We start from the raw sequence: 130,893 nt of genomic DNA on the forward strand, positions 1-130,893 counted from the left end.
TGGGTGTCTTTGAGGTGAGCCCCAGCTGATGCTGCAGTTCCTTGCATGCTGCAGTGAAACGACAGAGAAATTTCTCTATGTTGAGAGGGGCACCCAGGAAAAAGCAGACCTAAGACTTAAGAAGCCAATAGCGGATAATATTAAGAAGGTGAAAATATTTCAGCCCGACTTCAAAGGACAATCGGTCAGTTAAGCAACAAGGTTGCTGTGGATGATAAAGAGGGAAGAAATCACAATACTGTAAGGAAAGAACAAGCGAGAAAGCACACATTATGTATTTCTGGGTTGGCTGGACAAGATTAAATATAGACAAGAGTTGGAAGCTGAGAAAAGTCTTCGCTAACCTGGGGAGGATGGAAAATGCACAGGAGAAATGCAGAAGGTTTGTCTTAAGATGGAGACTGAAGATCAGGAGAGAATTATGTGGTGTTGGGCTCTGGGAAAACAGCAGAACAAGCAGTTAAACACATTGTTTGTCAGCACCTAAAAAAGAAGACCAAAGCAAATGAGTAACAGGCAACACTAATTTGGCAAGAGCTAACCATCCCAAGCTCAGATAATTTACTTCTACAATGATGTTATGAGTGCTGCGCTCCAAGAAGAGGCAGTAAATACAATTTTATGGCTTTTGACACTGTTCCACATGGTACACGAGCAAGCTAAAGAAACACATTTCAGATAAAATCACTCCAGAGTGGCGACGAGCCCTGTTTGGAGGAGATCTTTCTGTGTTTTCTCCTTGCAAACTGGAAGGCTAAAAGCAACGTGAGTTTTAAGAGCAGGCTAAAGAAATGGGTTGGGAATGATGCAGCTGATCCTTTTTCATTTCGTTTAGAGATGTTTCTCTCTCGCCTCTACTGCTGAAGGTTTCTGCAGATAGGTTGGAAAAGACCAAAATTTTAAAGAAAAATTTTAAAGACTGTCATTTTCATTGCCATGAAACTCAAAAGTGACTTGAGGTGGAGGCTGTGGTTTTTTTTTTCAAGCAGGAAACTAAAATACAACTTGAAACAAGAAGCTGACAGCAACTTTAACTAATTAAAGATAACAAATATGTAGTGAAAAAAGAAAGAAAAAAGAAAGAAAAATGTTGTTTCTAAGTGCATTAATTTGTGAAGAACTCTCCTCTCCTGAACAGGGGTGGGACCTGGATATTTCTGCAAATAGATCTCCACCACAAGGTTCCTGAAAAATCCCAGTTTCTCCAAATACTGTGGGTGTTTTTGGACTGTTTACTGCCTTGCTGAGAAGGATTTTACCCTTGGCCCAAGTCACAAATGAGGCTGCATGACACAGTGTCTTGGGCGAATAAAACTGGGTTGGATGACCCCCTGAACCTCTCAGGTTTGTTTTCGTGGGCTTTAACTTGGAATTCAACAACTCTTGTCCTAACTTTCATCTAACCGAACAAGAAGAAGGGAAGAATAAAAATATACAGTGCCTTGTAGAAAAAGAAAAACTATTGCTCCCCAATTCTGACTCTTCCCGAACAGGTTTCAGGAAACCACATGATGGAGGTGAAATTGTTTTATATAAACTATAATTTCTACTCAGTGAGACGACGGCTCCCAGCTTGCTTCCCTGAAGCTGAAGGAGGTTGTTTCTGCCCTTGCCAAACCTGGTGGCCTAATTCTGCATCCCTGCATGTAATGTCTCACCCCAACAGTGGGTTTTCCTTCGGCTTTCACCTGCTCAAAGCAACATCTCCTGGCTGCCTCGCTTCTCCTTCAGCTGCTGCTTCAGGGACTTCAAATATATGTCAAATTTAGATGAAGCAGAAAGGTGAGGTGCCCGTGTTGTCTGCAGCAGCTTTGTAGCCCACGTCTGGGCAGAGAGCTTGGTGCAACCACAGCGGATGCTGGCTTCTGTGCCTAGCGCTTGGCCAAAGTCTTTTGGCACGCAGCACCCAGGTGGCCCACAAAGATTTTCTCATCTCGTGCTGTTTTCTTTCAGTTCAAAGTATCTGAAGTGCTGAGCGGGCTGTCGGCACCTTCCAGGGCACTTTATTTTTAGCACAGCATCAAGAGGCGGGCTGTGCGCCTTAGGTGATGCGAAGACACTTGAAAACATAAAGCTCCCCTTTTCAACGCAGGCGAGCTCTTAAACCTGCCCGGCCTTTCTAGTGGCTAAACTGCGTGTTTGTGTTGTATTTCACTCGGTGGGATTTTATTTGATGTTTCCTTTTTGAGGCGTTGTTGCCCATGTGAGCATTCCCAGTCTGCCCCCAAGTCCCTGCAGCCCCTCTGAAGCGCGGAGCTGCCCTAGGATCTGGAGGAGCCTCGTGGTGCTCAGATGATCCCAGCAGCAACTTTGGCCTCGTGGCCTCCGAGACCATGAAATGAGAACCCCTGATTATTTTCGCAGACTTGTTACTGAGAAGCAGTCTCACAACAGCTCGCGGCATCTGAGCCCCTTGCTTATGAAACTCTCCGCGTGTGCAGGCGGGAGGCGTTTCATCCGGAGCTGGAACACATCAGCCAAGCAGAATTTCCTTTGAGCTGCAGATAAGCAGATGCTGGCGATAGAGAGGCCCTGCTCAAACAGACACCGTGCTTCCAGCCTTCAGAGCAGCCTCCAGCGCCAAAGGGGAAGGAAGTATTTAATATTGAGAACACAGGGACATATAGCAAAAAACAATGCTTTGAGACGCATCACCCTGAACGCCGCACGCCCCGGGCTGTTAACCCGCTGCTGTCGGGGTGAGAGTGCCCGAGGTGGCCTCAGAGCATGGGGTGAGGCTGAAGGGTTCAGAGCCTGGGCGGTATTTGGTAAGGATTCCTTGGGAATGGGCAACAAGGAGGTGGCACATCGTGGGGGAAAGCAGGACCAGCCGTGGAGAAAGCTGATTGTGGACATGGGTGTGCTGAAAAACCACATTGTGATATGCTACCTGAATGGTCAGATTAAAGAAGAAAGTAAAAAAAAAAAATAAAATAAAATGTCAACCCCACATCAACAAGAACAAAATCAAAAACCCAAGCACAAAATCCACCAAGCAACAAAATGATGCCAGGCTCATTGCTGAGCCCTGCGGAGCATGGGAGGCATCGCTTCGGTTCTTTTCACCGTCAGCAGAAATTGTAAATATAATGGTCTCTGCTTGCTGAGAGCAAGCAGAAGCAGCACACTGCACAGCCCAACTGCTATCAAAAAAACAGAGTGGGATAATAAAGATGTGGTCAAAAGCAGATGGAGGTTTAGGCAGAATCTTAGGCAGAGTAGTTCTTGAATGGAAGCCTTAGAAAAAAATAAAAAATAAGCCCAGTAATAAGAAGCTAAATATTTCTGGAGAAGAAAGGGAGCAGCATTTGCTAATTTTGGGTAGCTCCACCTGTGCTCCAATGACAATTGGAATAATGAAGAGCAGGGAAAAATATGCAAGAAGTTGCCCCATGGTCACAGATGGTATGAATATACAGATAAGAGACAGTAAGGGAACAAAAGGCAATTCACAGTGGCTGGGGCAATGGGAGCCCTTCAGCCTGGGTCCGGCTGCTCCCCGATGATGTACACATCACCCAAGCGATGCTCGCAGGGGGACACCCCCATCTCCATCCCCCCGAGCCCACAGGAGGATGCTACAAGATGCTCTGCCCACTGCTTCCAGAGACTGCCTCAAGATGGTGCTCCAGCCAATTTGCTGTATTTATTTATTTTTAAAGAATTTGCATGCGTTACAGATGGCTTTTCTGTGTGTGTCTTTACTTATTAGTAACAAACGAGGGTGGAAGGGGCTCACTGCTTGCAGGGAGCCTTCGGCTGCCTCTGCCAAGCCCCTTTGCAAGGCCCAGCGCTTCCAGCTCCTGCGCTGGAAGCCCCCGAGCGCCTGCCGGGAATGAGTCACAAACAAGGTCCACATAGGAAAGGAGAACTATGGGTTCTTAACCTTGACCATTCTGGGTAGGAAAAGTTTATTTGTCCAGCTTGCTTTATAAATAACCCAGAACGCAGCAGCCTTGTTTTCATAATCTCCGACTGGACGTGCGGAGGAGCCTCAGCACAGAGCCTGTCCAAACGCTGGCAATCCCGGCCGGAGGCTGGCCCCCGGGTCTTGCTTTAATGCATCCTCCATCTGTGCTTTGCTCTGCAGCACGACGGAGAGGAACGCCAGCAGCCTCCCCGCGAGCTCTGCGGCATTGCCCGGTCGCCTCGTGGGGGAGAAAAAGGGTTAAAAAGGAGCTGGAGCATTTTTATTGGGAACAGGAAGAGTTCAGGTCAAAGAGCGAGGTGTTAATGGAGGGATGCATGCGAGGAGCGGGGGCTCAGCTCTCACCACACAGGTAGCTTCAAGGAGAAGCTGGAAGCCCGAAAATTAACCCTGTGCAAACGAGGTTAACCCTCGCCTCGTGGCAGGAGGGCTCGGCATCCACCTCGTGGTTTTTGGCAGCCCCGTCCTGCTGGAACCGCACCTGCTCGCGGGAGGGAGGATGGGGAAACATCCAGCGCTCGGTGCAACGCAGGCAGGCAGGACAACTTGCTGTGTAGCCTCGAGGAATAATAAGGGCAGCAAAGGAGAAATGGCCAGCAAGGCCAAATGCAAAAACCTGAGAGATCGGATGGGGAGCAGCCCTGCAGGGAAGGGCCTGACCGTCCTGCGTGGTCACCTCCAGCAGGAGCCAGCAGCCTGTAACGCACCCTAAAACAGCCTTTTTGTCCCAGAAAGCAACAAAGCTCCTTTCTATCAGAAGGCAAATACTATTGCAAGGTGCAGCAGAAAATTGGTGGGTCGTTAATAGACCCCAGGAGCATTTCCTCTGCTTTATCAAAGGATCAGAGCAGGTGCTGGAAAGGGGCAAGTGCCCTTTTACACCAGCCCAGGGAGCTGGGAACTCCTAGGGCCCCACTGGTTGGTAAAGGCAACCAAGAGCCAAGCACCTGAGCCCAGCATCACTTAACAGGAGATTTCCAGAGCCTGAAAGTGGATGGCTAATGAGCACCAAAATCCTACGAGCTTCAGGACAAGCATCGGATACAGAGAACCCTGCAAAATGTGTGGAAACAGAGAAAAAGTGTCAGGCAACAAGACCCCAGCATTTCATTGATGTTTAGGCTGTTTCATCCCATTGCAAGCAGTTCCCAGGCAGCTTCGCCTCCTCCAAGCCTGCTCTGCAGCATAGTAAGGAATCAAACAAATCCTTAAAACTAGATACTTCCCTTGCCCAGCCCACTCTTCCTCCAGCCCTTATCTGCCCTTACCTGTCTCCACTAGGTCGCTTTAAATGTCCCAGACACTTCCTTCCTTTGTTTGTCTTGGCGAGAAAGGGAAATGTCTTGTGTGTCAAAGGTTTAGTGCAAATTCCTGGCCAAGCTCTTTCATACCCCTGGCCCCAGTAAATCAAACTTCTCCTGGCTAGGGCTTTGCACAATCAATCAGAAGCTCGTGCCGTGTTCCCCCTCTCCTGCTTGCCCACAGGATTGAGATGGAAGCGACAAAACAACGATGGGGAAAGTACGAGCTATCGATGGTCAGATTTTAATCTGTGAATGATCAAAATCAGGGCCTTTCTGGGACCATTGGGGCCACCAGGAGCTCCTGGAGACCTCTGCTGAGAGGCTGCCCTCTCCCTTCTTCTCTCGTGTCCCCATTTCTGCTACCACTCAGGCTTTGTCCTGCATTTGCTGCATCCCACTAGATGCCTGTGCCCATGTGGCAGCTCTCGGGACTCAGAGAAAGCTGGAAAAAAGTCCATTATTGGAGCAGGCAGAAGGTGTAGAGACATTTTAATGCCTGGTGCATGAAGGCAGAGGGGTGCATGGTGCAGGACTTGATGTTTCCAAAGAGAATCGTCCCATTACCAAGGTATCTGGAGACCCTGCAGGCATCAGGCTTCCCCTGTGGGTGATGAAGGTGCTCAGAGGAGCCCCCGTTCTGGTTTCACAAGAGGAATTAGTCATTTTTGGGGCAGGATTTTAAGGTGGGATTGGCACAATGGTTCGGAGAGAGCAGGGTTGCTGGTGAAAGAAAGCCGGGGGAGCTTCGTTCGCGGGTTTGTTGGACTGAGCAGCTCTGATGGGATGCTGTGCTTGTCCTAAAACTGGCACAATAAAGCCAGGGGCAAAAGTGAGTAGGGAAGGGGTAATTTTTAGGAATTCCTGGCAGCTTTCATGCCTGAACTAACTGCTCTGTGGGTTGTTTTCAAATGAACCTCTCCGTGCCGTGCTGGAGCAGCATGTTAAGTGGGGGTGGAGTGAACAGGACGAAGAGTGAAACATCCTTGCCTGTGCTGGGTGACTTTTCTGAGTGCTCTGCTCACCCCGTCCCCTTTGGGATGATGATCTGGACTTGGGGACTCAGGGCAGGACCCTGGGCTGGGTGTGGGAGGAGGTGCAGGTGAAAACCGTGCCAAACCTGAGACCCATCCAAAGAGAAACCCCGGCCTCCTCCCCTTCGCATCCCAGACCTTTGCCTGGGTTTCACTGAAAACAAACAAAAAAAAATAAAAGAGAAAAGGGACCCCCTCCACCGGGTGAGCAGCTCAGCGGCAGCAGGTGCAGAACAAGAGCCTGAGGTCGAGTTTGAAGCTCTCCGAGGCTCGGCAGGGAGGGGTGAGCTCGCTAGCCACAAGCCTCCCGCGCAGGCAGCCCTTCGGTTGGGAGCTCCTTCCTTCGCAGGCGAGCACCTTGATCTCGGCTCCCCCCTTCTTCTCCTTCTCACCGCTTCAGCCCCGTGCGGTCTCTCGAGAGCAGCACACCTGGCTGCGGGGTGCCTGGTGCCACCAGCTGCCGAAACCACAGCCCGAGCGCCGCCAGCCTTGCCTCTCCCTCGCTCGAGAGGAGGCTGTGCTGCATGAAAACAAGCCCCAGCCGGGCTGTTCTCACTCGAAGCTCTCCTGGCAAACAGGAAGCTACGAGCAGGGGTGGAAGAGCACGTTTAGGGCTCCTGGGTGACACCGGGGACGTACCCCAGCCACCACCTGCAGGGAAGCGAAAGGAATGCTTTCCAGGTAAACACACATCTGGCTTTTACCTGGCCAGCTGATACACTGACATCTGTATCCAAAAAGGGGGACGAGCTGAGCTCGTGCATGCCTCTCTCTGAGCTTTGTGTGCAGCAGAAACGTTAAACTGATGCACCATCTGCCCGAGCAGCAGCTCAGGTGCGGGTGGCTGTTGCTGTCGTTGCAGCCAGGGGGAAAAAAATGATGCAGAGCCACGAGGTTAGTGGTCAGCAGCGAGTTTCCCCTGTGCCAATACCGCTGTGGCTGGTACCAGGTCTCCGTGGAGGGTATTCCCCTTTGGGGACTGAGGGTCTGTCCTCCCCTGTGCTGCTCCTTCCACCTCGGATCTCCTCCAGGAACGTGGATTAAGCCCAGGTGGCTCTCCATCCTAACGCCCTCGGCACGATTTGCTGTCACAGCAGACTGCTAACTCTACACCCATGGGAAGGGGACAGGAGCAAGCACGTGCCCAGGGAGATCCAAGTCAGACAAAAGCAGTTTTGCAGTGAGAGAGCTCAGCTGTGGAGCTATCTGCTCAGGGAAGGGCTAGAGGGGAAAACAATCAGTTTAAATAAATTGATGTTAAATAGCCCGCATGCCTCAGGAAACACGCGCCCAGCAAAGGCCAGGTAGGTTATACCTGTGTAAAAATGCCAGCGCTGATTTAAGAGCAGGAGCCACCCAGATTAACTGCAGCTACAGCTCCTGCTGCTTGTGCACGCTCAGGAGCAACTTTCCTCTGCCTGGCACCAAGAGGTCAGAGCCCTGGATGCTACCAAAACCATTTCTCTTTAATCATGACGTGGCTTTCAGGCTGATGCATGGGCAAAAGGGAAGCTTTCATGAGCAGACTGCTAATGTGGCATCATCTTGCCTGTTAGCTCCAAAGTGAGCCATGCCGAGGACCAGGAGATGCCACCGCTGGACAGTGCTCTCAGCAGGACACCTCCACCTTTCCCCAGCTCTACTTTTTCACACCAGTCCTCTCCTTCCCTCCCTTGGCACCCAGATTGCACGTTTTGGTGTTCATTCATCCATTTTCCACCACTATGGTCCAAGCTTTTCATGAGCAGGTATGCACAGAGACCATGCAAAGGGATCTCTTTGCTCAGCACCTGCTCGTTCCTGGTGTTTCATCTATCTGAAGTGATTGGAATCTGTCACAAAGGCTCTCCAAGGGATCGGTGATGGTGATAGCAGAGCAAGCAGCCATTTGTGTGGGTCTTCTTGCCGAGTCCACCCCGGAGATGCTCCTACCTCTGGCACACCGAGGTTGGGGCCACCATGGGACACGGGGTGGGATGATGGATTAGGAAAGAGGCTGGGAAATTTCTCATACATTTCCTGCAAGTTTTGAAGTCAGGCCCCCCTGTACGACATCCCATCCCTCCTCTTCACAGCTGCTTCTCATTTCCCAGCCATAGTCTTCCTGTTTTGCTGGAACTTTTTTATTATTATTTTATTTTTTTTTTGGAAAGGTGGGGAGGAGGGGGGCTGCACTAAACAGCTGCACACAATTCTCCCCTGGCCATGCCTGCTCCCATCACTATATATAGCCTCAGACAGGCCAAACAAATGGAGCAGGGCTGGGGTTAATAATCACAAAATGGAGTTCAGCTGTCTCTGAACTGTGATTTACTGGGACCAAGGCCAGGCAAGTTCCTCCTCACGCCCTGGCTGTGGAGTTGTCCACAAGGGACCAGCCTTTTCAAAATGGGAAAAATTATTTGAAATGCCTTTTTTTTTTTTTTTTTCTTTCTTTTTTTTTTTCTCTTCTAGTTGAAACTTGAGAAGATGTGAAATGATTCAGGCAGGTCTGCTGCTGGATGAGGTCTCCGGGGAGGTGCTGGTGTGATGCGGAGGGGCACCGTGTGTGCTGGCCCACACCTTCTCCACCCTGAGGAGCTTAGAGCCAGGAGAATGAGTGAGTTCATCCCATCTCTTGTTCTTCACCAGGCCTTTCAGTGCCTGAGAAGTCACTGGTGGTAGCAGCCCAGAAGGCACTCAGTTGGAAATTTTGCTGTGCAGAGGCGCTGGTCCCGCCATGACCTGCCTGCTGGGTTCAGATCTCCGTTCCCTGTGGTCACACAGCTGCTGTGATAAACCTGCAGAGTGTATCTGGGTCTGCTTTGTGTGCTAATTATTCACAAACAGGATGTGCCAGGGTGCTGTGTTTGCTCTGGAGTCTAGAATGAGAGCCTAAGTGTGAGGAAACAACTAGGTTTTGGGGTCTCAGGCACCCCAATTCTGCCCATTGTGTGTGATGAGCACCCCATAGATCATGGTTCTCTGAACCAGGAGTATTTTTTCAGCTGCTGTGACTTGCAGAATCAATTCTTCTTCCCCTGAAGAAACAAACCTGTTCCTCTCCTGCCTTCTATGGCAAGATGTGGCTGCAGGCAGCTCTCCTGCCCCTGTGCCCACGCTGCTGCTCCTCCAGCTTTGAGGCCACCGATCTCCTGCTTAGTGTCCAAGGGAAGAAATATCCAAGCAGTGCCCCCAGAGGAGGCATCCTGGGCTTTGCTGGGACCAATACACATCCATCACCCTCAAAATAAAAGAGGGATAGCACAGAACAAGGCCAAAGCAGCCCACCCAGAGCTTTTTCATTCCTGGACCTAAAACAATCTGCTGTGCAGGTTGCAAGCTTGCAGAAAGCTTGTAGGCTGCATGTGTGTATGCACAGCATCTTCTGGGAGTGTCCTGGTACATCAGTCCCACACGGAGCCAGTGTTCTCCGTGTATGGCTTTACATTCCTCTTTGCTATCCTACAGTTTGCCAGGAAATTTCCAGAAACTTTGGAATTCTTCTCCATGTGCATCCTTAAATACAGCGGGGCACCCATGGGGCAGCTGTGTGAGGGGTAAGCATTTGCAGACCATGTGAAGATTTCCCTTTGAGAGCATTGTGTACATAGCTAGGGATTTCACGACCCCTCTGGAATGCGTAGAGGCTCGCTCTTTTCATGATAAAGCCTTGAAGAAGTGCTCTTGGAAAATGCCAGCACAGATTAGAGCGCTGGGGCTTAGCGTTTGCACAACTGCAGAGGATTTCAAAGCAGCAAGGCGTATGCTTTCCCTCAAAAGATGGGTCACAGCACGGTTTCTGAAAGCCCTGCTTGTTGCTTGCTCCATCCCTGGGTCCTTCCAGGTCTGCTGGATGCTACTTCCCAGCTCCTGGCACAGCACAAACCCATCACCATGCTCACAGTGCGGGGTCTGTGTGTGCTCAGAGCCCCGTGAGTACACACGTATCACACCTAGCCTACCCCAAAAGCTCTGCCTGGCCACCTTCCTGCTCCCCTTGGCTGCCCATGCTCTTATTTCAAGGCAATTTTGCCTCTGCCAGGAGATTCCAGCTGCTCTGTGCTGAAGAAGCCATCAGGTCCCCAGCCAAGGGGGACACCAGCAGCAGTGGGAGATCCTCCTCCTGCTGGGGTGTGAATGAGCACAAAAATCCTTCTCTCTTATCCAGCAGACTCTCTGCCTGTCCTTTAAGATGGAGGCAGGACTTCTTAGGGACACATCTTATTTTGGGTGGCCATCCTGCACCTTCAGAAACCACCGTGGATCCTCCACCGTGACCATTTCCAGCACTCAGGATGCCACAGCACATCTTTGGGGTTCTCCAGTTGGTAGAACAGGAGCTCTCCGGGCTGGTCTCCTCTGAAATATGAGGATTTTAATCTTTCACTGTCTGCCTTCCTCCTAGGAGACTTCCATCAGCCTTCCTAATTAGACAGAATTGCCTCACTTCCTTAGATATGGAAATGTCTCTTTGTTAAATAAGGCAGGATCCCTTATCTCTGCCCGGCCTTTGCACAGCTCTGCTGCTGGCAATTTGCTGGGTGAAAGGAGTCTGCACACCTAACTCCGCGTGGTGCAAATATCCAAGTAGGTAAAAGTTTGTAGCTCGTTACCGAAACGTGGCTCTGAGCTGGGCAGGAGTGACCCTGTCTGGGGACACTCGATCCTGCGTGGCTGATGGCCAAACTCTCTCCACAACATGTTGTTACCCTGGCTGCCTCCTTTTCCCTTGTGTCTTTCCCCATTATTATTATTTTTTTTTCCTTCACGATATCAGGTTCTTTTAACCATTGAATACATTGAAAAAAATGTTGAATATGAAAGCCGATGGAATATGAATATAAAAACTGTCGAATATGAATTTCACTGTTGCCACTTTGAGGATAAATAAGCAATTTTCCTTGGGCAAATCCTTGGGGTCAATCCAAAAATCTTTGGGACAGCCAAACTGAGCCTCTGCTGTTGTGATGTCGCCTGTTTCCAGTCTCACACCTACCTGCTAGACCAGGACGTGGCTGTAGGGGTGGGCAGAGGTCCACCCTGCTCCCTCTTTGCCACCGACATCGTTCCAGTTGGCATCAAAGAATGAAACGTGGCTCTCCTGGCTGCTGGGATTTTCCTTCCCTCAGAGGCAAAGCTCGAAGCCGGGTGTCCTCCTTTGGGCCAAATGTCACTGTGGGGGACATGGGGTGGCAGGCAGAGCGCTGGCCTCTTCCTCCCTGTGCCACGGGGTCCTTCAAGAGGGGTGAAGGCTGCAAGCCCTTGGGATGCAGCTGGGAATCCCAGGTGGAAGGAGCCACCTCCTGGAAGGACCCAGGCTTGCAAGCACCCAGGAGGGACCGTCCCTTGGCTTTTCCCCAGCATCACACGGGCACTTAGCACCTTAGAGTGTGTCTGACTCGATTTTCCCCAACTAATTCTCTATTTAATCCACAGGTTGCACATTTTTTTCCCTAACAGCAGCTGTCTTCAGGTTTGAAACTCGTGTGGCTTTTGGTAGGCAGGTCCCTGAAAGCAGGGATGGCTTCGGACAGGGCTGGGATCCATTCGCTGGCTTACAGCAGGTGTTGAAGGAGCTGAGTCTGCTCACAGCAAAACCCAGCGGCCTCCCAAGCCGATGATCTGCTCTATGGTTAGTGGCCCTGGAAAATTCTGGGTTTGAAAGGGATAAAATGCATTGCAATAATTGATTTCTAGGAGTGAAAGCCAAGCACGAGCAAACAAGAAAAGCGGTGTTGCTTTTGGAAGTTACTTTAACATTGTAAAATAGCGTTCCTTGTTGGCTGCTGAGCTACCGAGGAAAAAACTGGCACAGTTTGAGGCTGGAAGTTCAGCTCTTGGGACAAACCTGAGGGTTGTTAGGTGAGGAAATAGTGCTTTTTGACCCCAAAAGCTGGCAGCATAGGTCTAAGAAGCGAGCTTAGGTCTGGGCCCATCCTGAGCCGTGCTGCAGGATGTCTGCACGGCTGAATTTCTCTCTGGCCCTCCGTTTCCCACCTGCTGTATCAGATTCACCGTTTCCCTTGGTTTCTCACTCAATGGAGCCGTTTTCCTTTCCATTTGGGATGGGGAGCCCTGCGGCGATGCCACGCACACCGGGAGCAGCCCGGCGCAGCGAGCGGAGCCTGGCCGGACAGCACCTGGAGGGGAGGAAACAAAAGGAAGAAGAGCCGAAATCTCTGCCGGTGACACTTTCTCCCAGCCAACAAACAAAAGTTTTATTAGCTAAACCCTCTCAGATGCTGCATTCCAGCTTGGTAACATTTCGGTAACACATTGCAAACGTTTGACTCATAGAAACTTGGAAGGCTGGAGCCGGGGGAGGGGGAAGAGCGTCACATTCCCATTCCCGGGCAGGGTTTGGTGGTTGGATTTTTTTTTATTTTTTTTTTTAAAGAACTGAAACTTCTCTCTGTTTAATGGAAAAAAAAAAAAGTGTTTGAGCCTGACGGCTTTCGCCGGCTCGCATTGTGTTTTCGGCGAGGGGCTGGGGGAGGAGGGCTCGCGCTGCCAAGGGAGGAACCCGGGGCAGCTGAACTCTTTTCTTCTGCAAGTTTTTTTTTTCTCCCTCTGTGTTCCCAGGACAGGGTTGGCTTTCTAGGTTTGATAAAGCATTTCCTTCCATTGTCATTCTATACGGCCTCTGGGCCCTTCGCTCAGTCCCTCCCCTTTCGCCTTCCCCTCTCTTTCTCTCTCTCTCTTCCTGAACTTTAGTGAATCTTGAGATATAAAGAAAGCAGCTGCCTCCCCTAAGCACATCTTGAACAATGAGACCTCATCTCCAAGGGCTTTAACTCCTCTGGATGCAAGGACAAAGCCAGGGTGAGTAGCCTGCCGGTGGCTCTGCCGGTCCCGCGGGGCTCCGGTGGGCGCTCGCGTCCGTCCCCGCTGTGCCGGGGTCTCTCCTGACCTTGAAGGCAAAGAAAAAACAAATCTGATGCCACCAAGAGTGGCCGGGAGCGGGTCTGGTGTCGGGGCTGAAAACCAGCCGATGGGAAGGTGCCAGGGGGAGTCACATCCCCGGGCTGGGGCACTCGGTTTTAGACGCTCGGGCTGCGCGGCGTGGATGCTGTGGACCTTCCTGCAGCTGCCTGCGTCGCTTCTGCTCTCTGCTGTTTGCAAGCTGCTGGGATTTTTCCTCTTTTAAATGGTGAAGCAGGAGATGGGCTGGAGCACTGGGGAGCTGCTCCGTGTGGGGGACCGGTGATGTGCGGCCACGGGTTGGAGCTGCAGCAGGGCTGGCTGCAGCCTGGTTTTGCCCGAGCGATCTCTTTAGGTTGTTCCCTGCACAAAAAGCAGAGGACGTCTCAGAAGCGCCGTGGTTTACGTTTGTTAAGGGAATTCAGGGCAAGGGATGGGGCTGCTGTCTAGTTTGTAATACGGGTCCCGGTCTCACCCTCTCAGGAAACTGTAGCTGATGCACGGGGGAGATGATGACAGACACCGAGGCCTATTCCAGATAAATCTTTAAGAGCATCCAAGGGATAGCACAGTGAAAAAAAAAAAAAAAAAAAAAAAAAGCACATGGAAATCCTGCCATCTCCTCCTCTGGAGCAGCAGCCTGGGCTCCCCAGGACACTCGCTCTGTTCGATGTGCACCAGCACAGCTCTGTGCTCCTGGTGCTTATCCCTGCTCCCTCTGGCAAAGAGCTAAAATATGTTCATCTCATGAGGCTTGCCCTTCAAGGTGCTTGCTCTCTGGGCTCTAATGTGCACCGATGTGCTCTGTGCTTGCTGCTCGTGCAGCCCCCTCCTTGCTTCTGCCATTATGCAAACTTTTCATCCGCTGTTTTGCTTTCAGTGCCTAGGTGACAATGAGAACAAAGGAGCAGGGTCTGTAACTCCAAAGGATGTCTGAGGTCAAAGCGGCCCCTGTCTCATTTGTATTGGCTCCTCTGTTTGCTGAATAACTCGCCATGCATTCCTTACCTTTATGCACTCAGGGAATTGGGGGGAAATGCAATGTGCAGAATAAACACAGGTGATGCACGTGGGCTGCAGAGCAGCGTGGGATCTCGCAGTGCAATATGGGCTAAGGACAGCAGTGCTGTGTGTGCTGCAGCACATGGGAAATTGTGCACGCTTCAGAGAAGTGTTGCTGTGTTATGGCAAATTTCTTACAGAGGTAACCCTTGGAGCTCGAAAATGCAGAGAGGGAAAATGGGAGCGATGCAGCAGCAGCTGTTTTGGGGAGGGAAGGTGCTGCCAGAGTTCTGCTGCTTTTCCCTGAAGCCCTCCACTCCTGTTGTGGAATCTGTGTGATCGCAGCAGGGTTAAATGGGGCCCTAAGGGCTTGTTTCTAACTTTAGTCACCCGGTGGCAGCTCCGTGATCTGGGTAACAAAGCGATGCTGCAGTGAGAGCGGTGCTGCTGCTGAGAGGGACCGGGAGCTGCAGCACCAGTGGCCTTGGTGGGAAGTCCTTAGGGCCTTGCTATCAAAGACCCCATAAAAAGGGGAATGACCACCAGCTTGAGGAGAACAGAGCTTGCAACTAAATCCAGCCCAGATGCTGTTATCTGTGTCTGAGCACCCCCGCATGGAGTTTTTTTTCCCCTTCGTCTCCATCTGTCTCCAGTATCTGCTGTCTGCGCTGAAATATGATTCATAGGAAATAGGATCTTAATCTGGGAAATGCCACTGGGCACCCGAGGTGCTTGGGACCGGGCATGGAAAAGATCAGTCCCTGAAAATCCACGGCGAGCCCCATGCCAAAAGGCCTGAGCCTCAGATACTAAAGCTCCGAGGAGCCTCTTGCAGGTGAGTTTTCCAAATTGCTGCCTGCTGCCCTGGAACAAGGAATGAATGTCTGGGATAAGTGCGATTAGGACGGTTTCCAGTGGCTTTCTTGGCCTCCTTCATCCCCTGTACGGGCTCGTCAGGAGGAATCCATCCAAGCGAAGGTGGAGCAGCCCAGCTGGGCGGCTCAGCCTTGGCCGCCTCCGCAGGAGCAGGAGAGGAGGAGGCTCCTCTGGCGACCGCTCAGCCCGGCTGGAAGGGGATATTTGATGCGTGCTCCTAATCTGGAGAAGTTGAATCCTCCTGGTAGGGGCTTTAGAAGCTGCTGATGACTTACACATGGAAGAGAGGGAGAGCAGGGGAGAGACAGCTGATGGAGGGAAAGGGAGATTAACAGGGTAAACCTGGGCATGTGCAAACAGCGTGATTTTAAGTTAGAAAACACTGGAAGGCTGCAGCTGAGACCAGGGAAAGTAGGTCAGATGCTGACTGCTGTATCTATTCTAGGAAACCAGCTCTGGCCAGGATTTGGCCACCGTCCTGGGCAGGCAGGAGGACGTGCCCCACTCCTCCCATGGGACCCAACCTGGTTCCTAGGCAGATAACAGCTCTGACCTCTCAGTGGGTTTTAGGCTCATGGGAGTTGAGTTATTTGGAAAACAGGAATGCTATTGCCACTTGGTGTTGATGCAGGGCATATTTGCAGTGGGGGGCTGTGTTTTAGGAAGCAGTGCCTGGAACAGGCAATAGAAACCTCCTGGTACCATTCATGGTAGTTGAGAAAAACAGGCGTGATTTTGGGTCTAATGATCAAGGAATGATCGAACAAGGTATGAAAGAACACCTTTATTTCTCATTAAAACAGTATATTTGGGGACTCAGTATCCAGTTCAGGTAGCTGTTGAAGTATGGCATGTTCTGATGCTGCAAGCAAGCTGGAGGTTGTCCCGTATGCATATAAACTGTTCAAAACCTGTCTGGAAGTATTCTAGGAGACCTGCAGAAATTGTGGCTTGTGCAAAAATTATCTAGGGAGCCTGTCTAGTGTGTTGTGCAGCAAGTCAGAGTAGGCTAGGTACCTCTTGAGCTTTGCTCTCCTTAAAATTCACATTTCTGGTCCAGTGCAACACCAGATGTTTTCCCTGCATCCCAGAGCAGCTGTGTTTGTGGTGTTTGCTCTTAGATTTTTGCTAAATCCAGCAACTTTGGGCAGCTCTCTGGTGTCTCTGAAAATGGGCTAGGAGCTGTAGGTAGAAATGGCTCAGGAACTGATGCTAGGTCAGATGGTCACAGGCAGGATTGCTTCATTTCAGGGAGGATTAGGGCCCATCAATAAAAGGGGAACTGTCACGCTCACCTTAAATCCCATTGATAAAGAGTGAGGCAAAATTGGGCTTTAAAGCAGAAAAAAAGGAGATGAAAGGAGCATCCCCAGACTTGAACGTGAGCAGATCTCAGGTCTGCAGCTGGAGGAAACCTCCAGAGCTGTCGTTCAACTGCCTGGGACAGGCATTTTTCCAGCAGGAGCTGACATGTGTTAACACAGATGTAGACAAAACCTTCAGATTTAATGGAGCTTGTCAGAGGCACGATTACGTTCCCTTGATTTTTCAGGAGGAGATAAGAACTTTACTGCCACTTCTGCCACCAAAAGTCTTCCCCAGCTCTGTGCCCACAGTCCCCTCCATAGCAGCCTCCAGGAGCTCCTCTGTGTTCTTGGCACTTGCACAATGAGGAAATTGGCCAGCATTTCCATATTAGCAATCAACTTTCCAGGGATGTTGCATGTATTTTCCAGCCAGGGATGGAACAGCATCAGCAACCCTTTTGTCCGCCAGGCCGAGGCTGCAGTTCTGCATTAGGAAGGACCAGACATTGTTTAAAAGGCTCCGACGAGAGCTTTTGGTGCAAGCACCCAGCGAGGCCGTTCCTGCAGCACAGGAGCTCTGTATTCAGACCACGTCCTGCCTCTTGGCTCTTACACCTTGGCACTGGGGCTGCCACCAGTGTTACACCAGCAGGCAACTGGGCACGGGATGGGGGAACCGGTGGGGTGCTGGGGCTGCACCCAGGTGTCCTGCTTGATGAAGCATCTTGGTGTGCTATGGGGAATTGTGGCAAGTTACCCTCCCCCTCCTGCATTAATGGCACTGTTGTATGGCCATGTGTTTTTTGGCCACCTCCATGGTGCACTCTTATCAAAATTTCCTTTGGTGTAACTTTGTGCCCGTCACCACTCTCCTCGACCAGCACCCAGCCGCAGCGTCGTCTCCAGCAGCCCCTCGCCCTTTGTGTCTCTCCTGGACAGACCCAGCCTTGCATTGTGTTGGTGTCGTCAGGAGGATGCACATTAAATACAAATTAACTGGGCGCGGCTGCTTTGTTAGGAAGTCTTCTCCCCAGCACAAATAGAATTAGCGAGCAGGAAACAGGTAAATTTTATATATATATATATTTTTTCTAACAAACCAGGTGGATGAAGCAAAAAGTCTTGCCTGAGATGCAAGCGTCTAGCAAATTTGTGATGGCTGCACCTGGTGGTTTTAATATCACCAGACAAACTGCTAAACAATAGGTTTGTGTGGTGGCCACACAGGAAGACCCCTGTGGCTGCACGCATTTCCCCCCCCCCCCCTCCTTGAAATTTGCTGCCCTTTGCGGGGCCGGCGGTGGCTCTGGAATTGTTATTCCATCAGCCTGTAGTCGGATCCAGTTTGCTGCTGCCTTGGCATCTTCGGAGTGCAAAATGCACCGAGGAAAAACCCTCTGCGTCCTGCTCTGTGCCGTGTCTGGCAGAGACAAGGGGCTGCAAAACCCATCCCGAGCTTTGCAGCAGAGCGAGTGCGTCGGGAGGAGGTGGTGGAGGGCAGCAGCGTGAAGGAGATGGAGACTGGAAATCCACCAGGTCCTCGTGGTGTTGCTGTGAGCCTGGACCCCTGTCCCCGTGTCCCCCTCTGGTCCCCAGCACGCTCAGATGACGCCGTGGCTCCCCCCGGTCACTGCTCGCCCTCCTTTGTTCCCGAACCATATTTCTCCCCACGTCACCGAAGCGCCGTGGAAAAGCTCTGCCTTTTAGACACGACGTCCTGCGGCAGCCCCGGCCTCTTTGTTTCTTTTCTTGTGCGCTCGGTTTCATGCTGGGCGAGCGGTTTTCTTTTTCCAGCCAGGCCGGCTTTGGAGCATCGGACATGTGCAGAATGAGAAATGCTGGAGCCTCAGGGCTCAGCCGGGGCTGGACGGACGGACACCAGGCTGGACAGATGGATGCAGGGCTGGAGGCCGTGTGAGCAAGTATTTGGCCTCACAGGGGAGGAAAGGGCTCGTCTGGGGGAAGGAGCACAAGCCAGAGCACCGCTCAGAAGGGAGCAGAGGCTTTCCAGAGATGGATTTTGACTTGGAAACATCCTGAGGCTTTGGGTTTGAAGCGAAACTATTTCCTCCACCTCTCCGTGCCCGTGCTTGAAATCTGGGAAACGGCACGTGTTCAGCCTTGGTCATTCATTCGGCGAGACCCCAAACCCATAACTCAGTCGCTAAATACCACGGCAGACTCTGCTCCCCCGGCCCAGCCGCTGCCTGAGCGCTGGCGATGCGCGCAGGGACAGGCAGGACCTGGCTGCTGAATCCTGCTGACTTCTCAGATCAGTCTCCTGGCGGTGATTTGTCCAGACAAAAGGTTTTCATCAAGCTGGAAAAACACTGCAAGATCCCTGGGCACTTCACAGCACTCGGCATCCTCCGGCCCCTTTGCTGGAGGTGAAAGCCTGAAATGATGAGAGGCTCAAGATCATATTGCTCTGCAACTCCCAGGAATGATTTATAGACCAGGGATTACAAATCCTGCTCTGTTCAGATGTTATAAGAAAGGATCTCTATTCCCATATCCTGAATTAATTATATTTAAGACAAGCAATTTTGCATTAGAACAAAAAAAATCTCTGCAGCAATTGGGGAGGGAAATATTCCTGTATAAGAAACTAAATCTCAAAACAAAATTGAGACAAGCAGACACCAGATGTAGAGACCAAACACAGGCAGCTGGCTGAAAGCCACCCAAAGTCTCAGGAGCTGGCTCCTGGGCAGGGTGAAGGTGCCCAAATTTCCACCCCTCTCCTGGCTTTGTGGTTCCAGCAGCCCCCAGTGCCCACAGAAGGCACAGAGCTACTGCTGCTGTTCTTGTGCAAGCACCTCTCCAGCTTGTCTTCAGAGAAATGAAGGCAAAGCAGGTTTATTTTTATTATTATTATTATTTTTTAGAGAAGTTGGGATCCTGCCTCAGCCGCAGCACCGGACGCTGCGGATGCGCGGGGCTGGGACCAGGCACAGCTTCACCAAACCCCAGCACCGGGGACGTCACCGGAGGTCACCTCTGTCCCTTCCCTGCTCCTGGGATGGCCGCAGCCACCCGGGGCCATGGCCGGGAGGTCACCAAACCCCTGCTGCCTCCTGCACACGCAGCGCCGGGAGCGTCACCGCGCGGGGCAGAGGATGAGGGCCTTTTTCAAGGTTACAAGCTTCTTATTTTTGGACGCTTTCCCCCCCCACCCCTGGAGCTGACCCAGGCTGCGAGCTGCTGAAGTTTTTTAGGCCCTTTGTTTGTTTAATTGAAGCGCTGTTTGTTTTTGATCACAGGCATTAGATAGGCACTTCCTCTGCAGGCAGGAAGCAGTGATTTCCTGTTAATTCGCCGGCCAACTCTCACTGCGCAGGAAACCTCGCTCTGCTGAGTGTTCACTTTTCGTGCAGCGTTTTTGGAAGGGCTCTCGTGTTGTTGTTTTGTTTTCTCTTCCCCCTCGCCCCCGTCCACGAGCGGGGCCGGTGCTGTTGGGTCTCCGTAGGAAGGATGTGCGGAGCCAGCCCTGAGCCAACGCGCCCGGGGCTGCGCGCGCCGGGTGGTGCCGTTTGCCCGAGGTGTTCCCATTTTGGCTGCTGCAAGGTCCAAAATGCAGGAAAGACGGTGTCACAGCACTACCTTCACGCCCCAGCCGAGCCTCCTGCTGCTTGCCCTGCTTGGTTTTGAGGGTATTTGATGACAGCTTTGTGCTCCTATGGACAGCACGAGCCGGCCTCCCCCTGCCTTTTGGCCCCACTCGGTGTCCGAGCACCCGGTTCCCCTCCGAGTGCTGTTTTGTCCGTGTGCCTCGTGTGGCGTGGGTTTTTCAGGATGCTATTTGCTATGGAGGAGGGTGTGTTTGTACCAAAACCACTGGCTGTCATGTGAAGAGTTAAAACAGAGAGCTGGATTGAACCCGGGGAGGTTTGCAGGCTCCTTTGCTTGCTGGGCTAAAGGGATTTTTACGCAGGGCAGTGCTCAGAAGATGAAGCAGGTGAATTTTATTACCAAGTGCCAGTTAAATCAGTGGGAGAGAGCTGCTCTTGGTGTCTCCACCGTGATGTGTGCTCCTCAGCAGCTTTGTGAGCATCAGCTCATTGCTCATTCCCTCCTTGGCTACAGCTGCGTGCCCAGCTCAGTCCCACAGAGTGTCGGGGCTGGGGTTAGAGCTGATGCTTTGCACCTAGAGAAGTGTTTTTTGAGGGAGAAAAGAGGTTATTAGGCTTTTCTGCTCTACCAGGAACAGGTGGAGCAGGGGTTCCTTGGCAGCTTAGCGCACAGGGAGGTGTTTTTACCCCATGTCTTTGTCCTGGTGGCATCTATCGGGGCGCTAACCCAGCCAGAAAAGCTGGAAAAAAAGCCCTGGAGGGGGAAGCAACCTGGAGCTTTTAAGCTGGTGCCCAGGGTGAAGGCAGAAAGCTTGCCCGAGGCTCCAAGCAAAGTAGAGGCGGATGTTTTCCACCACTAAACCCAAGGAAAAAGTGGCTCCAAGGGGTTCCTGTGGAGTCGAGGGTGATCAAATGCCTCCCAGCTGAGCTTCTGTTGCCTTTGGAGGGGCTGGGACGTGCAGCGAGAAGAGCAAAAGAGCTTCAGGCATGCTGGCCCCAGAAGCCAGCCAGCAGTTTTCCTAAAGCCATTAAAAACCATCCTGGAATCAACAATTACCAAAGGCCTCGCAGACGGTGTGGGGGCTTTGGAAAGGAAACATCAGGTGTTGTCCTGCGGTGGGGATGGGATGCCGCTGGTAAAGGCAGCCTTTGTTCAGGCAGGAATTACAACCAGACTCTTCTCTCCCACACCGTGCAGGAGAGGAGGTGTTTCCCTGAGGGAAAGCTGCGAGCTTTACCCTGGGATCCTCCAAAACCAGGCTGGAGAAAGCACACCGTGTCCTGCCCCGGCCACAGGGACAGCCCGGATGCGCTCCCCCCATGGCGCTGAGCGTGCAATGCTCCTCTGGAGACCCGAAGCTGCCAGCAGCTTTGCCAGCTCCAGCTTCCCTGCCTGCTTCATGTGGCCTGATTGTGGTGTCCCTGCTGTAGTGCAAACCCATCTCCACCCCAAGAGTTTTTTTTCCCATTTGTTTGGCCCCGTGCACGCTGCCCAGCCCCGCAGCAAGCGGCGGCGGCGAGCAGGTTCAGCAGCACACTCATCTGGGGATGTGCTGGAAAATAAAAAAAAAAAAAAAATTGGAGCCTTTTGGTTTTGCATACCCCATCCGGGGGCACGGGCATGGAAAGTGCCGGCGTGACACATCAGCGCTCTTGTTTTGGTCGCACTTTGCTCGATAACTTGCCAATGCCACAGTCAAATCACCCCGGTAAACAAGAGCACGAGCCAGCTCAGACCCAGAGCCGCGGCTGGCGCCGACACCTTCCCGAGCCCCGGGGGAGCTGCAGGCTCCCTCCTTGCAGTGGGTGTCGGAGGGTTAAAAATAGCTTCCAGATTTCGGTTAGTAAATGCGGAGGCAGGGAGCAGAGCGCTGTTTATCAATGCCAGGGTTTCCCCTGAGACGCTGAAATGAGTCAGATAAGAGATGGGCACAGCCGTGCACCCGCCGGGTCCTGGGGAGCTCTGTGCCGAGGCGCCTGCGAAGCCGAGGTCCCTGGGGACGTGTGGTTTGGCTCGGGCTCCCAGCAGATCGGGGGGCTTTGCAGCATCCTGCCCTTGGACCCTTTGGAAAACCTTGAGCTCTGCCATCAATCTGCCAAGCCTCGGCTGCAGCAGAGTGATTTGCTAACCTGGCACGATTCCTAGCTGGGTTTTGAGCTCACGCAGAGGGGTGGCAGGGCAGGGACGAGTATTTGGGATGGCACGGGTGTCCCAAAGGGACCCACAGATGGCTGCCAGGTGCCAGCCTCTGCTGAAATTTCTGGCGCTGGTGAGGCTGGGTGAAGACCGACCTCGTGGGACACATCTGCAGGCGTTGCTCCAACCTTTTCAGTGCGGGCAATAAAATTGCTTCTGCTGTGGAGGTCGTGCAAGCCGAGCCCTGTAGTGCCAGGATCTTAGAGAAGCCCAGGGGAGGATCTCACTGTCCGTGATGTTGCATTGCTGACGCTCGAGACCTTTCCAGCAGCTGCAGTGAGGAGAGCTCCATCCCTGGGAGCAGCACGGTGCCATCGCTGCTGCTTGCTGGAAGGGAAACAGAGGGTTGGGGGCATGGTGTGGTGGGGAGGGCTGCCCAGCGAGGCTGCTGCGGCTCCTCTTTGGCCCCGCTGAAAATTAGGACAGGCATTTCGGTGCCTTCCTGCCCTGCCCGTGTGCTGCAATAACCGTGGTGGTGGTGGCACGGCAGGTCCTGCTGGGGTGGGCACGACCCAGGGGGGTCTGCGGAGCTTGGGGTTGGTGCGTGGCTGCGAGCAGAGGCAGCTCCTGCCCCTGTGCATCACCCAGCGATGCCCCAACAGGCCGTGCCTTTACACCCAGTGCCAACACAACCATCTCTTGACAGCAATCCAGGCACCAGACCGTGTTTTTAGGGGGTTACAGGCTCATCTTGGCCACAGCCCCCCGCTTCTGTCACCCTCTGCCTGGTGCCAGCCTCCCTGGGGCGATGCAGACCCTGTGGGACACGCGTTTGGGGTCAGCTCGGGCTGGGTGTTGTGCACAGGGGCAGCAGCACCAAAGTGGCGAATCGCTCTGTTGTAGGGTTTCTGAGGTTGCCTTGGCAGATGCCTCGGCTCAGCCCCACAGGGAGGGAGGATGGGGCTGAAACCATCCCCCATTTCCAGCCTGTCCCCTCTTACGCCCCACATCCCCCCCAGCATCCCATCCCTGCACACCCCCAGTAATACATCTGCACATGAGGATGCTGCCGGGACTCGGGAACCCTTTTCCCACGATGAAAGCATTTTGGAGGAGGGACGGAGCCGGACCCTGTGCCAGCAGCCCCCCAGGGTGCAGGATCTGGGCCGTGCCCGGGCTGGGCTGGGGGCTGAGTTAATCGAGGGCATTTTTTCACAGCCGATGCCTTGCTCGTGGAAGCGGCGGCGGCTTCCTGTTTGACTCACACCTGACAGCCCTGCTGAATAAGTCGGGGCCTCTCGCGCTTGCAGCAACTGAATGGGGCTGTTTACAATTAGAGAACATGGGATTCCCAGAAAGAGGCTCAGACCGGACATCCTGAAGCGAAATACCCCAGGCGTCACCGGCTAAAAATAACCGTAGCAGAACAGTCACCAAACAACCAGCGTGCTAGCACCGGCCCTGGAGCAGGGCTCTCACGTATCCCATGGCACTGGGGGGGGGCACCGAAACCTTTCCTGTCCTCCCCTCTTGGTTTTTCTGGTGTAACGTGGTGCTCCTGAGTGGCTGCGGTGATTTCTCTTTGTTTGTGGATGGAGGGATATAAATACGGCACGGTTTGGCCAGCAGGGGCTGGTGGGAAGCAGCTCAGCGCGCCGATGAGCTGGGGGAGCGCACAGGACCCCCCATTTTCGGATGCAGGGATGCTGCTCCGTGTTCCCAAGCTGGGTCCTGCCGTGCTCTCCCACTTACACCCCCCGAGAAAACCAGTGCCCCACCATTTCCAGTCCTTCTCCAGGTCAGGAAGGTGCTGAGGGAGGGGGTCCCCAAACGGGGACACGGCGCTGGTGGCACCAACCTCACCGCGAGCACCAAGAGGAGCCCGAGGGCTCAGCCCACCAGCCGGGCAGTCCGGTCAGCCTCTCCCTAACAGAGATTTCAGAAGAGACAAGCTCCGTTAAAAGGCACTTACGCAACCGGTTGCTATTAGAGGAAGTTTCTCTGTAACCCCAGGCAGTTAGTGGTTGATTTATGTCCTACAGCTTTAGATTTTACAAGTTGCAGGGGAGTTGCATAAGAAGAAAATTTGACCTTATACTTCTTACAAGCTTTTTTTTTTTTTTTTTTTTTTTTTTTTTTTTTTTTTTCTCTTCTCTGCTCGGGGACATCTTTCATCCGCCTCTCACGTGCCTGATATTTTGGCGAGGAGAGAGGAGGAAAATTGTACAGCTCAGCTCATCCTATGTGCCTGTGGACGTGTCTGTGCCAGCCGCGTGCTGGCGGTGCCGGTGGCAGACGGGGGTCCGGAGCTCGTCCTCCCAGGGCAGCTGGCTCTTGGACTTGTGGCTTTCACTATTTTGATGTCAAAGAGCGAATCCCCAAGTTCTGGGGGACTGGATTTGGCTCTTCCTGAGCTTTATCCAATGGATCCTATTGTGACTTTTCTTGGCTAATCGTATCCCCCCCAAAATCCCGGAGGCTGCGTTGTGTGGCGGTGCAGCAGGGCGGACAGCAGAGCTGGAGCTTGGGGGGGATCAGGACCGCAGCTTGGACACTTTGCAGCTTTTTTGATCCCATCCTACAGGATCAGGGGGAATCCCACGGGGTCGGGGCTCCTGGTGGCTGGGGGAAGCTGGAGGCTTTCACTGCAGCCGATTCATTGGGTTTGCTGCCCTAAAGGGAGCGTAAATTGGGGCCGTTTCCTGCTTTTTCTGCAGCAGGAAAATAACCCTTTCCCCCCTTAATGTTTAGCTCAATTCCTGAGTTATTCATGCCTTTCCTTCAAGCATTACGGAGACGTGGCAGGGCATTAAACATCTCTGCAGGGTCTGGGAGCTCTCTGGCACCCAGAACAGGTAAATTGGATGCTACCCACGGTGGCTGGAGGGAATTCCCCTCGGTCAGGCTGGACACAGCCCTTGGGGATTTCCTTGTGGGGTGCAGCACGGTCCCCTCTGGCATTTCCCCTGCAGCAGGCACGGTGGATGCCGTGCGTGCCCTCGATTGCTTCTGCTCCTGACGTGCAGCAGCAGGGAACACGCCGTGTGGGGGTTGCTGAGGACGATTTGGGACTTTTTAACTCCACGGAGATGGGGTAGATGGATCCCCAGGGATCGTTTCCAGTCCCATGGCCCGTCCCAGGTGACTGCTGTCACTTCATGGGGCTGAATTCGTGTCAAGGCAGCGGAGGCAGGCAGAAGTCTTCTGCCTCATGGAAACTTCACTCGGGCTCTCTCCTCATTTGCCATTTGCCTGTCTCCTAAAATAGCAGTTGCTTAAACGAAAAGCACACATTAGTGACTTGTGAACAGAAGGACAATTACAGGGAGGAAAAACTAATTTCCCCCAGCGTCGTGGGGGAAAGACACTGCTGCATTGTCTGAGTCCTTCCCAGCAGAATAACCGGTCCAGGTTCTCTGCCCCCGGCTATTTTTGATGGCGAGAGTTTGTGAACTCTCTTGTTCTCGGCCTCCTCGGAGTCCCACCGCGGGCTGCCTCCCTGCCGAAACCTCCCGGCCTCCCCATCGACATGCAAAAAGCTTCGTTTGCTCGGGGGCCGACCCGGCTCCTCCATCTGCTCTCGAGCAGCGCAGGAGCGGAGCCGCGCGCTGGCAGGGGCGCCGGTGGAAGCAGCCAGCTCTGAGTAAATATTGCTGGAGGGACAGGCTGCCAAGCACGGGGAAGACAATATCGGTGCTCCGAGATGCTGAGCGAGGAGCTGGGGCCATTCCTGCTTTTGTTGCAGACTCCCCGGGTGCTCCCTGTGCTCGGGCAGCAGCTCGCCCTGCTTGCAGAAGCGGCGGCTCCTTCGCTTTTCTCTGCCCCGGGAATTGGGACCGGCCCTTCGTTCGCGTGGGTGTCCGCTGCCATTTGGAAATCTCAGCTTTGGGTTGGTAATTCTCAAAGGGAGGGACTTTTCCCTTCCTGGGCGAGTGTGGGTGGCTCCAAAGCTGCTCCGATTTTAGTCCTTCTGCACCACCCGGCAGCTATAAAACCGGGCATCCTGCTGCATCTGCTCCCGGGATATTCACCGCCCGGGAATCCCCGGGTGACCAATTATGCCAGTGGGAACGTTCATGGAAACAGGCCATTTTCAGCGAGGGCTCAAAGCATTTTCAAAAGGTTGGTAGAGTCCCAAGAGCTCCTGGCAGCTTCACTTTATTTTGAAACCGGTTGGCCCCCAGCTGGGTGTGAGAGTAAAATGAAAGGATGCGAGATAAACCCACTTGTGCGAGAGAGTGAGCCTCTGCCCGAGGCAGCGCAGCATCAGAGGTCGTCATTCTGAAACCGAGCATGGAAACTGCACTGAGAAGAAAGCTAGAGAGCAGGGCTCGGGCTCCTCGCCACACACGGTGCAGACCACACTAAAGAGCTGCTCTGCTTGGGGACTGTCACATGCACTGGGGTGAAAGAGAGACAAACCCAAAGGGCAGCAGGCAGCTCTCCGCTCGGGCCGGGCAGATGAGCGCCAACAACAAAGGTACTCTCGTCCAACCCATCTTCTCTGCTTAAACGCGTCTCCGGGCTTTCTTTATCCTCTGCTCTTTGCTGAACGTCTCCCGTGTTCCTCTGGCTGCCGTCATCGCTGCGAGCGGGGTTTCAGCCGTGCCCCGACCTAGGGAGGAGGCGTGGAGGTGGAGGGCAAAGGATGGTGAGGCACGGAGAAGAGGAGGCTCCAGGCGGTTTTTAAAGCCTGTGTTTGTGCTGTGCTTACTGCCGAGCAAGCTGCCAGCATGCCCAAGAGCTTGGGGAGAGTTTATCGGGAAACAGGGTCGGTCTGTGCCCCGCTGTAGCTCCGGCACTGGGTGACCTGCACCCTACCCGTTCCTTCGCCCTGCTCCTGCACATCCTCCCCAGGAACACGCAGGGAATGAGGGATTTCTTGTCCAGCCGACCCGTTTTGGTGTAGTGCGTGCTGTGCTATGACCACCCTCGCTCAGATGTCCCCAGGTCCCCTCCATCGCCGCTGTCGGTGCTGTGAGCAGCCGGGGGATGCTCTGGCAGGCGAGCTGTAGCAGGGTGCTTCACCCAGAGGATTTCCTGGGTCCCTGCAGGCAGGAGGGGAGTGCAGGCAGAGCAGGCAGCTCTTGCTCACGTTCAGCGTATGCATGGCAGTTTCTCACCGTGTAACCCCATAAAATCTCCTAGCAGGTGGGGGACGACTCCCTTCTTTTACGCAGCAAAGGCTGCACTGCTTTGGGTTTGAGCTTTTCCCTTTGCCTCGTATCCTAGCGAGGTAAAACGGAGCGCGGGCTCTCGCGGGACACCAGCGCTCCCCACTTTCCAGGCCAGATGCTCACTTTCAGGTCGTCACCTCCAAAGCACGAAGCTCTCCTTGCTGCTCCTCGAGACCCCCTTGTCTGCGCAGCACCGTGGTGCTGTGCGACCCACGGCACGGGTGGCTTTATCCGACGTGGGCTCTCCGGACAATATCTTTGTGCTGTTAAACCATCAGGATACCCAACGTCCACAGCATTTCCTTACATCACATCTGCCTCCACCTCGCAGAGCCCTGGACCAAGGGGCTGGAGCCAGGAGGTGGGGAGCATCCCCTCTTTTTTCTCCATCCCAAGGCAGCGCAGCTCCCCTTTCTTCTCACGCCACCCCCCCCTGCCCTCTTTTTTGTGAAAAGTTTGGGAAATCACATCAAGATAGAAAAGCACATGTCATGACACCATGGTTAGAAGGAGGGAAGCTGTGATGGAAGAACTTCTTGAGGTTCGTCCTACCTCAAAAGTGCTGAAACTGGTGTAACGTTCCCACAGCCCAGCCTGGGAATTTCCAACTAAAAACAACTTGTTTGATTTCCCTGGGCTGTTGAAAGCTCTGAGCACATGCTCAGGGTGCTCTAGAGGTTTCAAGAAGCACAGCACAAGTTGGGAGAAGTGCTACTTTTAAAGTATCGTGACCCTTAAAGCTAAATCTCATGATCTAAGTGCATCTGATGTGGCTTTTGGATGGTTGGCCTTAGCACAGCAGGGGTGTTTCAAGCGCCACATCTCTTGGTTTTGTTGGGGATAGTGAGGAGGGAAGGAGAGGGAGAGGATCCGTCAGCAGGGAAAACGGAGCCCTACATGTGATGGGAGGTCTTTGGGAAGCAGGGAAGAAAGCGAAGGAACATTGGAGACATCATAAAGAAGGAGAGTTTTCAGTCCCAGGTTCCTACAGCTCCTCCCAAGCCAAGGAAACTCCTTCAGGGCCATTCTCTGCAGCTGGTCGTGTTTGTGCAAATTGGAGTTGATTAGAGTCACTTGGCCAGGAGCTGATGAAATAGCTGCAGCAGGTCCTCTCCTCTCAGATGTGCTCCTTCCTCTGCTAATTTTCTCTTGCTTTGTTAATGCTTCACCGAGAACGGGCTCTGGTTTGGGGCTGGTTTTTCTCCCTGCATACAGCAGCGAGGCCAAGTGAGGAGAGCAGTAGAGATGCTCGTGAGCAGGTGCTGCCCCGATCCAAGAAGACTGCAGGTTTTAAGGAAAGCTGCAAGAAAAAATGAGTGGAAGGTAACTGCTTAAAAGCCTGAGCATCAGTGATGCTGCCCTCAGAGGGAGGAAAACTGCAAAAAAAGCAGAATTTACATACTCCTCGTGCTGAAGAGGTTTAATGTGCAGAGGCACAGCAATGTGTGGAGGCTGGGCTGTTGTTTTTAATGTTATTTAGGCCGTTTTGCTCGTAAAAGCAGAGCGAGGAAGCAAAGCGGCTAAAATTTATGCTGCACAAACTGGGTTGTTTTTATCACGGGTGCTTGTGAGCTCTGTACTGAAAACCTGGGAGATTTCTACTGCTGGGGTGAAAAGAAGGGAAGGGCTGGATGCTTCTTGATGGGCTGAAACCCCTGTGGGGCAGAGAAAGCTGCTCTGGGGCTGAGAATTGACTTAGAGCTGGTGTTAGGCAAAAAAAAGAAAACATGAAAAGGCACAGATGTGAGAAATGTGAGCTCCTCTGGTGGCAGTTTTGGAACTTTATGCACAGCCTGTGTTCACCTCGTCTTCCTCTGCGTTTCCTGGGAAATAATGACACGATGCTGGGGGGTGAATTGTGCTGCCTGCCCAGAAAAAGCATCCAGCTCCTCGCCCTGCTGTCGCAGGCAGAGCCAAACCTCTGTAGCAATGACAGAGGATGAGCCACGTCTTGTTAGGAGTCAGGGGGTGCTTTTTATACCCAAACAGGATGGCTCCCAACAGATTACTTTGAATCTGAAGTGTGAGTAATCGCGCAGTCATGGGGATGGTGAGGTTACAATTGTTAAGAGGAAGCCTTGAAAATTGTCAAGTGTCGCGTTCAAAGCTCACACGAGGGCAGAACCCATGTAACAGGGACCACAATGTGCTGAAACGTTGCTCAATGAAACCTCAAACGAGACTGCTTCATTGTATGAGCCCTGGTTTTTAAAAATAGCTCTGCTGAAAGCGTTCGAGTCCATGGCGAGCGACTGCAGCAGAGGAAGGTGGGAGAGAAAACCCGTGCAGAGCATTTTGGATGGGGCAGGGTCTTCTCCTTCTTGCTTTTGGGAGAGGTGAAAGAAACCTTCAGCTCTCGGCGAGAGGAGGTGGAGGGGAAAGGGACCCTGAGTCAAAGCTGAAGAGGCCACCGAGGGCTGGCAGCGGGCTGCGACCCGGCACCGCTGCCCAGGTTGGGACCTTCTGGTGCCCTTCCACCATCGTGATGTCCCATAAGGGAACAACAGCCATGGAAAGGGCTCGTGTGAATGCTGAGGAGCTTTTTTAGGGGATCCAGCTGATGTCTGTCCCCAGGAGAACTCGTAGCCATCTGCCTGTGACGCCTCTCCCGCAGCATCCTTCCTCTGAACTTACCCCCCCCTCCCTCGTTAGATAAAACCCATCGGAGTTATTCGCTCCATCTCAAAGATGCCATCAACCGCAATCAAAGCCACGGCTTAGCCAGCAAAGCGTTAAAGTCTCTCCCGGAAACTCTCCGAGAGAGGAAGGGAGCTGGCCAGAGGCAGCCTTGGGCCCCTGCCAGCCGCTGCCGCGCAGCCTGGGCCGTCCCCTGGCCACCTCCCTGCCAGCCCCAGCCGGGGACATGCACGTCATGGGTTGTCCCCTCGCTTTTTTGGGGCATAAATGGTGCTGGGGGGCTCGTTTGGATGTCCCCTGCTGGCATCTGTCTCTGTCCTACCCCTGTCCTCCGGGGGTTTTTGGCAGCGCCCGTGGAGCACTTGGTGTCGCCGCATCCAGTGGTCACAGCGGGGCCTTGGGGGGGGGTCTGGGGGGGACATTGCTGGGAAGAGCAACCACCAGAAGCACTCCGTGGGGTGGTGGATGTGGGCAGTGGTGTGGGGAAGTCTGAAAATGCTGCCTGTGGCACAGAGCAGTGGGTATTTCCCTCTCATCTCCTCCAAACCCCAGAGATGAGCCTGCCACAGGTCAGTGCCCAGGCTCCCCGAGGTTGCCTCCCCTCTCCGACCAAGGCTGGCCCATGGCACGGTCCAGGAGGAAGCCCAGGCTGTGGGAGATGTCCCCATGCTCAGGGGTTTTGCATTTGCACCGCTTTCTGCTGATTCTAGAAGCTGCTTGGAGCTGGGGATGGGCTCAGTGGGTGCTGGGGAGCTCATTGGCAATGAGACGGATGCAGGAGCATCATTTGGGGGGGCTGAAGATGCTGAAAAAGCAGATACCCCCCCCCTGCCATCCAGGTCAGCACATCAGGGATGCCCTCCTGGTGCTGCTCATCCCAGGAGCAAGGTGACAGCGTCACCCTGGGGATGTGGATGGGAGGAGAACAGAGGATGGAGAAGCACCGAGGAGCAGCCTCTGTGGACCAGAGGTGCTGGATTTGAGCCTGGGGGGGGGTCCAGGTACGTGGTGGGTCCCCTGCTGCTGGGGGCTGCTTTCCTCTGGCCATCTCCATCGCAAGGGTGAGTTAAACTCACCCAGCCTTTGGGTGAGTTACGAGCAGAAGCCACCAGGACTGGCCTCTTCCTGAGGATGGCCTGATTGTGGGTAGGATGTGGCTGCTCGGCAGCCTTTGGGTGCATCCTTGCCCAGGGGTTTTAGGCAGCTGCGTCCCCACAACTCTTTTGTATTCGCCTTTTTGGTCGTCTTCTGCTCTTCGAGTGTCGCGCAGTTGTCGGAGGCCAGCTTGGGTTCCTCTGCGGCTTTCAGAAGCGCTGAAACCCCACACCTCCTGTTTGGGGAACGGTGCTGAGCTCAAAGAGCGAGCAGTGACCCCAAAAACACAGCGCTCGCCTCAGTGGCCGTGTTCAGAAATGCGAGTCCAGCAGCTCTGTCGGACTTGTCCGTGACACATTTTGCTGTCAGACCTTTGGGGACAGCAGAGGGGGAGAAGAGGAGGGGGGAGCTGGTGCCCAAAGCGACCTACCTTGGGTGAAACAACCACTGGGGTACCCGGGTGTCAGGAGCCCCTGGGTTTTTTGCCTCCATGGATTGCCCTGGATCAGATTCTTTTCTTCTTCTTCTCTGCCATGAGCACTGGATATTTCTGAGCCGTCTGCAGGGATGGCTGCACATGTGTCTGGGTCCACCTGGTGGCACTGTGTCTGCCCCAAGTGCTGCAGGTGAGGCCTGACCTGCTTTGGGAAGACGCTTTGGGATCCTCAGAGGAGGTTGGTGCAGGTGCCAGTGATGCCCTGAGTCCCTGCACTGCACGGCTGATCCCATAGCTGGCTTTGTCTCAAGCAGGAGGCCCCTAGCTGCTGCTTCCATCCCAAATTTTTTGGTGATCCCTCAACAACCCTTTGGTTGTCCATCTCCCATGTGACAGGAGACCTTCCACCCTCCACCTCTCCACGGCACTTGCCTCTCATGCAGGATACCCATGCCCTGTTCTCCTTTTCTCTCACCTGGGGACTCATCGGGGTGCTGAGCTCCTCGCATTCTCAGCAAGCTCCAGGCATGACCTAACCCTTTCCACGTCGCCCGTCTGCGCTGCCGACACGTTCGCCGGTGAATCGGCACCAAGGAGCCGAGCGTCGCCTCCAGCCTCAGCCGGCGGGCTGGGAGCTGAGATCATAGCTTGCTGGGTGGAAAGATTTACTAGCACGGTCATTCCTGGTGTGTTTTCTGAGCCTTTTTGAAAGGGGAAGAAAAAAAAATCCACCTTCCCCTGCAGACCCGCCTCGTCTGGTGCTGTGGCTGCTTTGCTGAGTCTGGGGATGGCTCAGTGGCCGTCCAGGTAGACCATGGCCAGGGTTGAGGACACGGTGGTTGCCATCACAAAGCTCCAAAACAGATCGGCCTTTCCAGTCCGAAGAACCCCCCGGTGTTCCCTGTATCAAGGCGGGGTGAGCTTTGTGCTGTTATTAATAGGAGAACAGGAATTCGGGAATTGATTCCAGCTGTCGAACTGATGGAGAAAGGACCGTGCCCCTGGATGGGTTGTGCCGTCCCTTAAATGCTCCTTGTATCTTATTGAGCTGAGCTCATCCCCGTTTGAATCTTGCCCTGCTGTTGTTGCACAAAGACCCTTCTGCACGGAGAACCTTCCCCTGGGGGCACGCTGCGCTCTTCAGCCTCTCAAAGCACAGCAGGACATACAGACACCGCACCTTTACCGAGCTGTGGGATGTTTCACCACCCTGTAGGGCTGTGCTGCATCTCCAAACAGGAGATGTAGGGTTTTGGTATTTTTAGGAGCCCCCAAACCTCGCGTGCTGCAGGATCACCGCCCTGCTCTGCTCCGGAGCCAGAATTAAACATGGGCGCATGCTGCCGGTTGCAGTTGGCTGGTGTAAAAGGGAGAAAACCTCTACCTGGCTTCTTTTGCTCTTGGTTTCCCAGCCATAAGAGCAGCCCAAAGCCTGCTTTGCTTGCAGCACTTTCCCCTGTGTGTTACGGACACCGGGGGCTGTCCTGGTGCTTTCAGAGCTGTGCCAGGCTTTGGAGGAGCCATGCACGCAGATCTGACGGTGGGACTTTCCTGAGGGCATGAATTCATCTCACCTACCTTTAGATACCTTCACCTGAGTGGCACGTCAAAACCAACGGAGAGAAAGAGCTTTTCTAGGGCGTGAGTCACGCGGGCTCTTTCGGAGCTGTGCCGTACCTGCTCTGCCCAGGGATTTCACAGGTGGTTTTTTCGCTTGCGGTGCCACGTGAAGTTGTGCGCCTGGATCCCCTCAGTTGTGTTTTCTATCAGCTCACCCATGGCAAGCTGCTAGCTTGAAATCAGTATTTCCTTTCCCTAACGAGCTTGGTGAGAAAATCCCAACTGCCTGGGTCGAGGCGGGTTAAGGAACGGTGGCTGCCAAGCTGAAGTGAAGCCGGGTGGCTGTACCCAGGCAGGCTCTGGGGATGAGGTGGAGCTCTCATTTTGCACCCTGTAGTCAAAGATTTGGTTCATATGTCTGAAGGTTTTGGCCCCGAAACCCACCCTGAGGGCAGAAAAGCCACTTTTTTGCTTTAAATGCACGAGGGGCCAGCAGTGGGGACCCAAATCTGGGTGCTGGACCCCGATGTGGGGCTGCAGCTTGTGATGCCAACGTGCCCAGCAGCTCCGAGCACTGCCAGACGCTTTTGTTCATTCTCCTGGTGTTTAGGAAAACACGGTTTTGCCGGCTATTATTTCTTTATCTGGATACAACCCCTCTGGGCATTTGGAAGGGAAATAAACAATTTCCAGCTACTCAGGTGGTGACATTTGTAAACCATGCCGCAACCTCACATGGCCCCTTTCTGGGAGACGGTTTGGGTTGAGCTTCTCTAATGGAAAAAACAAGGAACAACAGGTAGAGGCTGATGTATACATGCAGGGGGATTATGTATGGTTGCCACGTTAGGCTTGCTTTAAGGGTATATTAAGAGGAAAAAGAGAAAGGGGGATTGGGCAGTGCCTTGCTTTGCAGGGAGCGTGCGGTGAGGCGCCCGCTGGGGTGCCTGGGTGCGTGCACAACCCCGGGGTGAGGAGCCGTGGTGAGGAAGGGGCTTGAAATGGGAGGTGAGGATTTATTTGGCAGGCGGCTGCGGGGCAGAGAGCAAAGCCAACAATTCTTGCATTTGCTGCCGGAGTCAGGAGAGGGCGTGCGGCGCAGGGCTGCGGCTGTTTGCTACAGAAATATTTAGTCAACTCACAGCGCTGTTTCGAAAGCTAAATTGAGAGCTGCTCCGGCTCCTTCCCCAGCCCATTGTTGTGGTTTTACAATCACATTTTCCTGTTTTTAAAACAAATGTTTTTCTCTCCCCCGGGGCTGTACGAAAGACCCACGAGAGCAGCAGGGGAAGCTGGCGGCCGGGCTGCCCGCGGGGCCGGGCTGAGGACGCATCGCCCCTCTCCTCTAATTGCCCCTGGCTTTGCGCAACGCCACCAAAAACGGGAGGGCAGAAGCGTGGCTGTTTTCAGGCGATGGTTCCTCTTTGCCGTGCTGCGGTTTCATGCTCAGCAGAAGGACAGCCGAAGGTATTTTTGTAGGTTTTATTCAAGGAGTGTCTATTTAAAACCAACCTCCGGGCTGCCAAGCGGGTGTCATTCCTCAGTTAAAAGAGCAGGCGGAACACGGGGCTGGTGGGGACGTGGTGTGGCTGAGCAAAGCCCCGCAGGGCTGCGGGGGGTTTGGGTGGCTGGGGGACCCCCGAGGGTCCTCAGATCCCAAGCCCTGGCTGAGATGGTGTAGGGGATTTGGACCCTGTAGCATCTGTAACGGTGCTGCCAGGCAAGGGTCTGTGGAGGAGAAAAATGATTTATTGTACGGGCACCTAGTTCCTGTATGCACCCAGTCTGTGTTTTGCATTTAAACGTGAATACTTTGACATTCACTAAATGGAAGTAGAGGGGTTTAATTCTGAGCAGGAGCAGGGTCACCGTCACCTGCGCTGGGGATTTTATCAGCCAGGGCGCAACTGGGGACAAAACTGCACCACCAGAGGGCTGACGCTGGGCTAACTGGCCTGCTCAGCCCCTGCTCTGGCCCTGCTGCCTTCACTCGTACACGCTGAGACCCTGAGATACAAAGCACAAAGGTGTTCAGCACCTGGGCTGCATCCTGACCACACCATTGCTGTAGCCTGGTTTACCCAAGGCGCCGCTCGGAGCCTCCTCTCCTGCCCAGCCGAGCGTTGCCCAATTTGGGGTGTGAGTTGCTGCTGCTGTATCATACATCAGCAAAGGAAAAGGCATCGAGCCCTCTTGTGCCCAAGTCAGCAACTCATCTGCCACCCACCTGGGTCAGCCTGTGGCTGGCAGGCTCAGCAGGTTGGCCTCGAACTGTCCCCAGCCTCCCAAATTCTGTCATGGGCAGAGGAATAAGTGAGGGGGGGAAAAAAGGCAGAAGGTTTGGGATGGAGAGGTTGGGCTGGGAGGTGTGTTTTAATCCCTGCTCATGCACCAAGGAGACACGTGCAGGCTCCTTGCTGCGTTTGCAGGCTGCAGGCCTCTCTGGTGGTGTTGGCATCACTCCGGCAGGTAGTGATGTCCCTGCTTGGATTTGTAGGGGGAAGATAAAAGCATGCTTGGAGCAGACGGCGTGTGCTGGAGCATCAGCAGATCTGCAGCTCCTGAGCGGGAGCAGGCAGTGATTTTTAGCATTTTACACTGTGGCTACAGCAGCCTTCTGCCAGATCGCGAGCTCCTGCTACACCCCAGAGAGGCCAAAATATCCCCAAACCAAGCACAGCCCCATTTTCTCCTGTTAAGCAGGAGAAACCTTCGTTTTTTCTCATTTTCTCACCCCAGCCACGGGGATTCAACCGGTCCCTGGTGGGTGCTGGTGGCGGGTGCCCCAGATAGCACCAGATTAGCAAGCGATCCCCAGCTTGCACGCGGCCCTGCCGGTGCCAGCAGCAGCCAGGCGTTTGCCTGGTCTCTCCACACCCCACGGAAACACAGGGGTGCTGCTGGTTCCCAGGGCTCTGCCGAGGAGAGCCTTGTGCCAGCAGAAAGCTGGCCGCAGCCCAGGTTCCCAGCCCAGCACCGTAAAATGGGGTGGGTCGGGGCGCCGGGCGCACGTCACAGGACGCTGTGCTCCAGCGAGTGTTCTCTCGGCTGATCCAAAGCCCTCGTCATCGGCTCGCTGCAGCCACCACCTCCTGATTTTGGAGGCGTCCCTGTTCTCAGCGGGGCACGGAGGCTGAAAGTGTGGGAAGGGGAGCAGTCCATCCCCTGCAGCCCTCTGGGACACCCCCTGGATGAAAGCTGGGCTGCCCGTGGTCCCGATGCTGATCCTCAGTGCAATTCTGCACCCCTTGGTTTCCCCACCTCTGCTCCCCTGTGCACGGCTCCGAGTGCTCATCCCCACAGCTCCTGCTGCGCCCCCAGCCCTGGGGACGTCCCCAGCTTTATCCTCGCCTTTTCCAGCGTGCTGAGCCCGGTCGCATCCAGCTGCCCAGCTCAGTGGGGAGCCACCACCGCTGCCCACCCTCCTCCAGGACCTTCTTTGGGCTCTGGGTGCTGCAGGTGAAGAGCTGGGGCGAGCCCAGGCAGCGGCTTCGGCTCCTTTGTTGGCGGGTGGAGGGTTGCACAACGCGTGGGGTGAAGCGTGTTCATCTCCTCTGATGAAAATAGCTCGGTTCTTTCACAACTGGCAGCGGGTCCTGCACAGGTCCCCCCTTCCCCGGCCACAGCAGAGAGCCCCGGCCTCTCTGGCAGTGGTCTCCAAGGGAGGAGAGATGTAAGAAGGGGAAGTGGTGCCTGCTTTCCAGGCTAAAAATACCGCCCGTGCTTCCAAAATAATCTTGGTTGAGCGATTGCCTTTAACCCCGTGCTCCAGGGCTGCCAGCTGGGTGGGTTCTCCAGTGATTTTGGGTGGGAGGAGGTCTTGGTGGGACCCTCCTGCTGCTGGAGGTGGGTTGTGCTCCTCGGCCGCGGGTAATTTCTGCACGAGGTGGGACCAGGAGAAGGCAGGCTTGGATGTGGGAAGGGGACGGGAGTCCCAATTGCTCCTCACTGCCCTCCTCTGCTCGCTGAAGCACCTGGAGGAGACGCAGGGCTGAGAGCTGGGGGAGCCGTTTGCTCAGAGACCCTAGGAGCAGCTTCAGCCCTTTGCATTTCCAAAATGCAAAAATGAAAAAATTAAATCGCAAATTTCAAAGCCAAATTCAAAGACCTCTAAAACTCCTGATTTTTTTTTTTTTTTTTTTTCCCAGCCCACCCCAAACCTGACCTTTTTGTTTGGGCTGATCTGGAAGAGAAAAGCATCAACTCCTGAGCCTTTGGGAAGGATGAATTTAGGAGAATTTGGGGCACTGCACAGCAAAAAGGGCTAGAAAGGGAGAATGAAACCCTTTTTCCTGCTGCTGCTGAACTTAAATCCTAAAGAAAGGTCCCAATCAATCGCACTTCTGATTGGCTTCACTGAGCGATATGCAAATTTATGCAGAGTGGGGCTTGCTGGGACTTCCATCGTGAAGTTATTGCGCGTTCTCAGAATGAGCTGGTAGTCATAAAAACGTTGCAGTGGCAATTTTGGTGTCATTTGGGGCTCGGGGGGTGTGTTACCATGCTCCGCAGGCTGCGTGGGGTGAGCCCAGGCTGGACCCGAAATGCAGAGCACCCGGTTTAGCAGCTGGGTGCTGTCTGAGGGTCACGCATCTCCTCCGAGGGATTTTCCCAAGCGTTTCCAAGGTAAAACTGTAAAGAAATAAACTTTCAAAAGTTTGGAAATGACCGGGAAGGACAAGGCAAGCGAGAAGAAACCCAGCATCAATGAGAGGGGAAAGGGAAAGCCCCAGAGGTGAGATTCACGGCGAGCAGCTGCAGCTTGAGCCTCCCAGCTTCAGAGCGCACCGAAAATAACTGCTTGCTAACCGGGGCTTACAACTGGGTGCCAGCCTGCATGCACGCATGCATGCTTGATATGTAACTTCCCATATTCTGTTCTGGTATCGTGAAAGCGAGCAAAATAGCTCGGCAAAAAACACAGCCACTGCCCACCCGTGTTTCGGTGTTTACCTCGCCGCATCTGCACCGCTTGACCTCTGGAGGTGCGGAGCTGTGCAGCCGAGCCGTGAGCTCCTCCAGGTCTCCTTGTTCTGGGATGAGGCAGGGTTTTGCTGAGCATCTGAAGAGATTTCTTCTGTGGAAAAGAGAAGTGTAATTCAGTGGTCAGAGAATCCCCCCCCCTTGCTTCGGATTTCCTGGAAATGCAGCTGTCCTCTCGCCAAGGAGCCACGCCAAATAACCGCCATCGCGGGCTGCTCCCCGGGGCGATGCCTTTGGAGGGGACTTGAAGCCCCTGAGCAGCACCTCCTTGGGTCTGAATGTGGATTTTTTTCCTTTCCTTGAGACCCTGGGGTCCCACCTGGTGCTGCGTGGGGATTGTCCAGCTGCCCTGCCCTCTGCTCATCCCACTCTTGCCCCGCTGGGTTTGGGAACGGGTACGGCAGAGCGAGGCGAAGGAACGGCACCGCCAGTCCTTAGGAAATGCTCAGAAAAAGGTGTGTCTTCAGCCTGCAATTTGGTGCAATTTGGGAGTTTTACTCGGGGCTATGCAGAAGCTCCTATCTCCATTAGGGTTTGCAATCATCTTCCCAGGTTGGGGCCTCCTGCCAGCACGTCTGCAGTCCCTTTTCTCGGTGGCTTGGGTGTTCCCCAAGGATGGAAGGGACTCTGGATCAGCTTTGACCTCTAGCCCCAAGGCTTTGAATCATATTCCCTCCTGCGTTGTGTCTTTCCTACCAGTTGGCTGAGGGGTTGCTGGAGCAAGCTGCTTGCGTTCCCTCCTGTTGAAGCAGGTCTGCCTATATAAAATAATAACGTATTTATCATCTATGAGATAATGCAGCTCCCTCCTCCTGGGCCAGAAGGAGCTCTCCGTGCTCCCGGGGGTGGGCAGCCTGGATTTTTCTCTGGTTATTGCAATTCCAGTGGAGCTGCTGAGATGGTCAGGGTTGAGCACAGGGCCTACGAGAAGAGGTGAGGGGATGTTGAGCATCCACATATTTATAGACGTGGAGTTTTAGAGCACCTGAGAACACTGCTCTGAAAAGAAGGATCTGGCTCGACTTCAAGCAAAGAGCTGCTGTGCTGGTTGAATTTATGGCGGACTGCAATCTGCATAATATTCCGGATTAATATCATTCCGTTTTCAAAGAGAAAATGCTTAAGACAGGGATATAAATAGCAGGAGAAAAGGCTGGCAAGCTTCATGGCTTTTTGCTGCTCGCACATCCCGTGTCTTTCTGGAGCCACCCTTACTTGACCAGGGGCTGCGTCAAACCCAGTCAGTGCGGGTGCTCAAAGGGAGGCGTCGCTGCTGACCGAGTCCTGAGGGATGTGGGCAGGAAACGGCACCACACAGCTCTCCCCTGCAGACTTTGATGGATTTCAGATTTTGCAAGGAAATCTGTGGCGAGGAGCCTTTTTCCAAAAGTAATTAAGTGAGTCGGGCTCAGGGTCCAGCTGCAAGAGGTTTTAGATGTGCAATAACTAGTTTTTCCTCCTTAAATGTGACTGTGGATTGTACCGGGCTCTCTCTAGCAAAGAACAGCATCCTGCAGGATTGGGAAGCAAGATAAAAAGCTGCAGTTACAGCAAAGCTTCTTAACGCAGAGCTCTTGCTGCAAGAGGCGACTTTCTTAAGCCTCTGCCTTTAACCAACCTGACCTTTAAATTTTCCGTATCTGGGATTTAGAAGCTGTTGTGAAGGTGCTATCGATTCTTGCTGATTTTAGGGGGATCTGCCTGGTAGGAATAAAGGTATTATGGCTGGTGGGGGGGAGCTGCTGAACCCATGGAGGTTAAATTTGGCGAGCATCCCTCTGCTGCCTTGTCCGGGATGTTGAAAAAAGACGAGGGGTATTCAGAGGGCTCCGTTTGGAGCTGGCACACAAACCTCGGCACCACATCTTGGCACCTGTAAAGGATTTTAAGCGTTTTGGTGTCAGGGCTGTGGTGGGAGCCCTCCGTCGCCCTTCCTCGGGGTGTGGATGATGCTTTTTGTTCTGTTTGTCCCCCACTGGCTTGTTCCCCCTTGCCTTGAGCATCGGGTGCCGAGGAGGGGCAGTGGGTGCTACAGGGGGGCTGCGGCCCCAAAGGGCTTTTGGGGACGAGGGCTGGGGGTGACATGGGGCACAGGATGAGGGCAAAGCCATTGGGGTCCCCAAAACCCATTTGTGCAGCAGGTGCTGGCTGGGGGGGGGGCTTTGCACGTAAACCCCAGCTTGTTCTGAAGTGCACAAACCCCATTTTGCCTTGAACTGACCCTAAAAACCACAACCCCTCGTGGTACACCCCTTTTTATCCCCACTCCCCCCTTACTCGGACCCTGCTTCCAGGGAGCACGGAGCCCACTTTCTCCCCACTCAGGACCCCCGGGGGGGGGACGGGGACAGACCCGAGACCTCGAGACCCCCACGGGGGGAACCTAAGGCCTCGGAACAAGACCCCACAACCACCCCCGGACCCCCTGAGGGAAGGTTTGAGGCCTCGGGGCCCGGCTCGGCCCGGCCCTGCGGGCGGCGCCATTAAACGCAGCGCGGCCGCGGGGCGGCGCCGCCCGCAGACAAAGCGGCGGGGGCCGGGCTGAGGCGAGCCGGGCCGGGCCGGGCCAGGTCCCGGTCCCTCAGAGCTCCGAGAACCGAGCCATGGCTCTCCGGCTCGGATGGGCTCGGACAGCCCGGGCTCGGCTTTGTCCCCGCATGGCCCCGCCTGAGGTAAGGCAGCGGTGGTGGTGGTGGTGGAGGGGGGGGACCGGGATGGAGCCGCCGCCGCCGCCGGTCAGGGTCTGGGGGAGGGAGCGGCTGCGGTTTTGGGGAGCCCCCTGGGGTGCTGGGGGTCGTGTCGGGTGCTGGGAGTCCCCCCCCTATTGCTGGGAGTTGCCTTGTGTTGCTAGGAGTTGGTCCCGGGGGTGCTGGGGTCCCCCCTCGTTTTGATGGGGGTCCCCTCGGATTGCTAGGGCTTGGTGCCGGGGGTGTTGGGGTCCCTCCCCCGTATTGCTGGGGGTCCCCCTGTATTGCTAGGACTGGTCCTGGGGTGTTGGGGTCCCCCCCGTATTGCTGGGGGTCCCCCTGTACTCTAGGGACTGGCCCGAGGGTGTTGGGGTCCCCTGTATTGCTGAACCTGGGGGTCCCCTATATTGCTTTGGGTCCCCCAGTATTGCTGAGGACTGGCCCTAGGGTTGCTGGGCTCCCCTGTTTTACTGAACCTGGGGGTCCCCTATATTGCTGGGGGTCCCCCCGTATTGCTTGGGGTCCCCCCGTATTGCTGAGGACTGGCCCTGAGGGTTCTGGGGTCCCCTGTATTGCTGGGAGTCCCCCCAAATTTCTGGGGTTTCCCCCATAGCGCTAGGCATTAGCTCTGGGGGTCCCCTCTTATTGCTTGGGGTCCCCCAGTATTGCTGAGGACTGGCCCTAGGGGTGCTGGGCTCCCCTGTTTTACTGAACCTGGGGGTCCCCTATATTGCTGGGGGTCCCCTCGTATTGCTTGGGGTCCCCCTGTATTGCTGGAGACGGGGTGAACGTCTGCGTGGGCAGCTCTGTGGGGCCGGGCTGTGGGTGACAGCAGCTCCTCGGGCAGAACGGGGTCCCCAGGGACACGGGAGAGAGCGTGCTTGGCTGTGGTGAACTGGCTGCGGGGAGGGTTTTGTTCGGATCCCGATGCTTTTCCCTGCTGCAGGGCAGCTGGTGCTTCCAGGCAGCGAGGTTTTAAGGGACTGGGGTCACTCTGCTGGATTGCATCCTTATTGGGTTTATTTAACGAAGTGATATCTCTCTTTCCTGTCTCAATACCTTGATCAGAAAGGATGGGAGCAGTCGCCCTGGAAAAAAGAGTTGTTGATAGCCTGAGTAGCCCAGCTTCATCCTGAGCCAGCACAGCCCACAGACCTGCAAGTCGTCCAGTGTTTGCTCTCAGCTGGCAGTCCCCACGCTCCAAAAAAGCAGAGCTTCCCACACCTTTTTCCATGGTGAAGGTATTATCAGGGGGTTGGGCACGTTAGGAGGCTCTGCTGAGTAATGGGATGGTTGGAGGCTCCTGCAGAGGTGGTGGTGAGATGCACGCTCAGGCTTGGCTGGCTCAGCAGCGTGCGTGCAGGAGGGAAGAGCTGTCACTCCTGGGGGAGGACAGGGAACAAACAGCCTCAGGACTTTCCCTGTGTTTAGTCCAGGAGACGGTCCCAGCTCCTGGCAGAGCTGTGTTTTATTTCGGGAGGGTGACTTCTGCTCTGTGAGGGTCTGGTCGGACACCTCTGAGCAGGTGTCTGCAGAGCATTTCAGCCCGGACGTGGCAGCGGGAGATCTCTGGCGCTTCCTGGTTTGCACCGAGGATTTCAGCACCTCCTACTTAGCTGCCTGATGCGAGCAGGAAGTAGGAGCGTGAAAATGGCAGCAAAAGGGCTTGCAGCAAGGCTGGAAGCTCCAAAGGTGCAGATGTGAGAGGGTGATGAGGTTAGAGCTGTCCTGACCTAAGCCTTTCTGATGTGTAATTTGGGGACAGACACGTCAAAATGTTAGGGCTGGGCTATGTAGGCATGTGGTCTTATCCTAAGGCAGCGTGGCACGAGGGTGGAGGTGCTGTGCAGGTGCACGTGAGGGTGATTATTCCTGCAGTTCATCAAACTGCCTAGCTGCATCCTTCTGGGATGCAGGATGGTGTCCAGCTCAGGGTCTGTGTTGTGTTTTGAGGCAGGTGACTCCAGGGGTGTGAGCGACAGCACCCATGGCAGAAACAGTTCGTGGGAGGCTGAAAGCCAATGCTGCAAAGCCTGCACCATTTAGAAACGGTTCTAAGAAAAATAATGTCTGAAAATGCTAGTGGTAAGGAGGCTTTGTGTTGGGAGTCTCTGCAATCAGGCTTTTAGGGTTTTTTCTTGTTCAAGTAGTGGATGAAATGGTGGAGCACTGCAGGAGGTCCTGCAATCATGTATTTAACAGCTGGGACCTTGGTAAGGGGAAGAAAAACAAACAATTGCGTTGTCAGTGCTCTGAAATCAGGCAGCTCCTGCATCGTCACCTGGCTCTGGCGGGGCTTTGTACGAATCTCTTTGCTTTGCCTCGAGCCTGAGCCAGGTTTCTTGAAGGTTCAGGCTTCGAGACCTTAGTTTCCCTCTTGATTTTCATCCAGGCCCCTGCTTCGTCCCCTGCCCTGGCCGTGGGGGACAGGGAGAGGACGGGTAGGTGACTCAGTCCTGCGAGCTGTTGCATCGAGTCCGTCCCGAGGTCTGTGTCTCATTATCTTGCTATGCTCCCCGAAGGCAAGAATGCATCCTTCCCCGATTCAGGCTTTGCCGGCTTCCCACGAGCCGCTTCTCTGCTGACTTTTTGTGTCCTTAGCAAAATGGGGCTGATGACTGATGGCCAAGGAAGCGTGTCCTGGCCCTGCTGAGCCTGGCTGCAGCTGGGTGGGCTCGTGTCAAACTTGAGCAGCGCTCTGTGACCGAGGCTTTGAGAGCCCTGCCTCGGTCCAGCTCCCGCCTGCTCTCTGCCACGCTGCCCTAAAAATACTGCAGAAAGCCCTGCAGCTTGCAGCCCCGCTGAGCTGCTGCGATGTTTTTCTACCCCCGTGGGTGCCTGCAGTGAGCGTGGCTTGCGCCTGGCCACCCCACTCCTGCCTCTTCACGGCTGCTTTATCAAATCGCCTTCCCCTGACCAGCAGGGCTGGGTGCTTGGGGTGTCAGGGGCAATTTTCTTGCTTAAAGAAGCTCCGAGTTAGTGCGTGTGCTGTCTGATGTGGCGCGGGGCTTTCGAGTGGATGGGCAGCATTTTGGAGACGTGCAGGGCTGGCAGCACTCGTTGCTAATGCCCCGAATGGAAACTTTTATCAGAAAACCACGGCCCTCGTTACGCCGAGCCGAGGATGTTTAGGAGAGCAGCTCCGATCCTGCAGAATGTATGCAAAGGATTTGTTTTCTTTCAGTGCCTCGAGGAGCCTCGTCTTCCTTTCGAAACCGTCTTCCAGATATAGCAGCTGCTGCCAGCGCTGAATGAGCCCGGGCTGCGTTTCGGCAGCCTCTGCGTGCCGCGCGGGGTTCGATCGCTGGCGTTTGAGTTTAGCCAGAGCAAACGAAGCTGGTATGCTTGGGTGGCTTCGTCCCAGTTGTCAAACTATAAATAGTAAACGGAGCCCGAGCGCTTGCCGGCCTGGCTTTGGAAACTTCCCAGGCTCACCTTGGAGGAGGAATTCATGCCGGGGCACATCGGCCCTTGGCAGAGAGGGGCTGGAGGCGGCGGACGCACGGCGGGAGGCACCAGCGCCCGTCAGCGAGCTGATGAGGTGGCAGAGTCAGTCCGAGTGCCATGCGTCCCTGTCACTGGGTCCCTCTTGGGCAATATTTGAGGATGTTGAGGAAAGAGCCTCGAGGCAGTGCCAGAGAGCTCTTCGGCAGGAAAGGGAGCGTCTGAGCGAGGGTGGCCGTGGAGCTTCTGCTCCTGTGGACGTGCTGGAGCGGGACAGCAGCTCACCCGTCACATCTACCTGCTCGTCCTCCTAAAAATTCACTCTGTCTGTGCTCAAAGCTTCGTGCCGTGGACGGTGCTTTCAGTTTCTTGGTGCTGTGATAATCTCCGGGATCACAGAGGTGTCTCCGAGGTCACAGCCTTGGTGGCTGGCTGGCTTTCCGCACCGTCCCGCGGCGACAATCCCCGTGGCTCTCTGGTGGCTACGTGAAGCTTCATCCCACGAGCTATTTGTATCTGGCACATGCCAGCGAGGGAATTAGCTCTTCCACAGGGCTGCTGTGCACAATTGGACCGAAATACTGCTCACAGCAGCACAAAATAAACTCTGCTGCTGCTCTGGCACGTCGCCGCGCTCGCCCCGTGGCCTCTCTGTGCTGCCGGAGGTGACAGCGGGTGCTGCAGGGTGCTGGGATGGGGCTGGGGGTGCTGGCGGGGGGAATGGGATGTGGGAAGCAGCACCTCAAAAGCGAGAGCCAAACCTTTGCTTGTTTTAGGAATGACTCAGAGGATGCCATCGGGAGTTAAACGAGCAGGTAGGGCTTCCCGGAGCGCTTGGGCTTCCTGACAAGATTGCTTTTACTCGTTCTTTGGGTCGTGTTAGGTGGTTGTGGCCTTTTCATCTGCTTTGCCTCTCTCATTCCTTTTCTCCACCATCCCTTCTAGCCAAGCACGTGCTGTTCTCCCACAGCTGCCCCTTGGAAAGGAAAACTTTCATCCCGATCCTGTTTGCATTCGAGCCCTGTGGCTGGGAAGGTGCCTGCGGAGCACCCTGGGGCCCTGCGGGTGCTGCAGGGCTCAGCTCAGGCTCCTGCAAGGAGCTGGGTTGAGGTGCTGGGAGCCCTTCAGGGGGATATTCCCGAGCCTCCACAGGAGGGGAAATCTCTTAGGCAAGGCAGGGGAAGGCAGAGTTGGTGCTGAGGCTGCTTTTTCAAGAGCCGCTCTTGCGTAAGAGCGAAGCCTTGGGCAGCACAGAAAACGTGGAGAACGTCACTTCCTCGCCAGGGCTGGAGACAGGAGCAGCCCTTTCTGAACTTCTTCCTTCATGTGGATCCAAAACTTGCAAGGCTTATGCAAATCCCGCAGGTTCACCGGCAGTTTGATGCTCTTAGGTTGCAGAGGATGTTTCCGTGCATAGCCCGGGGGTGCAGCTGCCGAGCAAAGAGCCTCCTCTCTTCCTGCCATCGACTCCTTTCTAGATCTGACTGCCTTAAGCAACACTTAAGAGGCACAGGCTTCTCAGTAGCGTCTTCGGGGCGAGAATATTCACAGCAGAGAGGTCGTGGGGAGGTGTCTCTGCTCCCCGGGCAGCCCAGGGTGGATGGGGAGCAGCATTCAGCTTGCCCGCAGGCTTTGCTGTGTCCTTTCTGCTGCCTTCGTGGGCTCACCCTGCCTCCTCTGGCCTTGCTGCCCTTGTCCTGGTGGCTCCTTGCTGTCCCGGGGCTGTTGGGGATGGAGGATCAGCTATAAGAAGCAGCTGCTGGCTGGCCGAGGGCTGGAATCAGAGCTGTGCGCTCCCGGTGCCCCGCGGAGGGTTTGGAGGATGCTTTTACAACACGCAAAACCAGCAGGTTTGAGGAATTCACTTATTTAGCACCGCAGGCTCTGTCAGTCCCGGCTTGCGACTTCTTCCCCTCCGAAAACCAGGAGAAAATATTTCGGGGGGTCGAGATGAGCCAGCAGAACCTTGTGCCGTGCCAGCGAAGGCTCCTCGTGCGCCGGCGAGGTGGCAGAGCGCCGCTGCGGGGACCGGTTTCAGGTGGCAGAGTTTGGTTTCCAGAAAGCATAGCTCGTATGTTTGTTTTCCTGGTACCTACGGCTTGAAATCAAACACCCTCGGAGCGCTGCCATTTAAATTTCCCTGCATGAATCTTAATGGTGGTTGCTAACCGAGACCAGATCTTTTCCGAAGCACATCTGGCGACCGGGCGCGATCGCAAACTCTCCCTTCGAAGCGCGGCGAGAGCCGCAAGGCTCAGTTTGGGGTTAGAAAGCACCAAAAAGGGGGCTGAGCCGCTCCTGGGGGTACCCCGAGCATCGCCGAGGTGCAGGTACCACCCCCAGACCCTCTTTTGGCTGCACGGGCTGGCGTGGAGGTGGCCGGGGTGCCTCAAAAGCACGCGCGGCGGCTCTGCCTCGGCTTACCCGAATTTTTCTCGGTGAGGTGAGAGTTGTTGTGCAGTTTCCTCTTTATATCCTCTTATGTCACGCCGCCCCGCCGGCTGAGCGCGCTGAAAATAGCTGCCAATCCCCGGCGGTTTCACTTCAAGGTCTCTATTCTTAGCTTGCTGGTTAGCTGAGCAAGCCGCCTTCCTCAGTAGTCATGAGTTCAAGGACCGAAGGGTGACGGAGAGCCATGCGGGAGCTTTCTTGGCGTTTCAGGGCAGCTCGGGCAGAGCCCTCCCCGGCGGCCGCAGCCCCGTGCGCTGGAAGAAGAGAGCCACGCGTCCAGGAGCGGGGAAGACAAGCCCTGAAGTGAGCAGGAGTTTCTCGAGGAGGGGTATCGCAGCCGGGCGAGCTCTTATCGGACCCCGTCTCGCTGCTGCCCCGATGACCAGATCCGTGCGTGGCAGGAGCGAAGCAGAAGTGAATGTGGGATGCGGAGCGGCGGCTTCCCGGGAGCGGAACTAGCTGGATGTTCTCAGAGTAAGAGCCGGGCGCTGAGGCTGAGGATATCTGCCCTGCTGGGGATGTTCAGCCCGTCCTGTGAGTGCCTTTCCCATCCCTGGGGGGATTTTTTTTTTTTTAATTCTTTTCTTCCTTTCGTGGCTCTGAATCCTGAGCCGGGGTGGGCTGGCTGACGGCACGCCCTGGAGCATCCTGCGGTGTGGTACACGGGGGCTGAGCTGAAGCTCGGATCCCGCTGGGTCCCCGCGGGAGGTTTCTGGGTGCTGGGGCAGCAAAAAGGCTGCTTTGACCCCAGGATCCCAGCCTGGGGCCTACGTGGGAGCTTTCCACAGCCCTGTGGCTGCAGGAGGGGATGGTGTCGGCCCCGGTTGCACCAGCAAGCACTGGGCAGGCTCCTCTTATCTCCTCTTATCTCCTCTTATCTCCTCTGCCGTGCCTGGCTGCTTGGTTGGCACCTCACCCAGGAGCTCTTGCTTCAATCTGAAGGTGCTGCCTAAACGGGTGCAGAGCCCGAGGGACCCCCCGCTCATCCTCCAGCAGGGCTTGCCTGTTTTAGAGACCTCATTTTGGGACAGATCTCGTTTCCCAAGCTCCGTTTAAATCCCTTAAACCCTCCCAAGCTGCTGCGGAGGCTGCCCTAGAGGGGCAGGAGCAGCATCCTGCCCCCGGGGCATCGATGGCACGGGAGGAAGGCGCCTACACGGGGCCAAATCTGCCAGCCTGGCTTTCTCCACGCACCCCGAGCTCGCCCAGCTCCATCCTCGGGGCTGCTTTGTGCCGAGCTCGCATCCTGCCTCGGCTGCGGGTGACGGTCACGTGCAGGCAAAGCCTTTGTCCTGTGCCTGGCAGCTTTTTTGAAAAACTTATTTTTAGGTGCTTTACTGGCTTCCTCTTCCTCCTGCGCTGCGCCGCGCTCCCTCCTTCTAGCTCCCTCTTCTAGGATTGCTTTTTCTGAACGCTCGGTTCCTCCTTAAGGCCGTTTTTTTTTTGCAGGCCCTTTTGTCTGGGCTTGGGAGCTGTCCCAGTTTAGCATTAGCAGCTGCCGGCTCCTTCTGGGTAAGCAAGAACAAATAAAGGTTTCGAGTGAATGAATCATTTGAGCCTTATCTGTCTCGGGAAGCCGGCACAGCTGTGCAACTGCTGCAGGAGCCTGCCTGCAGGGCACGGAGGCTCCTCATTGAGGAACTTCTCCTCCAGTGGCCGGTGCTTAACGGGCTCGCCCCGCTGCCCTGGGCCTCGGTGGATTCCCCTGCACGCCCCTGAGCTTTCCCCTGTGCTTGGTTATGAAGCACGGCTCTGGCTAAAATCCCTTTCCACGCTGGTTTTCCTACAGTTCCCAGGGAAATCCAGCCCCAAGGATGCTTCGGGTGGTTAAATCCCGCGTGGAAGCGTGGTGCTGGGCCCTGCAGGGATGCTCCTGGAGGACGGGCAGCTGTCCTCGGGGCTCCCCGGCCGAGTGGCAGCGCTGTGGGATCTGTGGCGTGGCTGTGCCGGTTCAAAAGGCAGCATTCGGAGATAAGCAGTGTTGGTTTAATCCCAGAAATGTGGGAGAAGGGAGGGGAGCAGCAGATAAGCCTTGGGCTCGTGCCGGCAAAATTTTCCTCTGGCCCTCCGGTGGGGACTTGTGCCGGGGCTGGTGTTTTGCTGAGCTCAATGGGACGGGGTTTTCTCGCCTTCCTCCCACTGGCCCTGTCTTCTGGCATGAAGATTAGGCTGGATTTGTCCTCCTGCCCTGCCTGATGGTCACGAAGGGTTTGCCAACAGCACTGGAGCTGCTGGGATGACCCAGCGGGCTTCGATACACAACCGCAGCGCACAACCGCAGTGGTGGCTCCTCGGAGCTTCTTGAAATTTCCCTTTTTTTAAGCAAAAAACCCTCTGGGATGTTGCATCCCACGCCCGGTGCCGTGTCTTGGGACAGAGGAACGGGGTGCCTTGGTGCTTGGGTCCTGCAGGACTTCTTGGTGCTCCCCAGAGCTGGCTTTGCCCTCGAGCGCCGATGGCCACGGCTCTGGGAGGAGGCTCGTGCTCCTGCTGCCCCGGCGCAGGGAAAGCAAACAGGGCTTGTACAACCCTCACAGAGCCAGGGCTAGAACCTGCTTTTCTTGTAGGACAGACCAGGGCTCAGCTGCTTGGCCTCCTTGGAGCGAGTGTACTCAGGCAGGGCTTGGCTTCTCTGCCTATACCCAATCTTTGAGCCGGTGGGTGGATGGGGCGCAAGTCCCCGCTGGATTTGTCCCTGTGAAGCTGGTGGCTGTGCTGCGAGGAGCCGTGCCTGGCTGGATGTGACCTCGTCCTCGTCAGCTGGATGCTCCCGGATTGAATCTTGGTCATAATTCACCTGGAATCACTCCCACCTCGTCCTTCTTCCATCTTTAAGGCTCTGTCGTTGCGGAGAGCTCACTGCGGGAGGTGAGTGCAGGCACCACGATCCTGCCGAGCCCCGGCGTCCACAACTGGCTAAATCCCACCTGAAAAGCCCGAGGATGGAAGCAGTGGGTTTGGGTTTGGCTTGGCCACGAGGATCAGTGGGGTCGAGCCACGTTTTGGCCACAGGGCTGAAGAGCAGAGCTGGCCCTCGGGACAGGGCTGGGGGCAAGGGGATGGCACGGGGGCTGTCGTAGATGAGCTGTCACGCAACACTTTTGGAGATGCAGCATCCTAGCTGTGATTTCTGGCTTTGAAGCACCGTGGTTGCCCCCGTGCCCTGCTCTCCAAAGGGCAGCCTCCATCCCCGCTCTGAGAGATGCTCCTCGCGGGGCCCGACTCTTCTGGAAAGCTCTGTGCCGTTTGGAGGGAGATAAGGGTAGGGTTTAATGCAAAAAAAAGTAAAAAATTAAGAGAATTTCCTGCCGCTGGAGATGGAGGCTGGATAACGCTGATTTAGAGCTTCGGCTCCCATCTGCAGCCTCCCCGCGCTCCCGGGGGAAGCTGCCCTGCTTCCCAGCCTCGTGCCCGCTGGCAGGGTCAGTGCCTCGCTGGCTCCACAGCAGATTTGTGCAAAAAGATCCACGGCTCTCAATCCTTTTCCTGCATTTAGGGCTCACGGGTTACGTGCTGCCGCCGAGCTGCCTCATCCTCCCGCGGCAGGACGGGGCCCGGCGGCCCCCAGACACCCCTCCGGCGTGGCCAGGCTCAGCGGTGAGACGCTGGTATGCGAGATGTAAACTCAACACCAAAGTTTAGATTACAGCCCTGCGAAAAACATCAGCTCCCCTAAATGGAGCCCAGATGGTGGCGGAAGCCGCGCGGAAAGCGGCGAGCTGGTGGAGGAGGAATGGCAGGGACCGAGCGAGCCGAGGGATGAGGCTGAATTGGGGGGGGGGGGGAGGGAAGAGGTAGGGTTACAGCCCCCACCGCCTGCTGCGAGGTCAGTTTAGAGCCTGGGCTGCTTAATTTCCCCTTCTCCCCCTTACCAGCAGCTCCGGACGAGGAATTTCTCAGGGTCGCATCCGCGGCCGTGCAGCGTTTCCAAAGCTGAGGTTTCCCACAGCCCGTGACAGTTGAACTTGTGGGCACGAGAGGCCGAGGGCTCTCGGGTAAATTAGAGGGGAGCGGGGAGATCTGAGGGTGGCCACTGCCCAAACTGCTCGCCCGGGAGCTCTGCCAGGAGAGGAGGCTTGGAGCAAACCTGCCCGGGGTTTTGGGGAGGAGAGGAGCAATGGGGAAGCACCCGGGCGATGGGGGATCACAGGGCACAGCCCAAAAGTGGGTGCTGCTGAGCCGAGCAGTGCCAGCACGTGTGGGGACAGGAGTGGGAGCCTTCGATTTATGCTGCGGGGATGGGACAGCAAATTTGGCCCTTCCTAAAAGACAGGGCAGGGGGTGGCTTGGGGTGGCTGCAGGGAGAGCCCCTCGCTGCGCTGGGACGGGTCCAGGGGTGGGGATGTGCTGGGTGGTGTGGAGCAGGGTCCCCATCTTCAGGGTGTTTGAGCAGCGTTAGGAATGGCCGAGTTATTTGTCCCCTCTGTGAACCGGAGTGCTGGGGTGGTGATGAGAGAGGAGACATTTACAGGAGAAAAATAAATGGGGTTTTTAGGGGTTATTCTGTCAACAGCTGTGGGGAGACCCTGAACGTATCCAGATGGGATCGGCGCTCGTCAGTTAGGATCCTGCCATCCCTTTCTCATTGCTCCGTCCTTCCCACACCTCCCTCCCTTGTTGCAGCCGCTGTATTTTTCCTTTGCCACGCATTTTGGTGGCAGAAGAGGGCTGGGGAGGAGCAGGAACCCCAGCAGCGGCGCCCGCAGCGGCGCTGACACCGAGCCGCGGGGCGCGCACGCGGCGTTTGCCTTGGAGGAAGCCCACATCCCTCGAGATAACAGCCCGTGCAGGAGAAACACACCCCTCCTCTCGGAGATAAGCTTGTGTGCAGACACAGCCCGAAGATAAACACCCAGGAAGGCAAACATCCAAGTCCTACACCTGTATGGGCGCGGAGCACCTGTACGCACCCGCTGCGCGCAGCCTCCTGGGTGCACCCGAGCTGGGTTTCGGCACTTGCCAAGCCTGCTTTTGCCCTAAAAAACACTTATAGGACCGTGCCGTGCCCCAAAAGCTGGAGATGCTCAAGGAGAGACCTGGCTGAGGTTTGTTCTCGCTGGGTCCAGCTGGCTGCAGCTTTTAAAGATGCTTGGAGCAACGTGGGCACGCCAGGGCTGGAGCGCATCCCGGGCTGGGAACCGGCTTCTGGGGGTGCCCTTGGCTCCTCCTGTTGTGTTTTGAGGATTTGGGGCTTTGAGCTGGAATCCTGCAGAGGAAAGATCTCTGCACACACGTCAGTTTGTGCTGAAGCATGCTGGTGGGCGAGCGGTGCCTCGTGTCCTCCCAGCAGGCAGGCTCTGCATGGCTTTAAGATGCTGTCTGTCATCTTCAGGCTGTGGGTTCACTTTTCTGGTAGCTTTTGGGTACCTTCAGCGCGCAGCTCGGAGTCTTCGAGCTCCCGTGAGTGGCAGGAAGGGCTTTCGGTGAGCTCCTCGTTTGTCAGCAGTTGTGAAATTGGCACCGATGAAACCGTCGCCAGCGCGGCCTCGCCGCAGCGCGAAGGCTTTGTGGGGGATTTCGACACGAGCGTTGTTGTTAGGATGACCGTGATGGGGTTGGTGCTGCTGAAATGTCGGCGCTGGCAGATGCATCCCCAGCCGGTGGGTTTGGATCTTCCCCTGCCCTCAGGCTCTGGGGTTTTTATTTTTCAGGGCTGAGTTGGAAGCAGCGCGGGTGCTGTCACACAGGTCAAACAAGGGGGCTGAGGGATTCTGGTGGTGGCCAGCCCCTCGTGTGCATCTCAGGGGCTGTTTCTGCATTTTTTCTGATTTTTTTTCAGTGGAATTCAAGAGGCAGAATGGCAGCTGAGGCTGGGAAAAACTCCGGATTGCTGCGAGCTGCCCTGCTGTGGGAGCAGGGGAACGGGGGGGCCGAACGGTGGCCCAGCTGCAGCTTGTGGGACACCCTGAAGGACAAGGTGGCAGGTGCCAAACCCCTCTGCCCCTCTCCAGGAGGGTTAAGAGATGCAGAGATCCTAACCATTTGCAGGGAAAGGTACTCCAAAAGGAGCCCCTTGGCCCCCCAGCCTGCAAAGGTGATCGCAGGGGGCTGGAGACGGGGACTTTGGCACCCCGGTCCCACCTCCGTGCGCTTGCTCTGCTTTAAAATAATCCCCGACAGCGGGTTGGAACCACGCAGGGGTGGTGGTTCTGCCTCTCGTCTGTCACCAAGAGGGCTTGCTGCAATGCAACCTCAGCTGGGAGGCGAGCAGCAACCTGAGGGAGCCCTGTACGGACAGGTAGGAGCCTTGCTTCTCGTTAGCTTTGTGAAGACCGCGGCCGGGTCCTTCCTCGGGAGCACAGACTACACCAGGAGCTCCGTGCCGGTGGTTTGTGGCTGTGAAATGCTCCTGAGGTGGATGCTGCGGAGCGGAAAAGATGTGCCTGCAGCTTAGCTCTGCCGTGCCTGCTCTGCAGGACCGTGTGTGCGCTTCCCTGCTGGGTTAGGAGCTGTGGATCAACGGCATCCACACCCCTGAGCACGAGCTGAGATGGCAGGAAAGGGCCGAGGCTTGTTGGGAGAGCCTCACGCCAACAAAAATGGAATATTTGCTTGGAAGGAAGGGTCGGTGCTGCAGCTTGGAGTCAAAAGGAGCCTCAAGGTATCCAAACAAAGGGGCCGAAGCGGTGGGGACAGAGGCTGGCACCCAATTTGGGTGCTGGCCCTGTCCATCTGCAGTGAACCATCCTAGCAGCCCCACGTCTGCTCTCTCCTTGTGTCAAATCACAGCAAAAAGGAGGCTCTGGAGGATGGCCTGGAGCCTGGAGAGCTCCAAATCTCCCCGTGGTTCCCATCTCTTTTCCTGGCTGCCTTTTTGATTTGTGCCTTGAGGTGTGGGTTTGGCACGGCGATGGCGACGAGCCCTTGGAAGATCCATCAAGCTCAAGGAACCGGAAGGCTTTTTATTTTATTTATTTTTTCATCTTGGTGGCACTCTGCTGGACGTCTCGTTGGGTCTAGCTTGCTCCCGAGTCGCTTTGCTGCCCGGCTGGAGGCTCGCTCCCTCCTCCAGGAGCCCAGCCTGGGTGATGATGGCCTGCGACGGCGATGGGAAGGAGTGATAGGGTTTGGCTGCTTCCCTGCTGGAGAGGCCGGGGGTGCTGGCACGCCGGGGCCGTTTCACACCAGGCAGACGTGTCTGGGACAATTCGCCGAGCGAGCCAAGAAGGTGGAGGGCGTGTGCGCCGAGAAGCCTGGGAGGGGACGCGGGGTGTAGGATGGGGTGCTGGCACATCTGGAGGTGGGACAGAGGAGCTTGCAGAAGGATTTGTGGGCTGGGGCCGGTCTGAGCTTGGGCGTGTGCTGGATCTGCAGAGATCTGCATGTCCTCCCTCTCGCTGCCTTATCTGCTGGCTCGCCGGGGGAGGCCTCCCAGCGCTGCTGCCTGCCCGAGGACATCCTTGCAACACCCAGCGGCTCTCCCCTCCGTCTTCCTCTCTGCTCAGCACCTCCTGGGCATCGCCGACCATGGGAGCGAGAGCTGAGGCTTCGCCGGAGCTGCCCCCGCTGCTGCTGAGAGCCCAGGTTAGAGGAGAGGTGACCGGTTGCGTGTTCAGCATTAGGGCGCAGATGTTCTGGCTGGAAATTGAGGGGTGTCCCAAATGCAGATCTCACAGCGGGCTCTGGAACGAGCGAAGCTCCACGAGTGGTATCTCATTACCAAACCCGGTGGTTTCGTTTTGTCAGGATATCTAAATGAATTGCAGAAAAGCTACGGCTTGCGTGGCGTCGATGCAAGGGTTTGGTCGCGGGTGGATAGTTTCCAGCAGATTTGTGCCTTGCGTTGGCATTTGACACGTTTTCAAGAGGATGAATTGGGTTTAGGGCTGGGGGCAGTGGATTTAAGCCTGGACCTGGGTTGGGGGCTTCAGGAAGGGGTTGTGAAGCCCTGGGCTGTCCGTGCAGCAGCGGGATGCGGAGAAACCGCGGTGTCCGCGGTGCTTTTGGGTCCGGCTCCAGCCCTGGCAGGCTTTGCCGAAGAGGGAGGCCAAACAGCTGGTGGAGGAGGAGAAGCCAGCAGAAATGGGACCTGCAGGAGCTGAGCTCTGTGGGAAGGTTAAAACGCTTTTTATCCAGCTTGACCTCCCGTCCTCCTTCCAGGCTGGGCTCGCTCGCTCCGGGTCCCTGCTGCTGCTCCGCCTGGGACTTTCTCCTGCTGCGCCCCTGCCAAAGCAGGAATTCACCCAGGCCTTGCTCCACGTCTCTCTGCAGCAGTCGGGGGGGGATCAGCAAAGCATCTGCAGCACCTCCCGTCCCTCTTTCCCACTTGGGTGCTTGCTAACTGCGTGTGCAGGCTCGCAGGAGCGAGCTGGCAGCTCCCCGAGCCCGTCCCGGGGCTCTCGGCGCGCAGTTTCTTCTCCAGGAGCAGCCTCGTGCCCTTTTCCACAGCCCACACAGTTTTTTTTCTTGGGTTGCAGGAGCCCTGGCAGCGAGGTATCGGGGCTGCCTTCCCTGCCAGGGCTCTGCGGGTGCACAGACCAGCTTTTCCTCTTCCCTTATCACCTTCAGCTTCAGGAGAAGCCGCTGCACAGCTGCTGAGCCGTGGAGGAGCTCTTTGGTTTTGGCAGCCAAGGGCGAGCAGGAGTTCAAGAGCTGCCACGGCTGCGGAGGGAGGGACCACCTGAGAGAGCACGGGAGGTTGGCAGGGAGCAGCGTTGAGCAAAAAGGGCTGGCAAAACCGATGGCCACGCTCCTGGAAGGGGGAGAGCAGCTGCTGTAGAGGGGGAGAAACGAGAGGGGAGCACGGGAATGGCTTGCCACTAGATGGAGCGAATGGTCCCGTGGGGATTTATTTGCAGCCTCTGGCACATTCAGCCCAGGACCTTCCCTGTGGGAATAGGTCCCTTTCTCCTTGAGCTGCTTCTGGGCTTGGCTTTGGAGACCTGAGCTGGCAGCTTGGGGACCCTAATTTGGGCAGAATGTCCTTTTTGGGGGGGGAGAGTTTCCGTGTGTGAGTGTGGTGGACGTGGTGGAGCAGGTCCTGCTGGGCCTTTGGGTTGGGAAAGTGGCCTTTTGGGAAGCCACCCGGGCAGGAGCTGGAAGCATTCATTGCCCCGGGGATGCTCACGGAGCCTCAGGAGGATTCTGCTCGCCCTGCGGCCACCCTCGGCGACCTGGGACCCGCAGCAGGAACCCCGGCACCTCGTTTTCTCCCCCCTTGTTGGTAGAGAGAGCTGCAGACCGCGACAGGAACAACACGCTGCTGCAAGAGGAGAGAAGAGACGTGGGCAAACCTCGGCTGTCCCTCTCCGGAGCTGGCTGGGAGCATCAGGAATCCCTGCAGCAGCAGCTCCTGGCGATGCGAGTGCCTGCGCAGCCTCCCCAGCGGGGCACGGTGCTGCTCCCTTCCCACCGCCCGCACGCCAGGGGAGGGGTGAGCTACAGCAACAAAAATGCGCCCTTCCACTTGGGTGACTGCTCCCAGTTCGAGATGAAAACATTTGTTCCTGAAATTGGAGTCATTCCTGGGATTGCAACACCCGGGCTGTGTTTCCAATTAATCTGCTCAAGTCGTCATGCGTTTCCAAGCGCGTTGGCTCAGCGGAGAGAAATCTGGCGCTGGCTCCGCGCTGAAATGCCAGCTGAGATGTGCACGGTACGAAACGAGGAGAAAGCAGCCCCAGCACACAGCAACCTACCGGCAGCTGGCACGGGATCGGGGTGGGGGGCACGGGGCAGCTCCGGGACGGCTGGAGGGGACATGGTGGGAGTCAGACCGGCTCCCTCCTGGGAGAGGGGAGGCTTGAAATAGTTGTCGAATGACCGCCGGGTTTTTCCTGCCTGGTTTCCTCCTGTTTTTGGGTGTGTGTTTTGTTTTGGGGAGAAGGGGAGGGGGAGGGGGGGGTGAAGGGAGTCATGCTCGGTCTGTTCGCCGCATCTGCACGAGTCTGTTGGCGGCCTCGCTGCTGCAGCGAGGAGCGGGAGGTGTTTTTGGGGTGGGTGGTGGTGGTGTCTGAACCCCGATGCCTTCAGCCTCCTGCTGCCAGGCTGCTGCTGCCCCTGGCGAGGTGGGCACGGGCTGCATCCAGCAGGTCCCTGGGGGCTTTGCTGTGCCTCTCCAGGTACCTCTTGGAGGTCCTGACCTCTCAAAAGCACTGCTCACCCAGTTCTCCATCCCTCTGCGGAGATGCTGTGATCCTGGTGATGCATCTCCACGGGGAGCTGCTGGAAGGACATCCCCAGCCCGTGGCTCCCCTCTCCTAAGGCTGCCTTTGCAGAAGAACCCTGGGGCTGGAGGTGACCTGATGCATTCCTCATTTCCCGTGTGATTTTTGTCGAAAAAAAAAAAAAAAAAAAACGAAATTGGATCTCGCAGCCCGGTCCCAGCTGGGTGGGAGCGGTGCGGCGCGTTCGCACAAACACTCATGGAAAAGCCGAGCTTGCGTAGAAATCTTCCCTTTCCAAGAATGAGGCTCGGGCTGAGGCCCCCTCCCTCCTGAGTCAGCAGGGGTGATGGATGGGGAAGCTCGGCCGCCCTCCTGCCGCTGGGGTCACCGGCGGTGGCTTCTCCCTTCGGGGCTTTGTGAGGAGCCTGCAAACAAACGGCTTTCACCCTTCGGCAGCTGGAGCAGGGACGGAGCACCCGAATACCTCCTCTCCCCACGCCGCAGGGACGTTGCTGCCGCCTGCCCTGCAGCAGCTGGAGCTGGAAAGCGTTAAGGGAGGCCGGTGACAAGTCCACTCCCAGCTTGGATCACGCTGGCTTTCCCAGCTGCGAGGGCAGCACCGGGGCAGCGCGTTCTTCTGCGGGAGTGCCGTGCGAGCCTGCTCACCCTGCTCGGAGGCCAGCGCAAGCAAGGCGGCCCGTGGCGGACGCATAAAAGCCTGAAAAAAAAAATAAAAAAAGAAAAAACAACCAAAAAGCAACCAACAAAACAAAACAGGGAAGCGAGAGGAGGGGGAAGGCAAGTTTACCCCTGGCACTGAACGCTGCAGTGCGTCACTGTAACGTATGCTACTCTTAAGGACGTTGTGCTGATTTCCCGAGTTACGTGCTCCGGAATAGCCTCCGCCGCATAGATTTTTTAGCAGCGAGGATGTCAACTTTTCTATATTGGCTTGCAGGACGATAACGCCGCTGCCTTTCTATTTTTGACATGGCAGCGGGGCAGAAATGCTCTTGGGAACCTTCGGGGAGCGGAGCAGCCGGGCTCGCGGCGCTCCCTGCGCGGCCGGGCTTCGGGCGCGACGCCAGCGGCTCGGCGAGCAGCGCCTGCTGTAGGAGTGCCCGTTCCCCCCTCACTGCAGGTACGGGGAGCTCGGGCTGGGCAGAGGCAGCAGGGATGCACAGCGCTCGTCTTCCTTTCTCACCCGTTGGAGCTGCGGGCAGGATGGGTTTATGTTGGGCTTTGTTGCTGGCAGGGTTTTCCAGCTGGCACCGTGCGTGCTGCATGGGGATGGATGTGTCCATCCTTTGGAGCAGAAAGCTTGGATTTTGCGTGGAACCTGCTTTCTAGAGGGCTTGTTCTTTCCTCTGGACTGGATGCGAGGAAAGGAGAGCTTCTGTCTTAGCTTTTTTTGTTGTGCAACACAAAATCCCACCAGCCTGAGGAGTGGGGTTTATCCCAGCGCTGGCCGCTGCGCACGGGGTCTGAGTGCGGGCAGGGCTGTGGGTTTGTGCTTTGGGGCGGTTCTGGCCGTGTGTCTCACCTTCCTTCTGCCCCTAAATCGCAGTGGAGATGACTTTGGCCTCGAGGGTCCCATTTTTGTTGTTCCAGGCCGGGTGCAGCTGCGCGGGGCTTGGCCACGGCCGGGACAATGGCAGGAAACCGTCGGCCGCGCGCGGTCCTCGCCGCTGGCCAGGCACCGGAGCCTCGCGGAGCCGCCGCTGCCTCCGCCGCTCCTCCTGTGCTATTTCCATCGCATTGTCCGGAGGAGAGGAAGGATGTTTCCAGCCTTCTTCCTTTTTGCCTCAAAGGGACGCGGGGAGGGGAGAGGATTTTGCTGGCTGCTGCTTGTGCAATAGGCACAACCGCTGCGCTTGGACGCGCCGACCCGCTCCGCCCAGGTCGAGGGGCTGCTGAGTCCTGGTGCTGCAGGAGATGCTGCTGCCTCCGTGTCCTTCATTCCCAGCTCTCATTTGAGGCTGTTGGGATGTTGTTGGCTCTCAGCGGAAGGTATCTGGGGAGGGCAAAGTGGGATCCTAATGTTAGAAATTCCCCCAGCGCCGCGCTTTGCTGTGGATGTGCGCGTGGAGGTGTTGGGGCAGGGGTGGGAGGATAACCCGTGTGCAGTCAGTGCCTCTAAACCACGGTGTGCACTGGCAATGGGAAGGTCACCTCGTTGAGATGAAGAAATATGGCCTTTGAAAGGGGTTCTGTTTATTTTGGGGCTGTTTTAAGTTCTTTTTCTTGTGGACAAGGCTCTGGTGGTGGCGAAGAACTGCTGCAAAACCCCTCCTGTGTTTTTTTTTTTTTTGCACCGCTCTGGCTGCTGTGGGCACGCAGAGTCAAGGCTTGCTGTGCCGGAGGAGGCTGGGCTCCCACGTGCCAGGAAGTGAAAGCAGAATTAAGATGGGAAATGATCTATATTTGCTGCAGCTCGGTCCTCCGAACACCAGTAAACCCCAAACGTTTGAAGCAAAGATCTTCGTCAGAGCGCGGCCACACCTCTGCCGCTGTCCGGACGTGGAGGCATCGCCCGTGACGCATCCAAGGGTTTGGCTGCACGGGAGAGCTTTGCCAGTTTTACCAGGGTGGTTATCACTTCCCAGTAGCAGCCAAACTGGGAAAAGCCTTGCTCTTACTGGAGCACGTGTGCTCAGCTGGGATCACCCCAGGACAGCCAGGAGAGTCCGAATTCAGCCCCTTGCGCGTGCTCACGTCACATCTGTGCCGGGACAGCCCCAGCACGGAGCAGGACGGCTGTTTTTTCACGTGGTGGAGCAGAAAGCTTTGAGGATCCCTCTGGGCTCTCCGCTTGTCCCGTGGGGAACGGGGACGCAGCGCAGCGGCCGCGTCCTCTGGGCACGGCCCCCGCCACGTGCCCGTCTCGGTGCCGCCCTCCTTACCCCGCCGACCGCTTGACGAAGCCCAGGGTCGGGGCCAGCCCTCGTCACCAGCCAAAAATCCCGGGAGCTCCCAGCTTTTCCTGCTGCCGGGAGGTGTGCGGCGGTGCCAGGGCAGTGGAGCAATTACTTGGCGGCCGTCGGAGCCAGCTCCTTGTGTTAGCACGAAACGCCGGCGGTCTCCGGGGCTCGTCAAAGCGCTGTGCCCGGTCCCCGGGGCTCGGCGTGACGGCCTTGCCTGCGTGTTTTTTGCCTCGCTGATGTTCCAGCCACGCTCGTCCTCTTGCGTGTGCTGGTGTCGGCTGCCCTGCTGCAGGGAGAGGAGGAGGAGGAGGAGGAGGAGGAGGAGGAGGAGGTGTGCGGGGCGCTCGTCCCCATCTCCCTCTCCGTTTTCGTGGCTTTGAGCAGGGAGAAAGCGAGAGGATGGGGGTTATTCTGCAAAGCAGCTTAGGGGTGATGGAGCTGATGCAATAAAACATCACTTCAGGCTGAGGCAGGAGCCTTTCCCTGCTCTTAAAAACGAATGTGCTGCGGTGTGTGAGCTTCGCTGTGGTCTTGCACGGTCCTGCTTGCAGAGACCTCGGCGTTTCCACCTGCTGCTGCGCGGGGCCTGGGTGCCAGCCACCTGCCCGAGCCCACGCAAAGCCTCCCTTGTTTATTTTGTCTAAAAGCAATATCCCCAAAAGGAGGAGGAGGAGGAGGAGGAGGAGGACGGCGGGGAGGGGGGAAATACCCACTCTGCCTTAATTGCACTTAATGAGCCTGCTGGAGCTGGCTGCCAGCGGGCCGAGGGCCGTGCCAAGGTTCGTACTTGCCCGTGAGAACTGCAAGGGTGTGGTGGCTCCGCCGCTGCTGGGAGAGGAGATCTGAGAGCCACCGCCAACGGGGCACGGGGACACGCGGTGACGGCCAGCGGTGGCCGTGCCCGACGGGCCCCAAAGGTCCCGAGCGGGTGCTGGAGCCCGGAGCAGCCTCGTAGCTGGGGCTGGGTGAGGCCTGGCAGCGTGTGCCCAGCCAGGGGCTGGGTTGTGAGGTGGGTTTTGGGGTCCTGGGTGGGGATTTGGGTTCTGACACCAGCTCCGAGCCCGGGGCAGTGCCGAAGTCTCGAATCCCAACGCGTGCGCTGGTTCCTTGGTGGCTGAGGTTAGGCTCAGGGGCTCAGCGGGGCTTTGTTTATGATTTTATCCTTTGCTTCCCGTGCTCGAGCAGCTCAGCAGCGGGATTAACCTGGGTTAACTCCCTGGGCAGTGCCTCTACACGAACACCGAGCTCGCACGTCCTGCAGCACCCCCAGTACCTACACCGGGTGCTTTGGCTGCCTGCATCCTGCAGCCACCACGCATCCTCCGGCTGCTCGTGCTCTCTCCTGGCAGGATGCAGGAGAAACCCTGCCCTGGCTTGGCCTTCTTTAGCTTTTCCAGCCCTTGTTGCATTCCCCAGCTTCAGCGCAGAGGCTCACCCACCTCGTTGCCAGCACCCCTGCTGGCCCAGGGTGGCTGCCACCGGCGTCCCCATGGCGTGGCAGAAAGGTTTGTTGGACCCAAGCACGCTTCAACCTCCTCCTGAGTAAAGGATCTGATGCCTGCGCCTCGCCCCAGCGGCACCAGCACCGACTTTGAGCCCAAGGTTGAGTTTTTGGCAGCTCCTTCGCGAGGACCCAGGTACGGGAGGCAGGGCTAGACGGACCCACGGCGAAGGATATCAGAAGTGTGCCCGTGCAGGAAACTGAAAATGCTGCGGCTTCCTTCCTCCGACATAAATAGCTCCTGCCCTAAAAACCACGGCTCGGCTCCGTGTGCTGCCAAGTGGTCTCTGGTGGCTGGAGAGGACACCCAAGGGCTCCGAGCCATCCTCGGCCAGCTCCGTGGGCACCCCGCGCACCTCCCCGTGGCTTTTTGGGGCAGCCCCAGCCCTCCCCAGCCTCGAAGCCCTCCTAAAAGCCTCCTTCCCTAACTGCACAGCCCCTCAGCGCTGCAGAAAAGCTCTTGGGTAACCCCGGCTGTGCCCTGGCTGGTCGTGGTTTAACCATCTGGACATCGAGCCCCCTGGAGAACTTCGTTTGTGCCTCTTTCCCCCGGTGTCCCCTTCCCCACATGCCACCGCCGGTGCTGTTTCTCCTGCCTCCTTTTTGGCCTGCTCTCTGCATAGCGTTGGGCACGAGTTATTTTGACTTCTTTTCCTGACCAAATCTGCCTCCCAGCCCGGCCTTGGACCTCGGCCAGCGTTTGCCAAAGGGATTTCCTCCTCTGCAGCCTGCAGAAGGGCCCTGATTAAAGGGCAGGTCCCCCTTGAGGAGTCACTGCCTGAGAGCGGCTATTGTGGCAGTCCAGGCTTTTGTCTCAGCGATTCCAGATCAAGCAAAGCACCGCTTGTGAGCCCCGAGCTCCTCCCTGGGGGCTTATGAGTCAAGCTGGCCTCTTGCTGTGTTGCACGCAGCAATTAAAACAGGGGAAAAAAAAAAAAAAAAAGAAAAGAAAAAAAAAAAAGTGGGCTGAGCTGTAGCGCTGGTGACAGCAACCCCGGGCGCAGCAGCGACCCAGCGCAAGGCGAGGCTGCTCCTACCTGGGGAGGCTTAAACAAAAGGGCTGGGGTGTTGCTCCGTGCTGTTTTGGCTGCTGGGTGGGATGCTCGGAGCAGTCACCTCGTGCACGCCGGGCACGGTGGCAGCGGGGACCCCCAGACGGGCTTTGGGTCCGGAACGGGAGCGCTGCCCAGCTTGGCAGCGCGCCGTCCAAACCGGTTGGGAACGCTCTCCTCCGCTTATGCAAAGGGCTGGTAATTGAGGAGAGTTTTTTTTTTTTGTTTTTTTTTTTTGTCTAATCGTTTGATCTCTCCTCTGCTTCCCTTGGCACGGAGGCAGCATCCTCTCGTGCTGATGTAACCAGAGCCGGCGCGGCGAAGGCGTCCTGCGTGCGGAGGGTGCCGCTCGCTGCCCGCCAGCCCCTGCACCCACCGGCTGGGAGAGCGGAGCTCAGGGCACGAGGAAATCAGCCAGAGCCTCTCCAAAAAGCTCCGGGGTCGCCGTCGGAGCGAGGCGATGCCGTGAGGCTCCAGGCTGGATGGTTGCCTCGCGCCGGAGCCCGGGAGAAGCCCGCTCTGCGGGAGAAGATGGCACTGCTGGAGGCCGCCGGGGTGCTGGAGCCGAGGCAGAGCGGGAGGACTTGCTTGCCTGGAGCTGCTGCCCGTCGCCTGCGTGCATCTCTGCCTGCAGGAGTTGGCAGGATTTGAGGTTTTGGGAGCACGCCGCGAGCCCTCGCCCCTTCTCCAGCTGTGTCTGCGAGCGAAGGAGGTGGGCGATGCTGCTGGGCGACGAGGCGAGGGGCTCGGGTGGGAAAGAATCGAGCGGGGAGCTCAGAGACAGGGTGGGCTGCGCTATGGGGATAATTCCCTGCTCCTTCCGTGCGGCTCAGGACTTTTCCTGGCAGTTTCCCCCAGCAGAAGCTGCCCACGCTGCTCTGGGGAGCGCGCGGCGCCGCCAGGCAGCCTTGGCTCCCCTTCACCGAAGCCCTTTGGTGGTGGATTTCCCTCGCTTCCAGAGGAAACGGCGGTGGTGGCCGGGCTTCCTGGGGATACCTCGCATCCTCCCCGAGAGCCTGGTGCCGCAGTTTAGTTTGGGATGGGGCCGGTGGCTGCTGTGGGTGGGAGGATGCAGCTGCTGGCAGGAGCCGGAGGGGTCCGGCTTTGTGCCACTCCTCCCTTGCTGCCCGCACCGAGCGTGGCGTGGGGATGTGGCCCTTCTGCAGAGAAACTGGTAAAGAAAAGCCAAAAAAAAAAAAAAGCTATTTACTCGTTTTAGACGCGCACACCTTGCGTGCATAGGCATGACCGGTGCCATCCATCAGGGCGGGACAGGAACAGCCGCCAGGGATGGGGATGCCTTACGCTGGGGTTGTGAGCAGCTATTTGGGAAACCGCAGCCGCTGCGTTGCCTGCCCGTGGCGTGATTCCATCCTGCCCGTGCCCAGCTCCCCCCTTGGCTCCGTCTCCGTGCGTCCCTGAGGCTGAAAAGTCTCCGAATTAGACTGGAAACCCGCCGCCAGGTTTTGCTGTGCAGGTTTTCTGAGCCGATCTGGCTGTGTGCGCGCGCCCCGGTGCTTTGAAGGCTTCTAAAACTCCCCGGGACAGGGGCAGCGTCCTGGGTGCTCAGCCCCTGGCACGTTTGCAGGTTGCTGCAGCTCCTGGGGAGCTGTAGGGGAGAACAAAAAGGAAGCTGCTTGGTGTAAGCATCGCCTACAGTGAAATTTGGAGGCTGGTAATAGGATTCAGGGCTGTGGGGTAATTTGGCGAGGCGGGATAACCCGCGATCCTCCTGACCAGCTTTGCCCCGCGGGCAAAACACTTCGCAGGCCAATCTGAGCGTGCGGATTTGGGAGCACTTTGAAAAGCTGCCTTGGAAGAGGCACCAAAAACACACCTGTGAGGCTCCGCTCGTGCCGCCGGGGCAGCTCCAGAGCCAAGCCAACGCTGGTGCTTCAAGGTTTTTGGGGAGCTGGGGTGCCTGCGTCCCTGCTGCGAGTGCAGCCGGACCTCTGGCATGTGGCAGGAGCAAGCACGGATGAATTAATTCGTGCTGAAGGGTTCCCAGCCCTCTTCCTATGCCTTGTGTGCTGTAAGGGTGCTGCAGGAAGGTGCAGCGTGGCCCCGTGGCTCTGAGCATCCCCAGCAGCACCAGTCCGGGGCTGTGGCTTGAGAAGTTGCTGTGGTTCTCGGTGCTGCCTGGGTGAAAGGGATTTTTTTTTTTCCCCCTTTTTTTTTATGTTCCAGATGGGGAGAATAGCTTGGTGGAACACTGATATTTATTTTTTTTTTTCATCCATCTAGCACCTCCCAGCCCCAGCATTAAAAAAAAAACAAAAACGTGACAGCTCCGGGCACGGCGCGTTTTGCTCCGTGTCCTTGCAGTGCAAACGCCCCGGTGCACTGAGGGATCGTTGGGACCCGGAGTCATCGGTTTTCGGAGTGTAGCTGCATGCGTTCGTGGGGAGAAAATCCCAGGGAAGGCTGCTAAATGTCTGACTCAAAGGTCACGAGCCACAAATAACCAGCGAGAGTCAGCAGGGGAAGGATTTTGCCCTGCTCCCATTGCTTCCTCGGGCCTTGTGTGAGTCGTTCGCAGGCTCAAACCGAGGAGTTTCTGATTTTTGTGCTTAAAATACCCAAAAAACTTGCTTTGCTCGCAGGTGTATGCGCACAGCCGGGTTGGCTTCAGGTGCATTGCTTTTAATTTTAATCCTCTGTTTGGGAAGGGTTTTGTAACGTGTGCGACTGCCAGACTCGAACCGTCAGGTGCCTCCATTTATTTATTTTTTTTTCCTGGAAGCTTTCAGCAGAAAAAAAAAAAAAAAAAAAAAAAAGCTGAAAGAGCTGAAAAAAAAAAAAATAATATTTATGTTTTTACCCTTGTGGAAAAACTCTTCGGGGCTTTTCCTAAAGAAGCATCAGCCTCGTCTTGTTTTTGGAGCAGGAATTCGATGTCTGGTAGGGAGGAGTGGGATCCACCCACATCTGGCCGATTCATAAAGCCCTTGAAAGCCCCAGCTAGCACGCTCCGAAAAGAGTTACCGGGACTTGGCAGCCGCCTGCTCCAAGCATTACATCTTCCCCGCATCATCTGCTCGCATGGCTCACGCGGGACGCTGCCTGGGGACGGCTGCGGCCGCGCGGGGCTTTCCCCGCAGCTGCTCTTCTCCTCGTGCTGCCCCTAAAAGGCTGGAAAAGAGGAAAATGCCCCAAAGAGTCCGCTTTTGGGGGATCCGGCGAGGGAGCTCTCGAGGGATGCGGGAGCAGATGGAGGTAGGGGGGCAGAGGGGCAAGGGGAGCGGCGCCGTGGGGTTCCCTGCGCCCTCTGTGGGGTTCCCTATGCCCTTTGTGGGGTTCCTACACGTGTCCCCACTGCAGCAGGGCCGAGGTAACGGGGCGATCCCCCTTCTGCTGCTGTCGTCCTTCGTCGGGAGCGCGGCGTTTGGCCCCGTAATTAAAGCCAGCGCCTTGGTGCGGATACCCCAGGGGCCACGGGGAGGTTATGCGAGGTACCCTGACTCTGGGATTTCCTATTTCTTGAGTCCCGGCTTTGTGATCTTAATGTTGTTTCAACATAGTCTTTTTCGTGTGGTTTCTGATTTAAGTGTTTTTAATTTGAACAAATCCCCTCCGGCTAATTTTTGTTACTTGTGCGTGGCTCTGGAGGAGACCTCTTCCTTTTATTAAAGAGGAATGTTTTTAATCACATGCATTCTTCAACCCGCCTGAACTCTGAACCTTTCACAGCTAATCAACAGAAGATGGGAAACGGTTTGCAAAAACTGCTTTTAATTCCTGCTCGGCCTCGGCCGAAGCTCGGGGCTGGCCGATGAGCGGCGAGCGCCACGAAACGGGGACAGGGACGGCGAGGGGCTGCGGAGCCTCTGGGGCTGGTTTGCTCCTTACCAGCCCGCTCCCCTGCCTTTGTTTGCTCCCTCTTCGATTCCCTTCTTATATAATTGCAGCTTTTTGCTGACGGCTGATCTCGCCTTCGTTCAAAAAAAAAATAATAAAAATCAGGAAATGCCAAAAGCCGAGCGCTCTGCGGCGCTTTGTGTTTTTGCGGGGGGCGGCTGGCCCAGGCTGGTGGCTTCCCCCCGGGGAAAAGGAGCTGCCACAGTGCCGGATTAATGCCACTAGCCTGGGAAAGTCGCTGCCATCAGGTAAAAATCTTAGCAGGGGGCACTCGAGGGCTGGTGGAGCAGGAGAAGCCCCAAAGCCGGCGTTCGGGGGGCGCAGAGCTTGGCTCCGTTGTTCCAAGTGCTCCTCGTCTCTCCTCCTTCGCTTCCTTGGGGTGCAAAGAGAGCGAAGGAAGGAAGGAAGGAGGAGGAAGAGGCCGGCTGGTGGAGCAGCCTGGAAAATGCTCGTAACCCGCTCGGGGCTGCGGAGCACAGAGCCTGCATTCACGCTCGCCTTGCCGGTGGCTTTCCCGGGGCCGGCTGCGGAGAGGCAGCTCCGTGGCCCCTGTGGCCGTGTTGCAGCCGCTGTCTCCGTGTTGCAACCTCCCCTTTTCCCGCGGAGGAAGGGTGTTGCTGCGGCTCCACCTGCCCAGGTGCCGAGAGGTTTGTGCAACGGGCTCGGCACCCCCCGGGGCCCTCGCCTCCGCGTGCGCGGGGCCCCGCTTTCGCCTCCTCGGCTTCCTCCTGGCGTGTTTTCCTCCCCGCCACCTGCCCGCCTTGGGTGACCCAAAAAAACAACCTCCTCGTGCCACCGCCGGCACGGTGACGTCCCCGGTGCTGACGGGGGGCAAGGCAAAAACCTTCCTCCCCCCCCTCCCTTCCCCTTCTTTGCGGCTGCTTTGCGCCCCAACCGCCTCCTGCGTCGCCTGGGCTGAGCAGTTTGAGCAGCTCGGCTTTGCCGTTTGTGATTTATTTAGCAGAAGGAGGAAGGAGCTGGGGGGAAGCGTCGTGTCCTCGCCAGGAGCCCGCGCCTTCCCGTGGTGGGGTCGAGCTTTGAGCTCTGCCCCCCTCCTTGGTGCCGCCGTGGTGCCTGTGGAGCCGGGCTGGCCACCAGCGCCGGCCTTCCCATGCGAACGTTCTCGCGGACTAAAAATAAGCCTCAAAAAAAATAAAAATAAAATAAAAAAAATAAAAATGTTGGCAGGCGGGAGAGGAGCCTGTCCCAAAAACCGCCTCTTTTTCCCCAGGAGGAGGAGGAGGATGCTCGCTTCGCCCTGCGCGCACAGCTCGGGAGCAGGAGGCAGCCCCTCGGCGGCGTTTTGAGGGTCCCCGTGCGGCGCTGGTGGCCTCCGAGGGTCCCCAGCAGGACGTGGGTGCCCTCGGGGAAGGGGGCAGCCCCCCCGGGAGCCCTCGAGGTGCCGGGTTTTGGCTGCGGGGCCCTTTCCTGGGGCGAGGGGAAGAGGAGGAGCCGCTCGCCTGGCCGCCTGCCCCCTGAATCATGCGCGAGCGTCGCATCGGAGGCTGCGGCGGAGGGGAGTTGTTTACTGTAACTCCTGGCTGAGGGCCCGGCAGCGAACCCCAAATGAATTCAAGCTGCCGAAGGAGGTCACGGCTGAAACAAACAGCTCCCAGGGCAGGAAGGGCTTCGTGCGGGGGGCTCGGAGCTGCAGGAGGGACAGGGTGGGCACCCCCAGGGTGCTGCCCGCAAGCGGCTCTGCGCTGGAATTCGCTCCGCCGAGCGCCGCCTTTCCAGCTCTGCAAAATCACCCCGAGCTTCGCGCCTTTCACCCAGCAAAGAAGCTGAAACCCCGATTTTTTTTTTTTTCCGCAGGGGTCTGGGTGCCCTCCTACTGAGCCTTTCCTCATCCCTACCCTCGTCCTCCCCTCTCCCCACCGGCCCCGTTTGGCCGCAGCCTCCCCGCGGGGCGGCTCTCCGCGCGGCCGCTGCCTTTGGGTCCGCGGGGAACGCTCGACAGCCTTTTTCCTGGCTCCGGGAGCACGATGAGGAGTTGTTTTTCTGGCCGCTGGCCTGCCCGGCCTCCCTCTCCCCCCCGGCGCACGCCTTCCCTCCCACTTCTTCCCTTCCGCTGCTGCTGCTGCTTCGGAGTTTGTTTTTAAAAAGTCTGAAACAAATGAGGCAGAGAGATTCCCAGCCACCCGGCCAGCGCCTTCCATCCTCGCCTCCCCTCGACGCCCCCCTCCACTCGTCCTTCCCCCGGGCTTGTCCCTCAGCCCTCCTCACCCCCTTTTCTGCCCCAGGTTGGTGCTGGAAGGGCAGCGGATGGCTGGAAAGAGAGGTGAGAACAGGGCTGCTCCTGCTGAGCTCAGCCTGGGGCCGCTCCGGGAGCTCCCTCCGGGTGCTTTGAGCACCACAAGCGGAGGGGAGGCTGTGAGGATGGAGGCTGGGGCACGGAGGATTGGTGCCGTCCCCCTCACAGCCCACTTTTCCTTTCCAAACGATGCTTCAGCAGCGTTTTTCCACGTCTCAAAGCCGAGCCTGGCACTCGTGGTCTCAGCTCCTGTCCCGCAGCAGGACAGCTTGGCTGGAGGGGACGCAGGGATGGCCGAGCCTCGGCAGGTTCCTGCAGCTAGAGAGCATCCGATATTGGGGATTTGATGGGCTGGGTACCACCAGAAATCCCCATTTCCTACCCCAAAGTTTGCTCGTCACAGCCCAGCACCCCTGGGGAGCGCTGAGCTCCAGCCTTCCTCCTTCCTCGCATCCTCCTCCTCGCTGTGGCATGGGGACCAGGCGAGCTGGGAAGCCGGGAGGTGGCAGCCCGGCGTCTTTTCGCTTCCACCCCTCAAAATCACCGACGTTTAGCAAGGATCCGGGGCCCTGGCTGGAGCTGGGAGGTTTCTGGAGCAGCGCCGGGCACCGCGGGGATGAGCTGGCAGCACCGTGAAGCCTGGCGGCGTTTTCTGGACCCGTGCACGGCTGCTTGCAGGTGTGGAAGGGAGAAGCAAAGGGCTGAGAGCAGAGGAAAGGTCTCCTTGCTTAGGGAAACGCTCCTTGGGCTCGGGTTGGGTCATAAAAATGCGTCTGAACCACGTTTAGCTGCTTGTGCACTGCCCGAGGTCTCATCCTGCCCATCTCGGGGCATCGCAGCTGAACCTCAGGGGCTTTCAGCTGTTCTGGGCCTCAGCCTGGTGGCACACCAGGGTGCAGCAATTAGAGCTAATTAGCCGGAGACAAATGAAATCCCAGGCAGGGATCAATGAGATGGAGAGAGTGGGGGCAGTCCTGGGATGGGGCTTCCCTGGGAGCATCGGGGCTGTGTCCCGAGGGATTTAGCTGGTGGGGAGCAACATTTATCCATGGTTATCCATGGATTTGGGGCAGCTTTCCCTGCCTGGGCTGTGCAGGACATCCAGAGCTGGTCCCACTTTTTTAGGGCCATGCATTTCATCATCTGCACGGATGGGAGCCGGCGTTTGGGACCTGTCCTGTGCCGTGCTGGGGCTTTGCCAGGTTCCCCCCCGTTCGGTTGCTGTGTTACGGGGCTGGAGCCTGCCGAGATTTCTCCTGCAATATCGCAAGCATCAGCACAAGCTCCCCGATGTCGTCGGAGCTGAGGTTTGCACAGCGCAGGGCGTGGTGCTCTGCCTATAAAAATAACATTTGCATTTTTATTTTTTTATTTTTTTATTTTTTTTTTTTTTTAACTTGAGCTGCTTCACTACTTGTGGAAAACAATCGCTTCTCAAGCCGCAGCAGCTTCGGCCCTGCGAGAGCGTCCCCTTTGCTGGATTTCCTGCCCACCCGCCCCTTCCCAGCTTCTTTTCCCCTCCCTGCGTGCAGAGCTCGTGGCGAAGCTGCAGCAGCTGCCTTGGCTGTGTTTTTGGGATGCCACAAGCCCCTCGGGGCTGTCTGTGTGTCCTTGAGTTACCGTTGTGCTCGCTCGTCCCCATTCTGCTGTGCTTTTTGGAGCATCCCCCTGCAGCCCGTGCTGGGGGCGAGCGATGTCCCCTTGCCACCACCACCCCATAGCTCCCCACGGGTGGCTTCGCTGGGCTAAATTGGGCTGCGGAGATGCAGGAGGAGGGGCAGCATCCTTGTGGCAGGGTGGGGGGCATTGCCTGCCCTTCCCACGGGGGTGCAGGTTGCCCCTATTTCTTCGCGGGGTTGCAGCGGTGCTGTGCCGGAGGCAGCCAGCGCTGCTCTGCGCTGACCTGTGGGGTGAGCTCAGCGAGGCTTTGGGTGAAAATCTCCCTCTGTGAGGGGTTTTGGATGCCCTGTGCCTCTGTATGGGCGTTGGATGCCTCGATCCCTGTAGTCGAGGCTGCTCCAGGTGGTCCCGTGAGGACGGGGGAAGCCGCGCGCCCCGGCAGGATGGGAGCGCCTCCGCTTTGGGAAGCCGTGGTGTCGGGGAGAGGTGCCTGCAGCACCTTGGAGGCTCTCCAAGCGCGGCTAACTCCCAGGATTTCTGCCTGGATGACGGAGGAGGCTTTCGCAGGCAGCAGATGGGATGTGGCAAGCCCTCCTCGGCAGCAGGGCGCATTCCTCACGGCGCCCTCCTGCGCGCCGGGGTATCCTCACCCCATCCCGACGCTGCCGTCGCTTTTTCCAGGGGTACGAGGCACGAGGGACCCCTCTCCGTGCTGATTCTCACCCCGCTTTGTGTCTCCACAGCTGCTGTGAACCCGTGCACCTCCCCGCGGGTGCCCCAGGCCGCCCCCATGGACCTGCGCATCGGGCAGCGCGTCGTCAAGCCCGGCTCCGACACCGCCCTGCTGGCCCTGAAGCACACGCAGCAGCTGCAGCACCAGCTTTTCCTCGCCAGCCTGCACCAGCAGCAAGTGGAGCAGCTCGCCCACCAGCACGTGAGGGTACGGGCGGAACGGGTGCTTCCAAAAATCCCCTTGTTTTCCCCCAAAACGGGTAGCTTGGGGTGGTGCCGGCAGTGCCCTGCCTCCAGGCTGGCTTTGCCTGGACTCCCGTCTCTGACACAACCACCAGCTAGTAAAAGGCTGGAAATCCCAACACCAAAATAATCTTCCCAGGTCAATTCTTCCCTTCCCATGATCTAGAGAGCCTGCAGTGCTCCTCAGCCATCCCGGAGGCCGCGCTGATGCAAGGAGGCCGCTTAGGGAGGCAGGTTTGGGGGGGGAGTTTGTGTGTTCCCGTCCAAATTTCAGCCCTGCCAAGGGCAGCAGGAGGCTGGGGCCTCCCGGGACGCGTGGAGCGGGGAAGTGTTTGCAGCCACACGCCGTGTGTGCCGAGAGAGGAGCCAGCACGGCTGGACAGGATGCCTGGTGTCTGTGAGCTGCCACTCGGCTTGGCCACCGCTGCCTCTCTGCCCTGAAGGCACGGCTTACTCACTCCGCCAGCTAATTGGCTTTTCTGGGAAGCCTTCCCCGAAATCCTCTCGTGTCACCCAGAATAGCACCCCTCCCTGGCAGGCTCTGCGTTGTCACAAGGTTTTGGTAATAAGGTTTAGGCTGGGTGCTTCCTCTGGAGCCTGATTTTTTCACCTTCAGGGGCAGAGCAGGTTTTTGGGGCCACGGCCAGGCAAGCTGTGACCATCTCCTAGCGTGGAGATCGAGCCCTGTCCTTGTGGCTCCTCGAATCCATCTGGGATTTCCATCATTGCACATTTGTCCCGTTGCTGCCTGTCCTTTTTCTGGGCTCTGCAGAACCCGGCTCCATCTCTAATCCCCTCCTCTTGCACCCTGCGTGCTCCAGACTCTGCTGAATCCTGCAGCAGCTGTAAAACCCCCTTGCTGTCAGCCCCAGGATCACCGGGGCTCCCTCCTACATCCTGCCACGTCCAAGAGGTGGAAGCGTCTGCCCCCGAGTGCCGGTCCCACTAACCCTGGCTGGGAGCTCTGGGGGATTCCCTGGGGCTTTCGGGGGGACTCTGAGCATCAGCTTGGTCCACACGAGGGAGGCTGGAGGTGGTGATGCTGCCAGGTGCTTAGAGGCTTTAGTGCAGATGTGATGCTTTCATCCATGTGAGGTGTGATAAGCTGCAGAAAACACAAACTTCTAAGCTTAGTGTGTATTTTTTTCTATTTTTTTCCCCCTTGTTAGTCAACTGTGATTTTTTTTTTAGCTCTATTACAACACGCCCCAGCTACAGATATGTCAAAACAGGCAGCAAGCTGAAACAAACTGGTCCGAGTTTTGCAGTGTCCCTGGGGAGAACGCCCCTGGAGACCAAGATGTGTGCGGTTCGCTGTGATGAAACAACTTTTAACACGTTCTTGTCAGCACCAGGTTTCCAAAAATGACCTAACGGATGATTTCAGAGATCTGGCATCGTGCCTAGGGTGCTGTATGGGGTGAGGTCGGGGTCCTGTGGTGCTGACGGTGCCCTCTTCTCCCCCCCAGGTGACCATGGAGTCCCCGCACCGCGAGGCAGAGCCCGGGCAGCAGGAGCAGGAGCTGCGGCAGATCCTCAATAAGGACAAGAGCAAACGAAGTAAGAGCCTGGGTGTTTTCTGGCCTGTGGCACCAGGGGCTGTGTCTCTGCCCGAGGAGCCGTGTCCCCAAATCCAGGGGGATCACGGGGAGCGAGGTCGGGGCGTTTTGTAGCAGGGTCTCCAAATGGCAGGGACTGGAAGGGACCCGAAAAGATCACCCAGCCCAGTCCCCCTGCCAGAGCAGAAACACCTCAATCAGGTCACACAGGAGCACGTTCAGACAGGATTTGGGTGACTCCAGAGAAGGAGCCCCCCCAGCCCCTCTGGGCAGCCTGTTCCGTGCTCTGCCCCCCTCCCCGTGCACAAGTCCCATCTCGTTTTTAAGCAGAAAGGAGCTTTTTGAGCAGAAATGAGGCCCAGCTTGCACCCGCTGCCCCTCGTCCTGTCACTGGGTGTCCTGGGCAGGGCAGGAATTTGGCTCTGGAGCTGGCAAGCTCCAGGCTGGAGCAGGGTGGCGATGGGGAGAGGTTTTGGGGTGCCGGGCAGGAAGGTTTGCACCACGCAGGAAAGCAAACCCCTCGTCCTGCTGCGATCTCCCTGCGCCATCTAGTGCCTGCTGCTGCTCGCTGAGCTTTTGGAGGTGCAGAGCCCTTCTTCACATCCCTCTTCACACTCAGGTGCAGCCGTTCCCGGTGTCTGTGAGCCTGCTGCCTTGAACCCGAGCTCTCTCAGGGTGCTGATGCCTTCCCCTTCTCATCCCTGAGCTCCTGTTTGTGTCTGCAGGACGTGGGCTGCTCTTCCCCAGGGCTTGGCGGGGCTTTTTGTGGTGCTGCAGACTCAGTGCCTGCCCTTTTGGGGCCGTGCCCGAGCAAATGCAGCTCCTGCAGATGTGGCAGCTGAGCAGCGCTGCCTACACAGGGCTTCCTTGTGCAAGCTGGGAGTTAATTGTAGAAATTATTGAGCAAGATGTGCTTGGAGGTGCTGAGCAGCACCACGGAGGCGTGGAGCATCCCTCGCGCAGCCACCCAGCGCGCTTGCTGGAGCAAACGACCAAGGATGTGTCCTGGCGTGGGTCAGACAGGGGAATGGGCCCTGGGTTGAGGCAAGAAAACCACGGGAAGCTCCTGGCAGCTGGGGGCAGCTCCCTGCAGCAGTCAGAGCTCTCCCTGGGGGTGCTCCACCACCGCCACGGAGCCACGTGCAGGACGTGGGGCGCTGCTGCAGTGCCAGCAAGCCGTGGTGAGTCTCCTGTTGGGTGCTCTTCTGGAAGAGCGCAGCTCTGTCAGAGGTTCAGGAGCCTCGAAGCCTTCCCTGAGCTGTCTGCGCTTTCTTTTTCTTGCTGTCTCTCCTTCTCTCCTGTCTTGGAGGTAAGAGCAGGGAGCGGGGGTGCGGGATGGGCAGAGCTGTGCGCTATCAGCTGGAAATCATCGCCGTGTGACGGGCTCGGAGAGCCCCAGGGCACGGTGCTCTGGAGAGGCTTCAGAGGGATCCCGTGCACCCGTGGGAGGCTTGTCGCTGCTGTACAAGCTGTGCTGTGCCTTCCTCATGCCGTGGGTGTCAGCTCCTACCTGCTCTGGCTTGGCTGCAGATCCTGAGCTGAGGCTCGCCCCTGCTGATGCTCTGCCTCTCAGCTGCTGGCGCTCAGTGCAGTTAGCAGCTTCAGCAGCTTCAAATTCACCACCTGGGAGGACTCTGGTTGTCCTTCTCTGCCTCTCCCTGCGCCCACCTTGATCTGAGACCTGTGCCAAGCACATCTGCAGGGCTTTCTCCATGTCTGTGTGCTTGCAGGGGGCTCTCCAGCCACCTTCTCTTGGCTCGTGCAGCCGTGGGGAGCCCCAGGGCCGTGCTCTGAGGGTCCTGTGGGATGCTCTGTGATGACTCTCAGCCCACGGTGCTCACTGTCCCCCTCTCTGCAGGTGCTGTGGCCAGCACGGTGGTGAAGCAGAAACTGGCGGAGGTCATCCTGAAGAAGCAGCAGGCAGCAGCTTTGGAAAGGACCAGCAACCCCAACCCTTCTGCGATGCCATACAGGTAAAAGAAGGGCGTCCTCGCTGTGCTGTTTGACCCACCCGGAGCAGGACAGCTGCTCAGGACCCTCAAAACATTTCTGGTGGTGGGTTTGGATAAGTCAAGGCATTGCTAACCATTGCTGAGAGGAGGGAAAGTCCTCTAACAAGGTTCCTTCTCCCTGCAGGTCTTTGGAGCCTCTGGATGCCGAGGGCCCTTCCCCTCCTGTACTCAGCACCTTCCTGCCCCCGGTCCCTAGCACTTCTCTTGACCCCCCGGAGCATTTTCCACTGCGGAAAACAGGTGAGGCTGGGGGCCAGCACCATCCCCCCCTGCTCTGATGCCACTGAGCCCGCTTGCAGGGGACTGCAGGAGCCAAGAAGTGGGGTGGCCTGGCCCCACCAAGCTGTTCCAGCTTTTTCCCACCCGTGGTGGGGCTGGGACTCACCCCCTTGTCCTCGGCAGCGTCCGAGCCCAACCTGAAGGTGCGTTGCAAGCCCAGGAAGTGCCTGGACCGCCGCAAGAACCCCCTGACCCGCAAGGAGAGCGCGCCCCCCTCGCTGAAGAGGAGGCCGCCCGAGGCGATCGGTGAGGATTTTGGCTGGGTGGGGATAACTCGGCTGTTTGGGGAGGTTGGGGTTGGGCTGGAGCTGCCTGGGATCCTGTACGATGCCTGCTTTGGGTTTCAGAGGGGGAATTTCACATCGCAGGGGCTCAGCACGTTAGCGGTGCCCTCCTGTGCACCAAGAGTTTTGGCTCCAGGAGGGCGCTGGGGAGTTGTTGGAGGGAGGGCGAGCTTTATGGGGCTGGGGCTGTGTGCAGGTGCCCATTTTCCCTGATTTTTCTTCCCGGCACAGATTCCTCCCCGAGCAGCAGCAGCACCCCCGTGTCCGGCTGCAGCTCTCCCAACGACAGCCTCCCCGCCGAGCACGGAGCCCTCCCCGCCGCCTCCGGCATGGCCCACGAGGTGAGCTCCTCAGCTTCCCGAGCCCAGCCTTCACCTCCCTGCTCTCCCACCGCCCTCCTAGGCTCAGGATCAGCTAGCAAACCCCCCAGGCACTCCAAATCCTGCACCACGGCTGCCCCAGCACAGTGGGACCCCCTCCCTGACCCAGTGACACGCTGCCCCCCTCTGCGCCGTGCACCGGTGCTCTCCTAGTGCATGCGCTGCCCCCCGGTGCCCCCGGCCCTGGGTTTTCCCCCAGTATCTGGCACTTGGCCACCCCCTTTCTGCTGCCCCGTGCTGTGAGCCCTGCCCTTGCAGGACACTGACGGATTGTGTTTGGTGCAGGCGCCCCTGGCCCAGCGCCTGATGCTGCAGGAGAGCTCCCTGGCCCAGTTTGCCTTGCAGGGCGCAGCCTCCCTTCCTGCCATCACGCTGGGATTGCCGGCCACCACTAGCGCCAGGGTAGGTAGCCAGTTTGTAGGAAGCCCCAAAGCCTTGGGTAGAGGGTCCCCGCAGGGCAGGGGAAGCCCTTTTTTTTTGGGGTACGGGGTTCCTGGGCGAGTGCCAGCCGTACGCTGGCTCTGAGGATTTGCAGAGGCTGCCCGTGGGCACGGGGAGGATGCGCCGTGTCCCGGTGGGTTGCAGTGTTAGGTCAGAGGTTGGACTCGATGATCTTGAGGTCTCTTCCAACCTAGACAATTCTGTGATTCTGGGATTCCTCCTCCCCGCAGGGAGACGCGGATCGCCGCCCCCTCTCCGGCCTGGCCCACCGGGTACCCGTGCTGAACGGGCCCGTCCTCGCAGGCACGCACTCGCCCATGTTCATACCAGCTGGCTTGGAGCAGCACGAGGCCGGGAGCCCCTTGTCCCCTCGGCTGCAGCCCGTCATCATCCTCGAGCCCTCGGTCACCCACGCTCCGCTTGTGGCTGGTAAGTCTCAAGTTTTGGGGCTGGCAGCATGGTGCAGAGCCTTGCTCAGGGTACAAATTGTTGGTTTCCCGTTATTCCTCCATGAGCCGGAGCTGAGGAGGTAGAAAGTGTTAATATTAAGAGGGCAAAGCCGCCCCTAACCTCTCCCTCCTCTCCCTGCAGTGCCAGGGCTGGGAACGGTCCCCTTCTCCTTCGCCCCCTCGCTCATCTCCGCAGAGCGCCTGTCGCTCCCGGGCCACCACAAGCCTCTGGGCAGGACCCGCTCGGAGCCCCTGCCCCAGAACCCCAAGGCCATCCAGCAGCAACTGGTGTACCAGCAGCATCACACCCAGTTCCTGGAGAGGCTCAAGCAGCAGACACATCTGGGCAAGGTAAGGCCTGGGGGCGTGCAGGAGGTGCTGGGCAGCAGGGTGCAGGATTGCAGCGAGGATTGCGCTGCCCAGGTTCAGGAGCTGAGGGTGTCTGCTCAGCTTCGTGGGCTCCCAAATTCATCGTGCTCCTACCCGGGGGTGCCTTGACCTCCCCAGCCTGTTCCTTGCTGACTTGTGCCCCTTCCCCCGGGCTGCAGCGCATGGCCAAAACCAGCGAGAAGCCCCGGCTGCGGCAGATCCCCTCCTCGGAGGACATGGAAGCAGAAGGGACGGAGACGGGGGCTGAGGGCGGCGACCAGGCGAGGGCACGCGTGGAGCCTGCGAGGCCGGGGAGCAGCGGGAAGGAGCCCGAGAGGACGCAGAAGCTGCTGCAGCCTCAGGAGGAGCTCGTCCTCCAGCAGGTAGGCGAGGGCTGGCAGGGATGGGGGTGCAGGCGTTGGTTTTGCAGTTGTTTGGTTATTTTTCGTAGCTCTCACTGCACTTTTCCAAGACCCGGAGCTTCCCTGGCCCTCACCGTGTGGATTTTTTGCCTCCAAATGTTTCACTTTCCCCGTGTCCGACACGCAGCAGTCTCAGGTCACTGTGGGGCTGTGCCTGTGTGGTCCTGCAGCCCCTCTGCCTGCTACGCTGCCTTTTTCCAGGCCAGATTTACGGTTTGCTGTAAGATTGCTGCTGGTGCTGCAAGCCACGCTGTGTGGGTAGGGACGCAGGCACCGCATCTCTCCCTCCCATGATCCAGGGGCAGTTTGCTAGCACAGGCCGTGAGCTGAGGCCACCCCTGGTGCAAGCAGGGCTTGGGCATCGTCCCCAAATCGCTGGGCGTCGTCCCCAAACTGCTGGGCACCATCTGCAAAGTGCTGCACCCTGCAGCAGGGCTGCCCAGCACTGCGGGGCTGAGCCAGCAGAGAGCAGCAGACGCTGCTTTACACATCCCAGCTCCTACAAAGCAGCTCCGAGCCCCCCAGTGCGGAGGGGGCTGTCGCATCCAGACCCTCCAGAGACCGAGGCTCATTCCTGGGAGAGCGTCCTTGCCCCGTGTGCTGCCGTGCTCACTGTCACCTCTCTCCATCAGGCGTATCTCTGGGACCCCTACCAGCGCATGCAGCACCAGCTCCTCAAGCGGCAGCCTCTGGCCGACCCCCCCATGGTCCCGACCGTCCTCGCGGGGCACAGGCCCCTCTCCAGGGCTCAGTCATCTCCTGCCACCGCCACCATCTCCCTCCCTGCCCAGGACACGGCCTCCAAGACGCTCTCCCTGCCCGTGCAGGAGCAGCCGACCAAGCCTCACTTCACGACAGGTAGGGCACGGGGGCGCAGGATGAACCAGCTGGAGCAGCAGCAGGGGCTGGGGACAGGATTTGGGGATGCTCTGGGGAACCCGTGTGTCCATCCCAATCATTCCCGGACCCCGAAATTCCTGGGAGCACCCCGGCTGGCTGCAGAAAGAGCAGAGCAAGCCGTCCCTTCTCCTTATCTAAGGTACCTTTTCCAAGCAGGACTTGCCATCCTGGTCTGTTATGAGGGCTCAGCTCAGCTCTCCTAAGCATCCAAGGCAGGATGGGTTCAAACATTTCATGGCAGAGGCTCCCATGGTTCAAGGAATGTGTTACAGTCAAACTAAACAACCCTTAACGGGTCTTTGGGGTCCCAACAATCAGCCCCAGCGCCCGAAAAGGAGCAGAATTTGGGTTGGCAGCATCAAAGCTCGGCTGCCCGGTCCGGTCTCAGGCCAGCAGCTCTCCGTGGGCGTTATTGCAGGGCTGGTTTACGACTCGGTGATGCTCAAGCACCAGTGCTCCTGCGGAGACAACAGCAACCACCCGGAGCACGCGGGCAGGATTCAGAGCATCTGGTCCCGGCTGCAGGAGCGGGGGCTGCGCAGCCAGTGCGAGGTGAGCGGCGGGGGGAGGACATTGGCATGAGCTAACGGTGTGGTAGGATGCCCTGCTCCCTGCTCCCACCTCCATCCCTGTTATTCCCAGAGCTTCCCAGCCTGTTTTCCACCTCCAGCCAGGCAGCAAAGCTTTTGGGAGGGGGCTTGGACTCGGTTGGTGCTGGCTGTGCCAAACTGGAGCGATTTGGTCTGACCGTCCCCGGGGCAGACGGCAGCTTGCTGCGTTGGAAAACGGGTGTAATCCCTGCTGAAATGGGGCTGAGGGGCTTTGCCAGCTTGGTGGGGCATCAGTGTCAGCTCCAGCCTGTTAGAACTGTAGGAAAATAGCGCTGCCATTCCCTACCCCATCCTCTCCTGGCCACCCGTGGGGTTGGTACACGTGGGTGGGGGATCCCGGGTGTCCTGTCCCGGGGCACCTCGGTCACAGCCCGTGTCCTGCAGTGTCTGCGGGGACGCAAGGCCACCCTGGAGGAGCTGCAGTGCGTCCACACCGAGCGCCACGTCTTCCTCTACGGCACCAATCCCCTCAACCGCCTGAAACTGGACAATGGGAAGCTGGCAGGTGAGCCCCCCATCCGCAGCCGGCGGTGCCCCCCCTGTGCCGTGCGCCCCTGGCCCAGGCCAGTCCCCTCCCCAGCTTTGTGGCTGTGATGTCCTCACTGTCCCCTCCCTGCAGGGATCCTGTCGCAGAGGATGTTCGTCATGCTGCCCTGCGGAGGGGTGGGGGTAAGTCCTTGTTCCCTGTTCGGGGCTTTCTTTTGGATGGGGGACGTTTATTCTGTCCCCACCAAGGGCCTCTCGTGGGCTGGAGTGGGGAAGGAGCTCCCAGAGCTGTTGGGCTGTGCTCGGTCCCCATCCCTGCGTGTCCGTGGGGTGTCTGAGGGAGCTCAGAGCATGGAGATGCCCAAGGGTTGAGGCTGTGTCTGTCCAGAGCCTCCCTGCAGGGAGATGGAGCTCAGCCCAGGCAGCAGCAGCCCAAATGTTGAGCTGTGGGCACAGCAAAGTGTCCTCTCCTTGTGTCACCAGCTTCCCTTGCGTGGGAGCAAGACGCTGTCGCAGGGCTCCCCCTTGTCCTCGGGATGGTTTTGGGTATCCCACCCTTGAACCAGGCCTTTTGAAGCCCCTTCCTCCAGGGCACCCAGCCCCCAAAAGCCCCTCGTGGCCTTGTTTAAGAGCCGGGGGCGTTAGGAGGGAGCAAGCCGTGGCTTCCACCCGGGGTGCGAGCAGTGGCGTGGGGATGGCAGCAGCTTGCCCCTTCTCTCCAGACACTTCTGTGGCCTCTCCTCTCACAGCTTGCTGCCCTGGTTTCTCTCCATTCACTGCAGTCTTCTTTCTTCCTCTCCCCTGTCTCTGTCCTCCTCTTTCTCTCTGTCTTTCTCTCTCTCTTTCAGGAAGGGTCTCACTCCATGCCTTCCTGCTGCCTCTTCTGGTTCTTCTCCTCCCCTTGCCCCCGCTGCTGGGCACCAGCTCTTCTCAGCCCCGTTTGCATCCACTTTCCCTGCTCTGCCTCCCCCCCTGCTCTCCTCCTGTCCTGCCTGAAGGCGGGGGGGGGCTGGAGCTGCCCCCTCTGCGGGCAGAGGGGAGCCCTTGAGTCGCACACATGGAGTTGATCAGAAGAGACTCAAGTTTTCCGGCTCTGGCTCGGCCCTTGACGTGATCCTGATCAAACCAAGATGTTGGGTTAAACAATAAAATAAGATAAAGAAGGTAACCAGCGTTTTCTCAGTCACTCCTTCCAGCCCCCCGAGTGCAGGGGTGTGAGATGCTCTGTGTGGAGCTTGGATGTGGGGCTGGGGTCTGCAGAGGAGCTGCCACCCCCGGCCGGTGGCACCGGGGAGCCACCGTGGAGCTGGGCAACTTGTCCCATGGCACGCGAGGTGCCCTTGGCTCCACGATGCCCGGGACTTCATCCCCTGCCCCGAGCAGGGTGGCTGGCAGAGAGCGTGGGTTCCCCAACCGAGGCATCATCTGTGAGTGCCCCTATCCCTGTCCCTGTCCCTGTCTGAGTGTCACCTTTCTTGCAGGTGGACAGCGATACCATCTGGAACGAGCTGCACTCCTCCAACGCCGCCCGCTGGGCCGCGGGCAGCGTCACCGAGCTGGCCTTCAAGGTGGCCACCAGGGAGCTGAAGGTAGGTGGCCTCACCTAGAGGGCTTTGGGGGGCTCGCCAAGCCCCCTCGTGCCCCTGTTGGAGGACCGTGTGGCCCCACGGTGAGGTGCTGGGGGCAGTGGTGCTGATCTCCTTGTGTTTGTTTCGTCCCCAGAACGGTTTCGCTGTGGTGAGGCCGCCCGGACATCACGCGGATCCATCCACTGCCATGTGAGGGTCCCTTCCCGAGGCACGGGGGGGTTTGGGCGGCCCCAAAATCCCAGTCCCTTTAGAGCTTGGACAGCCGTGGTGGGAAATCCCTGATTGCTTCAGATTCATTGCCCCGGGACCCTGCTGTGTCCAGGGAGAGGGGAGGGGGCAGCCCACCCGTTGGTGCTGGGAGGGAAGGGTGCTTGGGGTGCTCGGGGTGCCCCGGGTGTTGACCAGCTCCCTTTTTGCAGGGGATTCTGCTTCTTCAACTCTGTGGCCATCGCCGCCAGGCAGCTGCAGCAGAAAGGGAAACTCAGCAAGATCCTCATCGTGGACTGGGTGAGTCGCTCCCAGCACGTCCCAGTTCCTCACCAGAGCATCCCAGCTCTGCTTCGGAGCTGGAGCTGGGAGCAGAGAAACCTCCTCCTTGGGGTCTGGCTGCGGGAATGTGGCTGCAAACCCCTCCCCAGGACCAGATCTGGGGGCAGGGAGCAGGGATCCACGTGCTTTTAGCTCCATTCAGCTCCCGGGCCACCCTTGAGGCTATTTAAGAGCACTCCCCCAACTCCTTTCTCCCCCCAGGATGTTCACCATGGCAATGGGACCCAGCAGGTCTTCTACAGGGACCCCGACGTTCTCTACATCTCCTTGCACCGTCACGATGATGGGAACTTCTTCCCCGGCAGCGGGGCCGCCGACGAGGTGAGAAGCACCCGGGGGCCGTGCAGCTCTGTGTGGGGGGGCAGCCGCTTGATTTAGGGCTTCTTGCAGGGCTGGGGTCTCGTGGGGCATGGGGTTTGGTGAAGTGTGGGGCTGCCCGTCCCTCGCTTGGGGCTGGGAGGTGGTGGAGCCTGGCCAGGGCATTCCCCCAGCACCTTGCAGGGCACATCTTGCCCCTCACCATCATCTTTGCTCTCTCCCAGGTTGGTGCTGGCCCCGGTGAGGGATTTAACGTCAACGTAGCCTGGACTGGAGGGCTCGACCCCCCCATGGGTGACCCTGAGTATCTGGCAGCTTTCAGGTACTGCTCCTCGTGGTCCTCTGCCTTTCCCTTGGCTTTGGGCTGAACCAACGCTTAACTTCTAATGTTATTTGCTTTTTTTTGTTTGTTTGTTTTTATTTTTCAACCCGACAGGACGGTGGTGATGCCGATTGCACATGAATTCTCCCCCGACGTGGTGCTGGTGTCGGCCGGCTTCGACGCGGCCGACGGCCACCCGCCACCCCTGGGCGGCTACAAAGTCTCTGCTAAATGTAAGGAGGTGGAAGCAGCTCGGGGGGCTCTGAGCAGCCTCTTTCCCCTGGGTTTTGGGGCTGGCAGCTCTCCAAGGAGCAGGGGATGAGCCCTGGGTTGTAGGGGCACAGCAAGGGAGGGCCACGATCCCGGTATTTTGGGCACAGGGGGCTGACGGCCGCCCCTTTTGGGCTTCCTCCGCAGGCTTTGGCTACATGACGAAGCAGCTGATGAGCCTGGCAGGGGGAGCCATCGTCCTCGCTCTGGAGGGTGGCCACGACCTCACGGCCATCTGCGATGCGTCCGAGGCCTGCGTGTCAGCCTTGCTGGGCAACGAGGTGAGAGCTGGGGGGCTGGACGGGGGCTGATTGCGCTCCCATCCTGTGGTCAGGACCCCATGGGTGCACCCGGAGCCACGGGAGCAGGGTGGGAGCCCTACAAGGCAAAGCTTGGTGCAGGTTGTGGCTGCGCGGCCCCAAACCAAGCCCTGGGTACTGCTCCTTCCCCCTGACCCCCTCATCTCATCCCTTGGCAGCTGGACCCTCTCCCAGAAGAGAGCATGAGGCAGAAACCCAACGCCAACGCCGTGCGCTCCTTGGAGGCGGTGATCCAGGTCCAAAGTGAGTGTCCGGAGCGAGGATGAGTGAGCAGGGATGGCCCAAATGTCAGCTTTTCCTCCCGGGGGACGCTGCATTCAGGACCCTGGGGGGGAGCCCTCCATCCTCTTACCCCCAGGAGGGTGATGCCCCACTCACAAGGGAAGCCCGGAGACCCCCGTGCCAGCCCCTTCCCTGACGTTTCCTTCTCCCGCAGGTAAATACTGGGTGGCCGTGCAGCGTTTTGCCTCCAAGCTGGGCTGCTCCTTCCTGGAGGCGCAGCACCACGAGGCAGAAGAGGTGGAGACCGTCACAGCCTTGGCCTCCCTCTCGGTGGCCGTGATGGTGGAGAAGAGGTGATGGGTGATGCTCTTTGTCGGTCCTGGGACGTGCGGGTGCCCCTCGTGTGCCACCGGGCTCTGAGCCTTGGCCTTCACAGGGGTTGTGCTGCGGAGGGGAAGAGCAGGTCTCCTCCTCATCTCACGTGCCAAATTTCTCCGTTTCAGGCCCCAGGACGAGCCGATGGAGGAAGAGGAGCCCATGAACCAGTGATGAGCGGTGATGTTCTCTGCTCCCCTGCTTCCAGGACGTGGCTGGACTCTTCCTGAGCCCAGCGCTCGCTCTTCGCTCCTGGCTTCCCGTTTGCCACGTCATTCTCACTCCCCGAGCCACGGTCCTGAACCGGCCCGGACCTTTGGCTGCCGCCTCTGCAGGGCTCCCAGAAAGGATGCTCCCACACAGCCCCCCGGGAGCCGTCCTCCCGCTGGGGACGGGTGGAAAACCACAACCTCCCTCTGCACGGCGCCGCCTCGCACACCGAGACCGTGCCTGCAATCAGTCCCCAACCTTCAGGACCTGAAACCCCTCCTGGGGACACAAGAGGCCTCCACCCCTGCTCTTTTGGGCTCTTCCTCGCCTTTGGGGCAGGGGGTGGGTGTTGGGATGGATGCTGTGGTCATGCTGTGGTTGTTGGAGCCGCCGTCGGGACTGTATCCAGAGCTCCTTCCAGCCAGCCAGCCCCTGGAGAAGCAGCCCCGTGTCTTGCTCGAGAGGGACAGGCTCCCCGTGCCTTCTCTGAAAGGATTCCTGGCCTCCTCCAACTCGCCTCGTGCCCGGGGCAGAGCAAGGGCTGGAGGGGCTGCAGCGCCCAGGGTCGCACCCCGGGGGACATCCTAACCACTAACCAGAGCGCGACCCCTCTGGTGCTGGGGCTCTGATTTGCACTATATACATAGGAGATGTGCTAATGTGAACCTGACCTCCTCTTCTTTCCATGGGAATTTCGGGAACAAACACCTCGCCGTGGGGACGTTACCAAGGTGCCTTGAGCCCTTTCCAGCACCCCGCTGCCCTGTGGCACTGCAGACCCCGGCTGTCTTCCAGCCACCCCTTTGGTTTGGGGGGGGGGCACCCGGTGCCCACCCTCGCCGTGGCTGCACCCCCAGCTCCCCCTGCGCCCCCCTGGGCTCCTCCATCTGAGATCGAGTCCTGGTCACCCGCTGCTTGGTGCTCAGCTCCCCGGGGATGCCTCAAGCCCCAGTGCCTGTCCCCTTCCAGCTTATTTTGGGGTGACAGAGGTGGGGTCGTCCCCCACCCCCCAAAAATGATGTCTCCATCTGAATTCTCCTTCTTATCTCGTCCTTATCGGGTCCCCGCTCACGCTGGTGGTGTCACAGCGCGGGGGGCTTTGGGGATGGATGGGGTGCTGAGCTCAGGGGGTGGCCAGGCTCCATCAGCAGGCACAGGGAGGAGATTTTGTAAAAAAAAAAACAAAACAAAACAGAAACAAAAAACTTGGAAAAATAAACATTTCTGTGTCTCAAACTGCCCAGAGCTGGGGTCCAGCAGTGCCAGCCCCTGGCACAGAGGGTGGGAGGGGGGGTTTGAGGACGTGGGGAGAAACCATCGTGGCAGGGGCCGTTCACCCCCCCTCACTGGGGTTGAAAAGCTCCCCAAAACCTCTCCAGAGCCTGGCGCGGTGGGTGCTGCCCCTCCATCCCATCGGTGTCCCCCCTGGGGTGGGCTGTGGGGGGGGGTCCCGCTGCTTCTCCAGCCCTGGGACGTGTCAGCGTGTCCCCAAGCTGGGGCTGCCACCCCAAATTGATCCTGGGGCAGCCACCACAGCCCCTCGCTGCCCCCCTGTCCCCTCGAGCACCCCGGGGACACGCTGCAGCCCCTCTGGCTGCATCCATCCCCTTCCCAGCTCCGTCCCAGCCACGTCCCCCCCTTTCTCCCCACGGGTCCCAGCTGAACTCGTGCCACATGGCATAAAACAGGCCATGGTTGAAGCCAACAGTGAATTTTGGCTGGGTTTTTCCCCAGTCTCAGCACTGGGAGCACCTTTGTACCCCAGGACAGAGCTGCAGGGGAGCTCAGCCGTGCGCACCAGCACTGTCCCGAAGCAGAGCAACGTGCCCCAAAAAGAGCTGCTTGGCTCCCTTCTAAACATCCTCAGCCACCCATTTAAGGTTTTCAGCTTCCTTTTGGTTTCCTGCCCCGAAACCAAAAGGGGAAAAGCAAGAAAAAAGCTCGTGAATTCAAAAACTCAACCTTCCCAGGTGCCAGCGCCCAGCCGGGAGCTCCTGGCCTGGGATCCGTGATCCGTAGCCCCCAAATCCTTCACCCCGTGCACCCCGCTTGGTAGGGTCACCCAAAATTGAAGCCGAAATCCTCCGCATTTTGCTGCCTTGCAGCTGCTGTGCCGAACAGCCCAGACTGAACAAATTACCCCAGGTAAGTCCGCAGCTGAGCCTCTTGGGGAGCATCGCAGTGATCACAAAGCCGGGCCGGCTGCTTCTCCTAGAGCTGGTCTTGGGGACACCGGGGCTGGAGTCAGAAACCCCCAAATTAGCACTTTTTTTCAGAGCAAACTCGCACTTTCTTGGCACCAGCCCCTCTCCCCGTGGGGTAGCACCGCCTCACCCCATAAGCATCCCGTGCAGGGGAGCACGGAGGAGGTGATGGGGCAGCTCCTCGGCAATGTTACCTTTCAATATCTATTTTTTAAAGATATCAAAAGCCCTTTTTATAAAAAAAAAAACAATCAGAAATCAAGGCTGGAAGCCTGAGCCTCCACTGCGCAAAGAGGTATTTGCCTTTATTTTTAAAGCACATTTTATTTTTTTGAAAGAAAGTTTATATTTCTAAAGGTGGTCTCATTTTTTTTTATTATTTTTTATTTTTACTTGCAAAATACTTCCTCCGACGTGGTTAATAAAACCATCCACAACTGTATTTTTAATGGAAGTTTTATTTTTTTAAGACCATTCAGATCTTTTCAAAGGCTGCGGTCAGCTCCCTGGAGCAGGGAATTCGCTCACGGTGTACATAGAGATTGAGGATTATATAGGAAAAAAAAAAAAAAAAAAAAAAAAGGTAATTTGAGCCTTGCTGTCGCCTGTCGTTGGGTTCTCTGGTGTGTAATAAAGAGCGATCACTAATTGAAACCCCTTCTGCCATGGAGTCATTTAACACACACGTCTCCCACATGGGTTAATTTGGGTTGCACGCCTATTGCAGCCTCACAGGGTGCTTGGCTGTTTTTTTTTTTTTTCCCCCACTTTGCAATAACGAATGAAAGTGCTGGATTCTCTTCTTTTTTTTTTTTTTTTTTCTTTTTTTTTTTTTTTTGGCTAAATGTGAACAAAAACTGAGCACCAACGCCTGCAGGAGGGCGCAGGGGTGCGCACGCGTCTGTGCCCACCTCGTGCTTACAGCAGCAGCATTTCCTTAGGGAACCAAAAGATTTTAAGCCTGGAAAACCACCCCGGGACCTCCGTGTCCAGAAATGCCGGCTGCTCTCCATCACTTCAGCGAAGCCGCTGCTTGATCCAGCAGCTCCCTGCATCCAGGTGAGCAGGGGGACTGAAGGAAGGAAGCCGAGGGGCAGCTCAAGCCCTTTCGGTGTCCCTAAAGCATCGTCCTGGCCTGGTTTTGGGGTGTGCGAGGACCATAAGCAGGCTGGCACGATGAAAACTCATCTGTCTCCTTACCTTTTGTTGCAAATAATTCTGTCTTTAGAGAGTTTTACGCCCAGCAGCCAGCCAGGCTGGTTCCAAGACAAAACCACCCTGCTCCTGGTGTGGGTGCCAGCCTCAGGTATGGGGTGGGAAGGGGCTGGTGCCCACCTTGCTGTCACCAAGCTGCTGTCACCATCGGGTGCTGGGTGCCCTGGAGCCACCACGAGTGCTGGGGATCTCCTGGGGATGCGGAGAAAAACGGGGCACAGCAAAAATCCCCCCAGTATCCCCCAAATCCCAAAATCGTGTGATGCAAAGCCTGGCAGCAGTGGGGGCTGGCTCTGGCTGCTGGCTCTTGTGCAGGGATTTCGTGTTCCTGGCCTTTTCCCTTTTCACTGGGAAACGCACCGGGGCTTGGCACGCCGGGAGCAAAGCCGTGCGCAATGCAACAAATGGCAGCTTTTTCCCCAAATGTGCATCTCCGGGGGTACAGCGAGGCTGGAGAAGGGACGCAGGCGGACAGCCCGGCTCCTCACCCCTCCGTAGGGACAGCAGCTGCCCTGTGACGCAGCGTCCCCTCTCCAACCCTGCCAACGCGCTGTCCCCAGGGTGGGTGACGCCGGAGGGGACGTCGCGGAGCCACCGGGCGCCTGTGGCCGACGCCAGCCGGGAGCCAGGAGCAGGGCAAAGCTGCGAGTGCCATCGTCCTGCGATGAGAAACGGCTCCTGCGGGCCTTGGGGGAGCGGGCAGAGGCGAGGCGAGCTCATTCCCCCCCTGCTTTGCTTCCCACTTTTCTCCTCGCACAGTCACAGAGACCTTTAAGTCTCCGGAGAGGAGCTTGGAGGAGAATAAATCAACCCCCACACATCGTGATTACCTCCGGCACCGGCTGAGATAATGCTGCCAGCTGCTGGGGAGCTGGGAAAGGGATGGATCCAGCGTGATGCTGGGAACCTGGGCTGCCCTCGGGGCTTGCAGAGGGGACAGAGCAGCCCCCAGCCAGGTGGCATGAAGGGAAAAACGCCCCCAGAGCATGAGGGGACCCATTGCTGTGAGTTGGAGGGTTATCATGGAAAAAAGAGGTAGCCAAGAGCCTCGGGAGGTGGCCAGGGCTTGCAATGGGGTCCTCTGGGGTGTGCCCTTGCTTCCCACCCACCTCCCCAGCTCTCTGGGGGCTTTATTCCAACACAGATCCTTGGGGACCGTGGTTCAAAAGGGTCTGCGATGGACACTGGGGTGGTCACAAGGGGTGACCACGAGCGTGCAGGTGAAAGTGGCACAAAAGGCAAAGAAATGCAAAGCCCTTCTTGGCAACGCATCCCCTTCGTCCCGCTCAGATCCCAGGTGCATCGCCGTGACGTTGGGGATGAAATACGGGCGCGTTTCAAAGGCATTCCTCGGGGCTAAGTGAACCCAGCTGAGAGCTGGTGAGCAGGGATCATAAACCGGCAGGCATCTTCATGCTGCAGAGGGCTGCAGAAGGAATTTTATCTCTTTTTTTTTTTTTTTTTTTTTTTAATTTTAACTAATCCTGACTGGTGCTGAGAACCTGCCTTCCTGCAACAGGGAGGGAGGCTGGGCGTTGAGTTCCTCGGTCTGTAATAGAAAGGTGGAAAATAAACCTGGCTGAGAAAGGTTTTGCTCGGAGGTTATTGCAGGCTCTGCCCCACCAGGACCCCCAGACGTGGCCAAGGTGAGCCTGTGGCAAAGAATTTGGAGCCGTCGGTGGCTTTTACGTGAGCTCAGCCCTGCGGTTTGGGGGCTATGACGCATCCTCCTCCTCCCCAGAGCACCACAGCCAAACCCTTCAAGGCACCAAATGCCACTTTTTCTGTCTGTCCGTTTTCCTTTATGGTAAACGCTGCATTGGCTCTGTGCTGGTGGGGGGGAAAACAGCAGCTTTTGGAGGAAAACAGCCTCAAAACCCACAGCACGATCCCTGCCGGAGCGAGGAGCAAATTCCAGCTCCGGAGCCATCGGTGGGGCTGGCAGCAAAACGCTTCTGCCAGCTGGGGAGCTGCGTCTGGAGCAAACCCGGCACAGCCCAGAAGGCAGCCCCAGGGCCCCCCGGCACAGCCCCTCGCTCAGATGGCGAGAGGCAGCCCCACTGCACACATCTTGTCCCATCCCTTGGCTTCGCTTTTGTGCTTGATTACAACCTGGCAGCCGCTCAGGCAACGGCTGCGAGAGGAACCAGCGGCGGCGCAGGCTGTTGCAGCAGCATCTGCACCACTGCAGCCTCCAGCAGCTCCCTGCCGTGGGTTTGGGCACAGAACTGTTTGTTTTGGGGCTCCACACGAGGCTGTTCCACCTGGTGCAGCCGCCTCGTCTCATTTCATAGCATGGACTTGGGCCGACCCGTGCCAGCGGGACTTTGGGGCAGGGAGCAGCCCATCCGCATTTAATTTTCTCTCCCAGTCGCAGCCAGAGCACCCCGGGGCAATGCTTGTTCTGCAGAGAAGTCGTCCCCCAGCCCGACCCCGTGGTGCTGCTGCACTTGTCTCGGTGGGAAGCGTCCCTGCCTGTGTCGGGCAGCCAGAGCCCCGTTTTCCCCCCAAAAAAGCATCCTCCTGGAGCACGTGGCCAGGATTACGGCTGGTACCTAACCCAGCGCTTGGCCCCGAGGGGAAATAAAATCACTCCAGGCACAGATTTCCCAGGATTTGGGCAACACCTTGTCCCTTCTGGGAGCGCAAAACAAAAGTGAAAGCGAGGTGGTTTGGGCACAACACCTACCCTGGTCCCCGTGGCACCTTCCTGGAGCAGATGCTGCTTTAAATGCATTTTCTGAACGGAGCTGGATATAGAAGGGAGTGCTCCCCGAGCGCCTTTGATACCCTGATGCTTTAATACCATGCAAGGAGACGTATTTATAAATAAAAGAAAATGAAACATCCACCCGACAAAGCAGACTCCAAGCAAGAGCAACAGTCCCCAAAGGGAAGATTTATCCAAGGTCTTTCAGGACAGACAATTAAGTGAGGGCAACGCGAGAAAGACAATAAATCCAGGGAGACAAATGAAGGGCAAAGAATATCACCCCTTACAACTCCGCCAGTCTTTCCCCCCCAGCAGTTTCTGCTTCTAGCCTCATTTTCTCCTCCAGCAGGAAAAGAAACCATTTTAATGTGCTCAAGACTGTGCTGAAAGCCGTGAGCTTGGGGGACTTCAAACATGATTTTTTTTTTTTTTTTTTCTTGCCTGAGGGCTCCATCCCTCTTTCCCCAGATGATGTCTCCTGGTTAACAAGGGCATATCCACATCCAGCTCCTCCAGCGGCCTTTGATATTTAATAGGCTGAGTTCCAGTGGAGACCAGTACGCCGGCGCTCGCAGCAGCCATTAGCTGCTTTACATTATAAAATTACAGTCCCATGGCAAGCGCTGGCTTAATTCACTTACGGGAGAGGGACGCAGCCTTTCCAGCTCCGCCGTCGCTTCCCCCCGTGGCGGTTCCCCCTTTTTTTTGTTCTTTGCTTAGCAAATCCTCCTCCCGGTACTTCCCCAGCCCAAGCGGGAGCTGCTAATTGGCACCCGAATACCGCTGCAGGTTGGCACAAAACAGATTATTATCTATTCAGCCGAAGGATGCTTTGCCTCCAGGCAAGCTCCGGAGCCTCTAGGGATGAATATTAACCAGCAGTGATAACACACGGCGAGCACCACGCTTGCAGGGCACGAGGGATTTTGCAGGGAGGTTTTTCATTTAGAAGGGAGGTCTTTAGGAGCTCTAAATGTCTTTAATTCCTCCGTTTATCACGGGAACAAAACTCCTGCCAAGCACTCTGCTTAAATAAAGGGGTCTGCAAGTGAATGAGCAGACCTGGGGCTGCCCGTCAGCCCACCCGGGCACCGGTAGCACCCAGTGGGAACCAGCCCCGAGTCTGGGGGAGGCAAAGAGGGGACCCTAACTCAAAAGCCCTGGATGGCCCCAAGGCAAAACCGCCTTCAGCTGGGCAGTGATGAAGCACACAGCTCTTCGGGACGGGCTTCATCAGCGTGGTGTGGAAACTTGCAGGCACCCACGGCGAAAGCCACGCTCTGGTTGTGTTTCCATCTGGCTCTGGCACCCAGCGGCGATGTCCGCAGAGCCTCGTCTTTTGGGACCACGCACAGAGACCCAAAAGGGGCCGAACACTGCTGCAAAACGCCCAGGGCTGCAGAGTTGTGGCGGTGAGGGGGGCACGGGCTTGCTCTGCTCGGGCTGTTTTCATCCTGGTTGTCCCCAGCGAGCTCTTGGCGAGGTTTCCAGGAAGACAAAAGTTTCAAAGTGGCTCATCCCGAAATGAATTCCCACTGGGAGCCGGTCTCCATCTTCAGCCGCTGTTTGCACCTATGTCCGTGGAGCTGGTCTGAAATTCAGGGCTGTTAAGTGGCAAAGCCCAGGCTCAGCGGTGCTCACCGAGGGACACCGCACACAGCAGAAGGTCCCCGACCACCTGGGCATCGCTGGGGCCACTTCCCAGGCTCGTGATGTGATTTATTTTGTCTCAGCAAAGCCAGCTCCTTCCCTTTCCCTCTCCTTCTGCTCTTTCAAAGCGTGAAGCTGGGATGGAGAGGAGGATTTTGGGCCCCTTCTCCAGCCCTCCCCAGCTTCACGGCCGTAATGCAGCCACAGCTTTGGGCACGGCTCTGCCGATTCCCCGGCACTGAGCTGCGACTCCTTAAGGCCAACCAGGAGCAAAAAATGGCACCTAAGGAGGGTGTGCCGGACTCAGCCGAGTGCTGGCAGAAAATAAGAAGAAAAGGTTTTTTTTTTTTTTTTTCTGATGGGTAGCCCTTAGTGGTGGGCACAAGGAAATGAAGAGTCCCTGCTCCTCTTGCGGTCGCCTTTCCCGGAGCACCAGGAGGGCTCTGATCCCAGCATCGGGGCTGGCACCAAGCAAAGATTAACTCGGTGGTGCCCGAGGAAAGCCTGATCCTGCCTGGGGGGCAGTGGGGAGCTGGGATCTAGCGGGATGAGCTCAGTGGATCCTGAGACAAGCTGGGATCCTGCCGCGAGCTGGCCAAAGGGGCCACTGGTGAGGCTGGGAGGGGACGCGATGCCTGCGGCAAGAAGAGCGCCCAGCACCACGACAGGGCTGTGAAACCCTCAGCCCCCAAACGCTGCTGTAGGATCCTTCTCCTCGCCTTTCAGCAGCGTGGGCAGGGGCTGGGAGGGTGCTCGGGGGCGGCTGGATGGCGCTGGGTGCATCCTGCCAGCAGACAAACCTCGCCGCCCCGGTGTCCTCACCAAATATATTCCGTTCCCTGCGTCGTGTGCGGTGTGGGAAACCTACAGATCCCAAGGGGTGACGGAGCCCATCTTATCTGCGTTGCTTTAGGAGAGGGAGAGGAGCAAGCCTGGCCCCAGGGCCACCGAAAAAAGCTTTGGGGATGGCTCCTGAGGTTCTCTGAGGGCCAGGCCAGGCTCTTTGCACGGCGGAGCAGCAGCCGTGTTCGGACACCCGCTGCGGGGCTGGCTCTGGTCTCATGCAGTTTTGACACCTCAGCATCCCCGGCGCGCTCAGGAGGGTGCAGCCTGATTTACGCACCCCCCGGCTTCCCCGCGGGAGGATAAATCAGCTCGTGAAGCCCTTGTTTGAAACCTTTCGCTTGCCTGCCCCAGCCCAGACCCCGCTAAATGAGATCAGGGCTCCGCTGCTCGGCCCCCTGCGACTTCCCACCGGGGTTTGGGAATCGCTCCCTCCTCCGAACACCGGCCTTGACAGCGCCTGGGGTTTGTTAAAAAGCAAATCGCTTGCACGTGGAGCACGAGGAGGGGGCGGCCGCCGCGCGCGGCCCCCGGAGGAGCGAGCTGGGAGATGCGCGGAGGATGCAGGAGCGAGGGGCGTGCGCGCAGTGCCCTTGGCGGAGCTGCGATACGTACCCCGGCTCAGTGGGACGCGGACATGGACCAAGCCCCTTCCATCCTCCAGACGGAGAAGGCGTAGCTGAGCCTCTCGTGGGCCAGGTAGTTGCAGCTGGTGATCTTGTGGTCCAGCTCATCGCTCTGCAGCACCTGGTACAAGAAGTCTATGTAGCGCGCGGCCAACTTGAGGGTCTGGATCTTGCTCAGCTTGTCGGAGGGCAGCGTGGGGATGATCTTCCGCAGCTCCGCGAAGGCGTCGTTGAGCGACTGGGTCCGCTGGCGCTCCCGCACGTTGGCGATCACCCGCTGGGTGTGCACGTCCTCGAAGGACTGCGGGACGGGGCTGCGCTTGCTCCGCTTGCCCTGCAGCGAGGGGGCTCCGCCGTCCTCCGCCGGCTTGCCCGCCTGGCCTCGCTTGCGGAGGCATTTCTTGTGCAGCCGCTCGCCTTCCTCCTCGCTGGTGACCAGGCTGCCTTCGGGGGAGTCCAGGCACATGCTTTCCTCCTTCATCGTCTCGGCAGCCACCACCTGCGCCCCCCGGGACCTCTTCCACCGGGCAGGCGAAGGGCTCGCGGGGCTCACGGGGCGCGTAGGACGCGGCGCATCGGCGGAGACGGTGCCCGCGCGAGAGGGGCAGCCCGGAGCATCCACCCTTCGGCCCCTCCGAACTTCCCAAGCCTCGCGGAGCCCTCCAAGGAGCTCAGTTGGTTTTTCCTTTGGGCGACGGAGAGGAGGGCGTTCGGATAACTTTGGGGAAAGGCTCTTGCTGATAGGGCGAGGAGGACCGGGGGCGGACCAGGCGCAGACCAATGCAGCAGTGCAAGGTAACGCAAACATCAGTGGAGCTTATGGGTTCCAGATTTCCTCCCTCCCTCCTCCACCGACACCCCCAAGCCCTCCGGCACAGATGCTCCTGCCTGCCGCCCGGATGTCAAGGGACATTGCCTATGCTAATGTTGAGCACCAGCCATGGAGTTCAAGGAAGGCGGATTTATTTTTAAGTCTTTTTTTTTTTTTTTTTTTTTTTTTGAAAGCCAAGTTGACCCTACAAAAGCCAGCCAGAAATATTGATCTGTCCAGCCTGGAATCGAAGACTTTAATCTATGGGAGGTTCAAGTGGAAGTGTGGAGCGATGGATGTCTCCATGAGCAACGCGGGGCATGCTCTGAATCCAAAGGAAGAAGCAACACTGGCAGGCATCCATGCTGCTCTTCAGAAATGGCACAACCCAAAATGGATTTGAGTTTGCATCCACTCGTCCATCCATCCACTCGTGCAACCATTTTTCTTCCTCTGCCTCCAGTTCTGGCCTGACCTGGGAGCTGTGCACAGCCACGGAGCAAGGAGAAGACGTGGAAATGTTGAAGCCTCGTGGTTCAAGCACTCAGCCAAGAAGACGATTTGGCTTCTGCAGTCACTGGGATGGGGCCACCATGGAGAGTGAGAGGACAGCAAGATCTATAGGGTCAGTGAGGCAACAGAGGAATGTGGGAATTTGTGACTTGCTGAGTTCAGCCTCGTGTTTCTGCAGCGATTGGGTCATAAATCCCTTTCTGAAGGCACCAGGCTCCCTCTTAGAGATGCTTTGGCCTCTTTGCCCACTGCTGTTTGGCAGCTACCACAGACAGGAGGATGCTATGGGTCCAGAACCTGGTCCTGGCTGGATCCACAGCCAGTCCAGCCACCGATTTCCACAGAAAATCAAGTTCTGCTATGAGGTGCCACATCCTTTCTCCACTCCTGAGATGACAGCCTCAAAAAAATTACCTTCTTCTCCCCACAGAAATGCCAGGAGAGCTGCATCCTCTTCCAGCCAAGGGCGGAGGTCCCGATTCATACCAAGCCATGCGATATACCACACAGCACACATCGACCCCATCCAAGCTGTCTTTGCTCATCACACTCTCTGGACATTGCTCCCTGCTCTTGGTCATTGGGAGCTCTCCGGAGGAACTCTGAGGTCCTGGTACGATGCTCCCTGGGGACCCTGGGGTTCACCCCCAGCAGCAATCCCAGCCCTCGCTAAAATTTGCTCTGTTGTTCCATCTTATAATGGAACACGCAGGGAGGGTATTAGGGGAACAATCTTGTTTACAACAGTGTCAATAATTAATCAAAGTAATGAAAATAATGCCAATAAAATAGAAGTTGTTGAGTTGACATGGGCCTGTACAGATATTTTTAAACTAGTTTTTGCCTTATATGCATGCACATGCAATATATATAGTTTACATATATATATATATGAAAATGAAAACAATATAAATTGTATATACAATATATATATTTATACATTTTCTGCAGCAAGTCAAAAAGCCTCGGTGGCTGTCCCTGCTTGCTGTCTTGCCTGCTGGTGCACCCAGCAAGGTGCTCGGTGTGTATGCACCTGGGCTTTGAGAGCAAAGGTTTTTTCTGCTTTTGTTTTTGGCTTATGGCCTTGCTCCTCTTTGGGATGGGGTTGAACAAGGGCAAAAGACTTGTCCAAATTTGCTCAGGGAAGCTAATCCCATTTGCAAAAGACAACACCAATTCCATCCCAGACACAAGGTATTTTGGAAAAACATGCTCCAGAGACCATAGCATCCAAGACATATCCATGTCCACCACCCCTCACAGTAACCCCCTTTTGAATCCCTTGGCATCCTATTTACACCCCCCCAGATTCTACTTTTTTCACTCTGGATGAGCCATGGGGCTGTTTTTCTCTATTTTGAGGATTTCTCTGCTTGCACATCCTTCCACAGGTTCCTCTTCAACAACCTCCACGCTGGACGGGGTCCGGGTTGAACACGAGCCTCAAAGAGACACCTCGACCCCAAAGAGATGAGAAGGTGAGTTTGGTTTTGGGAAGACTTGGGCTCAGCCCCATCCTTCCTATCGGGCTGGTGAGAAGCTGATGGGGGTACCTGATGGGATGGAGCCTGGGGGCTTCGCTCCCCAATCCAAATCTGTGCCAGAGCTCTGCCAGCAGGGCCACCACTCAAAGCCCTGCTCACACGCGAGCGTTGTCAAGACAGCGACTAATATCAGCTGTTCCTAATGCGAGAAGACAATAGATCACAGGGGCCTGGGAAAGCGAGAGAAAACAAAGGGCGAGAAAAAAATACCCCAGGGAGGGCAGAATTTAGGCAGGATCCCGGGTCCTCTGATCCCGCGCTTGAAGAAACTGGCTGAGCTCTGGAGAAGCTGGAGGGCGGCCAATTAACACCAGCTGGGGCATGGGCTTGTGCCTGGCTTTTATTTTTTTATTAATGTTTTTATTGTTTTCCTTTTTAAAAATAAGTTTAATTCAATTTCGCTGGCGAACGATCTTGGGCAAAGGAAGTGCAGCTCGGTATTGTTGCTGATATCCTTGAGCAAAAGGATAAATACAATGAGCTTTGATCCGCGGGAAGGATCAGCTGCGCACCCCGAACTGCTCGAGCAGGCTTTTTTACCCACATTTGGATGTTTTGTGGCTAGAGTATTTTTCCCTTAAACATTTCAATTTGTTCTTTCAGTGAGTGTTTTTGGAAGAATATTAATATAAACTTCTCATGAAAAGGTCACGAGTCACCAAACTGGTTTCAATAACTTTGCTTTTCCAGCTAGCTGGGGGTTTTATAGCACTCATTTTGACAGATCAGTAAAAATTTCAGACCTTAAAAAATGCGGAGAGAGAAAGAAAAAAAAAAAAAAATCACAGATCTCTTGGTTCAGTGAGAAGCCACCAGATGGAAGAAGGTTTGGATTCCCACCATGTCCCAGCTGCTCTGCCTCTGCTCGTCTCCCTCCGGGGCCCCCTCACTGCTCACCTTTTCACTCCACTTTTCTCGAGTGGCTTTTTGGGGTGAGAAGGGAAGGTTCTGGGGTGCCCGCAGCAGAGCTGAGCCCCATGCTGTGGGAAGAAGGGCGATGTTAAAAGGGAAAGCAGTGATGCTGCTGAGCAGGCACTTGTGTATGGGGCGAGGGGGACGTGGGCAGCCTCAGTGGGGCTGCAGGGGCTTTGTTATGGGGTCGAGGTTTGAGACGAGCCTTCTTTAGAAAGGGGCTGAAGTGTTCTCTCAGAGCTGTGTCCTTCAGTGGGGTTAAGAGCATGGCTCGGCCAGCCCGAGCCTGTTTTTACCTCTGCTGCTGCCCGCCGATGCTCCGTGCCAGCCCTCAGTCCTGGGGGAGCATCCAGCCTCCTGCTTGGCACAATGAGCCCAGACCTCTGCATCTCTTCACCATCACCAGCTCCCCAAAAACCCTTGGGGATCCCAGCTCTGTGATGTCCCTGTGGGGACCGAGCTTCTCCCCCTGCCCTACAAGGGAGCCGAGCATCAGCACGGACGCTTCCCTGTTTTCTGCAGACCTTGCTGGGGTCTGATGGGTCTCCTGGCCTCCCTCCAGGTCCAGTGGAGGCCAGCCTCAAGGACAGTGGCACAGTGGCCACAACGGGAGGTTCTGAGCACCCACGGGCTCTCCAGGTTGAGATGAATTCATACAGAGCTCCACGGGTGCCAGGAAGGTGGCCGGGAGGATGTTACACCCTTGGGGTTTGAGCCCCTGTGATGTGTGGCATAGGGCAATAGGGCACGGCCTCAAGCTGTGCCAGGGGAGGTTCAGGTTGGAAATTAGGAGACATTTCTGCTCAGAAAGAGCGGTCAGGCTTTGGGACGGGTTGCCCAGGGAGGTGGGGGAGTCACCGTCCCTGGGGGTGCTCAAGGCAAGGTTGGACGTGGTGCTTGGGGACGTGGTTCAGTGGGTGATGGTGGTAGGGAGGGATGATTTTGGAGGGCTTTCCAACCACATAAAATTATCTGATTCTATAAACCAGGTCTGCAACGTGATGTAAGGGTGCCAAAAGAGGTGATGACGAGCTGGCCCTTTCATCCTTGACACCCTTGGCGTGCCAAGAGGGACCAGGACGAGCCCTGTGCCACGTCTGTGTGCAAGCACGGCCCCATGGAGGCCAGGAAAGTGCCCCCCAGCTCCTCCCCACCCTGCTCACCGCTGCGACGGGGCCACCAACCTGCCCAGTGCCATGAGGGATAATGTCCATGTACGAGCCTGGTGCTGCCAACAGCTTCTCTCGGATGGCAGAGGAGCCCATTACACCCGTGAATAATTCTGGGCACAAAATCAGAGGCTGAGCCTCGATGCAGAGGCTTTTTTTTTTTTCCTTTTTTTTTTTTCAGGCTATTTTCCTTTGTTCGGGAAGACGAAAATAATCGCTGTTTTATCCTGTGTGAAAAAAAGGAGGATAACGCTAATAAATTGAGAACATTAAAGGGAGCCAGGAATAGCCGCTGCCCCTGGAGGCTGGGGAAGCAGCTTCGGTTTCGCAGGTTTTTCTAGTTATTGCAGCGTTAGAGTGGAAACATGTGTGGTGCGAATAAAAATGCGAAGCATCCACTGTAGCGTGCTGTTGCTGAGGCAACCGCAGGGAATATGGGAGGGGGGCATCGTGCAGGGCTCTGGCTGTAAAAGGGAGCTCGAGCGCTCCGGGTGCCTTTGATCTGCGCGCCTGCAGCTCTGATTGATGGCCCCGCAATTCATTTCCTTGTCAAAGTGACATAATGTTCCTGGAACTCGCTGAACTTTTTAAGAACTAAAAGATGTTCCCCCCCAAAACGCAGCCTCTCCCCGAGAGGGGGGCGCAGGGGGGAGCTGGGGGGGAGATAAATGGGGTCTGGCCCTGCTGTAGCATCACTTGCGGGGCTGAGCTGGGGATGGGACAGTGGCACCGAGGGCACTGGTGGCAGCCACCACCCCGTGCTGATGGCCATCCTGTTCCAGTTAATTTTCCTCGCTGGAATTTTACATGTGAAAGTCTTCTCTTTTTTTTTCTTCTTCTTTTTTTTTTTTTTTTTTTTTTTTCCCCTCCCCATCTGTTTCCATCTGGCCATCAAAGGAGCACAACGCCATGTCCTGGGCCCTGCTGCCAAGAACCTCGCCGCCCGCCCCGGGAGCCAAATGATTCCCACCGAGGCAGCCTCCAGCCTGCCCAAATTCTCCGGGCACCCTCACCACGGGGCTGGCAGCGTGGTTTTGGCAAGGGGGGAGCCCAGCACCATCCCTGGTGATGACCCTGCTCTATCCTTGCATTTACACCCACCCCAGGCAGCGCTGAAGCCCAGGATCTGCCGAGGATGAGGCGTATAAGTGCTCTCCTGTTGGTAATGAAAGCCCATCATAGCCATCGACCTTCCTCTTTGCTGCACAGCCCCGTGAGATATCTTGCAGGAATAAGCCCCCCCAGGAAGGCACCGTGCTGCTGGGATGGGTTGGGGACAGGGATCACTGCACGTGCACCCCCCTGCCCCAGGTTACAGGGCAAATGCAGACTTGGCAGGTAAAGCAATATTTTGGGAGGAGGGGGAACTGAAAACCCAGCCCTGCCTGCTAACCCACCCCAGAAGCCTAACCCCAAAGAGAGAAATCTTCATCCCTTCAGCAGCTGTTTCTTGGGCCAGCTCCTCGGCCCAGACTCGGGGTGTTTTGGGGCATTTTGCTCACTCCTGGCCGTGCACCCAGCACTGCAGGGCTTTGGCTCCATCGCCTTTGCAAGTTGTGAGTAGCTCTGCTTATACCCACTCTTGCCCACTGGAGCAAATAAAAATCATCAATCCTTTAATTTCTTGCTGTAGAAATTGTCTTATAAATTTAATTTCTTGCCTAAGGCCAGTCGGAGGCACCCAGCCCTGCCCACTCGTTCTTTCTCCTCCCGGTTTTTGCCACCTTGCCTTGCTGTGGCTGGGAATTTCACCCTGCATTTTGGGGACCAGCTGCTTTTGGGGTGGTGACGATCTCCTCCCAGCTCCCCCCAGCTGGAGGCACCGAGCTCTCCAGTCCATCCCAGTGCTCCCCAGTACCCAGCCGGACCTGGGCTGGCACTGAGGACGGGCGGTCGGTGACTCACGGCGCGGATCCTGATGGCTGCGGCTGGGAGCACAGCTCCATCACGCTGTGCATCAGCTCCTGCACTGAGTCACTTCCAGCCGGGAGATGCTGCAGCCTCTGGCCCGTGGGAATGGAAACCAAAGGGTTGTCTTCAGCTCCTGGGCAGCTTCATGGCTTCAGCCTAGCTGAATGTGGAAATGCTGCCTGCCCCCTCCTGCCCAGGGCCTGTTCCCCCCTCCTTTTGCAGCTACGAACCCATAAAAGCAGAGTATCCGAAGCGTGGGTGCTCCCAGGAGGGAATGCAGTCACGCTGCTCTTTGTGGTTTGCACCCCTGGGCTCTGCACCAGCCCCTTGGGAAGTCTCCTCCCGAGGGGGGCCCGGGGTCAGGCTCAGATCTTCCAGCACCCGGCTTCTGGACCCCTCTTGCAGCTGCTTTTGGGGCTCTTTAAAAGGAACTGGGTTGAGGCAAAACTGTGCTTTTGTGTGTGCGCGGTTACCTCCTTGTGCACAGAGCTGGAGAGGGTCCAGCAGCTCCGAGCCATCCTGACCTCCACCCGCCCCCGTGCAGAAAGCCACGAGATCCTCCGGCAGCAGCTCGAGGACTTGCGGGAAGAAGTTTGAAACAGCCGTTAGCAACGAGACAAACATTTGTGGCAGCTTCTGCTAAATGTGCAAGAGAAAGAGCTTCTGGAAAAATCTCTGCAATAAGGTGCTAGAAGGGCAGGGCTTGAAACCGCCCCAGGATGTCCCCCAGGAGGTGCAGGAACTGGAAGGGAGTGAAAAGCGCGGAGGAAAAATGTCTTTCTCCCTTCCCGAGGGCAACCTGAGTTGGTTCTAATCCAGGGAAGCAAAAAAATGAAGACGACAGCAAGCACACGCAGTTCACACCAGCTCTGTGGTCTGTTATCTCAGTGCCACGAAGCCTACCAGCGGGGTAAGGCCACAAAAGCAGAGAGCAGACAGACAGCCAGATGATACCGATGATGCACATCCCCAAGAATGCCAAGTTATTTTTATATGAGCAACTTCGCAGGCACTCAACGCTGACTCAGTGTTCTGCATCTCCTCCCTTCGCTCCGTGGGCCAAAGTGGAGCCGTGCCAGCTCCAGGGATGGAGGAGAAGGGGTCTCAGGAGAGCCAGGGTGCTGGGGCTTCACCGCGGGGCTCGGCGTGAGAGCCCGTGCGCACGCACCTCGCCGGTGGTGTGGAGCAAATTTTGTGGCTTCCCGTGGCTCCCAGCTGGCCTGGACTTGGCAGCCCACTTGAAGTGGTGGCAAGAAATACCTCAGCATGGACAGGGTGGGCTGGGAGAGGACAGGGTGGGCTTTCTGCCATCACCAGCCTCTGGACACATTGGCGTCACCCTCCGTCCCCATCACCCTCCGTCACCATCACCGTCCATCCCCATCACCCTCACCCTGTTGTCAACGAAGCGTCAGAAGGCCAGAAAGAGGAAGAAGAATTTGGGGGCATGGGGAGGTTGAGTGAGCAGCAGGGTAGAGGGCTGCAGGGCGAGGACCCTTCCCCACACCACCGGTACTTTGCTGCCCATGAGAACCAAACTCCATCTCTGCAACAAGGCGTAAAACACCCCGCAGCATGGTCTTGGGCAGAAAGCAGACTGTCCAAACCCAAAAACCCTCTGAAACCCTCATGAAACAGGGCGCAGCAGCCTTGTCTCCATCCCAAGATGCTCCAGGAGCCCTCAGAGTGCTTGGGGAAGAGAAGGTCAAAGCCACCAGGAGACACGGCGCATCCCTCCATGCTCCGGTCCCCCGATGTCCCTGTGACCATTCGGGCACCTCTGCCCACCTCCTGGAGGGCAGAACTCCCTCCTGTGCTGCTTCCCATCCTCTCCTCCCTCCCGGTCCCAGAGCAGACACCACTCCCAGCCCCAGCAGCACATGTGGGAGGGCCCTGCAAGCCTTCAAAGCCCCGTCTGGGGAGAGACGAAAGGCCGGTTAAACTCCTGGCCGGAGATGAAAGGAAACTCTCCCCTCCGCGCCTGGAACGAGTTGCTGGTGCTTTGGAGCCGGGGCTGAGGCCCATTTCCTGAGCACCATGGCAGGAGCTTTCATTTGCAGAGGGACTTTGCTCACGAGGAAGGGGGCAGTGGGAGCAGATGGCCGTGGCACTGCACCCTGTCCCCGTCCCCAAGCGCAGGGGACGCATCCCGGAGGATGCCACGAGGACGCTCTCCATCGCTCCCTCCCCACCTCCCCCAAGGCAGCTCAGCTCAGGGGTGACAAAACCCTTTGTCACCACCCCTGGGGGGGTGTCACCACCCCTCTGGGGGTGACAAAGCCACCCGCAAGGACACGCTGCCCAGCGAGCAGCAGACAAAGGGGAGGTGCCGGATCCTGCGCCCGGCGCGGACACACAGCCCAGGGCTGAGGAGCGGCTGGCTGGGCGGATGCGAGCGACAGATTTTCCTCATTTTGTCAAAGGAAATTCTATTCCGATTAAAACCCGTTTGATCTCGATGGAGGAGGGGGGCAGGGTGGGGGCAGGATTGGGTTTCTCTCCAATTGTTGGGCTTTATTGGGCTAATGTATCAGCTAAAAGCTTCCAAGTAAGATTTAAAGGAAGGCAAGGCGAGGGCACGGGGCTGCAAAATCTGGAGAAGACTTCAAGGAGCTTAATAAAAAAAGGGATGAGCGGGAAGAGCCATGTGTGTGCGTGCGTGCTGCGGAGCCAGGTACCCCCTGACACCCCTGGTCACGGCTGCAGCCCCCCAGGGCTGTCCCCTGTGTGCCCCCTGCCCACCTGCATCGCACCACGGCACAGAAAAAGTGCTGGGAAGGGATCTCCCAGCTGATATCACAAGGGTTTGTGCAGGTCCATTAAGCTGCATGGTTTAATATGATGCTAAATAAAACCTACACAACTCACTCCGAATTTAGCATTGACCTTGAGCGGGAGGTTGGAGTAGGTGACCCCTCCTGGGGTCCCTTCCAAGCAGAGCGGTGATTTCTGTGATACCCATGCCCCCCTGCCTGCAAAGGGGACCAGGTATCCCCCTACAACTGCTCCTTCCCAAGAGATTTGCTGAAGTTTAAGCCCCTTTGCCCAGCTGGATGGGACGAGACCAAATTGTCCCTCTCTGGTGTGGGTTCTGTTGAAGGGAGAGCTGAGGTATGAGGGTTTTGCAGGGTTTTGCACTTTGTTTCTTTGAAACGGAGAGGGAAAACCTCACCGAGATGTTCAGTTTACAAGCAGAAAGCAAAAGAATCAAAGAAAAACTAATTTTGGAGAGTTTGAGGTGTCAACTCCAGAATTGTCCTGTGCAAAGGAATCAGAGCTGGGTAAGGATGTTCAACAAGAAACCCTTCAGCTGGATGCATAAAGAGGCCAAAAAATAAAATAAAAAATAATATATATATATATAAAAAGAAAAAAGAAAATGACTTCTGTGAAGTGTAGATGAGCTTGGGTTGGAAGCTGCTTCAGACACATCCCCAAAGGTCTCTGTGATGGGGTGAGGAGGATGAGGACACAGCGAGGGTGCAGCACGAGGAGCTCGGAGCCGAAGGCAAATCTTCGTGCCGGAGCTCCGAAACTCAGCGCAGCGGCCCCGATCCGCAATAAATATCACAGCTTGGTGGGAAATAAAACCGACTGAGCAAAGACAGTAAATATGAGGCTTTTATTGTCAGAAGGGCAAGAAAGGCAAGCGAGTGTGACCTCGGCAGCGTGCGGGGCTCGGAGGAAATCTGGAAGGCAAAAACTATCAAAGATAGGGAGATAATTGGATAAAAATGGCACAGAACGAGCTCACCTTGGGCTAACTCGATAATTGTCTTTGATCAAAAATTATTTTCCGAACAAAGGCCGTGCAGTAGAACTCCTCTGTCTGGACTTTATTAACACACTTGATAAATTGCTCCATAGGAACTGCTTTGTTAAACTGGAAAAAAATAAAAAGGGGGGGAAAAGGAGGCTTGAACTGGGGAAGGAATGGGATAAAGGGGAGATGTGGGGCTGCGGTGGGAGAGGGGCTGGCACCAAATGGGGGTCCCGTGGGGACTGCCTGGGGACAGCCTGCCCTTACGCTTCCATGTGCCTAAAAACTGGAAGGAACCCATCTTGATAAAGATTTCTTGCCACTTGCCATCTGGACATCCCATTTTATTCCCCTTCTCCTGGGTGAAGCTGCCCTCAAGCAGAGCTTGGCTGATCCCGTCCCACCGAGCAAACCTTCCCTGGGGTGAGAAACCAAAAAAAAAAAAAAAAAAACACCCAAAAAACGATCAGATTTGGAAAGGAGGATGAAAATGCATTGGTCTGGTGGGTTTTGGGGTGCAGGGGCTTCAGCTCAGTGCACTACTGCAAGCCAGCAGCATCCAAAATCAGCTCGGCACATTCGGGCATCCCCAAACCAGCCCCATCTTCTCCCAGTTTAGGGAGATAAGGGAGAAATCTGTGCTTTCTGAGGATGTTGGAGCCCTCGGCTTAGCGACCCAGCTGCCACTGCGTGCGATTTTTAATGTAATTATTCCCAGAACAAGCTCTCCCCCATGAGGCCTTCAAAGCGCTGCGCTGTGCCAGGGGACCTGGCTCCCAGGGCGCGGGGTGAACGGGATCTGGAGGAGCATCACGAGAGGAGGGAGAGCACCCAGAGCACCCCTTCCACTGCTCACCTTTTTTTTTTTGGGCCGTTTTCCTCTGCTATGATCATTCCAGTTCTTATTTTTTTTCTTTTTTTCACCCTCCTCTTTTTTCTTTACTTTTCCATCCCCGGGTTAGCAGTGGTGCACGGGACTGCCCTGCACCATGGGGGCTGTCCTAACAGTGAACCGGAGCCCCCCCAAACCAAAATCAACCACAGGGACCTCCGCAGGACACCGGGACCGGCTGATAACCTTGAGGCAAATCCACGTTTTGGCTCCTTTTGGCTGCACATCACCATAAATATTGTCTCAAAGGCTCTTCCCAGATACTCAACTTCAACCCGGCAATTTTCAGCCTCTTTTTTTTTTTTTTTTCTTTTCTTCTGTTAAATATTGGAACCATATTGAACCATTTTACTCACTTGGTTGCTCTCCAAACTGAAAGATGTCCTAAAAATAACTATTCCCAGTTCTGTGTGTGATGCTCAGCACCCCCCCTTCAGACCGTGGCTGCCTCCCAGCTCCGTCTGCACTCCGGTTGGCTTATCCCGACACTAAATCAGCTCAGCTGGGGACTTTTAATCCCACTGCTAATTTTTACCAAAGCCCACCTCTGCCTGCTGGCTCACGAGAAGCACAGGCAGGACCACGAAAATCCCCTTGGAAGGAGGCTCGGGATGGCAGGACCTCGCGCTCCACTCCCCCAGCATCTCCCTCATCGCGCTGCAGGAGCCCATTCGAGCTCCACCAAACCTCTTGCACCGAATCCTTTCCTCCATAAGTGGCCAGGGAAGGGGGCACAGCACCTGTCTGCAGTGCACAGAGCATAAATTTTGGGAACAGCCCCTGGAGAGTCATCACCAGCAGCTGGATTGAAGGTGGTGACCTGGAGAACGTGTCCAGGGCTCGTGTCCGTGCGTCCAGCATCCATACCCAAGCTCACCCCAAACCACCCAGCACCATCTCGACCTACCATGCCCAGGGCTACCCCGTGCCTGGGGCCTTCAGCACCCTGCTCTGGGGCCTCATCCAGCCCTGCCCCAACCTCTCTGTGTCTGGGGCCACCCCGTGCCCGCTACATCTTGCCTCAGCCAGCACACGATGGGATCCAGCTCCCTCCTGCTCCCATCAGGGTGTTGCGTGCAAGGGCTGCCGTTATAAAAATGGTATTTGGGGGATTTTTTTTTCTTTTTTTTTTAAATTTATTTTTAATTTTTTTTTTTTTTTACAAGCAACAGCCAGTAAACAAAGAGCAAATATGTGCTGAGTCGGCTCCCTCCTCGCAGGGTGGGTCGGCCTCGCTGCTGCAAGGCTGGGGACCGCGCTCGCAGCAAAGCGGGCGGTGGGGCCAGTTGGCACGGCATGGCACGGCCCAGTGCCACCAAACCCGGCCAAATTCCCCCCTTCTTGGCCGGGAGGACTTGTGGAAGTGGCCCGCTTGCCCTTGCTTTGCTCCGTGCTGCCAGCAGGTCTCCATCTCCGCACCCACGCGTGGGTGCTGCAAGCGCAGCTTCGGCTAAAAGCAGCAGGATGGGACCCCAGTGGCCCCGTCAAGATGAATGGGTGGACATCCTGAGGGAAATGGGAGGACTGGGCAGCCTCCTTGGGGACCTTTTGGTCCTCCAGCCGTCCTCCACCACTCCCAGTGCCACGCTTCCACTTCAGCCACCTTTGGGTCCCTCCATGGCCACCTCCAGGATGGTTGGAGACCTCTTTGTGCCAGCCACATGCCCTAGAGCTATGGGACCCACCCAAGGACGGCCCCAGAGCCCATGCAGAGAACTCAAGGCCGATTTTTATGGACCCAGCTTGCCCAGGGTGCCATCAGCACCCAAAGGCACCTTTCCAAGGGCCAGGTCCAGCGGCTCCAGCGAGGCTCGGCCGCAGAGGCCCCCGCGCCTGGCGGGGCTGCGGCGCTCGAGCCCTTTGAAACGCCGCTTCCGGCCTCCCCACATCTTGAAAGCAGATTGCTAAAATGCAAAAAATCTGTTGTTTTCCTTAATGCTGCTTTGAATATCTTCAAGCGTCGCTCAGGCAGGAAGACGGGATCAGGGCGGCGGACGTGGGCGAAGAGGGGACCCTCCCCGTGCCGGCCGTGAGGGCGCTGGGACCTCAACGAGGTGCTGGAGAGCCGAACCCAGAGGGTGCTGGTGGGCTGCAGGCAGAGCTGTGCTTCGTGGCAGGCTCCTTCCAACACCAAAACCCCTTTTTGAGGCACAAAATGCGTGCAGAGTTCAGCAGATGCCGCCCCGTTTCTGTAGGCTTCCTCGCGTGGCCAAGCGCCGCGTGATACGAACGCTGCTGCACCCCCAGTTGGGTGAAAAAACGGGGAATTTCGTGAAAAGTCTCCTGTTGGGTGGTAAAGCCTGCTCTGCCCTGAGAAAGGAGCTGGGGTCCCCAGGATTTTGGGGAGCCTGCAGGAAGGAAAGGGTCCTCATGCAAGGTGGGGGGCTGGAGGGGTGGTTTTGGACCTTTAGAGCCACCCGAGCCCCGGCTCCCCTCACATCCCAGCTCCAAAGCGCTGAGCCTGGAATTTGGGCTCGGCTGCTGCCCTGCCTGGTTCAGAGCAGGAGCTGGAGACCTTGCTGCAAGGGAGGAGAAGCCTCTTCCCATCCTGACCGGTGCAGCCCTACCCGTGTTTCGGAGGGCACCTGGATGCACTGGGCTGCAAATCCCAACCCGCAGCACAACGGAGCCACCCAGGGGACACCAAACCCCCAAAACCAAGCGAAGAGCCATCACATCTTTGTCCTACTTGCCCTGAACCTCGCAGGCAGCCCAGGAGCAGCTTCGTGGCCAGGAACCTACAGACAGGGGGATGTCGGGACACCACACCGGGTGGGTACCAACGTCCCCGAGCATCCCTCTCGCTGCGCCACCCGGCCACCCCGCTCAGCCCCAGGGCCCCGACGCAGGGGACAAGGCCCTGGGGAGGGCTCTGGTGCTGTCCCCGTCTGGTGCTGTCAGCCCTCGGCACATCCCCATCCACGGCAGAGACTCGGTGGCTCCACAGCAGAACGAAACCAGCTGGGATTTCGGCACGAAGGAGCCGGGAGCGGTGCCAGGAGCGACCTCCCAGCGCAGGAGCAGCTCCCAGAGCCGCCCGTGAGACCCCAGCGAGGCACGAGCAAGCCCCAAAATCCCCCCCTGGTGCACCTCATTCCCCCACAGACCCTCCAGACCCTCCTGGTGTGGGGATTTAGGTGAAAAAACAGCTTGGAAGGGGCTTGGTCCATGCCCCAAGGGGCTCCAACTTGGCTGCAGCTCCAAGGGGACCTCAGCCGGGCTGCCCTGGTGGTGCAGGACCCTGCTGCAGCCCGGGGGGGGTCCCAGCTCGCCCCCTCCGTGCTGCTCCACCGCTGCTCCCCATGGCCAAGCCGCTGCTGCCCTCCGCCGGCCGCTGCCCACCCTGCACCCATGGGTGCTGGCCTCCTGGTTCAGCCAGGATCCCCCCCTCCAGGCTGCTTCTGATGGGGTGGCAGGGGGAAATAACCCCTCCTGCCCCCAGCAGACCCCTCATCTCTCACCCCAGAAGCCCCCAGCGAGGCTGCTTGGGGTCCTTTTGGGGAAGGCAAGCAGGGATGGGGCTGAGCCCAGCAAACTCGTTTCGTTTGTGGCTGGAGCTCCCCCAGCTCCACTTGGACCCCTTCCTCCTGGAGGAAAAAGCTTCAAAGGGGTGATGCTGTCCCAGCGCCTCCCAAATTTATTCCAAATGTTCTCATTATCACGGCCTCCCCCCGGCCAGGAGACGGAAAGCAGATGATGGGCATTAAATACCTGGGGTCTTCTCCCTGAGCAGAGGTTTGGGAATCTCACCTGGGGCTGCAGGGGTGCACAATCCGAGATTTTTACCATTTATAAGATAACAACCCCCCCCAGTAAGTCCTTTGTGGGATCCCTCGGGGAGAAAATTCACGGCTCCGAAATAAAAGCGCCCCTCGAAGGTGTGGTTTGAGGAGGGGGAAGACATGGCGTGAAGTTTTGGGAGGAAAGAAACAAAAAAAAACAGATAAAAAATACCGTATCGGGTATTGCTACGTGTGGTTATAGGTGCTGAGGGTGCAGTAAAGGTTAAAATTGCTGTGGTTGTGCATCGCCCCCAAAAGCTGAGTGTTTTGTCCAATTCCTGTCCTCCCCACGCTCCTGCAGGCTTTCAATGGGAAAGGGAAAGAGCCGGGATTTAACAATTTTATAGAACAAATTCTGCAGACACCGTTTTGGTGAGAAAGACGAGTGTATTTCTGCTCTTCCCGTGGTGTCACGCACGAGTTACACAGCGCAGCTTAGTACAAGGAGACACTGGGATACACACGAAGGAGCCCCGCCGTGGATCGCTCCATCCCGCTGCAGGACCGAGCCTTACACCAAGCGTGCAAACGAAGCGTAAACGATGTAAAAATATATTATATATTTACATAGACGATCTCTTAAAAAGCTGAGATGGAAGTAGAAATTCCAGAGCTAAAACACGTCAGGGAGAAAACGGGGTGGGGTTAGATGCTGTGAGCGGTTTCGTAGGCAAATTTTAGTGTCACAAAAATAAACTTTAAAAACCTCCGGGGTCAGCTGAGGGGATTTTTGGGATGTGTGCCCGGGAAGGGAGCCCCGATGCGCTGCTTGCTGCGAACACGTGGGCAGAGTCGTGCTGGGGAAACGTGAGACGAGGGATGGCTTCTTGCAAACACCCACCCTAAAACCTCCCGCAAACCCCGCGTCGGATCCGTGGCAGGGAATGCCGGGCATGCTGGCAGCCCGACGTCAGCAGAACGGGAGATTTTAGGATTTAAAAGCCTGAGTATTAACCTTGTAAGCACATTTCACGTACGCAGCCTTTTGTCGGGCTCCAGCAGCCTCCAGCAGGTTCCCCGGCACGGCTGGCTTGGTGCATTGACCCGGCGTCCCTCCAGCTGGGTAAATTGAGGATCTTCCCACCCGAAAACCAAGGGAATGCTATCCAGGTGTTGTCAGCTGCTTGCAAAATACCCTCAGCAGCTCCATTGAATTATTACGTGCTCAAACCTCTCGCCTTCCAAAGCAAAGCAGGGACCAGTGGCAGCGCAGATGATGCCTATATCGGGCACTCATTTTGGAGGCTTGCTGGATACCTTTTTTTATTTTTGAGGACCATATCTCCTTTCCCTCTCTCATCCTGCTCATAAAGGGAAGCCGAGCCAAGAAAAGGAAACGCTGCTACCTACGGAAATATTTTTTTTAGAAGAATCATGTTCAGGTTTCTCCTGAGGTTCAGGTAAGCAAGCCCTTCCCCAGCGCACCTGCCACCCAAACACCTTGTTCTGCTCCCTAGAAAATTTAGCATGAAATAAAATATTAAATTCCTTCTAGGTTAGCAGCCAGAATCAGCACTCTCCACCCCATCCCCTACTACTAGTTGTAAAAGGGTAGTACTGGAAGATGCGTGGTACTGCCTGGAAGGGACCCAGGGATTTGCTACGAAGGAAGGCCAGCTCTCCCTCTGAGGAGCAGAGCAGTGCAAAAAGGAGATGATTTCCACCCAGCAGGGTTTCTGGGCACATCTGGGCACCCACCTGGCGATTCCCTCGCAAGCACGAGGTGTCGGGGTGCTGTGTGGGCTTCCTCCCCACGTGGAAGCCCAAGGACTTGAGGGCAACACAAAGAGTGGGTCTGGGCCTGCTGTGTGTAAGCAGACGGGGTCTTTTGACCCGCTGCCAGACACTGGGACTCCCGGGCAAGTTACAGAAAGACTGGATTGACATCGTTAGCCAAACTTTAAATGGTTGAGTAAAAGCAATTAGGAAGAACCCCTACTGCAGACAGACAAACCAAGCAGCACTGGGTGAGTTCCTTCTCTGCCTCTTGCGCATCTCTCGCGTGTACCATGCCTTCGGGGGGCAGATCAGACCTCCAGCACCTTCAGACGGGATTGAAGTCCAAGTGTTAGAAGTCACTGAGGATACTGATGTCTGCGAACTCGTTCCTGTACCGGTAGGCGTACAGACTGAGCAGGAAGGCCCATTTCAAGGAGATGAAGCTCCAGACGCACGACAGGTAGTAGCTTCTGGGATCAGTCAGGGCTAGGAGAGAGAACAAGGACACAAGGTGCATTTACAAACCGTTTTATTCCTTGTGCAGCCTGGCCAGAAAAAAAAAAAAAAAAAAGAAAAAAAAAACAACTCGGTCCCAAATGAAAACGCAGCCCCCCAAAAAAAAAAAAAACAAACACGATCCTTCTCCCTTTGATCTACGGCCAAGCAACCACTGGGAGGAATGACACGAGCCCTCATATGACACTTGCACAGCTCCCAGGGACGCGGCTCTGCGTGCTGACTAAGCTCCGAAGGCATTTCGCCCCGCTGGCTCGTGTTTAGATTTCAAAGTCCTCGCCCACCTGCTTTACGAGCGCTGAGGCACGGTGTTTCAGAGCGCTCCCCTCAGCTGTCAGAGGAGTAAATTCCAGTTTCTGCTGAAGACTAAGCTGGGAAATGGGGATTGTTTGCAGGTTTAGCAGGGCGGCTATCAGACAGCAGCAGACGGGCGCTGCCCTAGGGAGTGGTGCCCATCGGCTCTCGTGACAGCAAAAAAATGAAATGCTTTCTGGCACCCTCCCCAAAAACCTCACGGTGCCTCTCAAGAGGTGGCAGGAGCCCCCCCCCAGTCTGTTCCTTCCCACCCAGCCCCAGTAAGCCCAGTAGCACCAGCCGCTGCTCCCAATACTGCTGCCAGGTACTTACACTGGTGCTTGGTGATGGCCAGGACGAGGAAGGTGCAGATCCCCACCACTGAGAGGGCTGAGAAGAGGATCCCGATGAAGAGGAAGAACCTCAGCCCTTTTAACCAGGTCCTCCAGTAATCCTGCACATACATCACATGCGTGATTAGGGCCCAGAGCGCCAGAACACCTGCTCGATCAGACAGCAAGGGGAATCAGTACCGTGCATCACACCACGACACAGAAAGGTGCTGAATAAATACACATCCCAATAACCGCCCCCAAAAAATCACCCAATGTTAACGCTTCATTGCCAGGGCACTCAGAAAAGAGGGGTAAGAAGGCTGCCCGTGTGAGCATCGCCCTCCGCAAGCACCCCACAGCTTTAGGGCAGGCTTTAGGGTACAGGTCCTGATCCCAGGCTGGCACAGAAAGGGCTTTGTTCATTGAATGCATTCCCCCGAACAATATTTTCATTTTCCTGTGCTGAGCAGCCCCATTTGAAAGGGCCCTGCACACACAGTGATCCCTCGAGGGCCCTTCCAAGCCCTAAAATTCTGATTTATCGACTCCTCCATGCAACCTCGGGGACAGCAGCCGCAGCCAGGCACCTCCCGAGAAGCAGCTCACCTTTTTACAAAACCCAGGGAGCCCCTTTTACACCCAGGGCTGACGAAGACCACCCCACGACCACTCACTTCAGACACCCAAGGAAGACCCAGCTCAGCACCCCGCACCTTTTGGCTCCAGCACATCTCCACCTAACCCCGCAGGGCGTCCACGCGCACAAATCCCCTCCGAGCCCTTGAGGTGACCCAAAATTACCAGCCACTGGGATCCGTGTCACCGTCTGGCTGCCCTACAGGAAAACCTTTGTTTTCCTTTGCATTTATCCGCAGAGCAAATTTACTCCTTATGCTAAAGAAGGGTTACCACGAGGAGGGGACAGGACCACGCGCTGCTGTGCCGATGGATAATTGCACAAGAGTACAAGGAACACGATCCAAAGCTCTCCCAAACGAGCTTAATTCAGGTTTTACCCAATTATCACAAAGCCTTCCTGTCCTCCTTGCTGTTTTCTGTGCTTTCAGAGAACCGTACAGCTATTTCTATTTTTTTTTTCCCCAATTTATTTGGAAATATTCTGACAGCAGCTTGAGAGCTTGAACCGCGTGGCCCAAGCCCTTAACTCACAAAGGAAGCACCGGGGAACAAAACCCACAACGCTGCTGCCAAGCTGGTCGGATTTTCAAAGGGCTGTGACATTTCTGTCGGCGTTTCTGAAAGCAGAAGGGTGCAGAAGTTCAGCTCCCAGCTGATTATTTACGTACAATTCCCACTTAGGGCAAAGCACGCTCGGGAGGTGCTGAAGGTGGACGAAATCTGGCTCCGCACTCCTGGGGCTGGCCCAAAACGTCCCGGTTACACAAGCAGACAAGCAGCTGAGCACGTCCAGGTCTTTGTTTTGCGTTTTAAGATCAGCACGGCTTGCGGAGAAGCAGCAAAAGGCACTTCCAAGGGCTTAGGGGACCGTTCCCGACCCACATTTCAACCCCCTTGTCAGAAGGGAGAGGAAATGAGGGAGCAAAAGGCACGAAAGCCCCCAAGTACCGAGCACTTTCTGATGTAAGGAGAAATGACACATCCTTCCCTGATCCTGTGCTTAAAAAATATGCTATCTTTTCACCAAATACGAAAGAAAAAACGAGACCAGGCACTCGGTGTAAGAAAAGTGGGTCCAAATCCTTAAAGAGCTGCCCGCTGCTCCTCCTTTTTGCTGCCACCTCCTGTAGACGTCGTATTTTAAGGGTGGCAGCAAGGAGGGAGGAAAAAAAGGACAAAAAAGGACAATAGCACTGCTAAAATACCAGGCTGCTTTACGAGGTACCCAGTAATAACACAGAACCCCCCTCTGCAGCTACCTTCAGTGCCTTCGGGTGGTGCCAAGTGGCTACGGACACCCTCCACGGTGCCCCAGAGGAAGAAAAAAGGTGGAGGATGGAGCAGAAAAGGCAACTTTTCACTAGGGGCACTCCAGATTTCGCTGCTGTGGCTCTCCCCAGGGCAGCAGGGATGCTGCTGTGCCACGACGGGGCTGGCAGGAGGTGTTTGGGAGCTCTGCAGACGACCGTGATCACGCTGGCGATGCCTTTCAGAAAGCCTGCCATGGGATTTGGTGGCAAAGCCCAGCGCCCAGCTCGCTGATCCACCACTTCCTCGACTTCAGGTTACCCTTAACCTCGTGCTCGAGCAAGTTCAACCCACATTTTAAGAAAATATATTTAAAAAAAAATAAGGAACTTTGGCTTTCTGATTAGCAAAACCAAGCTGCTTCCCCACCGGCGCTTTCAGATGACTTGGCACAATTTATCTGAAGCGCTGAGTCAAGCTGCTCGTGTTTCCACGCCAAAAAAGCCTCTAACGCCCCAAAAGCTCTCGTGGTAAGAACAGAAGAAGCACATGAGCATCACCAGATCCCCCCCCCAGCCTGCCCCTGCCTCTTCCCCAGCCCTAAAGCCTGACACAGCGCTCGAAAGGGAGCCGTGGGGCAAACCTCAGCAGTAAATCCCTAACGGTGACAAGGCAAAAAAACCCAGCTCCTCCACGTGCAGAGCCGGGTCACACGGCCGAGAGGCACAGAGAACCCTTTTACCCCCAAAATATCACCAAAATGTTCGTTATCCCATGAAACAGGGGCGAGCGGGGTCCTCGCCAGCTCCGCCTGCCTCTCCCCTGCACCCCTAAAACACCCCAAAAATCCTTCAGCGAGGCTACGGAGCTTGCAGAGCAGCAGGGTTTGGTGTTTTTTTTTTTCTCCTAAAAGGGCAGAAAAAGGCTACAAGAAGTTAAATCAGCTGGCAGAGCTGCCTCAAGAAGCATCCTCAGCGGCAGAGGAAACGTGCGTGTGCTCAGACATTGCAAAAAGCAGTGAGAGCAGGACTCTGGTCCTGAATCCCCCAAAAAAAGGGGCCAGCAGCTTTAACACAAACCCCTCAGCTGGATGTAGGCAGCAGAACAGCAGCTAACTCATTCACCTGTGCAACTGCAAGCAAAAAAAAAACACATTTTAATAATTTTTTTTTACTGGAATAGGAATAAAAGTCACGGCATTTAAAGCCTGCAGTGATTAACCGCAGGACCTTCAGCATCCTCAAGCCCCCCCAAATCCCCTCCCCATCCACACCTGTATTTTTGGATTGCATTTTGCATTCACCGAGAAGCAGACCCAGAAGCTGCAGTGACATCACCTGCTGGAAATAACACCAAAAAACCTTCCAGGGAAAGGTTTTGGCTGGGTGGATTTACTCCAAGCTGGAACCACCCTAAAAACGAGAGGCACCGAACAAAACACAATCGAGGGATTTCCGACAGAGAGCAGCGGGAAAGTTGTTACCTTTAAACCAAAAAAACAAAACTAATTATCCAAAGTACACAAAGCTCCAGGAAAAGGAAGCTGGCCCATCAAACAACCACGAGAACATCTGAAACAACAGCGACAGGGGCAGGGTTTTTTTTTTTTTTAAAGCCCTTTATACCTATGAGCTGCTGTTTAATTCATAGTTGAAATATAAAAACCTGCAGCATACTGGGACACGCTTAAATACATCCTAAAAGGCAAGTCCCAAAGCCAGAGCGAGCTCAGCCTGTAGGGAAGTGCAAAAAAACACAAAATCCTAAATATTTTGGTAAGCCAACCAACAGAGAGGCTGGCACGCTTCAGCTGACGTGGGACCAAACTTTCGCTTTCTCCCAGCGTAAAACCAAAAAGCTGCGAGCGCAAAGAGGCTTCCTCAGAGCCCTGCTCGTCACGGGCAGCAGTTTTGGTCCCTATAAAAAAAAAAAAAAAAGAAAAACACAAAACAAGTCGCATTGTTTGGCAGGGAAAATGCAGCGCAGCTGCCTTCCCGGAGCTCGGAGCAGCCAGAGGCCACGTCTGCACGCCGTGCTGGGACGCGGCGTACGGCACCAACGGGCGGGCCAGATTCGAGGGAAAAAAACAACAAATGCGTGAGCGAGGAAAAAAAAAATAATTAAAAAAAAAAAAAAAAAAAAAAACAAAAAAACAACAAATGTGTAGAGCGAGGCCAAGAAGCTGAGCACAGGAGCTCTCCTGCCAGCTGCACGGAGCTCCAAGCGCTTGCGGACGACGGGACAAAGCTGACAGCGAGCAAAATGAGAATAAAAATGTAAAAATGAAAAGTATTAAAATCTACTTGCACTGTTCTGGAAAAGATGAAGTCTACAGTGAGCAGCGAGAAGAGTTTTTTCAAGGCCTTCTGTCATTTTCCATCTGCACAACCTCTTTTTACACATTCTGCTACTCAGCAGCACCCGTTTTAAGCTCATTTTTCCCATTTTTGAGTTGCAGAAACGTTGCCTTCGCTGGTTGATTCCCAGAAAGGGTAAAATGCTCTCTTCTGGCACTCCGAGCCAAGCCAGCTCAGCATCAGCTGTTTTTGGAAGAGGTTAAAAACGGGTTTTCTCTTAGCAGCAATTCTGCCAAAATAGCTAAGGATCAACACCGAAATATTTAAGGAAAACAGCTCTGGGAGGAGAGGAGTCTTTGGAGTATTCTCGTGAAAAGCCCTCGGTAAAACCTCCCTCTGGGCACGTGCAGCCGAGGGCTTTGCTGTTTATTTTGGGACGTTTCGGTTCAGAGGAAAGCAGATTGGGCTGCTCGGGCGCAAGAATTTAAAAAAAAAGGGGATTTTTGAAATAAAATTTCAGCTGCTTGCTCGGCACCGGGCTGGCCCAAGCGGCCGCGTTTAGAAGCAGGAAATGGAAGATGTTCAGATTTCGGATGCTTTGTGCCTCTGCCATTCATGCTGAAGACGAAACCAACATCACATTTTCCACGTAGGAAGGATTCGGTTCTCCCCTCGCAGTGCAGTAAGATCACAGCGAAGCACAAACCCTGGGCTTTGGCTTTGTGCTTTCTTTTAGCGTGTTTTTCCCCACCTTTCGCCACTGCTTAAGACAATAACGCAGGCACAAGGCACAACTTAACTTCTTTTTAAGTATTTTGTATGCAAATCCGAGCAATTGGAAGTGTTTTATTCCCGCTATGCTTTTTTTTCAGAGAGGGACCAAGCCAATCTGCCTGGATTTCCCAGGATTTTCCTCTCGGTGCTTTCAGAAAATCGTAATTTTTGCACGCCGTGGGTGCTGTGACCAGCCTCAGCCAGCTTCTACTCCTTCCACTTACCAGATATTTTTAAAGTTTCGAGGGTCTGAAAAGTGCGCTTTGTGTTTCATCTTCCTTGCAGCTGCTTTAATATCTGGTCCACATTATGTTCTCAAAGCACAAGCTCTCTATTTTGCCAGAAATATCTGAGCAGCTTGGAAACAGCCAATAAAGTCTCTTTGGAGTGGAAAAAAAAATAAAAAAAAACACAACTCTTTCTCTATTCAATTTAAAGAGAGAAGATACACACGCAAGAACATTAAAAGCCACTCGGGAAAGGGCTGGATCCATCCTGAAAACGTTTAATTGCTTTCTTCTCTTTTAAATTGCCCCTGGCTGAACGAAAACATCAGTTTCGTGGAGATTCATGGCTTACTTCAAAAAAAAAAAATTAATTTAAGGCGGTGAGGGGGGGAGGTCAAACACACAAACAAGCACTGAAGTATAAAAGCCACTGTGAGTAGCTCGAAACGAAATGGCAAACCACCGAGACGGGCAGCATTAATTCGGGGATGACTTTTGGGGTCCCGTGATCGATCCGTTGAGCTGCTGTCCCGGGGGTTATCGGAAAGCCTCGGTCGGGTGTCGCTGCTTAGAACAAGGGGCTGATAGAGGAGGTCTGCCCCCGATTGAAGAGGATGAGAAAATTCCCATGTGGGCACGCCTGGAGGCAGAGCTGAGATTTAGAGGATTAGCGAGCTGATCTTCCCGGGCGCTGTGGTTTTAGGGGGGGGTTATTATCATGAAAAGCAACCAGAAAGACTGGAAAGGGGGTTGCTCAGCATCTGAAATTGCACGCTTCTGGTTTCATAACTAGAGGGAATTGAGGGCTCTGGTTACAGACTCAGCACAACCCGACCGCCCGCCCCTCCGCAGTAAACTTGCACGCTGCAGCTCGGGTGAAATGAATTTGAAGTTTCGTTCAGATTCCAGTGACTGCATCCAAGCAGGTGAAAGTTAACGAAACCAGTAGTGGAAGACGGATTTCAAAGGGAAACACAGGAGGAAAGGTTCTCTGGATGATTAGGAAAAGATAAATAAAGCGATTACAAAGCCAGGGGTTCCTAATGGCAGGGGTATCAGCGAGGCTTCTTACAGAGATTAAAACAGAGCCCAGGACAGCACAGGAGAGAGGAAGCACCCAGATAAACATCCTGAAAAACACGCCCCTGATAACACCAAGTTCACATCAGCAAAAATTTAGGCAGGCTGCAACCCAACGTGGGCAAGGGAGAAGCAAAGACACCCAGCAGAGGTGATGGGAGAACCAGAAAGAAAGCTGCAACCAGATCAGCACACACGAGCACGCTCACAGAGAAGGCTGGCAGAAGCCTCAGCTTAATTAGAGGCACGTTAATTAGCAACTTTTGCTAAACTGCCAGCTACACCAGCCTAAACAATCCAGCCCCCCCCCCATAAAGTGTCAGCGCTGCCAGCCGCAACAGCCGGACCTGCAGCTCACACAGGTGCTCAGATCGCTTTTGGAAGCTCCTGAACGAAAAAAGGCACTTTTTGGCCCAAAAAACAAAAGCCTTGGGTGAAGACAGCGACCCCACGGAGCGCACGAAGACACCTCCAGCAGGGTTTTATGCTCGCCCCGTGCCACCAGCAGCGCCCACGCACCGCGCTTGAGCCGTGCCGGGGGGATTAGGGGAGAAGCCGTCCTTCTGGCTGCGTTAAAAAAAAGTTGCAAGAGGGTTTTTCGGAGACCAAAGGGCACACGGCAGTGCCTGAGAGCGAACGTTGCCGCGTCTGCACAGCGGAAAGTTTCAGCCGCTCGCCCACTTCCTTCCCTGCCACTCTCTGCCAGTGGAAATTAAGAGCTGGTTGGCGTGCGACAACAAAAAGAGGTGCCAAAAACAAAACCCCGTGAAATACCTGAAACCGAATGACCTGCGGTGTCTAAACACAAGGCCAACCTCCTACACGCTGTTTTTTTTTTTTTTTTTTCGTGGAATAAACTTAATTCAGCAAGCAGCCTTCGCTTCGGTGCATGGGGAAAAAAAAACAGCAACTTTTTTTTTTTTTTTTTTTTTTTTTAAGGCTCCCCCTCCAGCAGTGCCCGAGCACCCTACCCATGTGAAATGTCTGTCCCTGGAGGCTGGCACAACTTGGCTTGAAGGCTTGGCTGGCAGCAGAACAAATTTCAAAGGTCCTTCCCGTACACGAGTGGTTCTGTTCCTACTCGATCCCGGCCTGTTTGCAGGACAGCACGCTACACGTGATCAGCTGGGGAGCATAAAGGAGAAATCTCATCTCATTTCGCCTGTTGGAACACGGAGAGCGAAGCAGAAGGGCAGGAAAAAGCAGCCGAGAGTGGAAGATGACAGGAGCCTCTTAAATCAGCTTTGTCACAACAGCGAAAGACGCTGAAAGCCTTTCTGATTATTTCTTAATGCGTTTCTGAGGCTTTGGGGATCCTGCCGAGGCTCTGCCTCTGGATGTGCCACAGATGCTCGCGAGCCTGCAAATTCACCGAGTGCAACCTTGCAAGTGGCTGTTCTTTTAATCTCGCTTACCTTGAACCTTTAATCAAAATTAAAGATTTTTGGAGGAACGGCAAGAAGAGGGCGAGGGAGCTGAGGGAATCGGCCGGATGGCAAACCTAGCACAACGCTGGGCATCCCAGCTGCCCTGATGGCACAAACACCCAGGCGGTCACAGCAGCATTGGATTCACCCGTGTGCAAGCAGAAATCCGGATTCTTTACCAAATTTCACTTCCCTTTAAGCTCTTCCACCAGGTGGTTGCTTGAATTCAGCCAGACAAAACCCCGGAGCTGGTGAGCAGAGGGATGGCTGCGATCTGCTCCAACCCAACCATTAACTAAAAATATATAACTTAAACACGATATTGATGCATCACTGATTTCAGAGGAAATAAAGATGGTTTTTTGCAGCCTGTGGCCTGTCCGAAAAGCAGCTCAAACGCTTGTCTCAGAGCATCCAGCCCAGATGCTATCAGCGGGTACAAACCTCAGGAAGCGGGCAATTTGGGTTTTTCCTGAAAACCCAGAGCACGCGTAAATGCTGCTTTCCAGGCCAAAATCTCGCCGGGAAAGTCAACAAAACTTTAAAGTTCTGAAGTTTAAAATAAAAGCCTCTTTTCGGTAAGAAGGCCGGCCGGCACCTGGGGCTCCCTGCATGCAGGTGCGGTCGGCGTGTCCCAAAAAATGCTGCTTGGTTTCCCCAGCTGCAAACACAGCCAGACACCGGCCCCTGGTCCCAAGCTCCCCAAATACCCTTGGGGGAGGCCAGGAGATGCCCCCAAGCCCCCACCTGAGCCTCGAAGCCCCCCGAGGGCTGTCACAGGGAGCTTCCCACCCCTAAAGGGCCCCCCAAGGATCCCTGAGTCCAGCTCCTGGCTCTGGACCCCGAACCCCAACCACGTTTCCGAGAGCGTTGGGACAGGGATCCCCCAACTCCAGGGCTGCGACCAGGTCCCTGGGGATCCCATCCCAGCACCGAGCACCTCTGGGTGCAGAACTGCCCCTGGAGCTCGCCTGCCACAGCCCTGGGCCCAGCACCATGGGCTCAGCACCAGCCCCAGCACCATGGGCTCAGCACCCCGGGCATGAACGGCTCCTGCCTGCCATGATCACCCCCCCAGCCCCAACCCCAGCACCTTGGGTCCAGCACCACGGGCCCCAGCCTCAGCCCCAGCACCCCAGGCCCAGCACCCCAGGCCCAGCACCAGCACCCTGGGCACGAATGGCTCCTGCCTGCCACAATCACACCCCCAGGCCCAGCACCCCGGGCCCAGCTCCAGCACCCCGGGCTCAGCACCATGGGCCCAGCACCAGGGCCCCAGTGGCTCCTGCCCGTTGCAATCTCCCCTCAGCCCCAGCCCCAGCCCCAACCCCAGCACCCCAGCCACAGCACCGGGCCCAGCACCAGCACCACGGGCCCAGCACCCCGGGCACGAACGGCTCCTGCCCGCCCCGATCTCCCCCCCCATTCCCATTCCCATCCCCAGCCCCATTCCCAGCCCCATTCCCAGCCCCATTCCCGTCCCCATTCCCAGCCCCATTCCCAGCCCCAGCCCCGTTCCCGTTCCCAGCCTACCGGAGAGCCCCCCGGCGGCGGCGGTGGCTGGCTGTCGGAAGGCAGCGGCCAGGCTCCAGGTGAAGAAGGCCGAGAGCCCCAGCGCGCAGCCGGTGGCCGCGTAGGCCAGGCGCAGGGCGAGCGCCCGGCTCACCGCCATCGGAGCGCTGCGCCGCCGCACGCCCCGCCCACCGCCGCACAGCCCCGCCCACCTCCCGCAAACCCCGCCCAGCCTCGCCAAGCCCCGCCCACCCCCGCGCTTAAACCCAATGTGCGCCGCCGTCGAGCCACGCCCGTCGGCTCTCAAGCCACGCCCACAATGCTTAAAGCCACGCCTAGCAGGCACAAGCCACGCCCACCACCCGGCCCCGTCTCGGAGTCCCGCCGCTAAGCCACGCCCACTGTGGTCGCTAAGCCACGCCCACTGGCAGGGCGCCCCCCGGCGGCCCGGAGGATTTGGGGGGGAATGGGGAGGGGGAAAAAGGGGGTGGGGGGGTATGGGGGGGGCGTAGGGGGGGTATGGGGGTTATGGTGGGTTATGGGGGTTGTGGGGGGTGTATAGGGACACGGGGGGACATGGGGAAATGGGGGATTTAGGGACACGAGGGGGGCATGGGGGTTATATGGGGTTTGGGGGCGTGGGGTCATGGGGGGGCACATTTGGGAAATGGGGGACAATGGGACACGAGGAGGGCACAGGGGTTATGGGTGGGTTATGGGGGGTATGGGGTCATGGGGGGGACATGGGGAAATGGGGGATTTGGGGACATGAGGGGGGCATGGGCATTATATGGGATTTGGGGGTGTGGGGTCATGGGGGGGCACATTGGGGAAGTGGGACACGAGGGGGGCATGGGGGTTATGGGGGATTATGAGGTGCAATAGGGGCATGGGGGGGACATGGGGAAATAGGGGATTTCCCAATTTCAGCCCAATTTCTGCCTGCGGCTCCCTGGCCGCAGGGCACCCCACAGTAGGGCCGGGTGCTCAGCCCGGCGCCCTAGAGCCTGTTGCACGCTCGGCCCTGTCTCCTAATGCTTTTTCCTTCAATTTCCGTCAATTTAAGGCAAAGTTTCCGCGTTTCCGGCCTGGCTCGGCCGCAGGTGGAGGAGTCCCTGCTCTAGATGGCAGCAGCCTCCTTCCCTTTAGGGCCGAGCCACCCCAACACCAATTCCCCTTCACCTCCCTCACCCCGCAGCGGGGTCTGGAAGCCCACCAAGGCCGGAGCTGCCCCACAGACCCCCCCCGAGACCCTCCCCAGGTTCAGCCCCCGCCGCCAGGAGCCTGGCTCCGTCCTCTCCCTAACCCCAAAAGGAGGGTGGGAGGTGACCCCAAAGCTTCTGGGCCCTATAGGGTGGATGAGGCCTGCTCCCCCAGCTTGTCCCCATTGGAAGTGCTCCGGGCTGTGACCTTTTTGGTGGCTGCCCCCAAATTCCCTCTGTTTTAGCCACAAATGTCCCATGTGGGTGGCACTTTGTCCCCGTTGCCTCCTCGTGCTCATAATGTGACACGGGACGGGTCCGGGATGGGTCCCTGTGGTGCCACCACCCTCCACCACTACGGGGCCACCAGCTCAGCCCATTGCAGGGCAGTTATTTCCCCTTGTGCGGCCTTATTTTTAAAGAACCACAGAACCACGAGGGCTGGAAAAATCCTCCAAAATCACCTGCTCCCCCTCCCACCATCACCCCCCGAACCACGTCCCCAAGCACCACGTCCAACCTCTCCCTGAGCACCCCCAGGGACGGTGACACCAAAACAGCCCCTGGGCAACCTGTCCCAACGCCTGAATGCTCTTTTCTGAGGATAAATTCCTCCTAATCCCCACCCTACGAGATCCCATCCAGCGGGGAGGATTAATTAGAAACATTTGGAGGCTGTCGGGGATGGATCGAGATGTGGCTCTGCCACCTGCGCACCGCCACGTGGCGAAAGCAAACAAGGAAGGTGGAAGCCGTGGGATTACATAAATAAATGCATGTTCTTGAGGCTGTTGGGCACCAAAACGTGCCCCGAGGCTGCGGAGACATGCGGAGACATCGGGGAGCAAGGGGAGGATGAGGAGGAGCCTTCATTTTCGGGTGGTGCCCACCATGGAAAGCTCACCGGGAAGGTCGGTGCTCATGGCGAGGTGTGGCTGAGGCTTCAGCTCGGTTCAAAATCAGGAAGAAAAAAATAAATAAAATAAAATAATAATAATTAAAAAAAGCCTTACTGAATTCCTGGCTGAAGGATGGGAAAATCGGAGCGCTGAGCTCGTGGGTGAGCAGAGAAATGGGGAGCAGCCCTCGTCCCCCGTGCCCCTTGTGCCGGAGACGCCGAGCACACGTCGGCCACGCACTGGTGGAAGCACTGCAGGAGGATCCTGGTGTGTGCTTGGGTTCGGCAGGGAAAATCTCAGCCTCATGCCCCCCAGGGCCAAGCACAGCCCTTGGAGAACATTAATAAAATGCTGTGTGCCCTTGGGATTGATGGCTGCAGAGACCTGCTTGACCTTGGGGTTGGATGTGCTGCTAGTGCTTTATTTTTTTTTTAGTATTTAAACCCTGCAAGGAGCCCTGAAGCCTGCAAAAAATAAAATAAAAAAATATAAAAAACAACACCTTTTCTGGCACCTTCTCCTGCAGGAATGCAGGTGCTGCATGCACATACCTGAAAGTGCAATACGCGGCGTCAGCAAATGCCAGGCGGCCGTTCTGTGTCAAAACAGGTAAAATCAGTTCCGCTGTGGTCCTCTCTGCCCAGGCTGGCTGTTCGCACACGTCCAGCCTGCAAATTACCCGGCAGAAATTCGGAGAGGGCTCCCAAGGTGTCATCCTGACTGCACTGAGTCCGGCTGAGCAGCAGGTACCAAAGGTGAAAGGGTTTTGCAGGACAATTTTTTACAGGTGGAAAACTTTCAGCAGCGATCAGAACCGGGGAAGTTTGGCCTTTGTGGATGACCAAGGTTCACAGGGGTTGTTTAGGGAGGGTCAGGCCACAGCAGAAAGTCACCCAGGAGTATCTGGGGACACAAAAAATAGATAAAAGGGCTGGTTCTGGGGAGCGGGTCCATCACTGTGACCAACCTCGGAGGTGGCCAATGTGTCCTTTAAAAGGGAGGTGGCTTTGGGGGAGCTTGGGTTGTTTCCAAAAACCAACAGGATGACAGGTAAATACCCTGCAAGGTGCTTTGAAGGGGTACATACAAATAAAGTGGCCTCAAGGATGCAGTGGGCATCGATTCCCAAAGAAATCCATTTTGCTCACTTGCAAATGAGCAGATCCAAAATGAAGACGAGGAAGCTTTGCATGACCCGTAGGAAGACGGGAGCGAGATCAGCTATTTGCCTGGCTGCCTCCAGCCTCCAGCACACGATTTAGATCTGAATTTAGAGGATGGGTCTGGCAAGGACCCCGGCTCAAAGATCCCAGGCAGGGATGTGGGAGCAGAATCAGTGCTCAGCAGTAGCTTTATACCAGGTGGGTACGAGGCGATGCCGCCTGCGATGCGCATCCCGGAGGGGCTGACATCACTGCTGCCGTGCAGACCTGCGTGTCTGGGCCAGCAGCGAGAAGGGGAACGGGCACTGCGGGGCATGAGTCACCTCGTCCCGAGGTAAAGATCTCAGCCAGCTCAGGGGAATTGCGCCCAAGAAGCGATTGCACCCCGAATCCCTGCCAGAAGCGTCGAGGCAGGGCTGGCAGCTGGCACAGGCGCGCGCCTTGATGCTGAAGGAGTCTGGTTCTGGGTCGGCTTTTTGATCCCTTTGGGATTACAGCGCGGAAACGTGCTGATCCTCGGGTGGAAAGGCAGTGCCGCTACCGCCCCCAGAGCAACAAACCCCAAAAGAAGAAGCTGAGCGTGCACGGAGGTGCCTGGGCCGACCTGTCCGTGGATCCTCCTTCCTTGCCCCAATATATTGAGGCCGATGCAATCCCTGGACAAGTGCCACGCCGTGCCCAGCTCCATCGGGATGCTGCACTGGAGGAGATGGGGTTTCCAGCGAAGGATCCCATCCAGCATCACCTTATCCACGATTCTGTCTGTTTTCAGACAAGAGGACCGCATGGCTGGCAGGTGGACGTGGCTTTCCCGTGCCTTTTGGGGTTGCAGCTTAGAAAATGGGGGCATCAACCGGGCTGAGAAGAAGCAGGGAGGAAAAGACCCCTTCCAGCTCGGTCAGTGAGATGGGTTTGGAGCGTCCTCAGCCAAGCAGAGGAGCAAGCAGCCCGCAAAGCGCTGGAAGCAGCAGCAACCTCAAACTGGCCCTGGGATTAAGCCAATTAGAAGCTGCCGGAATTTGCATAGCCCTAATTAAAGATTCACTGAGCAGACACAACGAGACCGAGTCTGAGCAGCCAGCCCGGTGCTCAGCGTTTCCCCGTGGGCCGCCCTGGGTGATGTTTCAGGGCATGATTCACATCCCACACTTGGGAAATCTCCGCTCTCACGGGACGGGACGGGAGCTGTGTCCTCCAGAGCCGTCACGCAGACGACAGACGGGGGGTTTGATACCCAATTTATGGCAGAGCTGCTCATTTTGGGTGATCTGGGGTTAAAAAAATGTATATTAAAAAAATCCCAGGCAGCCTCCTGTGATGCCGACACGTGTTCCTGCTTAACAGCTCACATTTGGCTTGGGTGCACTTCTTAACCCAACCTTGTCACCTTTGTCACCTTTTGCCCCAAAACGAGGTTGCCCAGTTCTTAGCAAAACCCACAAAAAGGGGCAGCCCTGGATGGGATCTCATTTTCCCCACTGCTCCTGGCTGCTGCTTCTTGCAGAGATTTGGACCTTGGACTTTTTCTCCAGCAGCTGGTGGCCAGGTTGCGGCGGGCTGAGGACTTCCCCCGTTAATTGCCCCTGCCTGGCAAGGCTGAAGTCACCGCAACAGCTGGGAACCAGCAGTGATACGAGCCCAGGGATCACCTTCCTCCTCCTCCCTCTGCCCCGTGTGCCAGAGCGGGGAGAAAGCTGGATGGGGGCTAAATCTGGGAGCAAAAGGCAGAAAATCCGCCAAGATGCGGGCGGCCTTGTTTGTTTGCAGCGAGCTGGTATTTTATCCTGCTCATCTCTTGAGAATTTGTCCTTGAGGCTTTTTTTTTGTTTGTTTTTTAATCCTTTAGAGAAGCATTTCGGATACATGAATAACAAGGGAAGGTGATTTAGATGCCATGAATATTGAAGACTCCGAGGGGAAAACACGGAAGAAGGAAAAGTTAAGGAAATGAGGAGGTCCCGGCCCTTCCTGGGGAGAGGGAGGGGTTACCAAGGTTTCCTTAAAACAGCCCTGTTGGGAAAAACCATTGTTTTCCCTGCTTTTCTCCTAAACCCCTCCTTAAAGCCCGGGGCAGTCTGTGGGTCACTCGCTGGTGCTGGATCCCAGGGCCGTGGTCCTTCGGCACCTCCCTGCCCCAGCATCCCAGTGATTTGGGGTCTCTGTGCCCCGGTGTCCCCGTGCCATGGGGACTCCTCTGAGGTGCTAAAGGATGCTGCAAGGCAAACCCCAAAGCCCTGTGCACCAAAACATCCCCGCGGCTGCAGCCCTCGTGTGAGCTGCTTTCCAAAATTTCATTTAATCTCGCTTTTCCCAAGTGAAATCTCCCGGTTCTGGACCATCCGTGACACTGCTTGCTGAGGATTTCGGGGTCTTTTTGCCTGCAAAGGGAGGCAAAAGCCACCGTTTGCTGCTGGGTGATAATACTAAGCCCTTGCTGGATCCAGATCCAAGTGTTTACATGTCTTCAGAGACGCAAATCTGGGCATCATGTTTCAGGAAGAATTGGGAGAAGCAAACTGGATATGGAAATGCCGTGAGAGCAAGACACATCATGCTCCCCGAGCAGTAATTAAAGGAGAATCAAGTGCCTGGGAGACGGAGATCTTCCTTCCCAAAGCAGCAGCATCCATCCCTTTGCCATGCCAGGGGAATGAGGCTGCTGCTTCAAACCCAAATGACCCCAAAATCGCTAAAAAGGCTCTGGCTAAACAGCCACGGGCAAAGGGCTACGCTAAAAGGGCACCTATAGGGTACCTAAAGGACAGCTGCTTTCTTTCCAGCCAAAAAAAGCACAGGAGAGCTTGTGCTAGTGCATGAATAGTGGTTAATTCTGTGCCAATTAGGAGGTAAAATGCAGAAACGGAACTGCTTATTAAATTACAAATCATGCAGACTAAATCCGAAGATTATTTAACGCCAAGTGTTTCAGTGAGACACTTGCAAAACTGCGTTGGAATAATAATGTCACTGTGGAAGTGGTATTAGTCAAAGTAATGAAAATATAAATTAGGAAAGGCTCAGACAATAAAAAGGAAATATATATAGGTTAAGGAAAAGAAATACATAAAGTATCCGCATTAAAGAATAAAACAACGTGCTTGGAGCAGAGTAATTTAGAGCCATTTTCCCCACAATCATATTTTCAACACCAATTTGTTATCTCATCCCAGTAAGCCAAAGAGATGATAAATATTAAAGATTTCTTTTGTAACCATCTGCCAGCAAGCGTCCTCATTACTAATAAAAAGAGTTGAGCCTCTTCTTGTTTTGCTTCTTCTGTGCAAACACACGAGGCCCTACCACTGGTTTTCAGGAAACTGTTCCAAAATAGAGAACGTGGCGAAATGCAAGCATTTATCGAGCTTTTCCTCTACCTAATAGGCAGAGGAGGGGGAAAAGCTTCCAGCAGCCTGCTGCCCTGCGCATCCCTGCATCCTCCAGAAATCTGCGCTCGTGTTTTTGGGGTGGGACGGATCCTGAGCCCTCTGTGGCACGCGAGTGGGGCAGAGGAGAGGTTTGTCTGCTCCACGCACACGTGCAAGACACCTTCAGCTCCCAGAGTGTGAGATAAGCAGCTGTGCCCCAGGTTCGTTAGCACATCGCAATTAAATCATCCTGGGTGTAGCATCGCCGTCATTTAATAAGCAGATCTGGGTCCAGAGCTTGTCCCCGACCGGTGCAGATTTAGCTCCTGCTCCGCAGCCAGCACGAAGCTGCGCTCTGCTCGTCCCATCATTGCCTTCTTGCACACCGAGGGGACCAGGCTCTGCAAACCGAACCCAAACCTATCTTTTTCCACCCAGAAGAAACAAAACCCTCATCCTCACGTCTTATATACCCACCCAGGCTGCACCGTGCCCTTGCTCTTGCGCGCTTGCCCGTGCGCCGCGGTCGCCTTGCTCCGGGGGACACCCAAACCACCCCCTGCTGGTGCTGCTCCTGCCACGGGCAGGATGCGGCCCCCGGGAGCTGCCAGCCAGCCTGGGCACCACGTCCTCTGTGGGAAAGGCCAGCCCCGGAGCTATAAAGAGCATTAGCCTGCCATGTCGCCGAGCTTTATTCAGCGCTGACACCGCGCCTTTGCTGCTTTTCCCACAGAAAGCCAGGGCCAGCCCGCCGCCTTCCTGGAATGCTGGTTTATCCCCAGCTTGATTTACAGGAGAGCCCAAAAGGAGCCTGGAGATAGAGGGGATTGAAATGGGCCTCGTGGATCCTGCAGAAGCAGTGGATCCTGCAGAAACACCCCAAAATTGGCCTGGCAGCGTTCATGGGGGGTGGCACGTGGAGGTGACAGCACCCTCAATTTCTCCCCCATCCTTCCAGTCCTCTGCATCACCCCAGGACAGGCTATTTCTGCTGCCCCCTCAGCTATTTAAAGCCTGGAGCTCAGGGCAACAGCCCTGCCAGAGCAGCCAGCAATTACTGATTTGTGCTAACGAACGAGGAAACAACAGGAGACGGCGAGCCCTCGGCACCCGCACCGCACGGGGCTGCCCACGGGGCCGAAGTGCCCACGCTGGGGGATGAGGGCAACAAAGCCACAATGCATCAATTGTGTACTGAACCACTCATAAAAATGAGAATTTTATCTTTTTTTAGCCAAAACACATGAGATTTCAAACAATTTCTCAAGTCCTGAAACACACAGCGCAAAACCTCCGGGACTTTGCCTGCGGATGCGGATCGCTGCCGCTGAAGTTCTGAGCTCCGAGGAGACCTGAGGGGTAAAACAGACACTCACACAAACACCAGCACCACCAGTTTCAACTGGGAACGATCTGGGAGGCGGCTCGGCAGCCAGAAAACTTCCCTCTGCAAAGCCACCCAGCTCCGCAGGTCCCTGAAAGCCTACCACGCTCCGCACGAAAGGCACATTTCCACGGGGCCAGGCCTGCCTGCTCCGGGAGATTAATTATTATTCAAGCGCAGATAAAATGAGCAAGTTAAACACGGCGATAAAGAGTTAGATAAAGCAGAGCTGTTTGCATTTTATGGCAAGGCAGGAGCTCGCTGCTAGGAGCTAACCAGACTCGGGCAGCTGGTGCAGCCTTTGGGAACGTGTCCCCGTGGCCGCAGCGGTGACCCCGCTTGCTGGCGGCCGCACGGTTGCAAGATTCCTGCATTCCTGTGCTCAGCTTGCACTGGGAAAAGTGAAGGCTGGATGCACGTGGGGCTGCTGAGGGCAGAGGGCTGGGTTTCTGTGCTGGCCACCGGAGCAGTGGCGTGCCCCAGAGCCCTGCCGTATCCCCGTGCTGTGCGTCACCGGGACCTGCGAGGACACAGCAGGGTTGGCATCGCCGCCTGATGGTCTCATGCTCATCCTCCAGCAGCTCTTACTGGTCCAGTAAAGGTGGGATGCTGGGCTGGAAGGGGTCCTCAGCTGTCCTGGAGCAACGTCCAGCCTCATCCCTGGGGATGCTGAGCCACCAGGAGAGCGCACAGAGCCACGCTGCTCTGCGCCTTCCCTGCGCGCGCCGCTGGAGCAGCCACGACCTCGGAGAGGTTTCCAGACCCCGCCACTGCTGGGAGCCGTTCCCAGGAATTTGGGGTGGGAGGAAGCGAGGAGAAGGGCAGGGAAAGTGTTTTGGGGATGCTGGCAGAGCACCCGTCATGGCTGGGGCGGGGAGGTGAGAACACCGGTGGGAGCATCCGTGAGATATGGGAAGAGGGGGAGGACCCGTGGCTTTTGGGGGGCCGCACAGAACCTTCCTCACTCCTCTTCCTCCTTCCCCACCCCTGCTTAATTCTCCCTCATCTGCACGGGGCCACGCGGTGCAGGGACCTCCGGAGCACCTCAGCAGGGACCCAGGGGCCTGGCAAAGGTGAGCGGATCCTCGGCGTGCGAAGCTGGAGGCAGCCAAGGGCGCTTTCCGTCAGGCCGGGGAACTTTCCAAAGGTTCCTCCCTGCCGCGGCCGAGCCAGCATCCTCCCTGTGCGCCGCGGTGGGGCCGGATCCTGGCCCACTGCCCTGCGGGAGCAGCCCTGCTCCTTTAGCAGGAGCGTTCCCACCTCAGCACCAGCTCTCGGAGAGCAGGAGCAGCCCCGCTGCTGCCCCCCGGTCTCTCCCATCTCCCCGTGCCTGGGCTTTGCTGGTCGTTGGAAAGCGACGGAGGGAAAGAGAGGTGAGCTCGAACACCGAGCTGTGTTTGCCAGTGCCAAATTGTCCTTCCTCCAGCCCTTTTAGGAGGTTGTCACCAGGTTGGGGTCTTTTATAACCAGCTGGGGCTGCAAAGCTCCGGGCTGGGAGGCTGGGCTCGTTTAGGGCCATGTTTTTGTGTGTCGCCTCCTGGGTCTCCAACAGATGGGTGTCCAAAAATTGGCATCTTTGGAGCCCTCCCGTGCTGCCCAGGCAGGCAGGGGGTGCACGTGTGGACGGGGAGGTGTGAGCATGGACAGGAGAGATGCTCACAGAGGTGGGGAGAAGGGCACAAAGGGGGGGAGATGGGCACAAAAAGGGGGAGATGGGCACGTATGGATGGAGCAAGAGGTCCCCACGCACCAGGATCTCCTGCTGGGCTGACCCCGTGCCAGCACCACACCGTTATGGTCTGCGGGGCTCAGGCCAGGCTGGGGAATGGTTCTGGCACTGGTGGTTCCCTGGGAAAGGGAAATAACGCAGAAAAATAACGCAGAAAATAACAAATAATGCAGAAAACACCCGGGGAGCAGCCCACGGTGGGGGGGTGAGGAGGAGCTGCACCCCCTGGGCACGGTCTGCGTGCACGGTGCCGTGCCAGGCTTCAAGGCAGAGGTGCAGAAAATGAGTGTTTGGCAGCAGAAGCAGCAAACAGGGACTTTTACACCCATTTCTACGGCATCCCAAGCCCCCAGGTCCTGCTCGCTCCGCCCAACCCACCCACGTCTGCTTTGTCCGTGGGGCCTCAGCTGGGAAACTCGGCCGGGCGTGGGGAACGGCTCCGCCGCCACCGAGCATCCGAAATGCTGACGGCTTTTCCAGGCTGCTCCCAGCCTCATCCAGCTCCGGGGTGGCTCCGTCCCTCCCCGCCCAGCCAGATCCCACTCAGACCAGTGGCCACACCAGCAAAAAACGCCCTGGGAGTCCTGGTGGTGGGGATTTGCTGGTAGGCAGCAGCCCCGCTGCTTTCGCTTGGAGCTCCCAGAGCAAATAATTACAGGAGGCAGCAGGCACAGGGTACACGGTGACAGATCCCAGCACGAGGCTCCCCAACGCCGTGATTTTGTGTGGGTTTTGGGTATGGGTCCCTCTTGCAGCAGAAGCCTCCGGGTCCCCTGCCCTGCAGGAAAATGCCTTCTCTGCCCCCATGCGCTCACGGGGCCCTGGAGGCGAAGAGGGCGGTGGGAGGAAGGATAGGAAGGATTGCAGTCCCCATCCTATAGGGCTGCTCCTGCTCGGGGGGGTTCCCCAAGGCTGTTTCCACCTCCCCAGGCCCATGTGGGGTGACCTGGAGAAGTGACAGCCCTGGGGAGCCCAGCGGGACCCCGAAATCCCCGGGGTGGCTACGGCAAGCAGGAGCGTGCCAAGGGCGCGCCTCCAACGCGCTGGTGTTCAGCTGGTGTTTCTCATTGCTTTGCTGGCCGGGGTGCGGGGCTATTTAAATATAGATCCTGAAAAAATATATATTTAAACGTTAAAGCAGGGTTTATTTCAAAAGTGAAAGTTCACGCTGGCAGAAAATCCTTTCCTTTTAGCCAAAAGCCCCAGCCCAGGCACTCCCAGGACCCCTTGGCCCTGCTCCAGGTCTGCTCCCGAGTCCTCAGCTTCGGATGCTGGGGGGCCACCTCCCGGCACAAGCCGCTCCCACACCCCTGCACCCCATCCCTGGGGGTGTCCGGGGGGGGGCAGGAGG

The 130,893-nt window shown here is 56.5% G+C and overlaps 3 protein-coding genes across 11 annotated transcripts; 1 reads left to right on the top strand and 2 right to left on the bottom strand.

The window, feature by feature from the left end:
• The first annotated feature begins 12,812 nt into the window (after positions 1–12,812).
• Positions 12,813–84,369, top strand: HDAC7 (histone deacetylase 7). Of its 9 annotated transcripts, XM_084303573.1 has the most exons (26): positions 46,692–46,833; positions 46,932–47,064; positions 70,589–70,785; positions 72,290–72,380; positions 74,238–74,352; positions 74,516–74,631; positions 74,794–74,916; positions 75,186–75,295; positions 75,620–75,736; positions 76,006–76,204; positions 76,367–76,575; positions 76,773–76,976; positions 77,648–77,873; positions 78,334–78,467; positions 78,911–79,031; positions 79,146–79,195; positions 80,494–80,601; positions 80,735–80,790; positions 81,021–81,108; positions 81,352–81,471; positions 81,693–81,790; positions 81,905–82,023; positions 82,208–82,341; positions 82,539–82,623; positions 82,817–82,955; positions 83,106–84,369. In XM_084303573.1, the coding sequence occupies exons 2-26, from the start codon at positions 46,956–46,958 to the stop codon at positions 83,149–83,151; spliced, it is 3,114 nt and encodes a 1,037-aa protein (XP_084159699.1). In that variant the 5' UTR covers positions 46,692–46,833; positions 46,932–46,955; the 3' UTR covers positions 83,152–84,369. The 9 variants fall into 9 exon arrangements, with proteins under 9 accessions (XP_084159701.1, XP_084159700.1, XP_084159704.1 ...); XM_084303575.1 differs by lacking the exons at positions 46,692–46,833; positions 46,932–47,064 and adding an exon at positions 12,813–13,067; XM_084303574.1 differs by lacking the exons at positions 46,692–46,833; positions 46,932–47,064 and adding an exon at positions 34,337–34,432.
• An 8,064-nt stretch (positions 84,370–92,433) lies between these two features.
• Positions 92,434–92,919, bottom strand: LOC311220095 (twist-related protein 2-like; the record flags this gene model as incomplete). The annotated part of the gene is made up of 1 exon (XM_084303505.1): positions 92,434–92,919. The coding sequence occupies one exon, from the start codon at positions 92,917–92,919 to the stop codon at positions 92,434–92,436; it is 486 nt and encodes a 161-aa protein (XP_084159631.1).
• Positions 92,920–108,099: 15,180 nt separating this feature from the next.
• On the bottom strand, positions 108,100–120,003 carry SLC48A1 (solute carrier family 48 member 1). The gene is made up of 3 exons (XM_084303767.1): positions 119,822–120,003; positions 110,595–110,762; positions 108,100–109,937 (listed from the first exon to the last, which is right to left on the bottom strand). The coding sequence occupies exons 1-3, from the start codon at positions 119,958–119,960 to the stop codon at positions 109,801–109,803; spliced, it is 444 nt and encodes a 147-aa protein (XP_084159893.1). The 5' UTR covers positions 119,961–120,003; the 3' UTR covers positions 108,100–109,800.
• Between the last annotated feature and the right edge of the window lie 10,890 nt (positions 120,004–130,893).

The sequence above is a fragment of the Netta rufina genome, assembly GCF_964035555.1.
Source record: "Netta rufina genome assembly, chromosome: 30".
Classification (NCBI taxonomy): domain Eukaryota; kingdom Metazoa; phylum Chordata; class Aves; order Anseriformes; family Anatidae; genus Netta; species Netta rufina.

What these genes read in the sequence shown, in the direction of transcription:
- HDAC7 (XM_084303572.1), top strand. Translation starts at nt 46,956, where the DNA reads ATGCGGAGCGGCGGCTTCCCGGGAGCGGAACTAGCTGGATGTTCTCAG. An exon ending in CAAGCCTCACTTCACGACAG is followed by an intron (nt 77,874 to 78,333) that starts GTAGGGCACGGG and finishes GCGTTATTGCAG; the next exon opens with GGCTGGTTTACGACTCGGTG. An exon ending in GGCTGCGCAGCCAGTGCGAG is followed by an intron (nt 78,468 to 78,910) that starts GTGAGCGGCGGG and finishes CGTGTCCTGCAG; the next exon opens with TGTCTGCGGGGACGCAAGGC.
- SLC48A1 (XM_084303767.1), bottom strand. Translation starts at nt 119,960, where the DNA reads ATGGCGGTGAGCCGGGCGCTCGCCCTGCGCCTGGCCTACGCGGCCACC. An exon ending in CGCCGCCGGGGGGCTCTCCG is followed by an intron (nt 110,763 to 119,821) that starts GTAGGCTGGGAA and finishes CTGATCGAGCAG; the next exon opens with GTGTTCTGGCGCTCTGGGCC. An exon ending in GGCCATCACCAAGCACCAGT is followed by an intron (nt 109,938 to 110,594) that starts GTAAGTACCTGG and finishes TCTCTCTCCTAG; the next exon opens with CCCTGACTGATCCCAGAAGC.